Source organism: Dromiciops gliroides, chromosome 2 (genome assembly GCF_019393635.1).
Source record: "Dromiciops gliroides isolate mDroGli1 chromosome 2, mDroGli1.pri, whole genome shotgun sequence".
Lineage (NCBI taxonomy): Eukaryota > Metazoa > Chordata > Mammalia > Microbiotheria > Microbiotheriidae > Dromiciops > Dromiciops gliroides.
This window is the reverse complement of record NC_057862.1, coordinates 121,602,988-121,734,510: the sequence shown is the minus strand read 5'-3', so window position 1 is coordinate 121,734,510 and position 131,523 is coordinate 121,602,988. Positions and strand designations below refer to the sequence as shown.

Here is a 131,523-nt window from a genome sequence, read left to right as displayed (position 1 = left end):
TTTCCTTAGTTTCTAGCTTACATCTTGCCATTGTGTAACTTCAGGGACACACTGGTTATACCATAAATCTTTTTTTTTTTTGGTTTGTTTTTTTGTTTGTTTTGTTTTGTGGGGCAATGAGGGTTAAGTGACTTGCTCAGGATCCCACAGCTGGTAAGTGTCAAGTGTCTGAGGCTGGATTTGAACTCAGGTCCTTCAGAATCCAGGGCCGGTGCTTTATCCACTGCACCACCTAGCTTCCCATATACCATAAATCTTAGCCCCGCCCCCAGCATGAACTAATGGTCAGAGTATACTATACATCATGCCTTCTCTGATTGGGTTAGATGTTGCATATAGATTGTAAGTCCTGACGACCAGCCAGTGGGAGTCAGACAGGGGTGGGAGGGGGTATTGTGTTAGGAACATATATAATACTCGTTTCTGAACTTGTGTGCACGCTTACTATACACGGGTGTGCACCCTTTCTTGCAAGAAAGAAATAAACTCCCTTTCCTTACTTTCACTTTCTGACTCCAGGTATTTATTTTGAGTAGGTGGTCTCTTGTCCCATATACTACATTTAGTGAACTGGAGCAGTTTGAGTCAACAGAGGGTACTGAAAATCAATCGATCAAGAAGTACTCATTAAAAACCTACTACATGCCAGGCACTATGTAAGGCACTGGGGATACAAATACAAAGAATAAAACAATCCCTACTTGCAAGAAGTTTGTATCCTAATAGGGAAACAAGTACAGATATAAGTATATGCAGAAAAAATATATAATAGATGATATAGATAGACAGAAAGATAGAAAGAAAGAGAATAAATACAAATAACTACAAGGTAAGGAAGAAGGGCACTAGCAATTGTGGGAATCAAGAAATGCTTTGTGTATAAGATGGTGCTTGAGGTGTCTTGAAGAAAAAAAAATTCTGTTAGGTAGAGTTGAGGAGGGAGTATATTGCAAGCTTGGGGGATAGTGAAGGAAGGCAAAGGCGTGGAGCAGGAGATGAGTTGTCTTGTGTAAGAACAAAGAGGGCCAGTTTGACTGGATCTCAGAATAGTGGAAGGGGAGTAATGGACAATGAGGCTGGAGATGAGTTAGGGCCAGATTATTAAGGGCTTTAAAAGCTAAACAGTGGGTTTATGCTTTATCCTAGTCAATAGGGAGCCTTTGGAATTTATTTAATTCAGGCATAGATTGTTTTATTGTGCTTCACAGATAATGCATTTTTTTATAGATTGAAGGTTTGTGGCCACCCTGCATCAAGCAAATCTATTGGCGCCATTTTTCCAACAGTGTGTGCTTACAACATGTCTCTGTCACATTTTGATAATTTTTGCAATATTTTAAACTTTTTCATTATTATTATATCTGTTGTGCTGATCTTTGATCGGTGAGCTTTGGTATTAATATTGTAATTGTTTTGGGGAGCCACAGACCGTGCCTGGATAAGACAGCAACTTAATCAATGAAATGTGTGTGCCTTCTGACTGTTCCACTGGCAAAACATTCTTATCTCTTTCCCTCTCTTTGGTTCTCCCTATTGCCTGAGACACAACAACATTGAAATTGGGCCAATTAACAACCCAATTAATAATACAAAGGCCTCTAAGTGTTCAAATGAAAGGAAAAGTCAACCAATGAGGCAAACTTCATTCTTGTCTTAGCTTAAGACACTGCCATAGCCACCCTGACCTTCAGCAGCCAGCACCCTGATCAGTCATCAGCCATCAGCTTCAGGGCAGGACCCACCACCAGTAAAAAGATTTTGACTTGCTGAAAGTTCAGATGATGGCTGGCATTTTTTCTAGCAATAAAGTATTTCTAAAGTAAGGTATATACATTTGTTTTTTTAGACCTAATACTATTGCATACTTAATTGACTACAGTGTAGTGTAAACACAACTTTCATCTGCACTGGGAAACCAAAAAATTGGTGTTGCTTGCTTTATTGCGATATTTGCTTTATTGCTGTGGTCTGGAACCTAACCCACAATATCTCTGAAGTATACCTGTAGAGTAGTAACATGATCAGATCTGGCCAAAAGAAAAAATGGGAAAGACAGAAGAGGCTTGAAGCCAGGTGAGGAGACCAATTGGGAGACTGTTGCAATAATCTAGGTAAGAGGTGATAAGGGCTTCATCTAAAGTGGTGTTTGTAGGGAGAAGAGGTCAGATTGGAAAGAAATTGTGCACATAGAAACAACATGGTAACATTGGATATGTTGGGTAAGTGAAAGTGAAGGGTAGAGGACAATGCTATGGTAATATACCCAAGAGACTAGAAGAATGGTGGTACCTTGTGCAGAAATGGAAAAGAAGCAATCAGAGAGGTAGGAGGAGAACCTAGAGTTATCCATGCTGCCTACATATATATTTCCCCACTAAATGACTCTTACTCCTTGGGGGAACAAGAGGGAATATCTGCTAAGGACTTTCTAATCACTTAACACTGCTCTATCATGGGATCAGAGCCAAATTATCCTCAGATTAATGGCCAGAATGATCAAAAACCCATAGAATGTTAGAGCTGGAAGGGATCCTAGCTAAACTCTAGCCCACCCTCTTGCATTATAAAAGAGAAAATGGAGTACCCAGGTCAGAAAATTGATTTGCCCCAGGTCACACAGTGAATTAGTATCAGAGCCAGGACAAAGCTCTTGTCTGAGGCCCCACGGTATCCAATTCCACATGAATCCTAGGCAGTAGAGAGAGTAAGACTTTTTATCGTGGTTTGGTACAGCAACAAACATTCCTTTGGGAGCTGACCTCCCTCTTCAAGGAAGGAGCCTCCTGACCCAGTAATAATGTCATATAGGTTGCTGCAGGCACTAAGACCAGTTTGGCTTCATTTTTGTTTTCTATGATGTACAGCCTCACAGAGATTTCTTTCAACATGATGCTTTATCAAGGCATATCAGGGATGATCATAGGAACCCCCTGATCTGCTCGCTCTGGGGCATCTCCCCTGGAGCTGGCCATGCATACTCTGTTTCTGTGAAGATGGACATGTGGTTAGTCTCAGCATGGACTGTAGTTGTCATGTATGTTTTTGTTTATGTATCTCTTTTCTTCCCCATTAGTATGTAGGCTCCTTGAAGATAAGGACTATTTGACTGTGTCTATGTCTGTGTGTCTCTGTTTATGTATGTTTCCTTTCTTTTTTATCCCCAGTGCTTAGCACAGTATCTAACACATAGTAAGTACTTAAATGCTTGTTGATGGGGCAGCTAGGTGACGAAGTGGATAAAGTACCAGCCCTGGATTCAGGAGGACCTGAGTCCAAATCTGGTCTCAGACACTTGACACTTGCTAGCTGTGTGAACTTGGGCAAGTCACTTAACCCTCTTTGCCTCCCCCCCCACCAATAAATAAATAAATGCTTGTTGATTGATTGACTGTGCTTGGGGAATGGTGTAATAATCCCTTATTAGTCCACTGGGGAATTTTGTCAAAGATAATTAGCAACTAAGCCATAGAGAGCTGCCCATTTAATAGGCTAAGAAGAGAAGAAAGGCCCAACCAAACTTTTTCTTCCTTGGACTTCCAGAAAGTGGGGGCTTCCCCTCTGCCTTTCCAGAAGCCATAATGGCCACAAGTATAAGGCAAAGTGTATGTGTCTAGACAATCCTGAGACTATACCTCAAGTCCCTTGTAGCACCTTCTTCTTAATGTATTTTACCCTTAGCACAGGTCATCAATTAGTGATCCCAAGAGATGGCTATTTCTGTTCTTGGTGACTGACTAACCCCACGATTTTGAGAGGCCCGGAGTTCCTAAGTTAGCACTGGTTCTCATTGTAATCCCTACAAAAGGAACACTTCCTAGATGAGATGACAATCACCTACAGGAGGACTTGACAGCTGAAAGAGCTCAGGAAGCCCAAAGCAAACCCTGCTTGGCCAGAAGAAGTAGATTTTATGAGCCATTTGGACAAAACAAATCCTGGGTGAGACCTGAGATATCTATTATGATATGAGATTATAGATAGGAGCTATCTATTCAGCAGTTCTACAAAATTATCTTTACCTATTGAGAGAGCACAATAGGTATGATGGGGTATTGTTTTAGGTTTTATTTATTTGTTAATGTACACTTAGGAGTAATTTGCATTTTAAGCAGTTCTTTTGTAGTAGAAAGAATAAATAGCTATCCTATGCCTGATATTTGCTTCATACACTGAATAATTTTTTTTCTAGAAGGGACACTATTAATCCCTTTCCAGGGAGACCCTAAACATGAGTCACACCTAAATTTTGCCATTTTTACCTTTCTTTATATTCCCAATGTTCAGCACAGTGCCTGGCACATCGTAGGTATTTCATAAGCACTTGTTAACTTGACAACTTTTAGAACTCAGGCTCTCCACAAGGGGTAGTAGATAGGAGACTGGATTGGGAGTCAAAAACACTGAGCAGCCATATGAACCTAGGCAAGCCATTTAACACAACATTTGTTGCTGAATTATTCCAGTGTTACTTCACTTAGGGTTATGCTAAGCATTTCCTTATCTGTAAAATATAAGGGATAATGGGGCAGCTAGATGGCAAAGTGGTTTAAGCACCGGCCCTGAATTCGGTAGTACCTGAGTTCAAATCCAGCCTCAGACACTTGACACGTACTAGCTGTGTGACCCTGGGCAAGTCACTTAACCCCCATTGCCTGCAAAAAACCCCACAAAATTATAATTAAAAAAAAAATATATATATATATATAAGGGATAAGAGTTGGAATTGATGGGCTCTGAGGTTCTTTCCAATTCCATGATGCTATGTGTCCACAGGTAAGACGTGAGTATTAATAATATGTAATTTAACAACCAGACCCTTTCAAAAAGGAAGATCAGCTGACTTTCCAAAGGTGGCACAATGCACAGAGCAATGGACTTGAGTCAGGAAGATCAGAGTTCAAACTTGACTTCAGACTCTTACTGGCTGTGTGTTCCTGGGCAAGTTACTTAATCTGGAGGTCTCTGTTTCCTCCTCTGGGAAATGAGAATAATAATAACCCCTACTTCCCAAGGTTGGTTCTTGTGAGGATAAATGATATAATATTTATATTCTGCAAACCTTAAACAAGCTTTAGAAAATGCTGGCTATTGTTACTTTTAATAGCGCAGAAAGACATTGCAGATGATTGTACTGGAATAGTTAAAATATTATTGATTCAAATTGGGGAGGGACCATCTTCCCTTGATTCAGGGGTAGGGAAGAAGGTGGAATATGGAAAGGCTTCTTGGAAGAAGCAAAACCTGAGCTGAGCCTTGAAGGTCAAACTAAGTGTCAGATGAAGTTATTTTGTTAAATTTCTGAAGCTACTCTAAGGGCATAGGAGTGGTTTCGCTCGATAGGCTGAAAGCAGAGCTGTGTCAAAATGTATTTATTAGCTACATGTGTTGTTGATATCTTTTGTTTTTATATCCTCTACATTTCCTAATCTGTCCCTTTTTCCTCTCCTCTCAGAAAGCCATCAAACTGTGTCTGATTTAATCTTTAAATCTCTGCCAATTCTAGAGCAGCATGCTGCACTCAGCAGGTGCTTTAATAAATGTTGGTTAAATTGAATTTTTGGTTGAAAGGATCAAATATTCATTGCTGAGTTATTCCAGTGTTACATCACTTAGGGTTCTCTCAAGGATCCTCACAAACCCCACCTCAGTCTCAGTCATCATTTAACACCACTTAAACTAATGAGTAGCTTCAGCCTCACTCTGCTTTCCCAGAACACCTTCTTCTGGGAACCCGGCTGATGAGAAAGTCCATCTTCAATACTCTCTGAATTTCTCTGGACATACAACTTCTCCTTCATCCTTCTAAATAAATAATGCTATAAATCATAGTACTAAATAAGTGCTAGCTATTATTACTAAATGTAAAGTGCTCTGCAAACCTTACAATGCTGTATGAATGCTAGCTATTTATTACTACTAGCTACTATTGTTACTACCGGGGCAGCCAACTGTTGCAGTGGATAGAGCAACAGGCCTGGAATCAGGAAGATCTGAATTCAAAACTGGCTGCAGACAATTACTAGCTGTGTGACCTTGGGCAAGTCACTCAGTCCTTTTTGACTCAGTTTCCTCATCTGTAAAATGATCTGGAGAAGGAAATGGCAAACCACACCAGTATCTTTGCAAAAAAAAACCCCAACAACCAAATGGGGTTATGAAGAATTGGACATAATTACAAAATTATTACTGATATATGTAAGGTGTTCTGAAAACCTCAAAGAGCTTATTATTATTATTCAATAATAAAGTGTTGATGTTATTGTTTAACTCTTAGGATTGACTCTTTTTTCTTTTTTGGTGAGGCAATTGGGGTTAAGTGACTTGCCAGGGGTCACACAGCTAGTAAGTGTCAAGTATCTGAGGCTGGATTTGAACTCAGGTCCTCCTGAATCCAGGGCCAGTGCTTTATCCACTGAGCCACCTAGCTGCCCCCTGGGATTGACTCTTTTTTTGGGGGGGGGGGAATGGAGGTTAAGTGACTTGCCCAGGGTCACACAGCTAGTAAGTGTCAAGTGTGAGGCTGGATTTGAACTCAGGTACTCCTGAATCCAGGGCCAGTGTTTTTATCCACTGCACCACCTAGCTGCCCCTGGGATTGACTCTTTTTTTTATTTTTTAGTGAGGCAATTGGGGTTAAGTGACTTGCCCAGGGTCACACAGCTAGTAAGTGTTAAGTGTCTGAGGCTGGATTTGAACTCAGGTACTCCTGAATCCAGGGCCAGTGCTCTATCCACTGTGCCACTTAGCTGCCCCTGGGATTGACTCTTTTTTTTTTTTTTTTGCTGGGCAATGGGGGTTAAGTGACTTGCCCAGGGTCACACAGCTAGTAAGTGTCTAAGGCCGGATTTGAACTCAGGTACTCCTGAATCCAGGGCCGGTGCTTTATCCACTGCGCCACCTAGCCACCCCCGGGATTGACTCTTAATAGTCATGTTTACTAAGTTTAAAACAACAGTATCTAGCTGTGTGACCCTGGGCAAGTCACTTAACCCTCATTACCCGGCCCAAAAAAAAAACCCAAAACAACCAAAAACAACAACAACAACAACTACAACAGTATATTGAAGAAGTTTGGGTTTTTCTTTTCAATAAATTTTATTAATAAATTTTAAGTTCTACCCACCATTATGAACATTCATATATATATATTTATATATATATAAACAATCTAAAAAGGAGGTAAGTACTAACAAAAACAAAAAATAACTAAAGAATTCCACCAATAGTGTATTCCTTTTTGTAGGAGAATTCAATCTTTTTTCATTTAGGAGTTGTTTGCTTTTTCAGACTGAACCTCTAATTTCATTCTTATAGGGAATTCCAATTAAGAAAGCCCTTTAAAAATGCATATTGATACTTTGCAATTTATAGTTCTATAGAGTTTCCGGAGGTACTGACAGGTTGAATAGAGCCACATAGCAAGTATTTGTCATAGATAGGGCTTGAACCCATATTGTCCTGTCTCCATCAGCAAATATTTACCAGCTATATCACATTGCCTCTCATATTTAAGATTATAATTGTTCATTTTTCTCCCTCTACCATCCTTTATTTCATTGTTTTATTTGTGTAAATATAATCCATTCAATTTCACTAGAACCAATCAAATCCTAGTCTTCACACACACACACACATGCATGCATGTGTGTACCTCCCTCCCAATATGCAATGCAGTATCTAATATTCTAATATTATTGGTATAGGATTTTCATTGCTCCTTCCCCCCTGCTCTAGATAGAGAATTTTGAAAATGCTGCTTATATCTTTACTAACCTCCCCCAATTTACTTTGATATACAACCTCCATTGGTCTTAACTACAAGTCCAAATTTGTTTATTTTGCTTTTGCAAATCATTTTGCCACTGTTTACTTGATCTTCTTCTTGTAAAATGAGAGGTCAAGGAAACAGCCTCTGCTCCAAAAAAACAAATTACATAGTCAAATTAATCCTCCACTGTTTTAAAGATGCTTTATCTTGGTAAAGATAAACAATAAAGATAAAAAATGATAAAACTTTAAAGATAAACCTTCTTAGTTTCTTAGATGGTATGAATATCAAAGATATTATATCATAAATTTAGAGACTGAAGGGATGTTAGAGGACATCTATATCTACTCCTTTTTTTACAGATGAGGTACCTTGAGGCCCTGAGATAAGAAGTGATGGCCCTAGTCATCATAGACCCTCTAGCTGCAAATCCAGTGTACTTACCATCATACCACACTGTCCCAGGCCCTCCTCAGCTTCAGTTTCTTCTATAGAAATACCAATAATTAATCTGTTGAATTAAAAAAAATCTTTTCTCCTAGAAATAGAAGCTCAGTTTGGTTAAATCCATAATTTGGGAATACAGTACAATTTGCTTTATTTTCCCATAAATCATATTCTGTTTTTTTTCTTTCATTTATATTCCTGAGTGAGAAATCTTTTATAATTTGGAGTGATGGTTTTTATCATATGATGTCTCTTCAACTATTTATGAATTGTCTCCAGCATGCAGAACATTGTGCTAGGTACTAGGGGGAATTATAAGGCTTAGATAAGACAGAGTATCTCCCCTAATGGAACTTACAGTTTAATAGGAAGGCATGATATGTACAAGTAACAGAATACAAAGACATGATAAATGCATTACAAAAGTACATAGAGAGTGTTATGTGAGATCCAAAGGGAGAAAGATCTTTTCCAGCCAGGGCAGAAGAAACCTATAAAGGCTTCTGGAAGAGAGGACACGGGTAGGAATACAGCAGACATCAGGAAGAAAGAGGGTGTTATAGATATAAGACTAAATATGACTAAGGTGATGGAAGTATGAAAGTGTGGGGGTCAGGGAGTAGTCAATTTGGCCAGAACATAACACATCAAAGAGAATAATAGGAGATAAGGCTAGAAAAGCAAGGTGGTTTCACATTATAGAATGGCTTGATTGCTAAGCTAAGGAGTCTGAATCATAGTTGCTAGACAGACTATTGAGGGATTTAGATGGTTTATAATAGGAAGAGAGTAGGGCTGGGAAGGCTTGTTAAGAGTTTATCACAATAATCTAGTTGGATAATAATACAGTAATCTAAGGGTGATGTCAGTGAGGGAGACTTCACAGGACTTGGTAACTGATGGACTATTTGGGGTGAGAGAGAGAAGAGTAAAATAATTATTGCTTTGGTTAGCACCTCCTCTTTCTTTCTTTCTTTCTTTCTTTCTTTCTTTCTTTCTTTCTTTCTTTCTTTCTTTCTTTCTTTGTTTTTGGTGGGGCAATGAGGGTTAAGTGACTTGCCCAGGGTCACACAGCTAGTAAGTGTCAAGTGTCTGTGGCCAGATTTGAACTCAGGTCCTCCTGAATCCAGGTCCAGTGCTTTATCCACTTCGCCACCTAGTTGCCCCAGGACCTCCTCTTTCAGCAGCATAGCCATGGAGACATAGTGGCGTAGAGTGTGTGTGTGTGTGTGTGTGTGTGTGTGTTTACACGTGAGCAGACACCAGGTGTACATATTACCCAGAGTTCTCTAGGTTTCCAAGGCTGTTGGCTTTGACGGGAACTTCCTTCTTCAGAGAAGCCATTCTACAGGCTTCTCTTGGCAAGCCATCAGAGAATAGGTCATTGGGTGTATCCCCCTACAAACAAAAGCAGAGAAAGCAAACAGAGCTGAGACCTCATTACAGATGATGCATGGGAGGAGCGATTGCTAAGACCATAGTGAATAAGCTCACTTTTACTTCTAAACCCTCTGCAGTCTAGCTCCCAACCTCATCATTCAACTGAAACTGCCCTCTCCAAAGTTACCAGTGATATCTTAATAGACAAATCTAATAATGGCCTTGTCTCAGTTCACATCTTTTTTGACCCCTCTGTGTCATTTGCCAGTGTTGACCACCTTCTTTTCCTTCCGTCTCAAGGTTTTTGAGACACTCCTTTCTCTTTGTGTTTCTGTCTATCTCTGTCTCTCCGTCTCTGTCTCTCTTTCTCCTTTCTCTCTCGGTTTTCTTCATACCTGTCTGACAATGCTTTCTCAAGTGTCCTTTACTAACACTAACAGTAGGTATCCCTGGAGTATTTTCCCTAGATCCTCTTTTCTCTCTACACTATTGCACTTGGCAATCTCATCACCTCCCAAGATCTATATGTCCAGCCCTAATCTCTCTTCTGAGGTCATTTCCAACTACCTACTCAACATCTTTATCCAGATTTACTGCAAGCATCTCAAACTCAACATGTCCAAAACAGAATTCATTCTCTTTTCCCAAAATCCAGTCCTTCCTCCAAACTTCCCTGTTACTGTCAACAGCATCCCTATTCTCCCATTTACCCAACTTCTCGAATTCTTCTTCTTCTTCTTCTTCTTCTTCTTCTTCTTCTTCTTTTTGCGGGGCAATGAGGGTTAAGTGACTTGCCCAGGGTCACACAGCTAGTAAGTAGTGTCTGAGGCCAGATTTGAACTCAGGTCCTCCTGAATCCAGGGTCATTGCTTCGTCCACTGCACCACCTAGCTACCCCCATTCTCAACTTCTTACTCTCACTCACTCTATACTATTCAATCAGTTGCCAAACCTCGTCATTCCTATTTCTACAATATTTCTTGTATATGTCTGCTTCTTTCCACTCATTCTGTCACTACTCTGATTCAGGCTTATATAATCTTTTGCCTGGACTATTGCAGCAGCCTCCTACCTGGTCTTATTCCACCCATTTCTATCCATTCCAATTCATCGTCCATACAGCTGCCAAAGTGATCTTCCAATACTTTGATCTTTATTGAATTTTATTTTTCCCCCAATTACATGTAAAAACAGTTTTAACATCCATTTAAAAAACTGTTCCAAAGTCTCTTCCTTCCTCCCTGCCTACCCCCCACCCTCAAGAACACAAGCAATTCAATATAAGTTATACATATATGGTCATGCAAAACATTTCCACCTTAGTCAGGTTGTGAAAGAAAACAGACAAAAAGAAAAAGAAACCAAAAAAAGTATGCTTAAATTTGTATTCAGACACCATCAGTTCTTTCTTTGGAGATGGAATGCATTTTTCCTAAGTCCTTCAGAGTTGTCTTGGATCACTGCATTGCCAAGAATAGCCAAGTCATTCACAGCTGATCATCTTGTAAAATTGCTGTAAACAGTACATCACACCAAAGTGATCTTCCTAAAGCATTATTCTGACCATCTCACTCTCTTTCTGTCTGTCTGTCTCTGTCTTTCTCTCTCTCTCTCTCTCTCTCTCACACACACACACACACACACACACACATATGCACGCATAACCTATTCATTTAAGTCCAGTGGCTCCTTATTACCTCTAAGATCAAATATAAAACTCTTCTATTTGGTATTTAAACCTCCTCACAACCTGGAGCCCTCTTCTTTTTCCAGTCTTCTTCCATATTAATTCCCTCCACACATTCATTGGTCAAAACATTCAGTCTCCCACCTCCATGCATTTGCACTAGCTGTACCCCCCCCATCCCCCATGACGGGAATCCTTCTAACCTCCGCCTCTCAAGATCTCTGTCTTCCTTCAAAGCCTAGCTCAAGCCCAATGTGGTGATACATGCCTGTAATCCCTCCTACAGGAAGGCTGAGGTTGGCAGATTTCTTGAGCTCAGGAGTTCTGAGCTATAGCAAGCTAAGCTGATTAGGTGTCAGCATTAATTAAGTTCAGCATTAAGATGGTGAACCCCTGGGGGTGGGGGGAGTACCAAGTTACCTAAGGAGGGGGGTTAAACTGGCCTAGGTCAGAAACTGAGCAGTCCAAAGCCTCTGTAGTGATTAGAGTGGGCCTGGGCTCATGAGCAGACCATGAACTTCCAGCATGGGAAAGATAGGGAGACCTAGTTTAAAAAAAAAAAAAAGACTCAATTGTCACCTCCTGCTAGACACTTTTCGTAGTCTCCCCCACCTGCCTGAGCCTTCCCTTTTTATTTATTTATTTATTTATTTATTTATTTATTTATTTTTATTTTTTTTAGTGAGGCAATTGGGGTTAAGTGACTTGCCCAGGGTCACACAGCTAGTAAGTGTTAAGTGTCTGAGGCCGGATTTGAACTCAGGTACTCCTGACTCCAGGGCCGGTGCTCTGTCCACTGTGCCACCTAGCTGCCCCCTGAGCCTTCCCTTTTAAGGTGATTTTTCATTTACTCTGCATGTCTCTGGTAGGTACCTATTTATATGCATGTTGTCTCCCTCATAAGAATGGTTTTTTTTTTGTGGTTTTTTGTGGGGGTTTTTGCGGGGCAATGAGGGTTAAGTGACTTTCCCAGGATCACACAGCTAGTAAGTGTCAAGTGTCTGAGGCCAGATTTGAACTCAGGTTCTCCTGAATCCAAGGCCAGTGCTCTATCCACTGAGCCACCTAGCTGCCCCCCTCCCTCATAAGAATGTAAACTACTTGCAGGCAGAAACTGTTTTTCCTTTTCTTTGCATTACGAGCTCTTAGCCCAGTGTCTAGCACATCTAGCACATAATAAGTATTTAGTAAATGCTTGTTGAGTGACTGATTGACATGAAATGCTTGTTGATTGATTAGATTCTAAAGGTGGCACAGAACTTGTCAAAGGAGCAGAGAGCGGATGAAGCCAAACAAATAAAATCAGGGTTATTGTTTTCCTGGCAAAGATCCTGGAGTGGTTTGCCATTTCTTTCTCCAGCCCATTTTATAGATGAGAAAACTGAGACAAGCAGAGTTAAATGACTTGCCCAGGGTCACACAGCTACTAAGTGTCTAAGGCCAGATTTGAGTCTTCCTGATTCCAGGCTCATCACACATTGTGTCACCTGGCTATCCCAAGAGGTAGGGTTTGATAAGACTATAAAAGTCCAGAACACACACACACACACACACACACAGTAGACTATTCAAGTTACCAAGGGACCTAGACCAAAATAGCTATTCCATAAAGAGGTCTCACCTGGCTCTCTTTCTCTTATTTCTTTCCAAAACCCACAGTTCAGCTACCGCAGGTAGTTGGAAATGACCTCAGGAGAGAGATTAGGGCTGAATATATAGATCTTGGAATCATTATAAAGATGATAAATGAATCCTTGGGAGGTGATGAGGTCGCCAAATGAAATAGTATAGAGAGAAAAGAGGATCCCTGAAAAAACCTTGGGGGATACTTACTGTGAGAGAGAGTGGAACCAAGCAATTCGAATATAAAGTGGTGATTCTAGATGACTGGGAAGTAAATTAGAGTGGCAGCTATCAGGAGGAAAAAGATAAAATTAACTGGCCACATAGTTCTAAGTGGAATGTGGAATGCTGGTGTTTTGTAGCATACTTTGCCGGGATTACTTCCTGCCTTATCATGCTGGTGAGTAGGAGATCAAGTTTGGTGGTATTTCCTATTTTACAAGCATGTTATCAGTTATATATGTCCTGTCAGTGATGGGGATCATCCTCAACCTCCAGGAGTTTACTTGGTTGATGCAAGGATCTACATGGGCTTTCACTTCCAGGAATTTTCCAATCTATGAGGAGGCTACATTCAGCACCTCTGAGTTTCAGCCATCTCCTATGGAGAAGCCTTTTGTGATCCTTGTAGTTGTTCACGCCATGCTTCCTCTTCAAATTATTACCCATCACCCTGTTTATATACTATAACACCTAGGGCAGCCAAGTGGCACACTGGATAGTGCACCTGCCCTGGAATCAAATCTGGTCTCAAACTCTTACTAGTTGTGTGACCCAGGACAGTCACATAACCCAGATTGCCTCAAAAAAACAAAAACAAAAACAAAAAAACTGTAAACACGACCCTCTCTTCTCCTCCATGTAAGCTCCTTGAAAGACTGTTTTTTTTGTTTTATCTTTGTTTTCTCAGCACCTAGAACAATGCCATACATATAGCAAGAGTTTAATAAATGCTTGTTAGATTGGAAACAGCAGAAATGGAAAGAATTTATAGATTTAACCTCCCATAAGTACTTTATTCACTGGTGACTGAGTTCAGAAGTTCTGGGGAATTTTCTTGTATTATTTCTTGCATAATAGCGTTCAGGTTTTTCGGAATGTTCTTCTGGGAGACTTATAATCCTTAATTGCCTCTACCCATCGTATCTTCACAGTCAATACAGAGATCATATATTCTTTTGCCCTTATTGCTTTTTGCTTCTCTTCTTCCAGATTATCCTTTATTTCTGTATATTTGCATTCCCAAACTGTTATTTTCTCTTTTGTTTCTTTGGTGAAGCTTGCTAGCATGGATTCAAATTTTTCTTTTCTGCCTATTATTTCTTTTTCTTTTTCTTTCTTTCTTCCTTCCTTCCTTCCTTCCTTCCTTCCTTCCTTTCTTTCTTTCTTTCTTTCTTTCTTTCTTTCTTTCTTTCTTTCTTTCTTTCTTTCTTTCTTTCTTTCTTTCTTTCTTTCTTTCTTTCTTTCTTTCTTTCTTCCTTCCTTCCTTCCTTTCTTTCTTTTTTTTTTTTTTTAGGTGAGGCAGTTGGGGTTAAGTGACTTGCCCAGGGTCACAAAGCTAGTAAGTTTTAAGTGTCTGAGGCCGGATATGAGCTCAGGTCCTCCTGAGTCCAGGGCCGGTGCTCTATCCACTGCGCCACCTAACTGCGCCCCTGCCAATTATTTCTGCTATGCATGCCATAAATTCTGCTTTCACAATTTTTATTTCTCTTTTAAACTATTCAGAAACACCCTGCTGTGGTTCCATGTTCTCTTGGGAATTCTCTGGGTTCTCTGCCTCATCAAATGTTGATTCATTTTCCTTTGTCTTATTGTTTTAGTCACAAATTTCTGGACTTTTTTTCTAACCTGATCTGAAAGCCATAATCCCTTCTATTGTTAATATTTTCCCTGTTGGTTTAATTAATTGAGTTTTCTTTCTCCCAAGATATTTGGTAATTTTAGCCTTTTTTTTCCTTCTTATAGTCCCATATCATTCACTCTTTGACTCCTTTTTCCTTTGAGTTTTCCATGTTTCCCTTGAGGTTCCCCTAGGGGCCAGACCTTGAAGCCATCTCAGACTCCTCCCATGCTGTGCAATTCACAGTTCACTATCCTCAGTGTCTACCCCCAAGTGATTTGGGGGTGAGTACAGAGCTGGCTTCACCTAGATGCTGGGCTCTTTCCCTCAGGGTGCGTGCTACATGACCTCTCACATATATGTCCTGCCCCATTTCCCTCTGTTCCTCAGATTCTCAGCTCTATGTCACAACAGAGGTAAGCCATGTGGCTGTCCCACCTAGAGTGGGGAGCAGAAGGGGGAGCTTGGGAAGAGAAGACAGAGTGTAATTGTGTTTAAAGCCAATGGTTTGCCTGCCTATGGAGGGCAGTGGGGAAGAAAGTACTGGGTAAAGGGTTAGAAATTTGCCTTCTCTGATATTAGTTCATTGAATTGTTATCCCCTTTGGTGTCATAGACCATAGAGACATCTTAAATTGCTTTTTCTCTAGTATGCTATTGAGGCAACTAGATGGCACAGTGGCTAGAGTACTGGCCCTGGAATCAGAAGGACCTGAGTTCAAATCTTAGTGCATTATTACTATTTTGGAGAGGTTTGAGAGGTTATGAGAACCAGAGAAAATGTCTAGTCTTCCTTACTGGTCATGTGCCTTCAATGGAAATTGAGTCCCAACCTTTTCTAGTCTTAGACAACTTTAAAATGATTACAGTTGCTGGAATTATTTTTTCCTTGATCATGCTGATGGGTAGGGAGTCAAGTCTGATGATATTTGATATTTTACAAGTGTAGTATCAGCCCTAACTGTCAAAAGCAGTCATAGTGAGCCTAGCAGTTCTATGTGTCTAAAACTAAAGCTTCAGGATATTAATCAGCTTAGTAAACAAACAAACAAAATCAACCAAAGTATCTGAACCATTGTGAGTTATCTAATACTTGGGTTTTGGCTTAAACATTCTAGTTTTCCTGCTGAGGATGCTTATTAGATTTTAGAAATATGCCAAATCACAGTTAGGGTGTCTGATGAACTGTTGGGAACATATGTAACTCACCAATCTGTAGGCACAGTGGAAACTGGAGACTGTTTAAAAACATTTCCTTCTTTTTCAATTTGATGTGACTGCAGTGCTTCTCCTCCAAAGAGGATGAGGAGTAATTGTGTTTAGCTCATATTTAGGAGAACTGGAGATATAAATTTGCTTTTAAAAAGTACTTTGATAACAACATTTCAATACAATTGGTTTCCTTTATAATCGGATGAATTTTATTTTATTCATTAAAAGATCTTATTATAGCTGTGTGACCCTGGGCAAGTCACTTAACCCCAATTGCCTCACCAAAAAAAATTTTTTTTAAAAAGATCTTATTATAAGGATTCCATTGGCTTCAACAGATTGCCAAAAGATTCCATGACATAAAAAATAGTTAGGAGCCTCTGCCCATAAGGTAGCCTTCAAAACTGGTGCCATCTAGGAACTCTCCAGTCTCTGGCTAGAAGGCTAGATTCTAGAATCAAAATTTATCTTCCTCCACACAGGTATATGTGGGGCATTATCCATGAACAGGACTCTTAAGTCAAGTAGGCCCATAGAAGTTGGTCTCTGCCATGTGCTTCTACAGATCTATCAGTGTTTCGGTTGCTACCATCTCAGTCTGAGAGGAAGCAAAAATATCCACTTCTATTATGTTCTTTTACCACCAGTCATCATCCACCGCTCTTGGCAGAAGAAAGTTGTTCATGGGCACAGGTTTTCCAAACTCACCCACAGAAAAAGGCCCACTCTGCTGCATGCTGATTTATTTTCTGAATATCTAAAAGAGAGCTTATGGGTCTGTTAGCTCACTCTTATAAGACATAGAGCATGGTGGTACCTTTGACAAAAATCTGTCTCCCTGAGTCTCAGTCAGCAAATCATTAGGAAATCTCAATATCCTATTAGCAAGCCAAGTGGACATAGGCAACATATTCCATGGGGTCATGCTCTTCAAATTCCAAGTTCATGGCCTGAAATCTCAGCAGATTGGCTGGGAAACTCATAGGTTAAATAAAGACTTTCTTTATCGACCCTCCTTACATTTGATACTCGGAATGGATTTTTTAATAGAAACTACTCATTGCCTTCACTGGACTACATCCTTTTTTTTTTTTTTTTGGTGGGGCAATTAAGTGACTTGCCCGGGGTCACACAGCTAGTAAGTGTCAAGTGTCTGAGGCTGGATTTGAACTCAGGTACTCCTGAATCCACAACGGGTGCTTTATCCACTGCTCCACCTAGCTGTCCAGACTACATCCTAATTAACCATTGTTTAAATGATTCATTAGCTTTCTGTTTAAATTTCTGCTACTTCTCAAGTTCCTTGTGGTAAAAGCCCACTCACTCACTGACTACCATGGGAGCAATATTCCAGGGGTAATAATGGAATAGGCCCAAAGATCCCTTTTAACCAGCCCTTGATCTCTATGTTGTTTCACTTCTGTTTCTTTTCTCTTCTCTTATAGTCCTAATCTCAGCCAAGGTCAACACATTCTCCAAAGAAGCCTCTGGGTCAGAGAGATGCTTTACATTTATAACATTATCAATCCCTACTCCCTTTGGCACTGCCTTTTTCACCTATGCTGTTACTACATCCATAAGCCATCCTTCTACTTTCACGCATGGTCATTAAAAACCAAAAGCAGCCTAGCCTTACCAGATAGTAAACTGTATTATAAAATGGTAATCATCAAAACAATCTGGTATTGACTAAGACATAGAGTGGTGGATGAGTGGCAATAGATTAGGTACACAATACATAGTAGTAAGTAACTTCAGTAATTTAATGTTTGATAAATCCAAAGATCCAAGATTTTGGGACAAGAACTCACCATTTGACAAAAAAAAAAACTGCTGGGAAAACTGGAAAACAGTATGACAGAAACTAGGTTTAGACCAACATCTCACACCATATACCAAGGTAAGGTCAAAATGGGTATATAAATTAGAAATAAAGGGTGATACCATAAGCAAATTAGGGGAACATGAATGTAATAGTTATCCATTCATAGATATCAATGCAATAGTTATCCATTCATATGAATAAGGGAAGAATTTGGGAGCAAAAAAGGGATAGGGAGTATTACAAGATATAAAATGGGTAATTTTACTTATATTAAATTGAAAAGGTTTTACACAAACAAAACCAGTGTAACCAAGATTAGAAGGAAAGAAGAAAGCTGGGAAAAGTTTTTTACATCAAGTATCTCTGATAAAGGCCTCATTTCTCAAATACATAGAGTCAAATTTATAGGATGCAAGTCATTTTCCAATTAATAAATGGTCAAAAATATGAACAGGCAGTTTTTAGAAGAAGAAATCAAGCTATCTATAGTCATATGAAAAAACGCACTAAATCACTATTGATTAAAGAAATGCAAATTAAAATAACTCTGTGGTATTACCTCACACCCATTAGATTGGCTAATATGACAGAAAAGGAAAATGATAAATGCTAGAGGGAATGTGGGAAAACTGAGACACTAACTGGAGTTGTGAACTGATTCATACATTCTTTTTTTTTTTGGCGGGGCAATGAGGGTTGAGTGACTTGCCCAGGGTTACACAGCTAATGTCAAGTGTCTGAGGCCAGATTTGAACTCAAGTCCTCCTGAATCCAGGGCCAGTGCTTTATCCACTGTGCCACCTAGCTGCTCCCTCATCTATACATTGGGGGTTTTTTTTGTTGTTTTTTTTTTTTTTGTGGGGCAATAGGGGTTAAGTGGATAAAGCACCAGCCCTGGATTCAGGAGTACCTGAGTTCAAATTTGGCCTCAGACACTTGACACTTACTAGCTGTGTGACCCTGGGCAAGTCACTTAACCCCAATTGCCCCACAAAAAAAAAAAGAATGTTTAAAATTATTTTTATATATAATCAAGGGGAAACAAATATTTTTTAAAAGCATATTTGCATCTGTTTCTAATGGTGAATACTCAAAAATAATTTATTTTCATTTTCTTTATGTTGTCAATCCAGCTTTTCTAAAACCATTCATAAGAGTCATGGGATAGTCAATCTTATAATATTTCTACCTTCCCTGTCAAGCTTCCTAATCGTCCATTAGGCTAACCCTGTAGAGTCAGTGGCATCACACTCCTTATCCATTGAAAAGGTGTATGTCTAAAATCACTCAAGACTGGCCATCTAATTACCCAAGACTCCTTTTTTTTTTCATATAGCCCTTCCCCCATTTCAGTAATGAAATGACCCACAAAGTGATTGTAATCAACTCCTGACAAGTAACGCCAAATATTCTGGGACAGACCTAGTTCAGGCCAGACTCACTCAAAACTTACATAAAAGGGAAAGGAAAGGTGTACCTCCCAAATCTCAGACAATTTACATTTTGGGTTTCTCCTAACAGAGAAGTATGTAGGTCTGGCCATCTCCATTGCTCAGATTTATAGATACAAAAATCTTCAGAAGGATCATAGAATTATAGATTTAGAGTAGAGATCATTTCCTCAAAGACTCACAGAATCTCTCAAGGTTGAAAGTGACCTCAGAGGTCATCTAATTCAAGAACCCCCTCTGTAACAGACCTGATAAGTGGTCATTTAGCCTTTGTCCATGGTGATTTGCCTGTCAACCAGTTCCACTGTAATTTTTCTAAGTGGAGTCCCAGGGCTGATTTGAAGGAGACTTGGGTGTTTGATTCAGGGACATGATAGGAGTTAAATGGAATTTAAGACTACAATTCAGATAACAGCTTAGGGACCCAGAGCAGAGAAAAGGAGTCCAAAAGGACTGACTTTAAAATGCTGAAGGACTTATTTAACTAGAAGGCTGGGTGTGCCTGGCTGGGGTTTACATCATAAAAGAGCTGAAGAGAGTACTAGGCTTTTATAAAGAGCTTATAGTTCTCTCCTCTTACTGAGAAGCAGCCACATAGCAGCTGCAGTCCAACAGATGGCAGCAGAGAGTAGCCAAAGATTAGCACGTGAGTAGATGAACCAAAGATGCAGAGCAGATACTCAGCAGAGAATTAAATTTTTGCCCTAAAGGGAGAATGGGGCAGCAGAGGACCCCACCTCAGTGAAGAAAGTAGCTTATTTGATGACATTGCCAGAGATCATCCACAGTGCTGGAGATGTGAGTTTGCAACAGCCTCACTTGTTTTCTAAATATGTCCTCATTCATATGTTCTCTGGCTATTCACGTTCTTTACATTTGTGTTTCTATGCATATTACCTGATCTTGTGTGTTCTTTGTGTGGATTCCCTGTGGGTAGGGTATGGTGGGTGGGGTATGTAGTGAGTCAGCTAAGTGGTGCAGTAGATAAGAGGGCTGGGCCTAGAGTCAGGAAGACCTAAATTCAAATCTGGACTCAGACACTAGCTGTGACTGTGGGCAAGTCATTTCACCCTGTGTGCCTCCATTTCCTAATCTGTAAAATGAGCTGGAGAAAGAAATGGTAAACCACTTAGTGTCTTTGCTAAGAAAACCCCAAATGGGGTTCACAAAGAAACACATGTAATAAAAAAATGGGGGGGGAATCATTCATTTTTGTTACTTATTTTATTATGCTACATAATTAAGTGTTTTGGTTTAAATTCATGTCATAGTTGGCCTAGTAAAAGTAAATTCATTGGTGTGGCCTCTTGAGCTATATAGTTTTGTTTGATCTTTGAGGTGCCTTTTCCTGGTGCAGCTTCTAGAGATAATGGAGCCCCTAGCTGCTACTCTCACAGGGCAGCACACTCTACTTTGGGAAAGCTTAATTGTTAGGAAGTTTTTACTTACCTCAAGCTTAAATTTGACTCTTTGCAATTGACACCCATAACTCCTAGTTGTGCACTTTGGGGCAAAACAGAATAAAATGATAAATTCTTCCCTATGAAAAATTTTCAAATATTTGAAGACAACTATTACATCGCTCTTAAGTCTCCTATCCTCCTGACTGTACATACCCAATACCTAGTCCAACCCATTTATTTTATTTTATTTTTTTTTAGTGAGGCAATTGGGGTTAAGTGACTTGCCCAGGGTCACACAGCTAGTAAGTGTTAAGTGTCTGAGACCAGATTTGAACCCAGGTACTCCTGACTCCAGGGCCGGTGCTCTATCCACTGCGCCACCTAGCTGCCCCCAACCCATTTATTTTACAGTTGAAGAAACTGAATTCCAAAGACATGAAGTGATCTAGCTAAAGTCACACAAATAATAAATAACTGAGCTGGAATTAGAACTCAGGTCTTCTAACTCCAAATCCACCTTTCCTCCATTAAGGTACTCCTACATCTAGTTCTGGAGTTAGAATAATGCCGAGTTCTAGAACTAGAATGTTCTACTTCCCAGTTCTCCCTCTGCTCCAATCATCCAACAAACATCTCTTACGAACTTACTATGTGTCAGACGCAATGATAAATACTGGAGCCAGAAAAACACACACTGTCTCTGCCCTCATGGAATTTACATTTTAATGGAGGAGACAACATGTAAACAACTAGGTACATACAAGAGCTATTCAACCTAAATGGGATGCAATCCAAAAGAGATGGCAGTCCTGCAGAAGGGCCTCTGCAGAAAGGGAGATTTGAGCCGAGTCTTGAAGCCAGAGAAGCCAGAAGGCAGACAGGAGAAGGGAGAGCCTTCATTCCAGGAATGGGAGTTAGCCAGTGAGAAGGCATGATGAAGTAAAGAGATGGGGTGTCTCTCCTGCAAGGAAGAGCAAAAAGGCCAGAGTTGCTGGATTGTAGAGTATGTGAAAGGGAGTCAAGTGTAAGAAGAATGGAAAGGTAGGAAGCGGGTGGGGGGAGATTGTCAAGGCTTTAAAAGCCAAACAGAGATTTTTCTATTTGATGCTAAAGGCAATAGAAAGCCATTGGAGTTTATTGAGTTGTGTGCGTGTGTATATGAGAGAGAGAGAGAGAGAGAGAGAGAGAGAGAGAGAGAGAGAGAGAGAGAGAGTCATGGTGAGCTCTATGCTTTAGGAAGATCATTTCGGTAGCTGAACAGAGGATGGATTGGCGTGGGGAGAGTGTTGAAGCAGGGAGACCAACCAGACAGCTACTGTAATAATCCAGGTTTGAGGTGATGAGATCCTCCATACAACTAATTCCAGAAATGATTGGCCTATGTAAAAGTAATAATAATTACTCTCATTTGTGTCAGTCCAGTCAACGAGCATATATTAAGCGTGTGTGCTATATGCAAGGCACTTGGGATTTTAAAAATTTAAAAGAAAAAAAAACCAACACAATGCATTTCCTTTTGGTCTGTGAACTAAGAGAGGCAGTAAGATTCAGGAGAAAGCATGCTGCACTTGGAAACCAGTCTTCACATCTGCAAGAAGAAAACAAGACCTGTGTTAGATAGCAGGGTTACTGTGAGGCTCAGAGGGAAGTGTGTATGTAAGGTGCTTTGAAAACCAACTTTAACATCATTTATAAATATTTCACTATCACGGTCACTTGGGGGACATGTCATATACACAGATAAGCATGATACAAAATAGAACATAATGGGGCAAAGAATTCATCAAGGAAAAAAATGGGGCTTGTGGGAAAGTTTGAAAGAGAATACTTTTAGCTAGGGGAATCAAGTAAGGTTTCTTGGATGCGGCGGCAGCACAGGAGCTGGGCCTTGGAGAAAAATGAAGATTCCATATATAATGAGAAAGTGTATTCCAGGAGATGGAGATTATGCAAAATGTGTGAGGGTAGGAGATGACTGGTTAAGACTGGAGGGGAAACTAGATTGTGTAGGGCCTTAAATGCAAGTCTAAGGAATTTCAACTTTATCTTGTAGACAATAGGTGACCATTGAAAGCTTTTGAGCAGGGGAATAATATGGTCACACCTGTGTATTCGGAAGGTTATTTTGGCAGGTGGGGAATGGGATGGGGGTGGAGAACAGATAGAAGGAAGACTAGAAGCATAGAGAGACCTAGTTTAGGCAAGAGGTAATGAGAGTCTCTACCACCACAGTGATAGTATGAGTGGAGAGGGGGGAATAGATAAAAGAAATGTACTGCTTAGAATTTATGTTTTATTATCAATGGTTTTTATTCTTTAAGAAATAATGATGGGGCAGATATGTGGTGCAGTAGATAGAGCACTGGCTCGGGAATCAGGAGAACCTGCGTTCAAATCCAGCCTCAGACACTTATCAGCTGTATGACCCCCAAGGCAAGAAATTTAACCCCATTGCCTCAAAAAATGATAGTGCATATTACTATTCCAGATTTACATTTTTGCTGTTTTATTTTATATTAACACTAAACTATTCAGTCATATAGTTTGTTGCTAACATAGTATGATCATAGCTTATAACTTTTGAAAGTAAGGATGGGAGACAAAACTGATGGGTTTAATTATATAAAGATAAAATAATTTTGCACAACAAATAATATCTTCAAGGAAAAAAACAGATTTGAGAAAAAATATTTGGAGTAAATAAATAAAATAAAGGTCTGACATCCAGAATGTATATGGAACTGATATAATATATCAATAAAGAATAATAATCTTCTCCCCCCCAAAGGAGCAATGGTCAAAGGACATTGATAGACAGTGGAAATACAAGTCATTAGTAACTCCATGAAACGATGCTCCAATTTCTTTCTTGCTTTCTTTCTTTTTTTTTTGTGAGGCAATTGGGGTTAAGTGACTTGCCCAGGGTCACACAGCTAGTAAGTGTTAAGTGTCTGAGGCCAGATTTGAACTCAGGTACTCCTGACTCCAGGGCCGTTGATCTATCCACTGCGCCACCTAGCTGTGCCCCGCCCCCCCCCCTGATTTCTTTAAGAATTTTTTTTTTATTATGAAATCAACAATCATCAACAAATGCAAACATTTTAATATACAGAGAAAAAGAAAGAGGACTTTATAAGAAACAACGTATTTGTTGTTGTTGAGTCCTTTCAGTTGCATCCAACTTTTTGTGACCCCCATTTGGGGTTTTCTTGAGAAAGATTCTGGGGTGTTTTGTTATTTCCTTTTCCATTCCATTTTACAGATGAGGAAACTGAGACAAACAGGGGTAAGTGACTTCCTCAGCATCACATAGCAAGTACATGTCTGAGGCCAGATTTGAATTCAGAAGATGAGTCTTCCTGACTCCAGGCTGAGCAGTCAGTCTATCCAGTGTACCACCTAGCGGTGTGTGTGTGTGTGTGTGTGTGTGTGTGTGTGTGTGTGAGAGAGAGAGAGAGAGAGAGAGGGAGATCTGAGTCATACATGTGTGTGTTATATAAGTGCATGTTTTATGTATGCACATATATGAACACACGTATAAGGAATATATATTAGGAAATGTTTTATACATATATCAGGAAAAACAAAGAAAATTAAGGAATATAGGGAGGATAGGGAGTAGTCATGTGATTTCATTGGTATAGGGAAGTTCCAGATAAAGAAATTCTTTACACCAATACAGATTGGTACCATAGCTTATACTTTTAATGTTATGTAGAGGTTAAGTGATTTGCTCAGGGTCACAAAAACTAGTATGTGTGTTAGAGGTGGGACCTGAATCTAGGTCTTTCTGACTCCAAAGCTAACTTTCTTTTCCTTACATCATGCTGCCTTTAAGATATAAATAGATACATACACATACACACATATATGTGTATAATATTTAACATGATTGTACTGTATAACCTATATCAGATTGCTGCTGCCTTAGGGAGGGGGGTGGGAAGGGAGGGAGAAAAAAATTAGAATTCAAAATTTTACAAAAATATATGTTGAAAACTATCTTTACATGTAATTGGGAAACATGCTTTAAGGGAAAAAAACCAATCACTTTTAGTTGGAGTCAATAAATTAAGTGGCACATAAATAGAAATATATTATATTTAATAAAGCAGTCATTTTAGTACCTTTATGTACCCTTTTCTCCTTTTTTGTTTTCTTCTTTGCATTCTTAAAAGATTTTGATACTCTTTTTTTTCTTTTTGCAAATCTATCACTAACCTATTCTCTACTCCTAACCCTCCCTTGTAATAAATATGCAGACTCCAGTAAAACAAATCAACACCTTGGCTATGTCTGAGAATGCATATATCATTCTGCATCTCTAGTATTCCTTCTTTGCCAAGAGGTAGGAGGTATGTTTCATCTAAAGTCTTTTGATGTCATTATTGTTAACTGCTTTGATCAGAGTTCTAAGCTCTTTCAAAGTTGTTTTTCTTCACATCATTATTGTGGTCATCTTATAATTTGTTCTCCTAAAGAACTCATTTCATTCTGCATTGATTCATATAAGTATTTCCATATTTCTTTATTGTCATACTGTAATTCTTTATTGTCTCCTTGTCATATTTGTAATAATGTTCTACTGTATTTATATAACATTATTTGTTCAACTATTCCTTAATCAATGGGCAACTATTTGTTTCTTGGGCTTTGCAACAACAAAAAGTACTACTATACCACCATAAATGTTTTTGTATACAGGGTTCTTTTTTTCTATCCTCGACCTCTTTGGGGTATATGCCTAGTGGTTGCATCAGTGTATAAAAGGGTATATATAGTTTAGTAACTTTTAGGTATGGGGCCAAATTGTTTTCCAAAATGGTAGAACCAATTCATAACTCCATCAGCCCTACCTTAGTATGCTGTCTTCCCACAGATAATTGCTATTTTTGCCTTTTTTTTCATTCTTACCAATATGTTAGGTATGAGCTTGAACTTTAGTTATTCTCATATGCATTTTTTTTAACCGAAGGCATAGGTCCATAGGTATGAAAGTGCCTCCTTACTGGTTAAGATCAATGCCCAGAACCTGAATGAGAAACAGGGTGGAGTTGGTGAGAGTAGTAGAGAGGAGATCTCCATGTATCTTCTGTTCTCTTGAGGCTCTTGGGCCTCTTTGGGTTCTGCAGTTTCTTCAAACACTTCAGGTTTCCCAGCTTTGAGAGAGAAAATGAAAGATGTCAACTCCACTTCAGGTTGCTGATGGTTGCCTGGGAAGTGCTGACATGAGAGAAGTAGCAATCTCCATCATGTCCCTATCTCCAGTTTGCTATACTACAGACTTCAGGGAATTTTTCCTTGGGTAAGATTTGGTACTCTCTCTTTTCTACTGATGGGAGACCTCCTTCACTCTGGATTGTCGTGTGTGTGTGTGTGTGTGTGTGTGTGTGTGTGTGTGTGTGTGTGTGTGTGTGTGTGTATTCTCCTATGTATACTTTCTCTGATTTCTGTTTTGCTATTGACTTGGATAAATGTGCCTCTTTGCTACCTGCTATGTGGGTTCACTGGGGAATTGGTATTTGGTGGTAAGGAAGTCAAGCCTTGAATATGGAGCTAGGGGCTCTCCTTCCACATTAAAAAAACAGTAATTATAAGTTTAGCTTGAATCTGACAACTATATCCCCTAGACTAATAATATTTAAAGAGGCAGATAGATATAATTCTAGTTCAGTACTCCCTCTCTCTCAGGAAAGCAGTGACCAAGCTTCTGGCCCCAACCTGTTCTTCACTTTTTGGCAGGAAATCAAGTCTCCTTTGGTAAAGGATGGGGGAAAAGATGTTAGAGATGTCTCTTCTGCCTCTCTTAAAGCCACCCAAAGACACTTCCATGCTACATGTGGGGGATAGCCTTGCTACATCTTATAATTAGAGATTTGAAAGATTTTTCATGCATTGTTGATAGTTTGCATTTCTTCATTTGAGAAATATCTATTCATATACTTTGACGATTTTTTTCTATTGGGGAATGGCTCTTGTTTTTTATATGTTTGTATCAATTCTTTATTTACTTTGGATATTAAATCTTTATCAGAGAAATCTGATGTGAAGATTTTTTTAGCTTGCTTGTACAAAAGCTTTTCTGTTTTACAAAGATATATAAATATACCAATCATTACCCTTGTGCTAGGCACTGTGCTAAGCATTGGGGATACAAAAACAAGAAAACAAGATACTCCCTACTTTCAAGGACCTTACTTTTTAATGGAGAAAAACAACACATAAAGGAGATCTTGAAAGCCCAGTCAGGCACTAATCCATTTTATCTTTTGATCGCTGATTTATCTTTTGATCATTGGTTTATCTATTTTTTTAAAAAATCACTTCTATCCCTTTAGCTATTGTTGTGAAAGGCACCTCCTTCCCTTCTCTAATTTTTTAAATGAAATAATCTTTTATATTTAGGTGATATCTCCATTTGGAGCTTCTTATAGAATATGATATGTATATGATAAAACCTAATTTATACCAAACTACTTTTCAGTTTTCCCAATTTTTTTTCCATTTTTTTGGGGGGAGGCAGGGAAATGGGGGGTTAAGTGACTTGCCCAGGGTCACACAGCTAGTGAGTGTCAAGTATCTGAGGTCGGATGTGAACTCAGGTACTCCTGAATCCAGGGCTGGTGTTTTATCCACTGCGCCACCTAGCTGCCCCCCCAAGTTTTTTGTTTTATTTTGTTTTGTTTTATCAGACAGAAAGTTCTTACCTCACTGGGTGTTCTTGAGTTTAATCAAGATATATCAGTTGCCTAATTAACAGAGAAATGCAATTCAATACAATCTGAACAGCACCTTACGCACATTAGAATGGAAAAAATAAAGGAAAAAATATAAAATTCAATATTGGGAATGCTGTGGGGAAACAAGCACTCTAATTCATTGTTGGTGGAATTACAGTTTAGTTAAGACATTTTTTGAGAACAGTATGATAAAAGTATCACCCTCACGAGTTCCAGGGCACAATGTATCTTGAGTTCTAACTATCTTGATGAACAGAGACCCAAACGGAATTTTTTTGGTCACCAACTAATGACTGGTTCTACTAAAGTGTGAGTTGAACATCACATGGTGACTATGTTGTTATACTCATTTGCCTGTATAGTGGCCCAGAATTCTTGGGTCAGGATTGATTCTATGTCTTGGGGGATCTCTGGTGTTTAGAAGCTGGGTGGCAGCTGCTTGGTGGATGTTTTCTTGTTTTCTGTGTTTCATACTGTGTGTTGACATATAATTTGAAATAACATTTTTTCAAGTTTTATAAAAATTCAGAAAAATGCCCTGTTCTTGGGATATATTTGCTATATATGTCCAACCTTAGGTGTTACCCATTTCTACCTTGACAACAGTCTGACTCTGAGTGACCCACTATCCCCATGGGAATATACTTCTTTATAGTCCTGAGTAAACATGCCATTCAGATGCATTCTATGAATGGAGCAACATAGAGGATAAGAAATCCCAAGCACCTCTGAATATACCAAACACAAATAAGATGTATAAGAACTCAAACCTGGTTTGGTATAATGTCTTTGGTGCATAAATGGTTATATATAAAATTGATATCCTAGCCACTGGCTATTTTTGTCCATGGGTCTTGTACCTCCCTCTGGAGGAAAGAACCAAGACTGACTTTTCTTGCCAAATTCACTAGTATTTTTTCAGTCCTCTTTCTTGTTGACACTTGGCTATCTTCTTGAAATTCTCTTCCCTACAGAGGCTGCTAGGTGGTACATTGGATAGGGAGCTGAGCCTGGAGTCAAGAAGACCTGACTTGAAATCTGGCCTCAAATATTTATTAGTTGTAAGACAATGGGCAAGGCACTTAACCTCTATTTGCCTCAGTTTCCTCAACTATGAAATGGGGATACTAATAGTATCTCTATTTGTAAAGTGCTTAGCACATGGTAGGTGGTTAATAAATGCTTATTTCTTCCCTTCCTACTGGCTGCCATAATATGGTATTTTCCTTTCATACTTCTCTGTTCCTTATCCATCTACTTTGCTGGTTTACCTTCTTCCACCTTAGCCTTAATTGTGGGTGTCACTAAAAGTTTTACTAGCCCACAACTTTTTTATTTCTACCATTACTCCCTTCAAGGAGCTCATTTACTAGGAAGGAAGGAAAAAGGGATGGAGGGAAGAAGAGAAAGAGATAGGAAGAAAGGAAAAAAACAAGCATTTGTTAAGGCTTTCAATGTGTTACTGCACTAACTGCTGGGGTTACAAATACATGCAAAAAGATACTTCCCGTCCTCATTTACATTTACATTTCTAATGGGGAAAGATAATACACAAAAGGGAGAAGGGGTAAGGCCTTGCTGGGGGATATTCTACGTTAAGTAGGAGGTTGAGATGATTGGATGTTCCTGGGCCAGGAGGTACTGAAGGAAGTTCCAAGATCAGACAGCAGCAGAGGTTATTGTTTTGAAGTCTGGAAGTCAGGAACAGCAACTATGATCCATGCAAAGATCGTCTGTGATTCTAGAGAACCAATGATGAAACATGTTGTCTACCTCTTGACAGAAGTGATGAATTTAGGCAGCAGAATATGACATATTTTTGGATACAACTCAGTGAGGGAATTTGTTTTACTTTATTATGCATATTTGTTCCAAGGAATTTTGTTTTCCTTTTCTCTATCAGTGGGGGAGTGAAAACATTTCTGTTGGTTTAAAAAAAAAACACTTTTTTTTTTTTAGTGAGGCACTTGGGGTTAAGTGACTTGCCCAGGGTCACACAGCTAGTGTTAAGTGTCTGAGGCTGGATTTGAACTCAGGTATTCCTGATTCCAGAGCCGGTGCTCTATCTGCTGCACCACCTAGCTGCCCCTAAAAAAAAAAAACACTTTAAAAAACAGAGGTTAAGGGAACTATAGGTGTGGAATATTGCATGCGCTTTCATTATGCCACTTATTTTGTTAGTTTTGCTTAATTGTTGGATGTAATCTGAAAATATTTGTAATATAAAAACTAAAAACACCTCAATAAAACTTTTAAAAGAAAAAAAAAACCCCAAAGAGCTATCATAGCTTCAACTATCCCCTCAATTTTGATAACTGTATGCTCACTTTGGATTCAGTGGACCCAGATTTGAACCACAGCTCTGTGTGTGCCCTTGGGCAAGATACTTCTTCAAATCTCAATTGCCTCATCTGTACAAAGAGGTAGCAGCATTAGATGACCTGTAAGGTCATTTCCAACCCTATATCTCTGATCCTATATCCCACCACCTCCCCAAACTCAGTATGACCAACACCAAACATCCTCTTCCTCCCTCAAACTGGCTAATGTTACCTCTTTCTTTTATGGCTGTCAACATCATCACCATTAATTAGGGCCTACTATGTTTAATTGAAGTCTTTTTTTTATTTGTTTCTCTCTTTCATCTTCTATCTAATCTGTCATCAAGTCTTTTCATACTTCCCTTTGAAATGTTTCTCAGGCCCTCCCATTACTACTTCTCTTACTGCCCCATTCCTAGTCCTAATACATAGCAACAGATATTCAGTCTCCTTACTGTCTATCTCTCTCCATAGAGTGTATTTGATACACTACATCACAATTTTTATTCTGTTACTTTTCTGCTCAAGCACCTACCATGGTTATAGCTACTTGTTGCTAACAGCATCATGCTTCCTTGGGGAAAGCACTGAATTTGAAATCAGGGTAAGGATCAAATTCTGGCTCTGGCTCTGCCTCTTCATATCCACAAGACTATAGGCAAGTCACAACTTTTCTGGGGCTGTTATGTTATCTGCAAAAAGAGAGGGTTGGGGGACAGCTAGGTGGTGCAGTGGATAGAGCACCAGCCCTGGAGTCAGGAGGACCTGAGTTCAAATCCGGCCTCAGACATTTGACACTTACTAGCTGCGTGACCTTGGGCAAGTCACTTAACCCCAATTGCCTCACTTAAAAAAAAAAAAGAGAGGATTGGGCAAATGACCTTTTTGATCTTTCCATTCCTAAATCTATAGTTGATAGGTAATATATAATTTCTTTATATGTAATCCATATTATAGATATGTATAATATAGTAATGTAGTAATGATGTACAATATAAAATTAAAAATACAATTGCAAAACTAAACTGGTTGGCCTGACTTTCAAGACCCTCTACTCTTTTATTCCAATTTACTTATTTAATAAATCTCACTGTTCCCTGGTCAATCTGGCCTTTCATCATCCCCTACATATGTCTTCCTCATTTTCTCCTCTATTCTTTTGCTCCTGTTTTATACCCTACCTCACCTCCTTTTGATCCATTCCAATCTAATCCATCTTTCTAGGCCCAGTTCAAGTCTCTCCTCCTTCATTTAGACTCCCTTGGCTATTCTGACCATTAACAATCTCTTCTTGTTCTGAATTCTGATGCCATTGAAAGTTTACACTTTATTATCTAGCATTTGGTTATATAGAGGCTTTTATTGTTATCAAATTGTTTTGTTTGTATCAAAATGTTTAAGTCTGGTTTCTCTAAATAGATTGTGGTCTCAGTTCAGGATCTCATGCTTCTACATTTCTTATGTTATATTTATTTTGCATTCTCTATGGTGTCAAACAGCAGTGGAGAAACAGTGTGGTGTACTAGAAAGAGAATTAGATTTGAAAGTAGGAGACAGGAGTTCAAACATTTACTAGATGGCTCCAACATTTACTAGATGTGTGATCACAGCATGTCACTTCATCACTCTCAGCCTCAGTTTCCTCATCTGTAAAATGGAGATAATAATGAGTAATAGGAGAGACTATCCCTCTCCCTGAGCTTTGAGAGAAAGGAATTTTTTAAAAACCTATAAATGCAAATTACTATTAGACACTAAATCCCCAAATATATTATTTAGGAAATTGAAAATTTTGAAGAAATATATATTAAAAGGGGCTGTTATTGTTTGAAGGGGAAGGGGAAGCAGAAGGGAGAGTAAGAATGAACAAAGTCTAGTCCCTTTGCGTTTACCCGGAGTCCTTAGAGAAAAGGGATGAGAATGAATCCTCTAAGTTAAAAAGGAATAGTTCTGGATACTTAAAAGAGGGCTAGTCCCCTGTCTTAGCAGGCCAGAAGGGAAATGTCCCCCTTTTTTTTAGCTCTCAAAGAGAGCTCCAGAAAAGAGATGGGAAAACTTCCTGACCAATAAAATATTTGAGATGTCAAAATAAACTGGATGTTGATATTGATTCTTTTTAAATGTTCACTTTTTGGCTTGTAGCAAATAATCATTTCTTTTCTAGAATATGAAGGAAAAAAGTCTGTAAATGTTACAAGACTAAATATAATCAAAGGCTCTGTGGCCTTTTAATACTCTAATCTGACTTTAATATTTCTTGTGTTGAAACCCGAAAGAACCAATGTTATATGCTGTTTCCTGTATATATATATATTTAAAACTCCCCTTTTCTCTTATTCTTACAGTTTCAAGTTTTGCAGTTTTTACTCCCATGCTCTTGTAGTCTTGGGGAAATCACTTAACTCTTCTGAGTCTGTTTTGTCATCTCTGTCAGTGAAGAAGCAAATGCTTATTTAAACATTTACTTTGTGCCAGTCACTGTGCTAAACACTAGGGATGCAGAGAAAGACAAAAACACATGCCCTGCCCTCAAGAAGCTCACATTCTAATGGGGGAGATAACATGCAAACAGTCCTGTCCGTATAAAATATATAAGGACAGATAGAAGGTAATCTCAGAGGTAAGGCACTAGCAACTGGAGGGGGACCAGGAGAGGTTCCTGCAGAAAGTTGGATTAGAGCTGAGTCTAGAAGAAAGCAAAGGAAGCCAGGAGGTGAAATCAAGGTGGGAAAGGATTCCAGGCATGGGGAATAGCCAGTGAAAAAGCAGAATCCTGGGATGAAGGACGAAAGGAACAACAGCAATCTGGCCAATGTTGCTGAACTTCAGAGTGTGTGTGTGTGGGGGGGGGTAGTAAAGTGTAAGAAGACTGGAAAGATAAGGAGAGGGAGGGCAGGTTATGAAGGGCCTTAAAAGCCAAAAAGAGGATTTTATATCCTGGAAGTAATAGGAAATCAGTGGAGTGGAATTTGCTGAGTAGAAGGGTAACATGGTCCGTTCTGCACTTTGACAAGGTCACTTTAGCAGCTGAATAGTTGATGGACTGGAATGGGTAGAGACTTGAGGCCAGGAAACCAGCCTGAAGGCTGGAGTCCTAGTCTAGTCATAAGGTGATGAGGGCTTACGTCAGAGTGGCAGCTGTGTGAGGAGAGAAAAGGTGACGCATAGATGTTATAAAGGTAGAAATGGTGAGACTTTGGCAATAGACTATACATGGAAGGATGAGTGTGAGTGAAGAGTCAAGGATGGCACCCAAGGTTGAAAGCCTGTGTAACTGGGACTATGGTCAACAGCAATGCCATCAACAGTAATGGGGAAATTTGAATGAAGATTGGAGAGAAAGATAATGAGTTTTGTTTTAGACATGATGAGTTTGAGATTTCTACGGGACAGGCAGCTCAAGATGTAGAAGTAATTGGTGATTTGAGACTAGTGAGGACTATTTAGGACCAGATAATTAGATCTGGCAATAATCTGCATAGAGATGACCATTGAACCCACTGGAGCCAAATGAGATCACCATTAGAAATAATTTAGGGATACCAGGGGAAAAATGGGAGGGAGGAGGTATAGGGATGGGTTGTATTAGGTGTCCTCATTATAGCTAAATGGAAAGCATTGATTGACTAGTACCAAACACTGTGCTAACTGCTAAGGATATAAATACAGAAGCATACACGGGTACAGCCCTTAAGGAGGTTACATTCTAAGCAGAGATCATCTACACTGGGGAGTGGTGGCCAAGGAGGGGCATTTTGGTCTTGAAAGTTACTGGACCCTCCCCCCCCCCCCCGCCCAAATAAAAATAAAATGGAAGTTACTGGGATGGTGAGTAGAGCCACAGGAGAATAGACTGACCCACTGCTTCCAAAATTGTTCCAGTACTGGAAGGGACAAGATTGGAAAAGGAACAGAAAGTGAGCCAAGGAGTTTGGAGTCAAGAAGCCTAACTAGGTTGTTAGGCTCTTCAGAAGATGTATGATGACTCAGAGAGTCAAGTGAAGCATGGCTGGGGTCTTCCTGAAATAGTAGGTCAGGAGAGGGCAGTCACTAATCAAGACTCTCCAGAGAAATGAAGAAGGTGATGTGGAAACATCATCTACACTACCTAATTCACAGAGTTGTAAGGAAAGAGCTTTGAAAACTTTAAAGGGCTATCAAAAGCGAGTTATTATTAAAATTTTGTGACTCTATAGTCTGGGCCAGTTGAATTGACTTAGCTTGGCCAGTTAGACCATGATGCAGATGAAGCCAAGATCACAAAAACAGACTGTATTCCTAACCACCCATCAACCACCTTGCAGGTATGTGTCCTTGGTTGGACCAGAGGTCCACTCAGAGCTCCTTTCCAGCTCTATAAGCTTATGAAAGTGAGACCAGACAAGAGATCTTAGTGAATATATAATCAGTACTGGAAAAACTAATGTAGGTTGTGTTCTACACTACTCTACTATAGGTAATATAGATTCTCAGGGCCTTTATCCAGCTCCTACTGACATCCCTCAGATGGCCAGGAATCTCTCCCCCTCAAGGTTCTAGGGATACCCCAAAGGGTTGAGATTCTTCTCTAATGCTTGGGTTTAAGTCTTCGTTCCAGCACATTTTCCCCAAGACCAATCTTCAGTTATAGTTATCATTGATAGAACCAATGATTTAAGAACTTCAGTATCATTTAACCAATTAACATTTATGATAATGAATATCCTACTTACAAAGGGATATTCACTTAGAAGATATAATAAGAATGGAAGTACAAACACATTCCTCCTTCCCTAAGAGAGGGACATACTCTTCCCTATACCACCTTAGTCCCTAGGAAGAGTGAGTTCAAACTTAAGCTGTTGCTACAAAGATTTGCCTCACCAAGTTCACTTCTGAATACAGCATAGACAATGGACAAATCATTCCCTCTTGGCTGCCTGATCCACTGGTATACTGAGTCAAGCAGGTAGGTCCTCTTATGTTTGGCTGCCATCAAACTATGGGATAGACCTCAATCCCTAAACCTCTTTTAGAAGCACAAGGTCAAAGTCTAGTCTTCTCCATCTCCAATAATCCTTCACTTAAGGAAGAAAAAAAAGATAACAGGGACAGAAGCAACAGCAGTGATGGCTTCACACTGACCCTAGTGGGGAGAGTAAGTTACTTGCATTCTTCCTCCCTGGAGGTTTATAGCATTTTTTACCTCTTTTACTTGAAGACAAGGGAGGAAAAGAAACTGAGGTTGAGTGATTGAGGCCCTTATATACACACCTAGTTCTAGCTCAGAAGCAATCCCAAAAAATCCCTCTTTGAGAAACAGTAAATGGACACTCTGAAGTCCCTATAGGGGCCTGCAGCAGGCCAAGCATGTTGCACATGTTCACAAGGGATTTTATTGCCCATCCTCCATCTATACAACTTTTCCCCACCATCATACTGCTGTGAACTTTGAATCTCTAAAGAGACCACCCTATGTGGCCTTACACTAATGTCAGCCTCAAAACTGGATTTCTAGTGACTTCTATACTTATCATTGTTATCTCTGATCAACCTGTTCTCCTATGAGCCACAAATTCTGCCCACACTCTCTGCAACCTCTGTCCCAGGTGGCTTCCTGAATGTTACAGATAGAACATTTAGGTTCTGTGAAGACACATTCTTGGTATCATAAAACTGACTGAAAGACATGGAGAATACAGAAGTAGAGAATGCGTTCTGAGTTGTCCCCCAGGTGGTACTCAACTTGAATCAACAGACCAATGGCCTTGCCAGTTTTTCTCTAACACAGGATAGCCTTCCTAAGAGGTTACAGTATCCTTTGGACATCATAAGACATTTGGCTGGCGAATGCCTACCATTCTGGAAGCAGTATGCTCTCCCTCCAAACCCAATGGATTCCACTGTCCTCATAGTTTGTTGGCCACAAAAAATGGTCAATTTGGTAGAATAAAACACTGCCTTGGAGGCTCTCCTCCAACCAACGAGATGTCTCCCATGCATGTCACATTTATATAAGATTCTTTGAAAGATAGAACAACAGAGAGAACCTTGTTCAAAGATTTAACAACAGAGAGAAGCTTGTTCAAAGACTGGACCCTTTGATTATTAGTATTAAACAAAGCATAAAACAGGGAGCTGTATGCTCATGAAAGGTGTGTTTACCACTGTCGTAGAGGAGATCCAGTGCAGAGTCCAAGTCAAAGCAGAATTCTGTATAGATAAGGGGGAGGGGAAGAGAAGAGAAGGCAATGAGCATTTACTATGTACCAGGCATTGTGCTAACAACTTTACAAATATCTCATTTGATTCTTACAACAACCCTGGGGGGAGGTAGGTATTATTATCGTCTCCATCTTACAGTTGAGGAAACTGAGGCAGAAAGCAGTTAAGTGACTTGCCCAGGGTCACACAGCTAGTAAGTCAGGTCTTCCTGACGCCAGGTCCAGTGCTCTCTCCATTTCGACACCCAGCTGTCTCAGATGTTAAAGCCTTCCAGATATTCTTATTAGCATGTGACATTGTGCTGACTGCATCAAGGCCTAGAAAATTGTGGAGACTTCTACATGAGATTCATAATCACTCAAAAGCATTTGGCCTAACTATCCACTTAATAATCAAATAGATGAAGCATGTTTGTTGCCCAAGCCATGATATGAATTAGACAGGCGACCTTTAGAGCTTATTCCTGTTTTACTGTATTTGTCTAGTACATGAGTACGTGCACATATGTACACACTGAAAAGGTTTTTTTACAAAAATGATCTCAAGTTTCTCCTTGAAACTAAAACCCATTTTTAAAAATACTTGGTGTAGGTAACATTTAAGAAGATTGGAAATAGGGAAGCAGGTTATAAAGGGCTTTGACAGCCAAACAGAGGATTTTCTATTTACTTCTGGAGGTGGAAGGGTTATTTGGGAAGCAATCATTTTGCTGAAGAAAGTAGCACCAGATACCTTGTCCTCATCTGAAGGAAGAGAAACAGAGGAGGAGCAAACAGTAGGAACAGAGAGGAGTGAGGAAATACAACAGTTCGAGGCTCAAGAACAGAGCTAGTGGCTGAGTGGATAGAGCAGTAGGCCTGGAGTCAAGAAGACCTGAATTCAAATCTAGTCTCAGACATTTACTGGCCAAGTGACCCTCAGAAAATCACTTAGCTTCTGCTGCCTCAGAAGGTTAAGGATAGCACCTACCTCTCAGGGTTGTTCCGTGGATCAAATGAGATAATATTTGTAAAAAAAAGCACTTAACACAGTGGCTGGCATATAGTAGGCACTATATAAATGCTTATTCCTTTCCCTTGAGAAGTAGGGGAAAGCCTAGGAAGAATAAAAGAAAAAGAAGGAAAAAAGAAGGGATAAGGGCAGGGAAAGAAGTAGATAAGAGCCAATATATAGCAAGGACATAGTCTTTCCTGTCTCTGTACCTTTGCCTGAGCTCATCCATCACCTGAGTATTTAGGACTGGTGGGGTTTCAATTTGAAACAAGGGAAATCATCCCAGACTTTACTTATTCAAATGTGGGAGAGGCTGCTTCCTCCGGTAGTGTAGTCACTAGTAGTCTGGAAGATCCAAGGCTGGGAATGTTACAGGTTACAGAAGAGATTCCTGCTTGACTTTCTGGACTAAGTAAATGCTAAGGTTTCTTCCAACCCTGAGATTCTGGGACTATCCAGGCTTCCCATCTCTACTTCCCTCTTTCTGAATCCTATCTCTCCTCCCAGGCCCAGCTTAAATTCCACCTCCATTAAATCCCCATACATTTTCCCCAACCACTCTAGTGCACAGTGATGTCTTCCCAAGCTGATCTCCATATTTACTATCTGCATCCTAGATCAAAACATAGAATATTCGAGCTGGAAGCCACCTTAGATGTGATAGATATATGCTGGCTACGGATCCATGAAGGAGCCCCAAACCCCAGTAATTTTTTGTAGTTACACAAAACTTTTTTTTTTTTTACTATCAAAGGTCCTTCTAAAAACCTGTGAACTTAATCAAACTTAACTCTTCTTTCTCTATGTTCTATTCCTCTCCCCTCTCCCCTTCTAGGTCTCCAACTCTCAGTCTCTGAAGAGTAAAAGCTGAAATTCAAGCCCCAGGGGAGGTCTCCTGACACCCTAGGTCATTACCCCCCCCATTGCCACCTAGAGTGCAGAATTTGGAGTCAGCAATGATCTGCCCTCAGAGACTAACACCATTGTGACCAAAAGCAAGTTACTTAACTTTTGGGCCTCATCTAAGCAAAATGTGGATAATTCTTATCCTTAAAAAGATCTTCACTGGACTGAAATGAGAACTGAATGAGGTAATAAAAATAGCTGGCATTTACATAGAGCTTTGAGGTTTGCAAAGCATTTACAAAATTAATATGATCTCATTTCACAACCTTGGGAGATCTGCACTATTTTCCTTATTTTACAGAGGAAACTGAGTCAGGCAGCACTTAACTGAGTTGTCCAGGGACACCCTGCTAAGTAAGCCTGATTTGAAGCCAGGCCTCCCTAACTCCAGACCCCCAGCTTTATCCACGGAGTACCCAGCAGCCAAGAATATATGTAACATACTTTGCAAACCATAAAGTCTTATGTAAATGTGAGTCATTAAAATTTCTTGTATTGTTCACTATTCCATACCTAAGTTTCTTGAGGAAGGGACCATGTCTTTCTATTTCTGTGGAAACATAGCTTCTAACAATGTTAGGTCCTCAAAAAATAAAAAAAATAAAAACTTGTTGAATTAAAAACTGAATTGAGTAATGAGGTAAACCCAGCATCAGACAATTTTTCTACATCTCTTCTTCTGACATCCCTATAAAAGTGCTGAGGATCTGGCCGATAGGTATTGGTCTGATGCAAGGTTTCACAAGTAAAAATTTTAAATCAACCACTCCTCAGGGGAGAATGAGGGGGTCTGTCTCTTATGGACAGATTATCCTTTGAGAAAGCTCTTTCTACCTTACTTCTGTAGTGTGTTTTCTCCTTCCAGCACTAGTTAGTTTGTCTGCCTTGGCCCAGTGGATAATCTATCATTATCTGGTAGAAATCTGTTGTTAAGGAGCAACTTTTGAGTCTTGAATTCTTTCCAGGGATTGGAGGTATGTGTTCTAGAAGAACTGTTCTTGTGGAACTGTAAGAAGAAAGGGCTGTGAAATGCTCATTAACCCAGTGGCACCATCCAGAAAGCTGCCTCACACAGCAAACTCCAGGAATATTAGCCCCCTTGTTTTAGAAAATGACTGGGGAGGTTAGTGGTGAGAAGCCAGAGTCCTTTCAGGTCCATTCTACTACCCCCTCCCAAGAAGCTCAAGTATCAGAAGCAGCAATGCCTCTTATAACTGCTGGGAGTCAGCAAGGAGTTTTAACCTTCACTGTACTTATCTGTTCTTGAAAGACACATCATCACTTCCCTGTCTTGGGAGACCTCACCCACAAACAGGGTTAATAGTAGCACTCCCTCCACCAGACACTTGCCAGTACTAACTCATTAGTGGCTGGCCAGTGCTTTGAAAAGAGTCTTAAAGGGGGCATTTTTTTTAAACTGTTAAATGTTCTAAATACACGTTTGTCCCATAGGCATATGCCCAGTTTGAAAAAACAAAAACAAACCCTCCAGCTTTATTCTCTTGGAAGAGAGGTTTCTAAGACTTCCTCATCTATCTCCACCCCTCTCCTGAGCCCAGCCCTATTTTCCTCCTCCTTCCCATTTACAAAACCCCATTAACTTTTCTTTCTATAGGATGCACAAAGCTTAACATCTCTCCAGGACTCTTTCTCCCCCCCCCCCCCCCCCAAGGCTGGCAAAGCTTTCTTTTTTCCCTCTGCCTCCATTGTATTTATGGTGGCCAGAAGGCCCTATGTCCCCCCCAAACTCAAGTCACCCCATTTCTACCTAAGTCTCCTTACATAAAAATAGGTCTCCCTCTCCCCCACACTCCTCAGCTTCAGTTAAGTTTTGTTCCCTTTTTCTGCTCTGATGTTTAAAAAAAGAAGAAGAAAAGAAAGAGGAAAAAAAAGGCGTGACTTGATTTTCAAACGAAACTCCCACAGCAAACAAAACCCTTTTAAAGAAAAGAGAAAGGAGGAAGAAGGAAGAAAAGAGGGAAGAAAAAAAAGGGGGGGGAACCCCCTCCAGGCTTTCAATTAGAGTAGGAGAGTTGAACAGAAAGAAAGAAAAAGAAAGAAAAATCCTCTCTGTGGTGGAAAGAGAAAAGAAAACTTAGGCTGACCAGGGAGGGGGGAGTATTAAGGGAGGGGGGAAAGGAAGTGAGAAAACAAAAGAGAGATAAAAGAGCTGCTTTTCTCTGTCTCTCTTCCTCTCAGAGCTGGGTTAGGAGGAGCTGTTTTGCATCCCTTCACGTCAGCCCTGCCTCATTCCCTTCTTCCTGAGAAAGAGAGAGAAAGAGAGGGAGGAGAGAGAGAAGAAAGAGAGGGAGACGGAGGGAGAGAGAGAGAGAGAGAGAGAGAGAGAGAGAGAGAGAGAGAGAGAGAGAGAGGGAGAGAGAGGGAGAGAGAGGGAGGGAGGGAGGGAGGGAAGGGGAGAGGGAGGGAGAGAGAGAAAGAGAAAGAGAGAGGGAGGGAGGGAGGGAGCGGGGCGGGCGTGCTCGGAGGAGAGCCGGCGGTACCAGCACCCACATCAGGCGGTGGACAGCCAGAAGCGAGCCCTCTTCCTGCCGCCCCCCCTCCCCCGGGTCCGGCGGAGGGACCCCCCGCCCAGGTCCCCGGAGGAGCCGCTCCAGAAGCCCAAGGGTGAGTCTCCAGCCAGAGCCCGTGGCTCCCCCTCGCCTCCCTCCTCCCGAGCGGAGACAGACCGCGAGAGCCCGGGGAGGGGGACGGCGGGGAGAGGAGGGGGGAGGGGGACGGCGGGGAAAGGAGGGGGGAGGGGGAAGCCCGGAGCCCCGTCCGTGCGGCCCGCCCCCCCGGGGGCTCCCCGGGGACCGGCCCCGCCACAGGCCCGGCTGCGGGGCGGCCAACATGTCGTCTTTGCCTTTCACTTCCACATTCCCTCATGCCGGAGAGAGAGAGAGAGGGAGGGGGAAAGAGAGACAGAGGGAGAGAGAGAGGGGAGAGACAGTGGAAGAGAGAGAGGGAGAAGGAGGGAGGGAAGAGGGGAGGGAGGAGGGAGAGGGGGAGAAGGAAGGAGGTAGAGGGGGAGAGGGAGAGAGACAGACAGAGAGAGAGAGTGAGAGAGAGAGAGAGAGATGGCGTCTGGGGGGAGGAGAGAGGAGAGGGGGAAGGGAAGGAAGGAGGGGGAGAAGAAAGAGGAGAGAGGGAGGGTGGAGAGAGAGAGAGAGAAGAAGAAGAAAGAAGAGAGGAGGAGGAGGGGGAGGCGAGGAGCCGAGGCCGGGCGGCTGCGGCAGCTGTCGGCTTCCCCCGCACGTGGGTGTCCCCGGCAGCCCCGCACGCTCCCCTCCGATCATCAGTCTGGGACTGGAAGTTTCTCCCCCCAGCACTGATGGTTGGTCACAAACTTTCTGCGTGTGTGTGTGTGTGTGTGTATGAATGTATGTATGTGTCTGTGCGCGTGTGTGTGTCTGTGTCTGTGTCTGTGTGTCCTCGCCGCCGGCAGCCCCGGGAGCTGGACCTCCGCCAGGGCTGGCTGGAGCCGGGGCGAGGGGGCAGCGGGGAGGGGCGCCCCGGCGTGCCCGCCCCGAGGGCCCCTGGCACGGGCTGGGGGAGCCCGCGCGTTTGCGGGCTTGGCCGCTGCCGAGAGGTATAGGGTCAGTTACCTGTTGAAAGGGCTCGCCCGGCGGCAGCCCCGGGGCCGGGAGAGTCCAGCTGCCGTCCTCGGTTCAGCCGGGCCCCAGGGCTGCCCTCCCCCTGGCCCCCTCTCTCCCTCTTTTCTCCCCCTTCCCTCTCTCTACCCTCTCCCCCCCCCACTTCTTTCTATCCATTCTCTGCCCTCCTTTCTCTCGCATTTTCTTCCTCCCCCTTGCCCTCTCTTCTTTCTTCCCCACCCCCTTTCTTCTTTCTCATCTTCTTCCCCTCCCCCTCTTTCTTCCCTTTCTCATCTTCTTCCCCTCCCCCTCTTTCTTCCCTTTCTCATCTTCCTTCTTCCCTTCCCCCACTTCCTTCTCCTTCCTCTTCCTTCTCTCCCACCCCCTTTAACTTCTCGATCCTCATTCTCCCCTCTAGTTCCTCTTTCTCCCCTCTCTTGCCTTCTTCCTCTTCTTCCTTTCATTCCTCCTCCTCCCTCTTTCACTCTTCCTCCTCCTTTTTTGCAGTCCCTCTTTCTTTCTTTGTCACCCTCCTCCCTCCCCTTTCTCTCCTTATCTCCCTTTCTCCCCCTCCTTATTTCTCTCTCCTGCTGGCATCTCATTCCTCCTCTTGTACCTCCTCTCCTCTTTCTCCCCAGTCCCCTGTTCTCCCCTCCCTTCCCTCTCCTTTTCCTTCAGCTCTTTTCTTCCGCCCTGCACCTCCCCCATATTTTCCTCTGCCTCCCATTCCCCCCCCCCATTTCTCTTTGCTTTCTCTTTGAGACAATTGGGGTATGTGTAAAAAGGGATCGCAGAAGGAAGTCCGGGTGCCTGCAGGATGGGTGGGGAAAGTGGCAGGTCCTTTAAACTCCTGACTTGTTAACAAGTTTGTGTGGGCTTTTTTTTCTTTCCAATATGCCTTTTAAGATGACTTTTATGGTTGTTGCAACTGCATCCCTGTAGTCAGAGAGTAGTTTGGAAAGATTTAAGAGGCAGAGGGGAGAGAGACTTCCACGGATTGAAACTAACCCAGAAAAGTAATTAATTTAAATACATCTGTTAAGTACTGAAATTGCTTAGTGTGCCAGTTTTAAAGAGATGGGGGACATGTGAAGTTGGGGGGGTGTCATTTAAAATGTTGCCTGAATGGTTCTTGGTCAAACAGAAATAGCTTTTGAGTAATGAGAAAATTAATGAAAACATATCACTGAGATAGGACTGAAGAAGCTGCTCAGATCTTATCCTTGGGACTGTGGGAACTGGCACTGTTGTGTGGGCTGGATGGCTCCAGTTTAGGGCAACAACATAAACAATCCCTGGCCAAGCTGTGGGGAGCCTGTACTGTCCAACTTACTGGAAGTCCTAGAATTCCCACACAGGTACAGTGAAACAGGACTTTGTGCCCTTGGGAGTCATACATCTGGCCTTGAAGTTGATCGCTCTTTCTTGTGCTGGTTTTGTACAGGTGTAGTTTTTAAAAAGTCAAAGGTCATTTCTTCAAAGGAGAAAGACTGTTGGACTCATCCCCACAGTGACTTTGCCATATTTTTCTGAAGCTGAGGACTTCAGGGTCAGATGGAAGGGAAAAAATATTCTTAAGAATGAACAGGAATAATTTATACAGCAAATTCTTATGATCAAAGCAGCTTGAATTGTTTCAGTTCCCATCCGACCTCTGCATTTCTTTCTCACTGAAAATAAATGTCATTACTTTTAAGGATTCTCCTCATAGCTTATGACCTGGCCCTTTGACTCAGTGCCCTACTCCAGTCACCTGTAATTCTTGATCAGACCAACTAATTAGTAACTGAGTTATAAAAACCTTCTCAAACTAAAGTAGACTGTACAATGTGTAATTCCAAGATAAGGTAAAGAAATGGGAGAGAGAACAGTGGGAGCTGTGACAGTTCTCTTTAAGGAAAAGAAGGATCAAGTGGACATTTGGGAATTGGTTATCTTTTGACCCATATTCCAAACCAATGGTTCTGTTGTGTGGGAGCTCAATTTAAAATTAATATATAGGGCCAGGAGTCTCTGAAATATTTTCCTTCCTTCCTTCTCCTGTGCAGATTCTTTGGTGTCTCCTTTCATTTTGGTGTTATTTGCTTATTATCGTCCTGGCATTACATGATCATTGCATGCTTGTGTTATTTCCATTCTGGATGCATTTTCTACTGGGGACTTATTTTAAGCATATTGTCTAGAGACATTGAGGTAACCAAGATCTGAAATGGTTTTAAAATGTGGAGGAAGGGAAAGAGGGTAATAGGACCACCAGAGATTTTGAAGAACTTCTATTTTAGGTTTGCTTTGGGGCTCAGAGATATTTCTAGTACTCTTTTGCCTGGGAAGCTTAAGTTTAAAATCGTATTTAAGAGGCTCCATTTTAGTGTTTGTAAAAGGAAGGTGGTGGTGAGGAAGCAGGGGGGCTGCTAAGTGATGCACTTTGGCCTATCACACCTGGAGTCCCAGGCCTTATGCACCTTTGCTATTTATCCCCATGGTAAGTCTGGCACCACTGTGTTCATGCCCACATGTGGCCAATGACTCAACCAATGGAAATAGTTTTTGAGGGCATCTTATCAACCAATATCCTGTGTTGCTAGCTTAATCAGCTACTCATTGGCCCCAGTGCTGTTACCAAGATGTCCCAAAATGCCAGATTGACCATTTTAAAATCAAATGTTTTTAACCAAGTATAATTCATAATAATAAGTCAAATTTATGTAGTGCTTTAAGATTTACAAAGCATTTTCTAAACCTTGTCTCCCTTGATCCTGTGATACATAGGTGCTTTTGTGACTTCTGTTTTATAGATAGCTTATGTCACTGATAAGTTTAGCTGTGGACTCCAGGAAGAAAGGAGTGTTAGGAATGATAAGGCCAGAGACCTTCCCCCAACCCCTCTTCTTAGGATGTTGAACTTTGTTCATAGAATCTTCCAATTATAGAAGTGTTCTTGGGCCTTCTCCCAGAAGAAGCCCCGGAATGACAGAAGACAACTAATAGGATTCAATAGGGGCCAGGAAGAAAAGCTTACATTAAGATTCAAAGAGGTACTAATTAGTAGTTCTGTATCCTTAAGTTCTAGTTCTAGATAGGAATGCTTACCTTGTCTTCACCCTGAGGTAGAGTCCAGTAGTGCAGAGTAACCCAGTGGACACGTCTGTAAAATGGTAGCATGAGTATGAATTAGATTAAGAGTGGGCTAGGAAATTATTGAATATGGGAGCAATTTTCTCTTCATCTCTGTCTGCACCCTGCAAGTTATTTGGAATTTGAAATTTGGGGATTTAGGAAGGCATCTCCAGGGAAGATGCTCATGTGCATTATTAGTAAGGACAGTTCTTTCACCTAGGAGTTCCTTGGAATAATGAAGTCACAGATCCAGTGCCTATCTCTGTGACACTGACCCTAGAAAGTATGGACATAGTCAAAGTGGAAAATGATATTGTATTATGGAGAGTGTTGCTGCTTCCTCTGCCAAGGCTCCTGTGGTAATGTAGGATGGATATATACAGATGAAGAATTGGAGTTACCTCTTCTCTTAGATTGTAAGTGCTGTGAGGGAAAGCTATACCTTTATCATCTCTGCTTCCCTTATGGTGCCTTGCATGGGATCGATACCTGTAAATATCTATTGAAGAAATAAAGAATGTGAAGAAATGCTTTAAGTATGCTGAAAATGATAGGACATGGGGCAGCTAGGTGGCTCAGTGATTAAAGCACCGGCCCTGGATTCAGGAGGACCCGAGTTCAAATCTGGCCTCAGACACTTGACACTTGCTAGCTGTGTGACCCTGGGCAAGTCACTTAACCCTCTTTGCCCTGCAAAGTCTAAGTGAATTCTGTTTTATTGAAAGGGGTGGCACAAAATGAAAGCCTCTTCTCAAATCAGCTTAGTTTCATATTAATAAAACATAAAAACATAAAATACTTATGAATTTTTCTGAATGGGGACAGCTTGTTGAAATATATTTGAAATTAGTGGGAATTAAAAAATATCATTGTAGGAAACAATTATTGTTATTGTTGTTCCCCCTCCACACCCCACACCCCTCAAAAGAGTCTTTATAGGGTGTTCATTATCTAAACTCTGTCCATCATCCTTCAGGTTCCTTCTTTTGAAATCCACTTCACAAAGATAGTTCTGAATTCTTAGCACTTAGTTTTATATACCACTCATCAGACAATTTATTCAGGTATTCTCTTCTGACAATCCTTGTGTTTTTGCCTTATATCATTGATGAACATTTATTTGTCTTGGGTCTTAATTTTCTTGTGTTTTATGTGTTGCCTTCCAAATGCTATGTGTTATGCTTCAACATACATATATACTTCTTCATACATCAAGAATAGTGCCCTGCACATAGTAGGAGCTAAATATATATTTTTGGATTATTCATCTTGATTTTGAGTTTCCGGTGTCTTGGAAGTCTACATCATTACAGAAGTTGGCAAGAACCAATTAGAATTCGAATGGATGTATATAATTATTCATTGCCCAAAGAAGCACTATACCAAGATATATCACTTAGCAAAGTGATATATCACTTCACTCATAGTAGGTGCTTAATGTTTATTGGTTTGTAATGGGATAGATTTATCTGAGAGCAAAAGAAAATGCCAAAGGTCTTTTTCATGTTGGGGGAAAATGATACTTTTATCTCTTTAAGTACACAACTAATGGAAGATGAAATAATTTGTCATTTCCTCAGTCTAGCAAAAAATCTACCAACCCATGTGATTTAGAAGGTAAGCTCTAGGGAGTTGCTTGAGGCACATAGAGATTAAGTGACACACAGCTACTATCATAGACAGGATTGAACTCAGCTCTTTTCTATACCAAGATCAATACTCTATTTGCTATGTTGGGCTGCTTCCACAAAGGAAAAAAGTTACAAAGCTAATCAGTGATGGACAACGCTCAACCAAGTTCTTGTCCAGGCATTTAATAGTGTAGTAGGGAAGTGTTAGTATGTTGACCTATGGTGTTGGCTATCCCTACCTAACAAACAAGTCACAATCCCAAAGGAAGTGTATAAATTTACTTTTTATGAGTCAGAATATATTTTCTCATAAAAATAATGTTATAGAATGTGTTTACATTCTTGAGTAACACACACACACCTATATAACTCATTTCAATACTTCATGGAGTCATGATTTAATCAAAGAATGAAGACCATAACCCATCTCGACGTAGTTGTCTTCCTGAATTGCCTCAGTAGACAGTCTTGTTATGAGATATGGTGGCAGAAGTTATCACCTGGTCATAATAATAATGATAGCTAGCATTTATTTCGTGGCTACTTAATGCCAGGTACTTTGCTAAGTGCTCTACAGATATTGTCTCATTTGATTTTTACAACAACCCTGGGAGGTAGGTGTTATTATCATCATCATTTTACATTTGAGGAAACTGAGATTAAATAGAGGTTAAGTGAAATGCCCAGGGTTATACAGCTATTAAGTATGTGAGACTGGATTTGAACACAGATCTTTCTGAATCCAGGCCCATTGCTTTCTCTACTATACCACCAAGCTGGTAGCTAAACTTCTAATATTTCCCTCTGAACTTAGCTCAGCTTCTTTTCAGACATACAGTTCGTTGTTGAGTATGAACTCAAAGTCTTTCTAATTTGGGAGGACCTACTTACTAGAGATTGTATTTCTCTCAAAAAAAAAAAAGTCCAAGGTTGTTTCCGCGACACTGTGAGGCATTACTGAGAGTAGGATCATACTAGAGTCAATCAGTCAACTTTGTCAGTCAATTTGCATTTATTAAACACCTGCTATTTGCCAGGCACCATGCTAAGTATGCCAAAAAAACCAGTCCTTGCTCTCAGGAAGCTCCTGGTCTAATGGAAAGAGACAACATGCAAACAATATATCTGGGATGAATTGGAGATATTAGCGGGAAATCATTGAGATTAAAGAGTTCTGGGCAAGTGAAACTTTTTTGGTGGGGCAATGGGGGTTAAGTGACTTGCCCAGGGTCACACAGCTAGTAAGTGTCAAGTGTCTGAGGCTGGATTTGAACTCAGGTCTTCCTGAATCCAGGGCCAGTGTTTTATCCACTACAACATCTAGCTGCCCCTGGCAAGTGAAACTTGAAAAAAAAGAGGATGTGGTGATGAGGAGGGAGAGCAAGTATTTCAGCATGAAGCACCACTATTGAAAGTACTACTGCTGAAAACACACAGGAGTTGGGGTATCTATGCAAAAGACCTCCAAGAGGCCAGTGCCACTGGTTTCATAGGGAATAGAGGGGATTAAGGTGCAAGAAGACTGGAAAGGTCTGAAAGGGCCAAGTTATAAAGGGTTTGGAAAACCAACAGAGAATTTTATATTTGATTCTCCAATGTAATAGGGAGCCACTGAAGTTTGTTGAACAGGTGGGATGATGGGGTCAGAACTGTAAGTGGAAAGATAGAGAAAACAATACTATTGAACTATTAGCACTTAACAAGAGATGAAATTTGCCTTAAATAGATTAGATTTTATTTTTTACTTTATTCATTTTTTAAAATGTTGAGTTCCAAATTCTCTTCCTACCTCCAGCCCCTCCCCCACTAAAAATGGATTTTATATTGAATACTGGTGTTTAAGAAAAAGTAGCTTTAGTTAGAGGAAGTAGATGGAGACTAATTCTTAAGAGATGCTAAAGGGCTTTAGATGTCAGTGACACTGATTCTAGATTTTACCTAATTAACTTCAGCATTGATGGCTTCCTTTTCCTTGGTACAGGTATATTTCCAGCACTCATCACCCACCAGCCTTACACTTATCAAGCACGTTAAGTTCTTTTTTTGTCTCCTAAATGGAGTAAGGAGGAGGAGAATATTCTCTCACACAACTGGCCAGCAGTTGGAAGAAAAAGGGGGAAGGGGTATAGGAAAGAAGAGGATTCTAGAGGTATGTATATAAGAAAGAGGTTACCTGGAGTGTCATTTTTGTTGTTCAGTAGTATCCGACTCTTTTGTGACTTCATTTTGGGATTTTCTTGGCAAAGATAGATACTGGAGTGATTTGCCATTTCCTTTTCCAGCTCATTTTTCAGATGAGGAAACTGAGGCAAACAAGGTTAAGGGACTTGCCCAGGGTCACGTAGCTAGTAAGTGTCTGAGGCCAGATTTGAACTCAGGAAGAGAGGTCTTCCTGATTCTAAGGCCCAGTGCTCTGACCATTGTGCCACCTATCTGCCCTGTAAGTTATTTATAAGGTGTCATAAATATAACTTGTTGATATAAGGTAGAAGAAAAGGATGAAGCTACTCTACGTAGACAAAATAAAAAGAAAGTAAGGAAAGTGGCATGTCAGATAGTTCCCCCTCACCAAGTACTTGGAGATGTTGTTAGCCCCAGTACATTTTGGAGAAGGTAGAATGAAATGGTGAGGGCAGATGAGGCACTGTACAACCAGGTTTGCATATATGTATAGAATAATTGCAAGTTATAAGTGCCTTTGTTCAACTATTTGTAATGACCATCTGGGTTGAGAAGAAAGATGGCATATCTTATCCCCCTAATAGATTATAAATTCCAAGTGGGCAGGGATCTTGTCTGATTTAAACTTTGTGTCTCCTCACACCCTATTCTTTGTATAAAACCATCGTTTAGTACATTTTTGTTACATTGAATGTGTTCCTTCTTCACTTTGGGGGATGATAAAGGAGTATAGGAATATGAAGAGGATGTGGAGAAATGTTGTGGTTCAGTAGACAGTGCATTAATTTGAGATCAGTGAGTAGGGGTAGAGAAAACAAAAATATCTTAACCCGGCATAGAGGATGTTGTCTGTTCAAACGGGTCATTTTTGCAAACCCTGGATTTGTTGTTTTTTTCCTCCTTTACTGTGTATTTTGTCTTTCCAAAAGAAAATTGGCCTCATTTGGTATTCTAGATAGTATTGCTGCCTGAGTCTACACGCTGCAAAAACAGTAAATACAAAGTTTAAAAAAATTTCGTCATCATCTAGCTGTTTCCCCATGTTTTTACATGCTCTGTTGTGCTCATGTGTCAAAACACATGCGGTAGGTAATGTCAGGCACTGGTCCCAGACCCCTGCCATACTCAGACACAATGAGGAGGATTAAGGATAGGATTTCAATCTTAACTTTGAAGTTTTCAGCTTTTATCAGTCTATGTCAGAACCTTAACATTATTTAGAAGGAGCTAATGTTATTGTCTGTGAACTGGTCTCAGCTTCATACCTGAAACTGTCAGGCTTCATGAGAGAGCTTCATGGTGCCCGTGGGCTGATTCCTGACTTTTTTATGGAAGTGTTTTCATGACTGAAATTTCTTTGTACTTTGGAGGTCTACAGTTTTCTCCTGAGCCTGGAAAGAACTTGCCTCCCCCTCCTCCCAGTATGAATCCTTCTATAGGGGCTCTTCTGAGAGGAACCTCATTTTAATTAAGAGTGTGAAAGTTTGTCCCTTGAATTCTCCCCCCTTTAAAAAAGTCTGACAGAAATATCTGTACTCTTCTTTTTTGTTAATTTTATTTTATTTTTCAGTTAACACAGATTCTCTCCCCTTTATCTACTTCTCCCATTGGAAAAAAGAAAAACAAAATCCTTGCAACAAATACACAGTCAAGCAAAACAGATTCCCACATTGGCCATATCCAAAAAATATATGGTTCATTCTGCACCCCGAGTCCATCACCTCTGTCCAGAGGGAGTTTTCAGTATATGACATCTATTTTCCCTCTTTATTATTTAGAGAAATTATCTGTACAGACAAGGAAACTGGAGGTGCTGGCCATACACAATACCTGGCTGTAATTTATAGGATCTAAAACTCTGGATCCTGTAAAATACAGCCAGATATAATATTATGGCTTCTTCCCTGGGGAAGAATTTAATGTCTTAAAGAGATATAAAATCATCCAGAACCACCTGCTCTCTCATGCAGTGTCATATTTATTTCTTAAGTTGGAGTCATCATTTCTTAAGTGAAGAGGAGAGAGGAAGTGTTTTAGCCCTGGGTTCCACTTACTCTAGAAATGAATGTTCTGACTGGTGAGGAAATCTCAAGATCTGTGGAGGTATACTATTTACGTCCACGCTATACTCAAAGGAGAGCTTGGCCTCTTTGTTAAAAAATATTTCCTCTCCACCCTCTTCCTTTTTTTTTTTTTAAGTAGATTTATGGAAGTGATTTGAAAAAACTCTGTAAAGCCCACTACACCAGTAGGGTTTGTTACCTTGGAGACATTCAGTATATGTTTCTTGAATTAATTGGTTAATTCATTAATTTTGAAATGTGTTGGGTCTTAAAAACTGTTTGCCTTTGAAGAAAACTGGGAAAATGTCTATCTCTTTCTTCCCTTCCTTCTTTTTTCCTGTTGGATTAAGTAATTAAGGTACTGCCCAATGGTATTTTTCCTTCAGTGGTGGACAGAGCATCTCTCTACCCAAAGTTTGGTTTTTTTTTCAATTGTATGATTTAAGTACTCTTAATGCCCTCCCCTAGTGTTCCATTCCATTATCTTATTGTGTTCTATCTCATTATCCTGAAAAACTTCTGTTTGATAACAGCCAAGTTCTTTTGCTTTGCTTAAGAGTTTGTCAGCATTTCTCTTAGAAACCCCTATTTTCAAGCCTTTATACCTTGGTCATAAAAAAAAAAAAAATCTTTCCAGACAGCCACTTAGATTACCAAGATCTTAGCCCATGAGCTCAACTCCCCCCACCCCCACCCCTTCTTAATTCACTTCTTTCTTTTCTTTCTTTTTTTTCCCCTCTAAAGCACCACTGTTGTTCCAGTCTAACATGACTATAAAGTTGCATTTTTTGTTCCTAAGCACCCCAACACTTCTCTTGGCTCCCCACCTCCACAAATGACAGTTTGCTTTAGCCACTGGTTGACAAGCATGCACTGGAAAGATGTGTGTTACTTAGGTTTTTTGTGTTGTTGTTTCTTCAGTGGAAATTTCCTGAGGATTTGGCTCTCTGCGGGTGGGCTGCTAGGCTGCCTCCCTCCTTCCATGCCTATTCCTCCTCCACTCTCTTAGGTCATTGGTCCTCACCCTCCTTACTCCGGCCATAGCCTTACTCGTTGAATACCCAGCTGCTGCACTAGGACCTCTTCCACCCCCCCCCACCCCCGCTTTTAAAGCCTCTTTTCATAGTCCTTTGATTCCTTTTGGCTGAAAACTAACTCCTAGTCCATGGGTGTTTTTAGGGTGTATCTTTTTGATTGTGTCTTCTGTAAGAATAACTCTCTAGGGGCAGGGCAAAGAGTCCCCAGCACAGGCTTGTGGGCTAAGCCCGACTCCCCAGGACTTTATTATCTACAGAACAATCTCCAAATGCTACACCAAGGATTCCTCCAGGTTTGGTTTGGTTTTGTTTTAGTGGGTTGGCAATGTGGGATAATAGCCAGTTTTTCCATAATTCCCATTGCTCTAATTATGTCTCAGATCAGAGGGGCTGAATCCAAATGCTTTTCCTCCCTTACCTGTTAAAACTTCAGGACAGTGTTGCTCTTGTAGTAACTATCTTTTCTCCGCCCTCACCTGTGGAGGCCCTCAGCTACAGCCAGAGAGAGAGAATGATTCAGAACACCACAGGAAACTTGAAGGTCCAAATGTTCTCTGGAGTGAACAGCAAACCCTTGGCCTTCCCAGGAGACCATTAGAAATACTTTGCCTTTCCCCATTAGGAGCTGGCCTGTGATCCTGGATCACTTTGTGCTTGGGGAGTGAGCGGGATTTAAACAATTCCTGCTGTTGAGCCTTAAAAGTTTTCTAGGCTATGATTCTCCTCCCCCTTCCCCTAACCGATCTTGGGGAGACCCTTTGCTCAGAATGGGTCATTGTGCCATACACCCCTTGCATCCTGTATTTCTAGGCAAGCTAAGTCAGAGGAGGGGAGGAAGGAGTGATAGAATTACCAAAGGAATAGCACTTGCTTGTTCTAAATTTATCTTTCCTGTTCTTCGTCCTCTCCCTCTTCCTTTCTCTCCCTCCCTTCCGTCCACCCTTCCTCTTTTTTATCTCCCCTCATGAGAAAGAGGCCTTTCTTACTTGGCTGTTAGCAAGGGTTTTGGAGAAACTCTTCCCCTTTTCTGTGCTCCATTATGACTTAGTTTACTCTCCCAGTTGAGAAGATGGGTATTACCTTCTTTTCATAAACTAAGCTCTGTTCTTTCTCTTTTGGTGGTGGGGAATGGGGAGAACAGAAATCTACCTTCCCTGTTTGTCTTTCCACCTTCACCCCCACCTTGAATTTCTATTCAGGTTGGTTTTCTCCTATCTCCTCACTCTATCTCTCATACCTGGGAGCTAGGGAGTTTGGTGCTTCTTTCCTTCCCTCGGAGGTGGTGAGGTGACTCTTCTTTGGGGGAGCATTTCCATGTGAATACTCTCCCCTCCAAAGACTCAGTGTGCCAGCTGCTATATGGATAGTGGGTTGTTGTTTTTTTTAAACCCTTGAGATTAGGAACGTTTCATTTTATATGAACCTAACTGACTAACAGCACTGGAAAAAAAGGAGCAGGTTGGAGGAGGGAGGTTGGATGTTTTCCCTTGGGGTGGTCTTTGTTTAAAATTTAATATGCTCTTCCTTTCTCTCAAAGAGCTAAAGATGGATTCTAGTTCCTTTGTCATTTAGACACTTTATCTGTCTGGTGGTTGAGCTCTGTTATCTTCTCGTCTCGCCCTGTCTTCTCCCAAATGCATCGTTCTACCATGAACCCTCCCCCAAACATTTTCCCCCAATATTTGTAACATCTAGTTCCTGCACACCTGTATCTTAAGTTATGCAGCTTGTTGGTTCATACCTTACCCAACTGACCTCCTACTATAACTTGCACGGTCTAGTTGTGTCTCATGGTGATCAGAGCCACAACCAGCTCCGAGGTCAGAGCTTGGATGTCTTAAAGTTGGAGGAAGAATCAAGATTGGGAGGGTTGTGGTGTCTGGGGAATGTTTTCAGCTTCCAAGCAGGCCGAGAGACTAAAACTGTTCACTCTAGTGGAACTCACTATTTCTATATTGAATGAAGTCTTGGACTTGTGGAAATTTCTCATCAAAGAGGAACTTTCACAGCCATGTCTTGGGTTTATGACACAAGGCTCTGGCTCAAGCGGATTAATATTACCCATTCTCTCCTTCTCCTTTGTGGGCAGGAGCAAATTGAAAAACTAGTTTATGTCCAGACTATCTGGCCCTGACAAGTCATGTCTCGCCTTCGAGACGTGGGCAAAGCCTCTGTTGGCTCACCGTCCAGCAGACCTCCAAAGGCTATCCAAAGGCTATGTGTTGACCCTCCATCTCCAATCATGAACTTCTTTGTCTCAGTAGCATCCTTTTGTCACACTGTCAAGCTGTATTTGCTGTTAAATGTGTGTGATCATACATTGTAGAGCATGGAACCCAAACTCCTCATTTTACAGATGAGGAGACTTCTAAGAGACACTTGTAGACACGAGGGCTGAAGGAAACTTAGAGTAGCAGATGTCAAATTCTTGCTTGATTTCCTTCTCATTTTACCTCACTCTTCTGATTGGAACCAGCTGTTTGCAGAGAAAATTTACGACAGTGCATTTTCTATGCTTCATTGTATTTCTTCATAATCTGTGAGTTGCAGCACCAAAAAAATTATTTCCATGGTGTCACTTGTTTTGGATATGTATTTGATTTCCCCTTGCTCCCTGGACATTGTGAATAGAGAGACCTATCTTGAGATGCTGCACGATACCAAGAAGCTCTGGTAGCTAGACTCTCCTTCCTAGCAAGTAAAAATGCCAAGCATAAAACCAGAAAGGGAAAACAGCAAAAGTAGACAGATTTCTTTGAATTAGAAATGAAAATGAGAATCAAAGACATCTTCTCTTTGCCAGTAAGCATGGACCAAATCATTTATTGGCTAACCTTTTACAAATGTTGTTGTTGTTGTTTTTAAAACAGAGGCTGATAGAGTAGTATAGATAGTGTGCTGGGCCTGGAATCAGAAAGACCTGAGTTCAAGTTTGGCTTCAGATATATACTATCTATGTGACCTCAGTTTGCCTTCAGTTTTATCAACTATAAAATGGGGAAAACAACATCTACCTCTCAGGAATATTGGGAGGATCAAGTAAGATACTATTCATAAAATGTTTAGCTTGATTCCTGGTACATAGTAGGTGCTATATAAATAAATGCTTGTTCCCATCCCCCTACTGAACCACCCTTCAAATGAGAAATCTGATGACTGAATCCTCTTGGATTCTTTATCATTTCAGAGATGCAGTTGGGTGCTTATACATTGATTGCTTAGAGAAGAAGGAAGGAAGGCCCAACTTACAGGAGACAGCTGATTTGAAAGTAAAAATAATTGAATTTTGCTACAGAATTCATCAAGAGCAGCTGGCAGCATTCTCACCAGATGTGCCTGTCCTGTGTTCTGTCCAAAGCAGGAAAGGCAAGTTTATATAGAAAGTGATCATGCTTTGCCCTTTCTCAGTATCAATGGAGAGTCACCAAGTTGTCCTTGAAATAGTTTTGAATTTGGAGTTGGGAGTGGGGTTCAGATTTAGACTCTGCTACTTAGAAGCCTTAGGTACATCAATGTGGGCAATCACGTCCTCTTCCTAGTTTTCAGTTCCTTCTGTAAACTGAGGTAATTGGGTGGGCCTACTTCCAAAGCTCTCCGCCACCTCTGCTACATGTACCCACTTCACTACTAGGTGGTATGTCAGAGCTGCGTGATGCTGAGATGGTATGGGATGCGTGATACATTTGAAAAATAATTTTCCCACCAGCCAGACACGTTCATTCCCCTCATGTGATGAGCATCTGACTTTTGGAGCTGTTTATTTCCTCTGACTCAGTGAGGTCAGGGCACTCTTGGGTGTGTGGTCTGGGACTCTTTAATGGTTCAGAAGAGATTTTTGATGGGCCATATTATTTCCCTTCTCCCTTCCGTATCCCTCTTATGCCTTTCCTCTGTGATATTCAGAAATGAGCACCATCAAAAGGATTTGGGTCACTGAGAATGGGTAGATAATATAAAATAAAGGAGAGGACTCAGGGTAACCTGTCCTTTTCAGAAACTTGCCCCTACTAGTGATCAAATTCCAATGTCAAAAATTATCTAGTTGTAAGTTGCACAGCCTGTGAATGTGTAAAGCATATGCAAATCATATGCAAATAAACTGGTGAGCTTCCCAAATACCATATTTCACATACCCACCTGAATATTATTCCTGAGAAAATTCTAGAAATTCTGACTTGAATCTTGGAAAACATTCCAAGGTAAAAATATGACAAATAAAATATTTATATATTTTGATCATGGTAGGTGATCTCTGACACGGGAACCACTGACTGGCATTTGAAATAGGTAGTGGCAGTCTACTACTCTCTACCACATTCTTTTCTCTTCCCTTTCATCCTTCTTTTCTTTCTCTCCCCTGCATATGGCTTTCTGGTAGCCACTCATTAACACCCCCCCACCCCCTTCTCACTTAAGGTGAAGGAACCGGGTAACCCCTTTGGAGATTTGGAGGATTGCTCAAATGGTCAGTTAACTGTCATAGATGCTGGTAGGCTAGCACTTTAAAACATGACTACTTACATTAGCAGGTATATCCCTCAGCAGTTCCACTCATACCACAGGGAACAAGCTGTTAGCATACTGTCAAAACCAAAATTTAATAAATACTTTCAGGGTTCTTGAGGTTGAAGATGTGGGCCCCATGGGCAATGGCAGACCACAGGTTAAAAATAAAATTCTTTGAGTGGGTCATAGAAGATTCATTAGGTTCATATGCTTTATATATATAATATATATTGTTATATATTTATAATATATTTATATATTATAATATGTGTATGTGTATATATTATATATATATATGTATATGTATATATATATGAAGAAACATACCAGTCTTGGGCAGTTACAGTAGTTGAATCAGAACCAAAGTGTTATTTTTTTAATTGACCATTTCTAATGTAACTAATGACTGCCCTTCAATGGAAAACAAAATTGCCTTCTTTCGAGAGTATGATTTCGTGAGAAAAGATGAGAGAAACTGTTTTAGGAGGTCTCTACAAAAACTTTTTCCAGGATATTTTTTTAGTAAAGGACCTTTCTTATTGCTGTACATGGTCCCCCAAGGAGGATATATTAAAATAAAATGATAGATTTGTGTGTTTGGGGGTTTATGTTTTTCATTTTTAAATAAAGGTGCTTTTTTGCATTATTTTCTTCAAGTTCTGAGAGTGTCATTGGTATGATTCTGGTTGGCTTCCCTCTCTCTGTTTTCATATCCTTCCCAGTGGGCTTCCCTGGCAAGTTCACCCTGGCAAGTGGAATGTTACAGGGCAACAGAAATGTTTTTAGAATAATTCAGCAGGGCATCCTTAAGCTGTCCTAAGTGAAAAGCACTTTGCAAACATTTCCATGAACCCCCATAAAAGTTCATTTCCATTGGGAAAGCTTATAGTATGAGTTTGAGTGGGAACTGATCTCTTGAAATCTGCAGAGTTTGGGTTTGCCAAACTACCCTATAATAGACTTAGACTGTATATGTTATGTGGCCTATTTGTATATAGGTTGGAGAACTACTTTGATCACCTTAGTTGTGATGTGAGCAAAGTAAAATAAACAAATTCCTGCCCAAAAGAGGACTTGTTCAGTGATTTTCTTTGTCTTAATCATCAAAGTAAAGTTCTCAAAGGCTAATTAACGAAGAATCACAAACTTATTAAAGTCAGAGTTGACTTGACATTTTTTAGAGCTGACTGAGCTAGAACTACTGAGTGTGTTTTGTCCCTGCTTGGCTACTAAACAGCTGGGTGACCTTAGGCAAGTCATTTGACCCTTGTAGAGTCCTGTCTGGTTTCCTCCTCTGTAAAATGACAGGGTTTCATATAATCTTCCAAGTCTCATTTAGCCCTAAAATGATATAAGTATTTATTCTAGCAGTCCTTGTTCAAATTGTGTAGATATTTGAATTGGTTGTGAATGACTCTGAATGAGTCTTCACACTTAAACCATCTGGCCATTCCCAGATAAAAGTATATAATGGCACAAAGGCAAATTTCTAGATATTAAAATAGATGAACATTTTAGCCTAAAAGAAAATCAAACTAGTTACATGGTATAATGCCAAAAAAAAGTTGATTGAAATTTCCACTTAGAAGCTAACTGCCGAATTTTAGGCTTATATAGAGAGTTCAGTTTAAGAATTTTATTTGATGGTGTTTTTGTTTTCTTGGTCTTGAGAACTGCTCCCATTCATTATGTGCAAGGGAAATAGAAAAAAATTCATATGCTTACATTATCTGTTTTAGACTGCCTGGTTAGGAGAAACTTACCTCGGGGGCAGAACTGACTGGAAAAAAGAGACATTTAAGCTGTTTCTATAGTTTGACCTTTTCTTGGATCTCTGATCAAAAGTGAATATACCCTCCATTGGTGCCTATCGTAACCTAACCATCCACAACTTCTCATCCTTTGTTTCTTGTCTCTATCCTATAAATTACCCGCACAGGATTCCCCCAACCTGTTAGAGAACTTCCTCTTCTTGTTGTTCTTTAATAAATGGCTATTTTTAATATCAGTTCTTTTAATGTGGACACCAACAGAGAGTAATTCTTCCCTCTGTTATTCTTTATCCATGCTACTGGGAAGGCCCACCTCCCTTTCTCATCATATGTGTCCTTGGCATCTTTTACAGAATTTGTCAGACCAAGCCTTGGTCTTGACCTCTTTCCACCCCCCACCCCCCCCAATAAGATTGTGATTTGGGGGGGATAGGGAACTCTTACTGAGGAAATTACCTCTAACAATGCTCATTAGCAACTGCTCTGAAATTTATAGTTTTTAGATTTCCACTGGGTGGTGGGTATTGAGAGGTTAGATTGAATGTCTTAAAGATGCCCAGGGTCACATGGTCTATTTCAGAGGTAGAATTTGAACTCGGGGCTATCCTGACTCTGAGGTTAGCTCCTTATCTACTCTTTCACATTGCTACCTCTTGGGAATCCACAATAATAAGGTGAGCTTATTTGAGGTTGGTCATTAAAAGGAGGTAATTGCTGTGGAGTTCATCATATGATCAAATTGAGACACTTAGCTTTCAGATCACACTGGAGTTGTTTTTTTCAGAATTTAGCCTGAAAATAGTTAATCTGATTAATAGTAAGAGCTCAAATGTACTTTTTTTTTTTTTTTTGTGGGGCAATGGGGGTTAAGTGATTTGTCCAGGGTCACACAGCTAGCAAGTGTCAAGTGTCTGAGGTCAAACTTGAACGCAGGTCCTCCAGAATCCAAGGCTGGTGCTTTATCCACTGCCCTACCTAGCTGCCCCATTGAATTTACTTTCAATCTGAAAAATTCAAACAGTATTAATAAGTACTTAATGAGTGAAAAATATACATTAACTCCAGCATTTGTAAATTCTTCATTTTAAACATAGCAAGCGTATGTTGAACCAAATGTGAATTGAATGGATATATACGGAAGATACAAATAAGATTTTCCCCCCTATTTTTGTCTCTTTTCTAGGGGGTCAGGTAAAAAATTAAATGCAAAATTACATTTTGGATGTTAGGAAATTACAAAATTAAGACTCTCCTAGCTATGATAATTGATATTTTAATTAACTAGCAATAGAAAATTCTTCATTAATGGTACCTTAATTTATACACTACCACTTGTAGACTACAGTTCTCATAACAATCTTGTAGTTTCTGGATCTGAAGTTTGTTGAAAGTTGGCAAAAGTTGTAAAGATTCATGTGGTTTAAAAAAAATACAACATGAAATGGACAGCAGAAGTAGTTGTGGGAAAGGAAGAAAGAAACTAACCCATCAATCAATGAGTGAAAACCCTAGTCAGGGAAAATTAGAGCTGAAAGGAGATTCCAGAGGTCATTTAGTTCATTCCCCTGCAACTAAGCAAACCTCAATTTTAATTACAGTGACCATATTTCTCAGCCAAAAATAGGGACACATGGTCTGATAAAAGGATATTCTTTTTACAAAGCCTTATTAAGAGCACTTAAAAAAAAAAGTACTGTCCTGAATTTCCCATCACATATGGTTGCTTTAGCTTTAAGCCATTTTATATACAGGGAAAAAATGATAGTACTGTAGTTAAATAGGAATAAATCTAGTTTGGTTTTTTTCTAATCATCTCTTCCCCAGTGCCCGTTAGTTAACATTGATCATATTTTCCTAACCAAAAATTAAGACCCAGGGGCAATTATCTTTGCTTCGTTGCCCCATTTGCATGAGCTTTTATTTTAGGTCATCCAGCTTGCTCTTTGCAAGCTTTACAACTAAAAAAACTTCATGACCAATTGTCTTCACAGCTGTGCAGCAAACAGTACATACATACATACTTTGCATATCAGAAGTGGATGAGAAGGAAGAGAGGAAAGGAACACAGAGAGGTAAATACCGTTGGCTTAACATGTGCATGTATTCATGAGTAATCTTTGTTTCTTTAGCCAGTGACTCTTATTTTTTATTATTTTTTTTAATTAAAAAAATTTTTTTTACATATAAGGTATTATATTTTTTCCGTTACATGTAAAGATAGTTCTCAACTTTTGTTTATACAAGCTTTACAATTTCAGATTTTTCTCCCTCCCTCCCCTCCCTCCCCCCTCCCCTAGACAGGCAATCTGATATAGGTTATATCTATATATCTATATACATATACATATATATACATATCTCTATACACACACACATATATATATCCATAATAACATTAATCCTATTTCTGCATTAATCCTGTTATAAGAGAAAAAATCAGGGCAGTAATGCAAAACCTCAAAATAGAAAAAAAAAAACCAACAGCACCCAAAACAAAAGAAATAGTATGGTTCAATCAGCATCTATACTCCACAGTTCTTTTTTTTTTCTTGGATTTGGAGATCCTCTTCTATCATGAGTTCCCTGGAACTCTTCTGTACCATTGCATTGGTGAGAAGAATATAGTCAGTCCATCACAGTAGGTCAACACTCAATGTTGATGATACTGTGTACAATGTTCTTCTGGTTCTGCTCATCTCGATCATCATCAGCTCACGTAAGACCCTCCAGGTTTCTCTGAACTCCTCCTGCTCATCATTTCTTACAGCACAATAGTATTCCATTGTATTCATATACCACAACTTGTCCAGCCATTCCCCAATTGATGGGCACCCCCTCAACTTCCAATTCCTTGCTACCACGTAAAGAGCAGCTATAAATATTTTTGTACATGTGGGTCCCTTTCCCCTTTCCATGATTTCTTTGGGAAAAAGACCTAAAAGTGGAATTGCTGGGTCAAAGGGTATGCACAGCTTTATCGCCCTTTGGGCATAATTCCAAATTGCTCTCCAGAATGGTTGGATCAGTTCACAGCTCCACCAACAATGAATTAGTGTTCCAATTTTCCCACAGCTTCTCCAACATTTATTATCTTCTTTTTTTGTCATTTTAGCCAATCTGATAGGTGTCAGGTGGTACCTCAGAGTTGTTTTAATTTGCATCTCTCTAATCATTAGAGATTTAGAGCATTTTTTCATATGGGAATAGATAGCTTTGGTTTCTTCATCAGAAAACTGCCTGTTCATATCCTTTGATCATTTCTCAATTGGGGAATGACTTGGATTCTTATAAATTTGATTTAGTTCCCTTTATATTTTAGAAATGAGGCCTTTATCAGAAGTACTGGCCTCAAAAATTGTTTCCCAGCTTTCTGCCTCCCTTCTAATTTTGGATGCATTGCTTCTGTTTGTACAAAACCTTTTTAATTTAATGTAATCAAAATCATCCATTTTGCATTTTATAATATTCTCTATCTCTTGTTTGGTCATAAACTGTTTTCCTTTCCAAAGATCTGAAAGGTAGACTATTCCTTTCTCTCCTAATTTTCCTATGGTATCACCTCTTATGTCTAAATCGTGTATCCATTTTGACCTTATTTTAGTATAAGGTGTAAGATGTTGGTCTATGCCTAATTTCTGCCATACTATCTTCCAGTTTTCCCAGCAGTTTTTGTCAAATACTGAGTTCCTATCCCAGAAGCTGAAGTCTTTGGGTTTATCAAACACTACATTACTAGTGTCATTTACTACTGCATTTCCTGAGCCTAGCCTATTCCATTGATCTACCACTCTATTTTTTAGCCCGTACCAGATAGTTTTGATGACTGCCGCTTTATAGTAAAGCTCCAGGTTTGGTACCGCTAACCCACCTTCCTGTGAATTTTTTTTCATTATTTCCCTGGATATTCTTGATTTTTTGTTTTTCCAGATGAATTTTGTTATTATTTTTTCTAGCTGTATAAAATAATTTTTAGGTAGTCTGATTGGTATGGCACTGAAGCCAGTGACTCTTAATGGAGTTAGTGCAACATGTTTGGAGTCAGAGAAACTGGCACAAACCTGAACGCTTCTATCTGTGTGATCTTGAGTGAATCCTGTTGCCTGGCTGTGCTTTTTTAGCTTCTTCTTGTAAAATAAATGGAGAAGTTGGACTAGACCTGTTGTGTCCCTTCTGATTCAAAATATAGGATCCTGTGGTCTTTGGAGTTTCTTTGTGATTACACATGTTTTTATTGTAATTCTTAGTGAAATGATTAATTTAGTTATTATTTGCTAAAAATATTGGAATTTCTAGGACATTTCAGTAGTTTATAGGAACAGCAGGCTATGATTTTAATATTAGCACAGTAATACCTAGTTTTTCTTCTAAATGCAATTCACATTAAGTGAAGATTGTGGTTTAGGTAGGTGGGTAGTATTGTGATGGTAAGTTTACCTAGAGCATTTGCCTCCACAGTATCCTAAGCCTTGAATCGTCTGTGTACAATTGCATAGCCATTGTGTCCCTGCATTGTATACTGCCCATGGAGGATATATTGGAAAGAGGATTTTCAAGAAATAGCCATAAAGTTCTATACATTTTAAACAAGAATTACTATTGTTAACCTAGTCATCTAGTTCATTTTTCTGTACTTTGGCAAAAGAGAATCTAAACTAATTAGGTCTGAGTCTAAAGACATTGGAGAATTAGTAAAATAATGAAACAAAGGAAAGCAGAAAAGTCTAATGATAAGATTAAAAAAATAAAGTAATAAAACAGAAAATGAGAAAAAAGCCCTAGTGATAAAATGAGAACTAGGTTTTTGGAAAAAATAAGCAAAATATTGAAGAAATGACTACATATGAAAGAAATTAAGAAAATTAAATGGGATTTAGAAGACAACTGAATTCTGATCAATCAAGGAACTTAAGCATAATGGACGAATACTCACAAAAATATAAAACACCTAAACTAATATAGAAGGACATAATTAACTTAAAATAAGCTAATTTTAGGGGGAAAATTAGGTAAGACATTAAAAAAAAAAGGAACCTGATCCCTTCAGCTTTATAGGAGAATTTTTAAACTTTCCAAGATCAAATAATCACTATACTACATAGCCTGTTGATATATGTAGAAAAGTAGAATATGCTACCTAATTCTATTTATGAAACAAATATGGTGTTCAAGTTTTTTTGTTGTTGTTGTTGTTGCTTTTGCAGGGCAATGAGGGTTAAGTGACTTGCCCAGGGTCACACAGCTAGTAAGTGTCAAGTGTCTGAAGCCGGATTTGAACTCAGGTACTCCTGAATCCAGGGCTGGTGCTTTTACCACTGCGCCATCTAGCTGCCCCCCGGTGTTCAAGTTTTTAAAACCTGGTCAAGACAGCACCAAAAAAGAAAGTTATAGATGGCTCTTACTGATAGGTGCAAAAATATTTAATAAAATGTTAACAAATAGAATATATGATAAATTTAAAAATTATTCATGACCAAGTTACATTTGTATATGGCTTTAATATTTGAAAAGTAACATAAAATAGCATACCATGAGAAAAATATTAAAATTATGTGATGATTTAAGCATATGCAAAAAAGGTTATTAATAAAATATAGTGCCATTAATGATGTTTTTGAAAAACCATTAAAGATAGCAATAGAGAGCATTTGTTGGACATCAAGAGCTGATAGTATTGCCCTGTGCAACTTGTCTTGGTAAGAATAGAACTCCTAACCCTTTCAAGTTTATCAAGTCAAAAAAAAAAAAAAGCCTAGGAGACCTGGCAAGATATAACTTCTTCTACCCTAGAAGGGGGGAAAATACTTTTTCTTGTGAACAAACACTTTCAGGAGTGGTTGTAGTCTACTACTCAGGAATGTCTAATGTACTGTTTACAAAAAATCAAGCCCGATTTTTAAAAAGCTGACATTATATACAATGGAGAAATATTGGAAGCCTTCCCAACAAAAATAAGTACAAAATAAAAGGGTGTCTAGTCCCACCATTTATTTGATATTGGAACATCAAAGGCAATAAACTTTGATAATAGGTTAATACAATTCTTTTTCCAAAATCTAGGAGACTCAAAATAGTAAGACAAATGAAGTTGGCAAGGTATCATATTTAAGATAAAGTCAGCAAAATCATTCTCATTCTGTACTTCCAGTATGTAGGGATAAGAGTTTATTTTTGAAAAGATTTATTGCAACAATAAAGTATTAAATATTTGGGTACTAATTTACTAGGAAACACGAGTTTTATTAAGAGTTACAAAGTTGTCATGACAAAAAAGAAAAACTGAACAGTGACAGCCCTTTGAGACAAATAAAACAAATGATGTCAATACTAAACAAATTAAAGATTTAATGTAATGTAATAGCAATTGGTTATTACAAAGTTAAATAATAGTAGTGACTAGATTGAGGGCTTGCCTTGAAGTTCAAGTTCTGCTTCTCACTGGCTGTGTGATTGGAGGGCCAATCAGTTAACCTCTAAGGGCCCAGGGCAGTCAGTTCTCTAAAATAGAAGTTCTACAACAGTTGCAGATCTACTTTAATTGCAGGAACTTCATTACAAAGTTATATATTCAGGATGGCTGCCCCCCCCCAAAAAAGGATTATTATAGAACTATATAAAACGAGAATATTTATGTGGGGGGGCGGAAAGTGGGCAAAAATATAAAAAAATACTTGGGGGGGGAAGCTTTGCATTCTACAAAATAGCAGTTATCAAAACTATCTGATATTGGTCAAAAAACCTTTTCTGATAGATCGATATGGGAAAATAGAACCAGGTCCATACAAAAGGTCTGTATCCCAAAACCTACTGGTAATTCAACAACCTAGAAAAAAAAGAAAGATTATTTAATGTTGATGAAAGAAATGGATTGAATTCATACCTCATATATCACAGAAAAACCTCCAAATAGATCATCTCGTTAACCACAAAGAAAAAAACATTAAAATGTGAGAATAAAAAAGAAATAATATATTTTTCACATATGAAGAAGGAAATACATTCTTATTTATCAAACACATACAAGAAATTAAGAGACAAAGTAGATGAATTTTGGTTAAACAGAAGGAGATTCTCTAGAACAAAGAACAGTAGAACCTATGTAAAAAGAAAAATGATTAGAGGAAAACCCTTCATGATAAATTTATCAGTCAAAAAAACTTATGCAGAATTTGCAAGAAGCTGATTCAAATTCAAAATGGCAATAGCTGGTCTCTAATGGTCAAGGGATTTGAATAGACAATTTGCAAAAGAATAAATACAGATTGTAAATAATCATATGAAATAACGTTCAGCTTCACTAACAAATGTAAATTAGAAAAATTTTGAGGTACCCATCACACTGGCAAAAATAAAGGCGTTGACAGCTCATTTTAAGCAGAGTATCATTGAGCAAAACAGGTAGATTTATTCATTGCTAATAGCATTACAAATTAGAATAGTGTTTTTAGGGAGTGATATAGCAGTTTATAACAAGAGTTTAAGAAATGACTATAACTTGATCTTTATGGCTTTGGGGATATGATACCAATAATCCCTCTACTAGAAATCTACTTTAAGGTTACCATTGTGTATGTGTTTGTGTGTGTGTACATATATATTCATGTAAAGTTATAATGGAATTATTTGGTAGTAAAAATATAAAAAATAAAATCTAAAAATGACATAAATGCCAAATGGCTAGAGAATGGTTAACAGTGACCAGTGGTGAGTCTGTGATTAATATAATGGAATATTAAAAATGATAATACATGATGAATATAAAGAAATCATGTAAAATTGTGCTGTTCTGAGAACAACAAAGAATACTTGGTTCTTGGGTGCTTAGTAATTCCCTAAGGTTTTTCCTCAGGAAAGCTCTTGTCTTTAGGATAATTTTTTCCAGGCAGTTCAGAGCCTATGCCTTTGCCCTTTAGAGTATGACACAGGTGTCAGCTGTTTTGAGTTTAACACCCAGTGTATTTATTTCATGTGCTCTGGGGTTGACTACTTTAGTTGAGCACCTGTTCTTTTTCTTTCTAGATTGCTCTAACATTGCCCCCCTGAGATAGACTGAGGTATCTATATACATCTCTCTCATGCGTATGTACGTATGTATGCATGCATGTATATGTATATAAACTAAAATGAAAACATATAGTGGTAAAAGTGGGCAAGAATATAAAGAAAAAGGAATAATATATTATGTAATTATATATATGTGTGTGTATGTATGTATCTTGCTAGTTTGGATATAAAAGTCTCCAGGAATTAAGCTCAATTTGAAAATCAGTCAACAACCTTTGAGCATGGTCAATGAGAAGTATGTCTGGCAGGTGCTATTCTTGTGCAAACAAAGGTATCACCAACTGGAAGTTTCCAGATTCAGCAGAACTAAAACAACTATTAATTACAGGCCACTGGGGCAACGGAAAGAATAAGTTTCAATGGGTTTCATATCTCCGACATTCCACAATTTTGGTTGCTGGTTATAGTGGCGTTCTTGATATAGCTAGAAATATGAGGTCTCCAAGGAAAACTCTCTAAAAGAACACCCCCCCATATACACAAACACACACGCATTCACACACCCTTTTTTCTGTTTCTCAAATCTCAGTTTTATTTATAATTTTAAAACGTGTTTATTGAAGTCCTTTTTAAAATCACCATAATTCAGTTTCCTTAGTCCCCAAACCATGCAAGCACAGGTGCAACTATATCTGTGCCCTTTAGTGACACCAAGCCCATGGTTAAGCACCTGCACTGGGCCACTGGAGGAAGAAGCTGTGGGTTGGACTTTGGGGCAGGCACCCACACCTTTCAGGTGTAGGCAAGAAGTCTGTTGCTCCGGGGATTGGCAGAAACTACTGTAGCAATTCAAGTGGAGACCTGCCCCTGAAACAGGGGCGGGCTGGTGGTGAGGAGTGTGGGAGTCATTAGACTGTCTCCGTCTTGTGATCTAAACAGTCTGGCTTTCTCACTGTGTGGCCTCCAGTCTCCCCGCCCCCCCCCCCCAGGGGATGAGCTGTGCCCAGTGCATAGCTTTGGAGCAGAGCTGCTTCCCTCTCCACCTAGTATACCTCCCCCGCTTCCCTGTGTTCCCCCTTTTATCCTGTTTGTCCTAAGTAGTATCACTTTGTTGCTTTTCACCTTACCAAGGCCTTTGTAACCAAGTTCACTGGTTTCCCATTTAAAAACAAACAAATGAACTATAAAGTTCCATTAATTCCTTCATTTACAGGTGGGAGAAAGCGTGGGACAGGGCAACCTCCCCTTAAAAAAAATCATTTGATTACCCGTACCAAAGTAAAGAGATGAAGGTGTATGGAAAATATAAGGGCTATTATGACTGGGGGTGGGGGCGGGGGAGAAACAGGCTGTGTTCGTTGTTGTTGTTTTCCTTACCCGTGAATCTGGATAATTAAGCCTAGCTTTACTATCAGGAGTCAAGGTGAAGGTCATCTGACTAGTGAGAAGAGTATCTCAGCTGGCTGGGATCATTTTACAGGGGTGGGTTAGTAGAGAGAAAAGGGGGTAATAAGACAATTTCAAAATCTATCTCTTGCCTTGTGCTTATTAGTTCCATTGACTAATCAAGCAACAGGCATTAATTAAGCACTTCGTGTGTCAGGTACTGTGCTGCGTGTTGGACATAGAAAGACAAAAACGAAACCCATAATATATCACTTTACTATTTGCAAGAGATATTACTGGATGGAGCGTAGTCATGGAGTCAGGAAGGCCTAGGATCACTCTGGCTTTTGATACCCTAGGTAAGTCACATCACTTCTTAGTGGCCCCAGTTAACTCTCTGAGAATCCAAGTCGAAGAATTCTTCCAGTACCTCTTTAGCAGAATGTGAGACTAGGGATTGTCTCGACATTCTTTGTATCTGTATTCGCAGTGCCTGCCACATAGTGGGGATTCGGTGATTGGCAGGGAGTTCCCTACACTAATTCTAATCATAGATCTGAATCCCCCCCCCCCCCAGAAAAAAAAAAGAAGAAGAAGAAAAAAAGGCATTTTCCTCACAAAAATCCAGTGAGATAGGGAGTGCAAGTGATCAGCATTTTGCAGGTGGGGAGACGAGTCAGTGAGGTTAGGTACCTTACCCAGGATCACATAGGCAGAAGAGGGACTTGAGCCCAGGTGTTATCATTCTAATCCCTGGTCTCTTGGCACCATTTCTCACATTGCCTTTGTTTATGTGTGACTTTTACTATGTGTGTGAGAGCGAATAGCTTAATAAACCTATATGTAAGTGGTGACCCTACATGACATCAGACTTTTTGTTCATCACTAATCACTCTGAAAACTAGCTGTTTGTTTCCCAAACAGCTCAAAAATACAAAGGGATGTTAGCTTTTTTAGAATGAGTGTATTTGAATAGAAAATTTGCTGAATCCCAGGGGTAAATTGCTTCATCCACCTACTCACCACTTCTACCAGGTAGTTGACTCTGCATGGCTCTTCTCTAACATGAACAGCTTACTTTCGGCAGCTGGAATGGGTGACTTAGAGTCCATAGATAGAATGAGGCTCAGGTACAGTGAGTGACTAGCTCAAATTCACACAGCTGGTTAATAACAGACTTATAGCTAGTACCCATCTCTCTACTCTTTGGTCTCCTGTAGAAAGCTTCCATAGCTTAATACCTGGCTGCTGAATGAATATTATGACTGTAGATGCCATCAGCAAAGTCAGTGCCAAGTTGACTGTCTTCCTCTTCCAGAATTTTTGTGGGAAGTGACTTTTGGAAAGGCTAGGCCTGTTGTCCTTCGTGTTGTCCAAATGAAAAAAGATTTGATGGCACAGCCTCTTTAAAATGGTCTCCAAACACGGGTCTCTTTGGTAAAGCAGGATATCTACATCTGAACTGGTCAAAGCATCTTTCAAAAGTATATATTTGCGGGGCAGCTAGATGGCGCAGTGGATAGAGCACCGGCCCTGGAGTCAGGAGTACCTGAGTTCAAATCTGGCCTCAGACACTTAACACTTGCTAGCTGTGTGACCCTGGGCAAGTCACTTAATCCCAATTGCCTCACTAAAAAAAGCAAAAAAACAAAAGTATATATTTGCCTCCACTGTCCTGCTAACATGTTTTTCCCATGGGGCTGGAGCAGCTTCGAGCTAAAGAGAAAGAAATGTTTCTTTCTCCCTTCGCCCATCCTATTTTCCTCCCCTTTGCCTTTTCCTTTCTTCTAGATGAAGAAAGCTCTGGAACTCCCTCTCTTTTATCTCTGGGCAACAACAACAAAAAAATGTGCTTCATGGGTTTGCTATTTAACATTCTCCACCCACAGGGTTTGGTGCTGCCTCTGTTCTCTGTCAGACTTAAAACCTTCTGTAGGATGACAACCAGTGTAATTGGTTCATGGGTTGCTGGTTCTCTTCCTACAAGCTTCTTCTGCCCTGCCCCCTCCTCTCCAACATCAACATCTTTTCCCACCCTCACAGATTTCTTTAGAGGCCTTTAGATGCTTCTCCTGCCTACAGGCAGCATGGAGTCCACTCTCCATGGTTTCTGTTTGGGTTGTTGATTACTCCCTCCCCAGGACATCGAACATTTAAAAAATGCTTCAAGGTGGCAAAGCACTTTAGACACATTATATTGTTTGATCCTCACGACCATCTTTTGAGGTAGATGTTGTTACTGTCTTTAATTTGCAGATGAGGAAACTGAGAGAGTCACATAGCACGTACATGTCCTGGGTGGGTTTAAACTCAGTTTTTCTTGACTATAAGGTCAGTTATTTCTATTACACCAAGATGCCTCGCATATGGCTAAACAGGTTGAAAGAAAAGTAAGCCTTTTCCATTACTGTGACCTGTGAACCACCCCCTTTCCCTCTGGGAAGAGGAGCCCCAGGCGCCATGATGAGTATCAGCTCCTCTTGGAAGGGGAAAAACCCCCGAAAGATGGATCTTTCCTAGAGCTGGCCTATTTATGCAACAGGTGATGGGAATGCAGACTGATCAGGAGGCAGAGAACTGGACCAGCAATTAAGGTTCCTTTCATTCCTGTGATTCTATACTTGGCAATCAGTTAACTGGTCAACTAATACTTGAATGCATTATGTGTAAAGTCCTGTGCTGGGCTCTCTTGGGGTTAAAAATCTAACTGAAGGAAACAAGGCATAAACACATGAAAAGTTAAATAGCAACACAAGGGTTAAATTACAAGGTAACAATACAAGAAGTCCCAGGGGGACAGTCTGCATCATAAGGCAGTGCATGATTAATTGCCAAATGAGTGGTATGGACAAGGGATGCCATGCGTTCAGAAGCTGGAGAGATCACTATGACCTGTAGTGCTCTGGAGAATCAATCCTTTATGGAAGAGGAGGGGCTGGAGATGGCTCTTGTAGGATGCACAGGGTTTGAATTTGTAAAAGGAGAAGCAGATGTTAGAAGGAAGGGTATGAACAAAAGTGTGGAGGTAAGAAAGTACATGATAGGGAATTAAGGACACTAGTTTGGTTTAATTTGAAATAAAGAAATAGTTCTGTAAGCTGGTGGTATCAGAGTCAATAGAAATGGGGGACCACTAATCTGTCCATGAGGATTCCCTCAGGCTGCATATTGACTTAGTTTGAAAATGTAGTGTTATCTGTGTCTTGTTGTATTTTTCTTTATTTTAAAAAATATTTCCCAATTATGTTTTAACCAGATTTGGGCTGCACTTGGGACTGTTGTGAGCTGCCACTGGAGATTTTTGAGTGGGAGGATGGCATGATAGGAATCAATGGTTGGGAATATTAACCTGAGGACAATATACAAGTTAAATTGGAGCCAAACTGGGAGCAATCTAAGCCAGACTTAGACCTCCAGCACCCCCGTTCTTCTCAAAGACTAAATAATAATTTTCGAGTCTCTAGGTATTGAAATGGAAGGTTCTAAAATGAATAGGGACTAAGGGAAGCATGGAATTTTAGAAATCGGATGTACCTTAAAGGTTACCTAGCCCTAACCCCTTTTTATGTGTGTACATATATATGTATGTATTTGTAGTATGGTGTGTGTGTGTGTGTGTGTGTGTGTGTGTGTGATGAAGGAACTGAGGCATTAGAAAGGTATGGCTCGACAGGGGAAGAACCAGGAATAGAATTCTTGACTCTCAGTCTTCTAACTCTGTAAGTTAGACAGGATAGTATTTTGTTATCTTCATTTTACAGATGAGCCACAGAAAATTTAAGGGACTTGCCCGAAGTCACATTGCAAGGTAGTGGCAGAGGTGGGACTCAAATAAAACTTCCAGTCAGGTACATTCTCCTCTACACCATCACTGATGGTATTGCAGCAACTATAGCATAAAAGGATTGGGCACACTTCCTGCCTCCACCATTAGCTTGGCTAACAAATGAGACAGCTGAGATTCCCATCTTTTCAGATGTGAACCCAGGCAAGTCCCAGAAAACAACCAGAGAACAGAAAATAATAATAGTCGCTGACATTTACATAGTACTAATTAAAAATTTACAAAAGCATCTGACATACTTTTTAGGGATTGTGGTACAAGGGAAAGAGTGTGAGATTTGGAGTCAGAACCTAGGTTGAAATCTTGACTCTGCCCTTTGACAAGTCACTTAATCTTGTTTGGCCTCAGTTTCCTAATTTGCAAAATGAGGGGAGTTGGACTCCATGACTTTGAAGAACTCTTTCATCTTATGGCCCTTACAAGTGAGGTAAGTCCTACATGTATTCTTGGTCCTACTTTACAGATGAGGAAACTGAGGCTCCTAAAGATCAAGTGACCTTGGGATCACATGCTTGGTAAAATCCAGAGGTGGAATTCAGACCCAGGTCTCCCCTGACTGCAATAGCAGAACTCTCTCTCTTTTTTTTTTTTACTGCGCCTTTCTTTGGACAAATATGTATCTTTTAAGGCATATTTAAGGCAATGATTGAGGTTAGATCCTGGAATAAATCAATCAACAAATAATTATTAAACATTTATTATGTGCCAGTCACTGTGCTCAGCACTGAGGATCCAAGTCAAAAAGCCCCTACCCAAAAGCTTGTTGTTGTTGTTGTCATTTTCAGTCATGTCCAACTCTTCATGACCCCAATTGGGGTTTTCTTGGCAAAGATAGTGGAGTGGTTTGCCATGTCCTTCTCCAGCTCATTTTACAGATGAAGAACTGAGGCAAACAGGGTTAAGTATGTGACTTGCCCAGTGGATTTGAACTCATGAAGAGTCTCCCTAACTTCAGGTCCAACACTCTATCCACTGTGCCACCTAGTTGCCCAAAAGATGTTTACATTTTAATGGGGGTGACAACATGCATAAAAGAATATACACAAGATACACAGAGTAGATAAAAGGTTATGTTATAGGAGAAACTGCTAACTGGTGGGGGATAGGGGATGGAGAAAGGAGGCTTCCTGAAGCAGCTAGCATTTGGGCCAAATGTTGAAAGAAGATGGATTTTTTTTTTAAGTGAGGCAATTGGGGTTAAGTGACTTGCCCAGCGTCACACAGCTAGTAAATGTTAAGTGTCTGAGGCCGGATTTGAACTCAGGTACTCCTGACTCCAGGGCCAGTGCTCTATCCACTGCGCCACCTAGCTGCCCCAAGAAGATGGATTTTAAGAAATGAGAGAGAGAGAGAGGGAGAGAGGGAAGGAGAGAGAAAGAGAGAGAGTGCAAGCGAGCAAGCTCACTTGCACCAAGGCACTGAGGTAGGAAATGGAGCCCTGTGTATAAAGAACAGCAAATAGGCAGGTATGTCTGGACCACAGAGTAGGTGGAAACAGGTAATAGTAAAGAAGCTGGAAAGATATGAAGAGGCCAGATTGTGAAGAGCTTTAAATGCCAAGCAGAAGCATTTATAGTGAGTTCACAGGAATTGATGGAGTGGGAGTTGGCAGGGTGACAGACTCAGATTCACACTTCAGGAGAATCATTTTGAATGGAATAGGAAGAGACTTGAGGCAAGGAGACCAATTAGAAGACCACTGGGTAGTACAGGAGAGAGAGAGAAATGATAAAAAATTTACACTGGGGTGGTGGCTGGGTGAGTGGAGAGAATGAAACTTGGACAAGAGGTGTCGTGGAGAGGGAGAAGTAACAAATCTTGGTATTGGGTGGGGGTGAGGTAAATAGGGAAGTCAAATCTGAAGGACCAGAACAGTTGATGAAAAGTAGAAAAGAGAAGGCAGAATCATAATTCAGAATAAGGGCAAATAAAGAAATACAGTTATCCCTTCCACATCAAGGGGGTTAGGAGTACAGCGTGCCCTCATTCTGGAAAATCCACATAAAATCCTTTAGGAAATCATGTAAGGACTTAGCCTTTTTTCTTATGATATCAGAGTCTAAAGGAATGCCTTTTTTTTTTTCATAACAATCCTTAATTTCTGAGTTTCTCAACTTTTCCTATGTCATCCGTGGCTTCCACAAAACTCCTCCCAAATTCCCATTTCTTATGCTGACCTGTGATATATGGAAACTGTGATGGGGAAAGTTGTGATGTGGAAGGGATAATGGTATAGAATGGGAGAGACCTTAGGGAACACCTAGGCTAATCCTTTCATTTTTACAGAGGAGGAAACTGAGGCTCAAGTTATAACAACCAGGGATATTATGAGGTGTCAGAATAGTAGCAACAACAATAAATGATTTTTAAAGCAAATCGATGTAGTACTTTAAGGTTTACCAAGTGCTTTACATGCATAGCTTAGTGAATTCTCTCTCTTTTTTGAGGGGGGGGGAGCTGGATTTTGGGGGTGGGTGGGGCCATGAGGGTTAAGTGACTTGCCCAGGGTCACAGAGCTAGTAAGTGTCAAGTGTCTGAGGCCAAATTTGAACTCAGGTCCTCCTGAATCCAGGGCTGGTGCTTTATCCACTGTGCCACCTAGCTGCCCCCGTGCTTACTGAATTCTCAAAACAGCCCTGGGGGGGGGCAGTGTATTTATGATGCAAGCAAAACTTTGGCAGGCAGCTTTTGAATCCCTGCGGGCTCTCAGGCTTTGTGGTTCCCTACTCCATCAACCTCATTAAGCCAGGGCCTACATCTCATAGCCAAGCCCTGCTAGTCAGACCTTAGCTACAGGGAAGCCACTTGGGTCAAGGACAGGGAACAAATGGGGAGGGAGGGTTACAGAAAGTTTTGGTGATGGAGTTCACATCTGACACCTTGGTTTCATTCTCTGTCCTTTTCTTCTCTACCCCATCATCTAAGCCCTAGTCATACACACACTTCTCCTATTCTTGCAGCACAAAAGGACTTGGGTCAGGTATTCATTAGGGGATTGGGTCAGAGTATTCTGACCTTAGGAAGGGTTGGGTTTTGTTGGGGGCGGTTTTGATGCGGGGATTTTGTGGTTTTTTTTCTTTGGTGGAGGGGCTGGGGGTGAAGGGAGGGTATGGGTGGCCTGTTAACCAATAGGGAATGATTGATTCATGGATTCTTTTATCTTGCTAAAATGATCCTAGGAGAGAAACTTTCAAGGATCCTTGCATTGTGTATCTCTATGGTGCTGCTCATTCTGCTCTGCACCTGGCAAGTTTGCCTGCAAATATAAGTAATGGTGATGACATGATGAGTAGCAGCTACCTGCATTCTTCCTGGAAGGAAAATGCATTGTGCAACTAAGGAAATTTCGTGAAGCTAACATGTAAAATAATATCTCATCTGTCTGGCATCAGGGGGGAAATGAGGTATCTGCATGAAGTGGATTTTCCAAATAACTAATCTTAAGTGCCAAAACTTTTTTTTTTTAATTTTGTCTTCTTAATTTGGAAAAAGTTTATTTTAGTAATCTTTCTAAAATATTATATATACTTCCTTATTCCTGTAAATAAATTGTTCTCCATATAATTTAACCCAGAGGTTCTTAACCTTCTTTCTATGGACCCCTTTGTCAGTCTGGGGAAGTCTGTGGACTCTTTCTCAGAATAATATTTTTAATGCATAAAATATATAATACTACAAGGGAAAATCAACTACTATATAGTGATATAGTTATCAACTTTTAAAAGTTCAATTCTAGGTCAAGAACCTATGTGAAGAAACTTGGTTTAACCTTTTTTAATGACTCAAGGTCATTCTGAACATTGGTTATTTGTCCTGGGTAATGATAATCGTGGTGCTTTCCAGGACCTGTTGAGGCATGGAGCCCCTGCTGTAAGTAGCCCCAGACTGCTGTGCTTTTTGAATTCTTGAGTCAGCCTATCAGGCTATCAACTATCACCTCTTTTTTGGGGGGGTGAGGCAGTTGGGGTTAAGTGACTTGCCCAGGGTCACACAGCTAGCTAGTAAGTGTCAAGTGTCCGAGGCTGGATTTGAACTCAGGTCCTCCTGAATCCAGGGCCGGTACTCTATCCACTGCGCCACCTAGCTGCCCCAACTATCACCTCTTAACGCTGCCACTTTATAGGCTCTGCTCTCCTCTTCTGCCTCTGGCCTTCCTAGTTTGCAAGCTCCTAATCTGCTGGGGACTGAGAGCAGATAGCCAAATTTACTAGAACTGTGGGCACAACAAAATGAGTAGGTCTGGAGTTCGTTGACTCCAAAGCTGTTTTTCCCCTTATTTCCTGTTTCTCAGCTCAGGTTCCTGGTTAAAGGGCCTCTGGATAATAGAGGGCCATATCCTAATAGGTAAAAATGCCAAATGCTAATAAAAATTGGAGCAGATAGTAGAAATTGAGGAGGAGGAGGGGGGGGGAATAGAATATTTTAGTTTTGTTAAAGGTAGGGGAAAAGGTGGCTATAGTACAGAGCAACTGACAACTGTACTCTTTAACTGTGTGACCTAATAGCTGGGTCATATACATCATCAATCATTGTTTTGTTGGCTTTGATGATTAGGGATTTCCTGATGTGCGGGAAGATGGCTCCTATTGATGGAAGGCCATATTGAATGGTAGGTAGGGCTTGCTCTAAGGGGTTTCTTATATAATCTTTTTTTTTGGTGGGGCAATGAGGGTTAAGTGACTTGCCCAGGGTCACACAGCTAGTAAGTGTCAAGTGTCTGAGGCCAGATTTGAACTCAGGTCCTCCTGAATCCAGGGCCAGTGCTTTCTCTACTGTGCCACTTAGCTGCCCCCAGTGTCTCATATATTCTTAAGTGATATGGGTGGCAGTGAAATGACTTTAGATAGTGTCTGCCAATCTCCTGGGGAGGTGGCTCACCTGTGCATTAGATGTTGTCAGAGAAACATGCCAATATCTAGTTTTCCCCTTAGTACTTTTCTACTATCCCATCTTTTTTCCAATTGTATTCCTGAAATTCTGTTCCTTCTTGAGGAGCTTTCTACTGTCAAATATTTGTAATGTTGCTACTTCCTAATGTTTCTCTGCTGAATTTTTCCAAGGAGCATTCCCAGCTTTGGTTTCATGTTTGGTGTCTTTAAAGCACTAATTTCCATCCTTAGTTTTGTGACATGGTATCTCCATTTATCTCAAAGGGTATAGTGAAATTCTGCAAATATTTTCAACACAAAATTAATTTTTACTTATTTTAATTAAAAACAAATATTTTTTGGGGGGGTAACTGTGAATAATTAAATAATGGTGGGATACCAAATGCCAGAAGCCTTGGAACATAAGATAATGATAATGGTTATAATTTCCTTCTGGCTGGTTGTTTGACCAAGTTCTAGCCAAATTTGGACTCCTCTCCATACCTCCCTTCTTTTTCCTTTCATTTCTTTACCTACATTCTTGGTTAGATTAGTGGACCTTCTGGGTGTGTTTCAATTTATCAACATCTTTTCCCAGGTAAGCATAACAAAGACTGAATTCTCTATTTTCCTTCTTCAAGAACTCCATCTATTCATTTTCTCAGTTCCTTTTTGGCATACTGAACAGACCAGTCCAGTCAAATTAGTCAAAAGGGCAAGGAGACATTTTGTCTAAAGGGACCACATTTCAGATATGATAGTGAAAGAGAAAGAGTGAGCCCTTGGCAAAGTGGTAAGAGCACTGGATTGGAAGTGAAAGAACTAGATTCAAACTTAGATTCCAAAAGTTATTAATTGTGGGACCTTGGACAAATTATTTTGCCTTTCTGGTTCTCATTGTCCTCTTTTTAAAAATGAGGTGGTTATGCTGGATGACATCTTAGATCCTTGCTGGTAGGATCCCTAGTACTGCAGTTAACTTGGTATATGACTGGTTGTCTTTAAAGTTATGAAGAGGGAAGAAAGAGGGTTGGTGTGCCAAATACAAGTGAAACCAGACAAGGGATGGTCACAGCTAGAGAGGGATAGACCAGTCAGCTGTAAAATTCCTCTACAAAGTAGAAATATAAGGCCTGTGGCTTAGGAAACTTGACTTCTTGCTGAGTAATGCAAGATAGGAGGAAGAAAAGCTTGAGGATATTTTTTCTAGGCTACAGTCAGAAAGGCCAAGTAGTCCACATCTCTGACTGTTTAGCTAGATGACTATTGACCGGCTACTTTACTTTACCTTACTTTTTTTTTTTCTGGTCATCAATGAAAGGGAATCTAAGACATTTTGAAGTGCTTTTCTAAGGCTACATTTCTTCTAAGGCCCATTTTCAATTCAGAACAACAGACACTGACTTAAGAACCTATGATGTTCCAGACACTGTGCTGGGCACTAGGGGTACAAAGATTAAAAAATGAAGCATTACTAGAACAACCAGTTGGTGTGTTCTGTCTGTTTGCTGTCAGATACTTCTACTGTCAATCAGAAGGAAGGAAGCCAATTCTGGAGTTAGCATCTGATAGGGGGAACTTCCCAACCACGATCAGGCAAGTGTAAAGAAAGGCCCAGCCTGAGCACCGAGTCCTGATCCCAGCTGTCATTCTGGTAGTTCCCCTCCCAGACCCCTGCCCCTTCTTGTACTTTTGTAACCATCAGACCCATTTCATTTCCCTACTTCAGAAGAGCACTTAATAATGCTATGTCTTTGACTAGTAAAGGCAAGAAATAGAGTTTGGACATCAGAACAGTAAAAACTCATAATGTGAAGCTACAAAATACCCTTCCAATGATTTGGATATGACCAGTGGCTTCTTCCCCAGCACACCAAATTGGTGCTGGGATCATTAAAGATCTGAAAACCCATCTGGAATAGCGGTAGAGGGAGTGAGTGTATCAGCTCTGAAACTAGGCAGAATGACTTACCTAGATAATGGCTGAGATAGGAAGAAAAGTCTACCCAGTTTTCATTTGGAAGCTGCCATTAAATTTAAAGCAGGGATCCCAGTGTGAACTTACCATATATATGCAGTGTTCTTGTGCTGAGGCATTTTAAAGAAGCAGCTTGGGTGTTTTGTTTCTCTAGCCTGACTGATTTTATTTTCTGCAGTTTTAGGAATTAACTCCCTTTTCTTGCCCTCTTCTCTCTTACGCTCCCTTTCTCTCTTTTTCTCTCCCTCTCATTTTCTCTCTCTCAAAAAAGAGGAGAATGAAAAAAGAAGAAAGGATTTGCATTGTAGTTGTGATTGGCACATTCTGTGAATGAGAGGTCATTTCGTGGGGCTGTCTCTTTTCAAGCATTTTTTTTCATGCACACTGTATTCAAGCGGGAAACATTCTTTCTTTTCAAAGCTTCTCTGTCCGTCTCTTTTTCTCCAATCCACCCTCCCCTCCCTTTTATTTTTTCTTCCCTTTTCTTTACTTTTGCTGTTCTGGCTTTCACCACCCCCTTGGGGCTCACTCTCCTTCTCTCTCTTGCTCATTCTTTTCTTTCCTCCTTACCCTATTCAGTTGCTTTTTTTCCCCCTTTTTTCTTTTCCCTTTTTGAATAGCTCCTCTATTTTCAGAGAACAGGGAGTGTAGAGTAGAGAAGTCATTTCATTTCAGGGAAGAAGAATTTGAAAATTCTTATTTTTCTCTTTGTTTCATTTATCTGCAGAAATCATTATGCAGCAAAGATTTTTTTTCCCCTCTTTTGAGAAGAGAAGTTGTTTAGAAAGGAAGTCAGCCAAACAACAGGTGCCTGGTGTCTAGTTGGCTTCATGTTTCAGATAAGATGCACAAAATCAGTCATCCCAGAAATGTTTACTAATAGACAAGGCTCCCCAAACAGGACTCAGTTGGTGTTGGGAGTTCATTTCTCCTCCATCTCTAAATGAAAGTTGCTTGACTTTATGATTGAGTTCAAATATGAAGATATTTGTTTGAAACAAATACCCAATCCTCCTTTCATTCTCTGTACAATACCTTATTTCAGTCTCCTTTAAGCAATACAGGTTTAGTAAAAGCAGTGAGAAAATGAAGGGACTGGAAGCAAAAGAGAATATTTGACTGACATGGGTAATGAGGATGTCCTCTTGCAAATTCCACACATTGGAGAGCTCTCTGTAATGGTGTTTCTTGGCTGGGCCTACAACCCTGGGAAAATTGGCAATTATCTGATTTAATTCAAGCTGTATAGACAGCCAGAATGGATATTGCAAGCCAAATAAAATTCCCCTTTGAGGTCTGAATTGTCTAAATTGGTTGTCTTTATTTGTTAAAATAACCAGCTGATTGCTTATGCCATGAAGATACACAACTGGTGTGACTTGGATGTTTGGTATAGGAGAAAGGGAGTTAGACTTGTAACTAGAAGACCTGAGTGTTATAAATAAGGTAAATCTCTCTGAGCCTTAGCTTCGTCATCTGCAAAATGGGGTTCCTAATACCTCATTACTTACACCATTAGGCTGTTGTGAGGGCCTTTAAAGCTTCAAGCGCCATATAAATGTGAGTTATAATTTTGGGGAAAGAAAGGACCCAGAAACACAGGGTTTTCCTCACAGGGGAAGTTTCAGGCAGGTTCTAGAATATGTCAACTCAGGGCTGTACCTTTCTGAAAAGTGTAGTTTTCTCCCAGAGCAGGCGGTCCTAACCTGGGATCTGTGAACTTTAGTTGTTAATGCTGTTCCCTTGTAATCCCATGTGTTTTAATTTATGTGTTTAAAAACAATTTTCGAAGAAGGCATCTATCTGGAGGCTTCATCAGACTGCTGAAGGGAAGGGGTCCATCACTCACAAACATTTTAAGAACCCCAGCCATGAAGGGAGGAGAACAGCAAAGTGACTTGGAGCCTGTAGGCAAAAGACTATTATTTTATTAGGTTTCCTTATTTTTCTTTAAGTATCTGGTCAGTCTGGTATTTCTGGGGCCCCCCCACCACAGACCATGAAAATAGATTTTCCCTCTTTCTTTCTTTCTTTCTTCCTTCCTTCCTTCCTTCCTTCCTTTCTTTCTTTCTTTCTTTCTTTCTTTCTTTCTTTCTTTCTTTCTTTCTTTCTTTCTTTCTTTCTTTCTTTCTTTCTTTCTTTCTTTCTTTCTTTTGGTGAGGCAGTTGGGGTTAAGTGACTTGCCCAGGGTCACACAGCTAGTAAGTTTCAAATTTCCTTTTTTCTTAATGTCCCTTGTACAGAGCCCCCCCCCCCCATCTCCCTTCTCTGTGTCTTGGCACTTGGCTGTGGCCTATGTCTGGCATGCACTCCATACTCACCTCTGCCTCTTGGAATCCCTAGTTTCTTTTAGTTCACCGCCACCTTCTGTATGAAGGCTTCTCTGACTTCTCTAACTGCCTGTGTCTTTTTTCTCCTCCCCCCTCTTATCTTACCTCAATTTTGTTCATATGGTAGAGCTCCTTGAAGCCAGAAGTTGTTTTGTCTTTTGTCTTTGTGTACTCAGCACCTACCACAACACCTGGCATGCAGAAGGTGCTTAAGAAATATTTACTGATTAACCAATTGATTATGCTAAACCTGTACCACTAACTGAGAGCTCACGAGGACAGATTCTGAGGAATAGAGTACATTCTGGCGCTCATAGTATTGCTTACACAATGAAATATTTGAGGCTCCCCTTGCACATGAGTGGCTGTGATGGAGAAGAAAGAGAATTGGGAGTCAGAAGATCCCGATTCCAGTCTAACTCTGTTGCCTTCGAGCTCGAAGGTCACTTTGATTTTAAGAGCTTTGATTTTCTAATTTATGAAATGGGGATCATAATACTTATACTACCCTCCTTGCAGAATTGTTCTGTTCTTTAAAATTAAGTTTATTTATTTTGTTACATTTTAAGCTCCAAACTGCCTCCCTCTCTCCCTCCCCACCCTGCAGAGAAGGCCACCATTTGACACATATTTATAAGTTTATGTCAAACCATATCAGTTCTTTCTCTGGAGATGGATAGCATCTTCCTTCATGGGTCCTTTGTAGTTGATTTGAGTATTCATAATACTCAGAATAACTTGGTTGTTCACAATTAAGCTTTGAACAATATTGCTGTTTCTATATGCAAAGTTCTCTTGTTTCTACTCATTTCACTCTTCATTATTTCATACAATTCTTTCCATTTTTTTCTAACATCAACTTGCTATCATTTCTTACAGCACAGTAGGATTCCATTACAATCGTATACCAGAACTTGTTTAGCCATTCCCCAGGTGATGGGCATCCTTTCAATTTCCAGTTCTTTGCCCCCACATAAGACTGTTTTGAAGATAAAATTAAATAATATATGTAAATTACCCTTTAAATCTTACAGTGCCATATGAATGTAAACTAGTGATATTTTTCAGCTATTTCCTTTGAAAGCAAGGACTGATTTTGTTTTTTGCTTATTATCCTTTTTCCTCCGGTGAATGAAGACCAGGACCCTACACAGAGAAGAAGGTGATCCTTTCTTGTCTCTGGGTCTTGGGGATACTACTCTCTCCTAATTCTCCTTCTACGTGTCATCCATTGCTCCATATCTATCTCTTTTGCTGGATCCTCTTCCAAGATAACACCCTCTAACCATAAGTGCCCCTTGGGGTTCTGTCTGGAGCCCTGTTCTCTTCTGCCTCTGAACTATTTCATTTGTGATCTCATCAGTTCCCGTGGATTTAATTACCTCCTCTGTGCTGATGACTCTCAAATCTACCTCTCTTACCCCAAACACTCCACAGATCTCTGATCTCATATCTCCAACTGCCTTTCAGACATCTTGAATTAAATATCCAGTAGATGTCTCAGTAGGTCCAAAAGAAAACTCATTATCTTTCCCTTTAAGTCCTCCCCTGATTCTACCTTCCCTACTACTGGAACAGGGCAATACTATCCTCTCAGTCCCTCAGGCTCGAAATCTAGGAGTAGTCCTGGATTCCTCACTATCTCCTCCCCACCCCCACCCCCCACTATCCAATCTGTTGCCAAGGCCTGCTGATTTTACCCGTGTAACATTTCTCAAATACACCCCCTTCTCTACACTGCCATCACTTTAATTCAGGCTCTTATTACCTTTTGTGCCTGGATGATTGCAAAAGCCTGCCTGCCTCAAGTCTCTCCCCACACCAATCCATCTTCTATTTAGTCACCAAAGTGATTTTCCTTAAGCACAGGCCCGATCATATCAACCCCACTCCCCCTTACCCCATAAACTCCACTGCCTCCTTTTGCTTTCAGAATCAAATACAAAATGTTTGGTCTGGCATTAAAAGCCCTTCATAGCCTAGCCCCCTCCCAGCCTCCCCTAGGCCCTTCCAGTCTTCTTACAACTTACTCCCCAACCCATATTCTTGAATCCAGTGATACTGGCCTCCTGGCTGAACAAGACACTCCCTCTCCATCTCCAAGTATTTTATCTGGCTGTTTGCCATGCCTAGAATGCTCTCCCTCCTCCACACCTACCCCTGACCTCTCTGGTTTCCTTTAAGTCCCAACTAAAGTCCCATTTTCTAAGAAGTCTTCCACAGCTCCTCTTAATTATTTCTTATGTATCTTGTACCTGGTTTGCTTTATATATATATATATATTTTTTTTCCCATAGTATCTCCCTTATTAGATTGTGAGCTCCTTGATGTCAAGAGACTGTCTTTTGCTTCTTTTCTGTGTCCCTAGCACTTATCACAGTTTCTGGCATTTAGTAGGCACTTGAATGTTTATTGATTAATTGGTTAGTATTAGAGTTAGCAGAAAAGACTGACCAACAACATGTCATACATCATAGCGGTATCTAGTTTCCACTTCAATTATGCCAGTCAAACAAACATCAAAGCATAGAACTTTAGAATTTAAAATTTAGAGATCACTGGAACACAGACATGGAGACATTAAGGGACCTCAGTCAATAAACATTTACTAAACACCTACTAAGTAATCAGATGTCTCATAAAGGCCTTGGTTAATTTAGTACAGCCTATCTCGTTTTAAAATTGAGTAAACTAGGACCTAGAGAGGTCGAATAATCTAAATGAGTTGTTCAAGGTCACACAGGTAATAAATAGGACCTCTGACTCTAAATCCAGGGTTAGGTTGAGGACTCTCTCGTCCACATCAGGTCATCCAGTCCAACTTTCTACTCAGTTCAAAAATCTCTTTCCAGCATCCCTGTTATATGTCTAACCTCAAGTAATTATCTCTTGTAACAGGAACCTCACTATCTCATAAGGCAGCATTGTTAGCCAACAGTAGTTTCTAGTTGTTTTTGAGTCAAGTTCCATCCCCATCTGATTTCTATTCATTGGTTCCAATAATGCTTTCTGCAATCAATAACAAGCATTTTTAACCCGATGTTGCTTTCTGAAGCAACACAATGAACCTATCACTTCTTTTACATGAGAGCTCTTCAGATTTTGAAGATTGCTTCACCCATAGCCTTCCCTTCTCCAGATTGATAAACACCCCCCAATTCCTTGAAAGTTTCCTTATATAACTTGGTTTCTAACCCCTCATCATTTTTGTTTTCATTCTTCTCCAAATATACTTTGGTTTATCAGTATCTCTTGGAATGTGTCACCAGTAACAATAATAATGGCAGATAATGACATTGTGTGGAATAGTGGATCAAAAGCAGGCCTTGGGAGTCAGAAAACCCTGGGTTCTGGTCCTGCCTGTCCCTTACTCATAATGGAGGTGTGACCTTGGGCCAGCCACCTAACAACACTACCAGAGGCAACTCAAAGGTTCTAAGTCTTAGAGGTTCTGGTTTGCCTTGGTACAAATTCCTCACTGGGAGCTCCTTACCCCATTGGAATCCCAGATCTGATTTTACAAAATCGCTTATATAGATAGAGCTTTGTAAAGTTCTTTACCTATGTTATCTTACTTGTTTTTCCCTTAAAATGCAAATGCTTCTGAAAGGGCCTGATGGAATGGACCTACTCCCAAACTTAGAGCTCTCCTTGCTATTCCCCAAGGGTACTAATCATTATATTTCTCTCACTCAAAGACTTATCCTTTGGTTCTAGCCTTCCCCTATTTTTTCTTCCTCAGCAGCTTTTCTGACTGTCCTTTATAACTGTTCATATGAACAACTATTCTTCCTCACCATGTAAGAAAAAAATGAGAAATAACCTGGTTTTAGCAGACAAAAAAGACGAGGTTTGGAAATACTTGCTCAAGATCACCTGTTTGAGCTTCAGTATCTCATTTTACCTTTGAGAGCCTCAGTTTCTTTATCTGTAAAGTGAGTAAGTTTGAATAAATGACCTTTAAAGGCCCTTCCAACTCCAAAATCTTTGTTTCAGTGAGCACAGACTATGAACGATTAAGGGCAATCACAAGTACAATCTCATATTGCTCATTTATTTGGCACAGTTTTTTTGTTTTGTTTTTGTTTATTTTTGTGGGGCAAACTAGGGTTAAGTGACTTGCCCAGGGTCACACAGCTAGTAAGTGTCAAGTGTCTGAGGCCATATTTGAACTCAGGTCCTCCTGAATCCAGGACCAGTGCTTTACCCAATACTCCACCTAGCTGCCCCCTATTTGGCACACTTTTAAAGCTGCAGATAGTCATCCCCCTTAGGTGTTCCTTGCTGTCACTCTTCTTTTCTAAAGAGCATGGCCAGTAGATAATTCTGTCTCTTTGTGTTGCATTGTTTGACTAGAAACAGAAAAATGGCTTGGAGCAAAAAAAAAAAAAATCAAACATTGGAGATGGTTCAGAATTGGGAGTTTGCATTTTCATCTTGATCCAAGGTTGTAGAGAAGGTGGCAATTGCAGTAGCTAACTCAGGAGTCAAGGGCAGAGAAGGAGTTCTCTAACGAAGCCAGGAAAGGCTTAATGCCCTGCATGAAATGGGAGGGGATGAGTAAAATGTAAGTCTTGGTACAGTTCAGTAGGTGTCCCCCACGCCTGAAACGTTCTCTCTCTCTCCTCCACTCCAACTATTGACCTCCCTAGCTTCAAGTCCCAACCAAAATCCCACGTTCTACAAGAAGCCTTCCCCAATCCCTTATAATGCCAGTGCCTTCCCTCTGTTGATTATTTCCTATTTATCCTGTATGTAGTTTGCTTTGTATATATTTGTTTACATGTTGTCTCCTCTATAAGCTCCTTGAGGGCAGGGACTGTCTTTTGCCTCTTTTTGTATCCCCAGTACAGTGCCTGGCACATAGTAGGCACTTGATAAATGTTGATTGAGTAAGATGACAGATGGGTTAAGAGGGTGTAGTCAGAAGTGAGAAGACCAAATTAGAGTTTTCAAAAATGGAGCAGAGACTGGTAAATGATGGACTGAGGTCATGGCAGTGCTAGTATGTAGCTGATATTAGATGGAGATTTGGGAGAGTGAAGTAAAAAAGACAGAGATATCTAGAGTCATCAAGATGAGTTTTTTGTATATGGATATTGAGTCATTAAGAATGATGTCCAGAGACATGGCAGAGAAGGAAAATTGTGGTCCATGTACTAAAATTATCTTTTGGAAGGTGGGAATAGATTTTGAAGGTGGTCTGCATCTATTCATTTAACAAATATCTATTGAGTGCCCACAATGTACAAGGTGAAAATGTTAATAAAGATGAATGTCATGGACTTTTAATGATAAATGGGATTTAATGAGATGGGTAGAAGGTTGACCCCTACCCCTCTATTCTGGAGCAGGTCTGATTGAATGAGTTAATATATTTAAAGTGCTTTGCAAATCTTAAAGTACTATATAAATATGCTGATTATTATTAATTATTCAGTCTGGTCTGGTGCTTTAGACCCTGGTTTGGAATGAAACAAGATACTTGTAGACCATTTAAGATTTTTCAAAAATGTTTTTTCTTAACAATAGCATGGGAAGGACATTCAGCAAAGATACAGCATTGATTCAGTTGGATGCAGCTCTCTTAATCTCTATACTGAGATGCACCTGTCTCAAAAAGCAGCATGGAATACATTAAGGCTGAAGAGCTACTACTCTTCTTTTAAAGGCTTGGGCACCTGGGAAGCTACTTTCAACAGTTCGAGTCTGATTCCATTGGACTTATCAAGTCTCAAGAATGATTTAGTTGCCTTTTTGGAGAAAATCTAACCTAGCTTATGATGCAGAATTGTATATGTTGCAAAATCAGTCTACCCTCCCTGGAGTTACCAAACCATCCTTTGTGAGTCTGAATGAATAAGGCAAGCCCTTCTTGGGGAAAAAAAAAAAACCAGTAAGAGATGAAAAAATTGTCAGGTTTGCATTATGGAGGGGATAGAAAAAAAGAAGTGGTAAATGGGTCAAGAGCAAAAAGGAATTTCCTCGCAGTGAAATATGGTTTTGATAAGTCACAGAAGAAAAGTGTGGTGAATGGGTTTTGTTCCAGGAGAAAAGGGGTGAAGTTGGATTGGTGCATAATGATTCAAGTGGAAGTTGTGATGACAACTTTGGAGAGGGTGTGGAGAACAGGGTTAAAAGAGAAACGCTAACTTGGGGGTATAGATGATAGTTCTTTTCTTGCACAGACAACAGAAGAACGCATGTAAAGAAATCACCAACCTTCATAAACTGTCTGGTAGAAGGTGACATTATTGGTGGTAATGGTTTTCTCATGGTGGCTCGCTATGTGTGGAAGCTTTTTTATGGGGGACACTTTCTGTCTTTGCTGGAAACTATTTGCCCCTCAGTTCTCCTGCAGTATCTCTCCTTGAGGTCTTTGTCCTTTATCCTCTTTGTCCAAGAGTATACTCAGATGAGAGTGAGCTAGGATCATGGGGAAAGAATAGCAGATTTCAGTGTTATGGTCTGTGTATGGTCTTGTGCCTTTAGATGTTGTTTTAGAAAACCTAAATTTAAGAGAAAGTAATAAAGAAAATGAGGCCCCATTCGCCTACCCCAACTCTACTCCCCCCACCCTGCAAAAAAAACCCCCAAAAAACCCAAACCCTGGAAAGGGCCCTTGAAACCAATAAGTCCAAAAAGCTTACGCTTTTTGTGGACAGCTGAAAACTCAAACAATACCCTGGCAGGATTTCGCTAGCTCAGCTTGTCAGGTTTTTCTAGTTTTCAAAAGGATATCTCCTTGTACCTCATTAATGTAATAGAACAACACCCTAAGATCAAATTGTCCCCAGAGTTTAAAGAGCCATCAGGCCCTGATTATTTCTTTTTTTCTTTTTTTTTTTTTTTAATTTTAGTTTTAGCAGGGCAATGGGGGTTAAGTGACTTGCCCAGGGTCACACAGCTAGTAAGTGTCTGAGGCCAGATTTGAACTCAGGTACTCCTGAATCCAGGGCCGGCGCTTTATCCACTGGGCCACTTAGCTGCCCCCCTGATTATTTCTTGAGTCATATATACCTTCCACAAGGCACTCAGAAGCACAGAATCAAGATGTCAAAGTTGGAAGAGGCTTGTCCGGCCTGTTTCTTGAATGTCCTCTGCAGTTTCCCAGCCAAGAACTGACAGATGGAAAGTTTTGTGAAAGAGCTCCGAAGTAGTTCCCTCCCACTGCTTCTTTGTCTCTGCCCTACCTGACTTGGCATATCTCAAAAATGACAGTGTGACTTTCTTGGGTTTGGGAATTTCGGAGTAGTGGTCCCATACAGAAACAACCGCATGCTCAAAATTAGTCTGGAAGTTCAAGAAATATTATGAATGCTATTAGTTGTCATTGTTGGAGACTCAACTGAACTGGTCTGTGGCCTGTTGGGATTGGAGGGGTTGGGGTGGTGGCTACAGTCTCATCAGAAAAGATTTGGATCTGAAAAGAAACTTAGATTGGAAGCTTGAAATCCAAAGCTAAGCAAGACCCATTAGAAACAAAAGCAGAGCTGAGAAATTAGTGATCAACCCAAGAAACCAAGAAGAGTCAGCATGAATCAGTGGCAAGAGGCCAAGTAGACGAAGTATTCATGGGCAGGAGATATACAGTTGAACTATTCAACTATAGTGTCCAGACTGTGAAGTCCAGAGGAGGATCAGGGAGAAGTGGAGGGACTTAGCGGTCATGATAAGGATAAAGAATTCTGGATTTGGAACGAGAGGGCCTGAATTCTAATCTCAGCTCTGTTACTGTACTACCTGTGTGACCTTGGCATGTCATGTAACCTTTTCTTGGCCTTAATTTCTTCATTTATAAAACAAAGAAGTTGAAATAGATGACTTAAGAGATCCTTTCTGACTTTAAATCTGTATTCCTTTGAAGAAAGAAGGTTAGGATGAGAATCTGAGAAGCTCAGATAGAGTAACATGCACCAAGTTGTACATTGGTGCCCAAACCATCGTTCTGGTCTGCATGGTACATCATAGGATTTGTATGTGTGTGCACATATTAGTATGTATCATCTGTATTCTGTTCAACATTGCACCTAAGGTGGAGAGGTAAGCTCCCCATTAGGTTAACAGGTAGCTGTCTGCAGTGCCACAGACTCTTTCTGTAGCTGGCTCCATGTCCAGTACTCCTTCCCAAAGCCCTTCTCCTTGGAGAAGCCTGTTAAGGAAGCAGCTTTCTGTACTCTGCTGCTCTGTAACCCTGAATCTGAGAAGCACTGTTCTTGGGATTACAGGACATCAGCGTCCTCACCTCCCGAATTCATTGCCTGGCCAGCTAGAGGAGGTGGCCAGGGAGTGAACAGGAAGCATTTCTGCTGGTTTTTTTTTCAGAAGAAGGATGTGACTTCTCTATCTAAAAGTAGCCCATATCTTTTCTTCCTTTCTCCCCTTCTATATCCAAGCCCTTTCACCAAAGCAAAATGCTTCTACCCATACCCCCACAAACAGCGTTTTTGTGACATCATTCCCTTTGTAAGGTTCTCTTTGATGTCTGTCATTATAACTTGATGTTGCCCATGTAAGATGTTGGTGGTGAATAAGTAAGATGGATCCAAGGCTGAACCCTATTCCTTGCTGCACCATATCAACCTCCCAAAGCACCAGTTCCTCCTTAGAGCTCATCTGAAGTTCCTTGCCCTTTGCCCAGGACTTTCAACTAATTTCCAAACTTTGGTGATCAGTGAAACCCAGCTCACAGCAAGCCCTTCATAGGTGGGGATTTACTCTCAGGCATTCCACTTCTTGCTTGGATCACTTTGGGTGCCAGGTTCTCCCTCTAAGAGTCTCTTCCTCAGGGGGATAACCTCTTATCCTCTTTCTCTTCCCTTCCCCAGGGATAGCTCCAGTTATGATACACTCCTAGGAATTATAGTGATCTCTACAGGCCTCCAGGGGAAGGAGCCTAGGCCCAAGTATGTTCTAGAAAATGAATGTCAATATACTTTTCGGGGGGGGGGGGAGAGGTGACTCTCCCCAGGCCCCAGGATACATTTCTTTTGGACTTTGTAGTGATGTTTTTTGCACATCATCCAACAAACTTAATATGAGGGGGTTTTGGTTTAAGTTCTCTCTAAGGAATCCAGAGAATAAACAACAACAACAAATTCATTTTTATCTTCATTTGCTCCCTGGGTATATTGGTAAGAGGCAACAAAGCATACTGGATGGAGAGTCGGCCTTAAAGGCAGGATGATCTGTATTTAAGACCTATCTTTGCCATATACTAGCTATATGACCCTGGGCATGCCACTTGACCCTCTCAATGCTCTAGGCAACTTTCTAAGACTAAGTTGCAGACTAGGTAAGGAAATTTCCTTTCCCAAGAGTCACCTACACCAATGAAATAATATGCACCATCCCTGTCCCCTTAGGATTAAGACATTCAGGCTATATTTACATGAATGGTTTGACATGAATGGGATGTGGAGTAGCAGTGCTCAACAAGTTACAGGTATTTAGATGATATTGAAGACACCAACAGTCCTAGAAAATAGGTTATCTCCTTCTAGTTAGGAGACTTCATCTCTTGATTGGTTGGGGAGGGAGGCTCTTTGTTTTTAAGCTATAAAAATGGATTTTGAAATTTGAGAAGAGACACCATTCTAGTTTCCAGAAACTAGTGCCAACAGGAACCCTGGGTGTGGGCTGGTTAATCATGTGAGGCTCAAGAAGCAGGTGTGACTGGAAAGCCAGGAAGGCCCAGTACCAAAGGAAGTACTTGGGCTTTTAACCAGGGTTTGGCGTGAGGCCTATGTGGTAAAGGGTGTGGAATGCTGTGACTAGGGCAGTACTGGCACAGCAGTATCACAGAGCATCACACAGAAGAGGGGCACAGATCAAAAAGGTTTGGATCAAGTACCCCAGTAGCTGCACCATTCCTCAGGCCCAGGTATGGGACAAAACCTAGGCCTGTAGTCTCCTCTGCAGGCTTTAGTTTTTTTTAAGTGAGGCGATTGGGGTTAAGTGACTTGCCCAGGGTCACACAGCTAGTAAGTGTTAGGCCGGATTTGAACTCAGGTACTCCTGACTCCAGGGCCAGTGCTCTATCCACTGTGCTACTTAGCCGCCCCCAGGCTTTAGTTCTTGATGTTTGTACTTTAGTGCCTGAATTTGGTTTGTTTTCTTCTTTTAGTTTTCATTTTTTTTTATAGTGAGGCAGTTGGGGTTAAGTGACTTACCCAGGGTCACACAGCTAGTAAGTATTAAGTGTCTGAGGCCGGATTTGAACCCAGGTACTCCTGAATCCAGGGCCGGTGTTCTATCTACTGCGCCACCTAGCTGCCCCTGTTTTCTTCTTAAATGTGTAAAAAGTAAGCCATATCTTTCTGATAGCCAATGTATATAGTAAACAGCAGTATTTCTTCAGTGAGCTGCCTATCAGTTATCTTTGGGAGCAGTAAGTAATTCCTTAATTGAGCCTTTGATCCCAAAGAACCATAGAATGGTGGAGTTGGAAAAAACCTCAGAGACTGTCTCATCTAATCGTTATCCAAATCATGAATCCTGTCTATACTACCAGCGGATAAAAAGCAATATAGAATTGGATAGGAACTAGTGTAGTAAATTCCCATTGAGGCACTCTACCAATGCAAGGTCAGCATTTTCTCTGTATCTAAGAGCCCTACCACATAAATTTGATCATGTACCAGTTAATATTGATAGTGGGGTAAAAACAAAATATATTTTTAAAGATATACAGAAGTGATCTATAGTTGCTTTATGTATTTCCCTACCACTTACCTACTTTTTAAGCCTGCAATCTGGCTTCCTTCATCAGTATGTCGAAATTCTACTTGTAAAGGTCACCAATGATCTTGTAATTGTCAAGTCTAATGGCCTTTTCTCAGCCCTTATTGCTTATATTCTCCATTAATTCTTTGAATCACTGAATACTGCTGACCACACCCCATCACTTTTTTTTTTAAACATCCTACTTAGACATAGAGTGGATGGAACTCTAGACTTAAAGTCATAAAGACTTGGGTTCAAATCCTAGCTAAGATACCCACTAGCTGTGTGTCCCTGGGCAAGTCACCTAACCTCTATCGGCTTTGGATTCCTCATCTGTAAAATGAGAGGGATAGATTCAAAGACCAATAAGTGCTCATTCAGCTTTAAATATATGTTCCTGTAATCTATGATCATACCATCTTGGCCTCATGATGTTATACTTTACTAATTGTTGCTCCTTCATTCTCTTCACTGGTTCCTTTTCTTTGTTTGGAGCACTGACTGGCTGTCAATAAAGGTTAAGTCGGGGGGCGGCTAGGTGGCACAGTGGATAAAGCACTGGCCCTGGAGTCAGGAGGACCTGAGTTCAAATCCGGCCTCAGACACTTGACACTTACCAGCTGTGTGACCCTGGACAAGTCACTTAACCCCCATTGCCCTGCCCCCCAAAATAAATAAATAAATAAAGGTTAAGTCTCTAGCTTTCTGCTTTTCTCTGTTCTTTTCTTCAGAGAATTCATTCAATCTTAATTGAACTGTCACCTCTGAGCAAAGGACTCCCAAATTTCCATGGCCAGACCGACCTGTTTCTCTAACTCCATTTCAGTTTTCTCTAGGACCTTGGACATCTCTAACTGTATAGTCAATTCAGTCTTAACTTTGTTGAAATCAAAATCATCACCTTTGCATCAGAAACAGGTCTGCCTCCTGCCTTATTGTTGTGAAGTGTTAATGACCTGTCTAAATTTGGTTCTGGTCTTTGATTTTTTTTTTCCTTCTGCAGTGGGTAGAGAAAGGGAGAGATGAACAGTGGAGGTGCAGCAGAAGGAATATGTATTCATGTTACCACCATTGCTTCAAGTCATTCAGCAAGCTATGGTGGAAATACATTGGATTTGAGCCACAGGACCCTAGAATCCTACCTCTGACCCTGTGGGACCTTAAACAAGTTACTTAACTTCCAGGTTCCTCAGCTATAAAATGAAGGGATGGGACTAGATCACCTCTGAGGTCCTTTCTAGCTCCAGATCTATAATCCTCTGGCTTTAAGAGGCTAAGTTCTTCTTCCTCTCCATCTCCTGTATCCAGTTACTAACTGCCATCTTCTATCTAGTCTTCCTTCTGCTGTACCTTTACTATCCATTTCTCCCTTTCTCTATTCACTGTTGGGGGGGGGGGAAATGGGGGAAGACCAGAACCAAATTCTGGCTGGTCCTTATCACTTCCCTGACAATAGCCTGCTTAACTGCCTCAGGCACTCCTCCCTCTAATCTGTCCCACACACTTCTGTCACACTGACCCGCCTAAAAATTCACTGATGGTTGTTTAATGCCAGTGGGACAAAAAGTTTAAGCTCTTGATCTTGACCTTCAGGGGTCTCTGACTAAGACTACCTGTCCAGCCTGATATTCATGCCCCATCCCCATGACCTCCCCATCTCCTTAGTCTATTCTAATCACTTTGCCCCAGATATGAATGGCAGAATTCTACACTCACACCTTCCCCATGCAGTTTGTTCCCTAAAGAATGCTTCTTACCTATTTTCACCCTAAGCTCTAACCGTGTTTTACAGACACTAAGACCCCACTAAAATTCTCTCTTTTCTACAAAGACTTGTCATGCTATTCCGGCACCCAGGAATCTCTCTTCTTAGACTTCCTGTAGTATTACACAGATTCCAAGATTTGGAAGGGACCACAGAAGTGACATGGTCCCAGACCATCCCTGACTAACAATCGCTTCTACAGGCAAGGGGTCATCTATCTGCCTTTGGCTTGAAGGTGTCCAGGGAGAAGGAATTCACTTCTAGCAGAGGCAGACCATCCTATGGTTTGATAGCTTTCATTAGTAGGGAAGTTTTTTCTTGACCTCAAGCCTAAATCGGCCTTGCTGTCATTGCCACATGTTGTTCCTAATTCTGTCCTCCTCGGCCATGAAGACTATACATTACTTCATCTCACATACTCTGCATTCTCTCCAATCTGGCATATTTTATGTTCCCAGTAGATCTGACCTTATATCACCCATCTCCATGCCTTTGTGCAGGCTCTATTGAGGCACCCCTCCCTCCCCACACATACCCCCATGCCTGGAATGCTCATCTTCTTGTACTGTCTATGTCTTGGAACCTATAGCTTCTTTCAAAGCTCAGCTGAAATGTCACCTTCTGTGAGAGGCATTTCTTCATTTGTTAGACTATTGGGTTTTTCCATAGTTGCTACTCCTTCCCTCCACTCCAAATCCTTTACATTTATTCTATATAAGTCTTGTATTTGAATAATAGTTTGAAGCATGTTTTCCCCCAGTGAAATATGAGTTCCCTAAGGACAGGGATCAAATGAAGGGCTTTGGGGATTTTTTTTTTTTAAAGGATGAAGAAGAACCGAACATGTTTCTAGGCATCGTGGAAGCATTGGATAAGGAGAGATTAAAAGTGAAAGAAAGGGGGAATGATGGGAGTGGGGTGGAGGAGAAGGGCGGGGTATAAACTCTTGGAAGAGATAGGATAGGATCAAGGGTACATAGAGAGAGGTTGGCCTTGGTGAAAAAGGCCACCCTTTCCTCAGAGACTGGAGCAAAGAAGTGGAGAATGGGAAATCATACAGAGGAATTTGAGGTGTGGAGGCAAGAAGAGAGATCTCAGAGAGGGTGGTATCAGTTTTCTTACTAAAGGAGGAGGTAAGGTCCTCTATGGAGATGAAAGGGATCGGGATGGTATAGAGAGGGAGCTTGAGGAAAGAAGGGAAGTTTTGGAACTGCTGCTGGGGAGAGCACAATAGTCAATCAGGGAAAGAGAAAAGGCTATTTCTGTGCAGCAGTGAGAGCCCAGGTGGTCTAGTGCAGAGCCCTAGGCTTGGAAACCTTGAGATTAAACCCTGCTTTAGACACTAATTCTTTTATCTTGGGTGATCATGCAATCTCTCGAAGCCTTTCTTTCCTCATCTGTAAAATTATGGGGTTGGATTCTGGCTTCTAAAGGCCCTTCCAGCTCTAAGTCTATGAGCCTTTGATTTTAGATACCATAAATTTGTAGTGGACCCACTTGACACAGTTGCATAATTTCCTCCAGTAAATATGTAAATGGGAGCATATGTATTCCTTTCAGTAATATGTAAATAGGAGCAGGGAAGATGAATAGTAGGGAGAACCCAGAGCTGGGGTTTAGCAAGAGGGAAGCTGCAACAGGACAAGTAGATAAGGGATCCAAGGGCCAAGGAGAGCATCTAGTTGTCTTGGTGAACCATAGGGTCAAAATTAGGAAGGAAGGAATGTGAAGGATGGTGGAGGGTCTAAAGGACGAGGAATGTCAAAAGGGGAGAGATGGAAGACAGGAAAGTTGAGATCAGTGAGAGAAATTTTAAAGTTATGGATCATGGAAGTAACAGTTATGAACGATGTTGAGATCTAGAGTGCCGGTCTCTCACTGGGTCATATAAAGTTCATGGGAACTGAGGAAGCTGAATTGGAAGGCCAGGATGTTCTAGGGGACACAAGTGTAGATAGCACCCCTGAGAGAGAACAGTCAGCACTGTAGACCTGCTCACCTACTCTCTCTAACACATTTATTTTAATTCCATCATGCTTTTCATTGTAAACTTTTCATGTGGGCATAGTCTCTCCAAATAGATTGTAAACTCGAGGGCAGAGAATGATGTCTGATGCTGCTTTGTATTCTAATGATCACTGATGCAATAGAGTGAGAGAAGGAAGAAGCAACTCATTGCCCTATAACCATAAGTAGGTGTTTTTGTGTGTGTGTGTGTGTGTGTGTGTGTGTGAGAGAGAGAGAGAGAGAGAGAGCACGCACACAATACTAAACACAACTTTCTTACCCCTTGCTCATGCTCATTACCCCACTAGGAAATCTATTAGGAGCAAATTTTTTTTTAAAGACCTTCTTTACTACTCTCCTGGCAAAATCATTACTTTGAGTGAGTGATTTGAAAAGAAATATTCCTTATTTTATTAGCATCATATATCACAAGATATGTTGGGACAGGTGGGCTAAAGGGCGAGTAATGTCCAATGTTTAGATAGAATTTTTTTTTAACCCTGAGAAGTTATGGCCTTAGGCTCAAAACCTTGGAATCATCTTTGATACATGATTCTCTTTCATCCTCCAAATATAATCAATCACCAAGTTCTGTCAGTCTTTCTTCTTGAAATTCCTTTCCATTCTTATCCCCACCATCCTAATCTATTCATGCCTTTACCACCTCATACATGTATTACTGCAACAAACCTCTTAATCACACTCCCTGACTCCAGTCTCTTTTTTTCATCCCTCCTGCATACCTCTACTGGGCCAGTGCTCCTAAGACCCACAAATATCCATCCTATTTGCATATTTCCACTTGTACTTCAAACCCTGCCTCATCACCTCTTTCTGGTTTTCATCTTTTCCTCCATAATATCTTCTAACCCTTAACAAAGCTTCTCCATTCCTCTGCCCACCACTGTCATCTATGCTGTCTTCCCCTCATCCCTGGATTACTACAACTGCCTCCTTGACCACTCCACTCTCCTTTCTTCATCTCTTTTGTATATCTCTGCCCAATTAATGCTTCTGAAACCTGGCTTTCATCATATCATTCCTCCACTCAAAAACCTTCCCTGGTTCCCTACTGCATCAAGACTAAATTCTTCTACCTGGCTTTTAAAGCTCTCTGCCAGAGATTCTTAACCTGGGGCATGTGAACTTGTTTTTAAAGTATTTTGCTAACTGTATTTCAGTAGTTTCCTTTGTAATTCTATGTTTTTACTTTATGCATTTAAAAATGATTCGGAGAAGGGGTCCATAAGCTTCTCCAGACTCAGAGGGGTCCATGGCACAAAAAATTAAAGAACCTCTGGCCACTCCTAACCATTTTCCCTTCCTCCCCACTGTGCTCATGTTCTTCCCCAATACCTGAGATTCCCTCAGCTTAGCCACATCCTCATTCTTTAAGACCTTCCCTATGGCTCTGCCATTTGTATTTTTCTCCCTTTTCTGAATTCATAGCTTTTACCATATAAATTGACCGCAAATTAAACATAGTTTTATATTATGATTGCTTTGTTTTTATTATTTATTTGTTTGTTTGTTTGTTTTTTCTTTTCCAAGCTAAAGCATAAGCCCCTTCAGGGCAGGAATCATACATAAGACTTCTTTTACATATTTTCCTCAGTAGAATGTCAACTACTTGAGGACAGGAACTAGTTCATTTTTATCTTTTTGTTCTTAGCAGCATCTGGCATTGTGCCTTGCACCAGGTGCTTCTGGGTACATAGTAATCACTTAATAAATATTTCTTGATTGATGGAAAGGTACTGATGAACATATGCCTCATCGGCATATGTCCACCTGTACTTCAATCCTTCTTCATCACCTCCTTCTGTTTTTCATCCCTTCCTTCCCCAAAGTGTCCCAGAACTGCTTAGCAAGCAGTTTCTTCAGGATTCACATCCTTTAAGGGAGAAGTCCTCTCTTTGTTGGCTCAGCAGTCCCTCATGTTAGAACTTGCTGAGCTCAGGAAGTTTAGTTTTGCTCGCTGTACATAAAAGGGAAGTCCTAACAGCACAGATCAACTCAAGTCTTGGTGCCCCTTGATCTCGAGTGGCCTCATGTAGAACCATCGACTCCAGTAGGCTGATTATTTTTACCACCCCATTCTTGAATAGACTTTACAGGTGTCATGGAGCATTGTCCTTTGATTGCAGCCAAAGAGAGTGGTTGGGAAGGAGGAAGATGGAAGCAGGGAATTTGTTAACTGGTAATTTCACTTTTTGGATTATGGAAAAATGGGTTTTCTGTATGAAGCAGATCCCAAGCAAGCACAACCCATACAACTAGTCATAGACTTGTAGGCCAAGCTCCAGCATACATACCATGAAGAATGCCAGCAAAGGGAGCTGAGAGATTTTAATGCTAGAAGGATCAAGCACGTCAATTGTGTCAACTGATGCAAGAATTTTAAAGTAATTTTACCAGTATGATGTCTTCTCCTCATACAAATGCACTTTAAATACTAATAATTACAAACAAGTAGAATTTTACTTTGAAAAAAAACATTTTCATCCTACTTAGTACAAAGGCATGACATCAATTGGCACAGCTTGGTCCTTGAAGGTATTCTTAAATTCAGGTCCTTCTTTAACCTCCCACTCCTTTGATAGAATGCGACAATATCCATCCTGGGACCACCCACAGATTTTCACTATTTGGTTATATAGCTAAAGGACAAGATCTTCTGTGCTTATGAGCAAAAGGAAAGAAATGAAGAATAGTGTTAGGTGTAAAAGGCGTAAACCTTTCTGTCCTTGTTTTCTCTTTATGTCCACTCATATTTGCCAGTTGTCTATTCCTTGGATCCAATTACAAACCAAGACGTCTCTTACTCCCTGTGATCCATATGGTGTGGTCAAAAGAGGGATTAAACTCTTCAGATAAACACTGTTCAGAAACCAGGAAAAGATCTTGTAGGTGTATGTACTAGCATCATCGGTGACACCAATAACCTGGCAAAGAGCTTCCCTGCACTGGTTGATGCCTTTCAGTGGTAATGAATGTGTTTTGGTGACATTCCCCTTATCCTCTGAAGCCAGCACCCAGGGTTAAATCAGACCTAAATGGTCTCCCTTTTCCAAGCAGCTCTTTTCTTTCAGTTACTTTGAAACTTTGGTGCCTCCAATATAATCTCTTTTGTTTATTTTCAATGGCAACCCATTGTGTTTAAGGAGCTTTGTTTGTCCTACAATTTCTGATCACTCTAGATTAAAAACAGAAATCTAGAAACCAGTAAGGAGGTAGAGCAAGGCCAGCACTTTTGAGGTTGGAGTTACAGCCTCTCTCAGTAAGTGAGAGAAAAGTGCTGAGAACCTTGAAATCTGGTATAATTCCTTCACCCCTGAAACTTAGGGAAACACAAAGAAAGAGCAATGTGTTTGTTTCCTTTTTCTTAAAGGAAGTTTGGAATCATGGGAAGAAACAATAGAGGTTTTAAGGATTGGAGTCTCCCCAACTTCCTCTTTTGTAGTTTTGTTGTGATTATTGTTTGTTTTTTGTTTGTTTAACATTCTTCATTTGGAATCTGTGAGTTTGTTTTTTTAAAAATATTTTGTTTACTATTTCAAGATAATTGGTTTTAATCAATGTATTTTGTCCTGTGTATTTAAAAATATTCTGAGAAGGGACTGATAGCCTTTTCCACATTGCCAAAGGGGTCCATGACACAGAAAAGGTTAAGTATCCCTCAACCAAGGCAAAATGGGGATATTGAGTACAACAAAAAGAACATGAAACTCTTGTGTACAGCATAAGATTTCAGGCTTTACTGGACAAACTAGTGAATTCCTAGCATGAGAAATATTGAATGAGCCATCTAGCTTTTCTACAGAATTTTGACTCCCTCATGATATGGGTGGCCTGGGGTTTTCAGAGAAGGCTTCACTCTTAGGTCACTGAATGAGATAAAGCCCCCTGGGACTACCTCCAAAGGAGGATTCAAACCATTAAGCCCTTTCCTTCTGGAAATTTTGCACCAGTCCCTTTTCAGTTTCCTTTTCTTAGGTGGGGAGTAAAGAAACTTTCATTCTGACAGGCAGGAGGTCCAGACTGGAAAATGGAAACAGTAGATTCATCCCCTTCCTTGTAACATCAGTAGGGAGCCTGAACCTTAGAGGTGACCTGCAGAAAGGACTGGCATTGAACTGGAGGAACTGTGGCTAATGAAATAGATTTTTTTTTTTAAAGCAAGAGACAAATAAATGTAGCCCCAAGATGGCAAGAGAACATTGGAGGAGATGAAAGGAAAGAAAGAAAAAGGGAGTGAGAGAGCCCAAAAGCAAAGGGGGAGAGAGAGGTTTGGAATATACATAGAGATGAGGAGATAGATGAAAGAGAAAAGAGAAAGATAAGAGAGAAAAAAGAGAGAAACACAGGACAGACCCACAGAGCAGAGAGGTGTTGCCAGGGAAACAAAGAATGAGAGAGAGGAGAAAGAGAGAGAGTGTGTGTGGGGGGGAACGAGGATGGAAAATGCTAAAGACTGGGGGTGGGGAGGAGAGGAGGAAAGAGGAGGCAGTGGAGTCTCCGAGAGTGGGATCAGAATTTGAGAACTGGGGGCTCCAGGAAAAGAATGTGGAGAAAAACTATGAATTCTAAATTAGAAGCTAAGGAAAAGGGGAAAGGGGAGAAGGTGAGTAAAACTCGCAGCAACCATCCAGGAAGACCATCCTCCCATTCCCTTCCATCTCTTCCCCTTCCCCCAAACCGAACAAAAATCTTAACAGATACCTTTGGGATTCTTCACTTGTAAGTTCAGGGAACAAAGATCAATTTATAACCACGGCAATGTTACCCTTCCCCCAAGGAACTCCTACCCGACCACCCCAAGAAAACATAAACTTATGGTCTTCAGTATTGGGCCCAGTTTAGCAATTTAAGAAATCGAGGTGAGTTTTACCTATAGATCTGTGAGTGAATAATTTACACTTCTAGTACTTTAAAGAGTGCAAAGTGCTTTGCATACATTATCTCCTTTGAACCTACCCTGTGAGATAGGCACAATCAGTAGACATTTTTATTAAATACCAACTATGTACCAGCACTGTCCTAGATGATAACAATAGAAGTGTGGAACCACTCTTTCTCTGAAGGAGCCTACAATCTGCAAACCTGTGCCGGTATCAGGATGTGCAATGTAAGAAAGGCATCCTTTGGGAGGTGCTACTTAAATTGAGCTCTGAAGGAGAGTAGGATTCTTAGTCCTTGTGGGGCAAAGAGAGGGCACCACTTTCCACAAACCAGAGGCATCCTGTGCAAAAAGCCTAGAGATGGGAGATGGGATATTGTGTGCGAAAAATAGCAAGAATGTCAGTTTGTTTGAACCATGGAGTGCAGGAAGGCGTTTTTAACCTGAGAAGGAGGGATGGATCCAGCTTATGAAGGATTTAAATGCCTAACAGCAGAGTTAACATTTCAATCTATAGGCAGTTGGGAGCAGGGGAGTAGCATGACTAGTCCTTTCCTTTACGATTGATACTTCAGAAGTATGTGAAAGATGGATTGGAATGGGGAGCGAGACCATAGTTAGGAGGCTATTGCAATAGTACAGACAAAAATGTTATCTCCTTCTTGACTTAAGTGTTATTCTAGGTTTTTTACACATGAGGAAACCAAGGCCCGGATAAGTTAAGTGACTTGCTCTTGATTACACAGCTAGTGAGCATGTCTACTCCAAATTCTTCATTTAACAGATGGGATAGCCAAGTTCCAGAGAAGTTAAGTGATTTGTCCAAGATCATGTAGCTGGTTGGTGGCAAAGTCAGAGCTAAAATATAGGCTTCTGAACTTCTAGTCCAAAGCTCTTTTCACTGCACACTATTCTTTCCTGTTTTTCTGTGGTTAGCCACTGTCAATATTTCAGAATTTGAGAGGATAAGGCAGTTCCTATGGGCAGCTAGGTGAAGCAGTGTGGGGCAGAGCCAAGATGGCAGAGAAAAGGCAGTGATTCTCGGAGCACTCCCCAAAATCCCTCCAAATAATTCTATAAAACAATTCCTGGAGCAGCAGAACCCACAAAAGGATGGGGTGGGATCATTTTCCAGCCAATGACAGCTTAGAGGGTCAGCAGGAAAGATCTGTTGTACTGAGGTGAGAGTGGAGTGCAACTGTGCCACACACATCCAGCCCTGGGCAGGCCATACCACAGAAGAGCCTTGGTGTTGGCTTTGGCAGCAGCTGCTTCTAGAACTTAGCCCATGGACAGTAGGGGGATCAAGCGGTTGGCTAGGGGGAGATTACAGTAGTCTCTGCTGGTGCTGAGGCAGGACTCTGTTGTTTTGCCCTTGCTGGGAACCAGGAAGCAGTCTTGAGTGGTGGGCCCAGGTTGGGGAGGGGCGCAGGGTCGCCGGAGCTAGCAACCATAGTGAAACAGAATTTTGTTTCTGGATTAAAGAGTAAATAGGAGGCCTGGAGTTACTTACAAAGCAGAGCACAGGCCATGGGAGTGGAGAACCTGCCTCTCCTTAAATCATACCACCTGGGACCCCCTGAAGCTTGGGATAGTACAGCCTAGAAGCAGTGCCCCACCTTAAGAAGGAGTTAGAAGTCAAGAAATAGGCTGGCAAAATGAGCAGACAGAAAAACATGCTAACTCTAGAAAGTTTCTTTGGTGACAAGGAAGATCAAAATCTACCCTCAGAAGAAGATAACAAAGTCAAAGCTCCTACATCCAAAGCTTCCAAGAAAAAGATGAATTGGTCTCAGGCCATAGAAGTGCTCAAAAAGGACTTTGAAGATAAAGTAAGAGAGGTAGAGGGAAAAATGGAAAGAGAAATGAGAAAGATGCAGGAAAGTCATGAAAAAAAGTCAACAACTTGAAAAGCCAACTGGAAAAGAAGATTCAAAAGCTCTCTGAAGAAAATAATTGCTTAAAAATTAGGATTGAGCAAATGGAAGCTAATGACTTTATGAGAAATCAAGACACAATAAAGCAAATCCAAATGAGTGAAAAAATAGAGGGCAGCGTGAAATATTTTCTTGGAAAATAGATCCAGGAGAGATAATCTGAAAATTATTGGACTCCCTGAAAGCCATGATCAAAAAGAAGAGCTTAGACATCAACTTCCAAGAAATTGTCAGGGAAAATTGCCTTGATATTCTAGAAGCAGAAGGTTAAAGAGGAATTGGAGTCAGGAAAACTCATCTTTATGAGTTCAAATCCAGCAGGTCATTTAACCCTGCTTGCCTCAGTTTCCTCCTCTGTAAAGTAAGCCGGAGAAGGAAATGGCAAACTACTCCAGTGTCTTTGCCAAGAAAACCCCAAATGGGGTCATGAAGAATCGATCATGACTTAAACAACTGAACAGCAACAAAAAAGCAGTTCCTGGAATAAAACCCTTCTTAACTCAAAATATGCCTCTCATTTTGGAATTGTGGGTGCACAAAGTATTGAGCAAAGAAACAACAAATGAAAAGAACTCTTTCTTACACTCCCCTATAACACCAACCAAACTGAAAGCAGAGATCTTAGTCTAGGAAGGGAGGTGGGACCCTACTCTACTTTCGGCCTGTCTTATTAAGAGAAGAGCATGAATTTTGATTTTTTAATATTGTTATTATTTTATAATGCTGATTATCTGGTGATACATTCATTTATTATTTTGATAATATTAATATTTTTATATTTAAAGATGTTTGAAGGCGATTAAGAAAGACTCATAGAGCAGTGGGAAAAGCACTCTTCTACTCCTGAGATTTGAGTTCCGACCCCAACTCTGCTGTTAACTCGATGTTGTGACTTTGAACAGACATTTCATTTCTGTGTCTTAGTTAACTCATGTGAAAGGAAGAGGATGGACTTGAGTGATCTCTTAGACACCTTTTTCTATCCCTCATATTTTGAGTTTAAGATGATGTTTCGGGGGGCAGCTAGGTGGCGCAGTGGATAAAGCACCAGCCCTGGATTCAGGAGGACCTGAGTTCAAATCCTGCCTCAGGCACTTGACACTTACTAGCTGTGTGACCCTGGGCAAGTCACTTAACCCCCATTGCCCCACCAAAAAAAAAAAAAAAAAAGATGATGTTTCTGGCAAAACCAGAACATGCTTGGGGCAGTACGTAGAAGCTGAAGTCAGCATGGGCATTTTGCTAGCTTATTCAAGCCTGCCACAAACTTTCTCCTCCTTCAGTCAAGAAAGAGATTGATTAGTCTAGTATCTGGTGTGTGTGTGTGTGTGTGTGTGTGTGTGTGTGTGTGTGTGTGTAAGCATGTGTTTAGGTATATTGGTATAGGATATAAACGTACTTATAACCTAGTAGTTTTGAGGTTTTCAGATAAAAGGTAATACGTCAACATAATTACAGTGGGTGTTGTGACAAATCAAATTATCCTCACTTTTTTTTGTTTTTTACAGGAGGACCTGAGAGGTAGGTAGTATGGGATAAGGTGGAAAGGATGTTGGGTGTGGAGGTTTTCTCAAATCCTAACTCAGCTTTGTGTGTGTGTGTGTGTGTGTGTTTGAGATCTTGGTTGAATCACTTATCCTCTGTGGGCCCCAGGTTCTAAATGTCTAAAGGGGAAGGTAGGGCTAGACTAGTTGATTTCTGAGGTTCCTTCCAGTTGAAAACCTATGAGCCTATGAATCTAGTGTTCTTTAATGTTAAGTTTGATGACTTGGACTTGGGACTTTGTAAGTTGGGTTTTCTAAACTTCAGTCTCCTTATCTTTCATTTTGAAAAGCCAGTATCCATAGAAAGCCAGCATCATCAATTAGGATCCAATGAGTGATTGATCAGTGTGTATGGTATGACATTGAATGAGGTACCCCACAAAACACAAGGTACCTTCCCTTTGAAAGTCTTTCTTCTAAAAAAAGGTTATAGCAACCAAAGTTGAGGTTCCTCTATGTATTTTCTCATGTGTCTCTGCTTTGTTAGACTCCACTGGGACTCCACCCCTTCTTTCCTTGGGTTAAAGGATAATTTTGAAGATATCAGGATACAAGATTGTTATTTAGACATTTTTTTTCTTTTAAACATCTTTATTGATACCTTTTGTTTTTATGGTACTTTCATTCCTGAATACATCCTGCCTTACTCCCCTACCCAGAGAACCATCCTGTAAAAGATTAAAAAAGAAAAGGGGGAAGAAAAAAAAAAGCCGTTCGGCAAAACTAACCAGCCCATCAACTGAGTCTGACAATCAGTGTTCCACAACCATAGTCCCTCCATCTCTGCAGAGTGTATTTTGTTATCTTTTCTTTAGGGCCAAACTTGGTCACTATCATTATTGAGGCTTCAGTATCATTTGTTTTGTCATTTCCATTTAATGTTATTATGTGTTTTGTTTTCCTGATTATGCTTAATTTCTCTTTGGATCTAGTCCTGTAAGCCCCCTGTGTGTCTCTGTATTCTTCATATTGATAATTTCTTACATTGCAGCAGCATTTCATTATATTCATTTTTTTTCTCATCCCCTTCAGTTTGCTTGGGAGGACGATGGAACCTCCCAGTTGTTTGGTTTGCAGTTATCATATTAATGATTTTCCTATGGTTAACTGTTTGGAGTTCTTTCAGGAACTGTTTATTCTTATCCTCTGACCCCCTGATCCATTGGGGGAATGGCTCTTAGCCTTATACATTTGTTTGTTCCTTATATATCTTAGATATCAGACACTTAACAGAAATATTACCGGAAGGATTTTCCCCCAACTGACAGATTCTCTTCTTATCCTATTCATATTGATTCTTATTAGTGCAAAAGCTTTTCAATTTCATGTGAGCAGTTATCTCTTTTATCTTTTGTGATCACCTCTGACCTTTATTGGTAAAGAACTCTTGGATCCTGAGAAATGCTTGGAAAAGTTATTTGCTTTTCTCTAGTGAATTGGATGTGCCATTTGGGTGCATTTGTGCCCATGATTTCATCAGTGGGAACCCCCCCCAAGTGTCTTTTGTGACTCCCCTGTGTGATCTGAGGGAAACCATTAGCTGTGTTTCATGATATGAAGGTTTGAAGTCCTAGTTTTCACATTGTTTGGCAGCACCACAAGGGATTACCCACCCACAGCTGGTGAATGGGAGATTACAGAAGGGCCTTGACTCATTAAAGCAGACCCATTGCTTTAAGAGCAGGAAAGGATCCTTCTCGGAAACACTTTGTACCAGAAGAGAACAAGGAAGAGGAAATGAAAGCCAGACCCAAGTTCCCCAGGAGAGGAAGAAACAATGCTGGAGAGATTCAGACTCCCAAGTAGAATAGGGGAGCAGGAAACCAGGGACCAAGGACCATCACCCGCCGGATTCCAGCACCATGGGAGGCCCACCTCAGACTTTAGTGTAAAGACACAGGAAAAGAGCTGATGGATGGCCTCATGGATAGCTGAGGCGGTGGCAGTGGCCCAAAGGAACCGGTATGAGCTTAACTAGCCTAGGATTTTCTAGGCATGATCTTATTAGTCCACCAAGCCTTGGGGGAGGGGATCAGGAAAGGCCCTTCAGAGAGAAAATCAGGAAACAGGGACAATTATCTTATTGTTGCTAAAGAGGAAGTAGGGGAGAGAGCTTCCTGAAGAGTAAGTGATTTATGCTGTAGCACTAAACCTGAGACTCATCTGTGAAGGAAGCGTGGAATAAAAGTTATCTTGAGTCAGCGAAGAAGTGGACCCCATATCGTATAGACTGAGAAAAGATGGTTCTCAAACCAAGGGTGGGCCCGGGATGTCCCTGGAGCAATGCCCCCCAGGGGGCAATTCGGAACATTTCATGTGGGGTCTTTAAGCCCGGGGTGTTTAGAAAGAAAGGAGGAGGTTAAGGAGCACAGAGTCCCTCCCCTCTCACTGAAAAACCCGGTGAGGCTCACTTCCCCTTTCAGTGATTCCATTTCTTTTTATGTAAGGAGGAGGATGTGAGTAATAGCTGTGAGTTAAAAAATCTGGGTTGGAGTGCTGGCACCTCCATTCACTAGCCATGCAGCCTTGTATCATTCCCTTTTTTTTTTTTTTTTGAGGTGGGGAGGATCTCAGTTTCTCCATCTGTAAAATGATGGGGTTGTGCCGATTGCTGAGGCCCCTTCCACCTTTAACATTCTGTGATCCCAGCACTTATGCCTGGCAAGGTACAGTGTTAAAATATAGCAGAGAGCCTTGCTGGAGAGCAGGATTCCTAGCGAAGCACAGCCCATTTCTTTCAGGTAGGAGAGAGAGGGGGAAAGGAGCCTCCTTTTTAAATTGCCTTCTGATCAGATTAGACTAGAACCAATCATTTGCATACAGGTGCTACATTAACTCCCCAGGACTGCTAATCACTTGGCTATGTGAGATGGCAACAGATGTTCCTGGGTGAAGGTAAAGTGAATTGGAGAGCCTCAGCCCCTCTCTGCAGGTTGGTTTGTTTGCGGGCTCAGGATGTGGGTGCGAACCACCAGCTCCTGAACTGTACCCATGCCTAGTCCTATGACTGCCCCGGCTCTGCATGGACTTGAGTTAGTTTGGTTTTTCACCCAATAATAGGATTGCAGTGGGGAGCTGGTCTGCTGCTTCTCTTTTCTTTCACTACAGGGGTGGGATAAAAAGGGGTGGGAAAGCTGGGAGCCAGAAATAGCATGAGGAAGAGGCGACCTGTGGTCCAAACAACGAACCATCCTTAAACTTTCTTTGGTGGGAGGGGAGAGTGGAGCCTGGCAGCCAGGCTGCCTCCTAAAACAGCCCCAGGATGGCACCACCAGCATCTAATGGGTTTGAAGGAGCAGTGGGAGGAGCACCAAAAAATCCCAGCCTTTCCCCTACCTGCTCCTAGCTTGCCCTTCTACAGGGTGGGAGAGAATCCTAGGCATCCTGCCACCGGCAAGGGGTTTTGGAAAGAGCCCTGGATGTAATGCCCAAGGGTGGCCTGGAAGAAGCGATGAGAAATTGCACCTCTCTCCTTTCATTGAAGAGATTGAGGGACAGTGGGTATGCAACGCTCCCTCTGTGTGCCCTGAGACACGGTAGATGGTTTTGCTGAATTGTGTGTGTGTGTGTGTGTGTGTGTGTGTGTGTTTGTTTCTTTGAAGTGTCCATTATAAGGGAAGCTACTAGGTGGGGAAGGGGAGTGGGGAGGAATGGCTGTATTCTAAAGTGAATGTGATTTAAAAGCAAAAGGCTTCCATAGAACCTTAAAATAACGTTTTTTAACAAGAAGTGCACTTGACTTTTGAGCCAGGAGACCCGAGTTTGAGTGTTGCCTCTGTCATCAGCTAGCTGTGTGACCCTGTGCCAGTCAACTTGGGCTTCAGTTTCATTACCACTCAAATGAGGGGAGTGGTGGGAAGGCCTGAGGACCTAGGTTTGAACTCCAGCTCTGCCCTTTCTTTCTTTCTTTCTTTCTTTCTTTCTTTCTTTCTTTCTTTCTTTCTTTCTTTCTGCGGGGCAATGGGGGTTAAGTGACTTGCCCAGGGTCACACAGCTAGTAAGTGTCAAGTGTCTGAGGCCAGATTTGAACTCAGGTACTCCTGAATCCAGGGCCTGTGCTTTATCTACTGTGCCACCTAGCTGCCCCAGCTCTGCCCTTTATTACCTGTTACCTGGAGTAAGTCATTTTGCTTGACCTCCTCACCTGTTAAACAAAGTGATTGCTGTTGGCCTCTAAAGACCCTCCCGGCTCTATATCCGTCTTTGTGCCTATGATTTGATGATAGCTGAGGTCCTTTCTAGTTCTAAGTTTTCTGCAATTTGGCCAGAACTAATGAAGCTTCCACCTAGGACCAAAGTACTCCCCCAAAGAGGCAGGGCTGTTATTGTCAGTCTCCAGAAACAGAATGTTCTTTGTGTGTCTGCTGGGAAAAAGGAGAAGTTAAAACAGAGAGAGAATCCTGAAAGGAAGAGAAATGCATACTTCCCCTTCTCACCCTGGAAAGCTACATGGTGGGCTTCCTGGATCACAGCAGCTCAGCTCTTGCATGTCTCCTTTGTAAAGGAACCAGCCCTCCCCAGTGAAAAGGCAGAAGTGAAAATGCGGCAAAGAGCCGTGCGTTTTTCACAACAGACTCGGGTTTCACTTCCTTTTTCTCACCGGGGATGAGAACTGTTTCCCTTCTAATCTAATATAGGAACACTGGAAGAATTTCTATTCTGGCATGTATTTTCTGAAGTCCATAAATTTTACATTTACCTGGGTCTTGATTTTTCCTTTCCTTACTTACAGGCAGGGCCTAGAGAAGTACAAAGATAAATAAGACACAGCCCCTTTCCTCAAAGAGCTTACAGTCAAGCTCCTAGAGAAGGCCCTCGACAGTCTCACCCTTTGCAGGGGAATAGGGACCCCACATTTATGAATTGGGGGGGGGCAGGGCAATGAAGGTTAAGTGAGTTGCCCAGGATCACATTGCTAGTAAGTGTCAAGTGTCTGAGGCTGGATTTGAACTCAGGTCCTCCTGAATCCAGGGCCGGTGCTTTATCCACTGCCCCACCTAGCTGCCCCGAAAGGAACTGTGGATGCAAGTGTAAGACCTTTCATTCCCATGACCCAGGGGAATCTGCTAGGTCATATTCCATAGAATATTAGACTGAGAACTGAAGGACAGTCTTTGAGACCAACCCTCTCATTTTACAGATACTGAAGGAAACTGAGGCACAAAGTGTTTAAGTGATGGGTTACACAGCTGTTTTCTCAGGCAAGATTTGAACCCAGATCTTCCTGACTCCAGGGCTGGTATTCTATTCACTGCATCATGCTGGCTGTTTTCCTAGCCTCAGATCTCTGTAATATAAGCTATGATCTAACTACTCCTCCCATTCTCTGCTGGTAAACATTATTTTTTGGAATCCATTTGTGTGTGTGTGTGTGTATGCAATATATGTGTGCGTGCACGCGCGCACACACACACACACACACATATATATATGAGAGAGAGAGAGAGAGAGAGAGAAACACCTTATGTTTATCCTTTATTTGTCATCTGATTAGATTTGGACTCTCTAGCCCTGTCAGATTTTTCACCCTCTTCCTTTTTCTTACATCAAGAACAAGAAGAATGAAATAATAATGGTGGCTCACATTTAAGTACAGTCCTTTTTCACTTCCCAATAAGAACTTGTAGCCCTCCTCTTACTTTTTAACACCACACTCTGTATCCCTAAACACCTACAGGGCACCTCTGCTTGGATGTCTCACTAGCACCTTGGACTCAAAATGCCCCAAATTGAACTTATTGTCTTTCCCCTGAAACTTATTCCTCCTTCAGACTTCACTCTCCATTCCCTCCATCTTCCAGAAGAGTTTGGTGTCCTAGAAATTGGAAGGGGAGAGAGACTATGCAGGAGGAAAGAGTAGTGAGTCGTATCATGGGGGAGAGAAGCAAAGGAGGCTGGAAACTGCGAGGCCCTTGGATTTGGTGATGAGGTCATTGGGAGGTCTTGCCTTTAAGGGAAGAGTTTTAGTAAAATGATGATAAAAGCTAGATTTGCCAGAGGTCAAGGAAGAGAAGAGTCGATTTTTCCCCCATTTTAACATATGAAATTACAGAATGTTAGAATTGGAAGGGGCCTTAGAGATCTTTTGTACTGTTGTGAGGCTAATGATTGATTTAGAGATGATTGATTCATTCCGGCTTCCCTCATTTTCTAGATGGAAGCAACTGAGACCCAGAGAGGTGAGATTAAATGTACCCAAAATTACATCCAGTGGTTTGAGCTAAAACTTGAACAGAGGTCTCCTGACTCCCAGGCCAACCTGGCTCTGGGTGTATGCCTCAGAACTGTTTGTAGCACCAGATTCAGGCAGCTGCTTGCTCTCTCAGCCCCTCTACCAGGGATGTGACACAGATTCTATGTTTATTCAACAGCCTGAATGATGATCCACAAATCTTCCTCATACAACAGTGGGTGGGATGTTGTTCTAGGGTAGTAAATGTTCTTTAAGTGCCGGCTCCCTCCCCCCTCCAGAATAAGATGCACGTTGCCTCAGACATGCTGCCTCCTGAACTGGTTGAGTAGCTGTCTGACAATCAACCTTATGGTCCCTCCCCATTGGCACCTCCTGCCATAGAGCCTTGATGCCTGAAATATTGTTGCCTCTGGCATGTTGTGTGAGGAGTCCCAAGACCCTAAACTGCCTTGGGTTAAAAATAGCCTTCCCCTGTGATCCTAAAGGTGCTTCATTAGGGTATGGGGGGAAATGAATGAAGGGGACCTCCATTTGGAGGTCAGAAGAAAGAGATGGTGTGGCATGGTCATTTAATAAACATTCATTCATCTATCTATATCTATCTCTCTATCTCTCTATCTGCAGGGCAATGAGGGTTAAGTGACTTGCCCAGGGTCACACAGCTACTAAGTATCAAGTGCCTGAGGCCGGATTTGAACTCAGGTCCTTCTGAATCCAGGGCCAGCACTTTTTATCCATTGTGCCACCTAGTTGCCCTTAAACATTTATTAAGCACCTACTATGTGCCAGACACTGTGCTAAACACTGGGGATACAAAAAGAGGCTAACATATCATATGCACTGTTGGAGGGAATACCCACATGGATGAGATCATAGAGCCATTGACATATAGTTGTATGGTTGATGATTGATTTAGAGAGGACTGTGAGTCCAAAGTAGACCTAAATGCTGCCTACATTTTCATCCCTGTGACATCTCAGTTTCTCCTAAGCTGCTGGGTTTTACTAAGAGAATAGAGGCCATCCCAGATGTAGCAAATGAGGCCAGTGCTGTGAGACAACCCTGACTGGTAAAGGCTGTTGAGGACCAGAGAGAAAGGGTGAGGCTCCTTGAATAGATATATAGTAAGGCCAACAGGGCATCAGTGTAATTAGTATAAAATAAGGATGGTCCTGGAGGCACTAGGAAGAACATGGGGAAACTGCCAAGCAAAATTGTAGTTGAAAGACATGAGTTCACCTTCCATGTGGTCTCTGCCCTTTGCTTTAGTGTGCCTGCCCCAGCCCTATTCTCCCATACCTTCGCTCCTTCACCTTTCCTCAAACTAGTCCTTCTGATACAAAGTCTGACTGACCCTCCTGGTATTAGTCATTTCTTTGATGGCTGATACCTGGAGCCAAGTAAAAACCTTAGTTTGATGGAGAGTCACCTGCTCTCATCTCACAGCTTCTAGGATTTGGGGACTGAGACAGGTAGATGGGTGACACCTTCAAAGGGTTCACATGATAAGTTCCTCTGGGTCCTGTTTCAGAGGGCCACTGACCACTGAAACTGAGCATCATTGTGGGGGGCAGTGGGGGAGGTGGGAATTTTGCCAAGGTCTAGTTACTGCATCTCCCAGTCTTCTATTCGGCAAAACCCCAAACCTTTAAAAAAAAAAAAAGTGGTAGCATTGTAGAGAATGAAATCTAATCAGAGGAACAATTTCTTTCAAAGCTCCCACTCCACTATGCCTCCCTGTCCCTTCCACCACCTCTCCCATTTCTCTCCCCATCCCCCTTCTCCATTTTATTCTTTTCCTCTACTTCCCCTCCCCCCTCTCTTCCTTTGTTTCTCTGCCTCCACAGTCTCAGTCTCTCTCTCTCTCTCTCTCTCTCTCTCTCTCTCTCTCTCTCTCTCTCTCTCTCTCTCCCTCTCCCTCCCTCCCGTTCTGTCTCCCCCTTTCCCCCTCCTCTCTCCTCATTCCTTCTCAGTTTTTGTATGGCTTTCTCCTCCCTGCACTGCTCTCCTCCCCCCCCCCTTTCAGCATAAGTCTCTAAACTGTAATCAGGCAGCTACTGAATTTCACTGTCTTAAGATTTACTTTCTATCAAAAATGGAGAAATGAGGATGTAGAAAACCAGCTTCATTCAGAGGTTCATTTTGGGTAAGAGCACTAGCTGAATGATCACAGTTGATTCATGCCTCCAATTTAACTATTGCTCTAGTCCTGGTTTGAGATTCTCTAGGTCACCAGCATTCTGAATTCCATTTTCTCTTCAACATAATAGAGGAAAAGGAGATTTCTGATCCTCTTGGTGTTGAATTCGGAGCATTAAGTAGAAGTGGTTAGATTTAAGCTTCTTCTTTCTGGAAAGCACTATAGATTGGTTGGGCAGGGGAAATGAATCCCCAGAGCAAAAGCCAGAAGGCAAAAGTTCCATATACAGATGCCTTGGGTGGGGGAAGAGGGAAGACTTAAAGTTCGAGGATACAGGTGGTTGGGCATCACAGCTGGATTCTCCCTCTCAGCATGGAGGGAGAGATGGAGAGATGGAGGAAGGGAGAGAAGATGGGAAAAAAAGAGAAAAAACCATAAATAGATCAAGGCACAGATAGAGAAGAGACACAGCCCACAGAGCCCTGGCTACCCTACTTTCCTTCTTGCTCCTTCACTGTGTCCTGTATTCATTAACATCTGGGGGCCTTGGATGTGCCAGGCAGAGAGATGAATGGAGTTCACAACATAAGTTAGATCCTAGACAAAGGTAAATTAAAAATTCCCATTTTCATTCTCTCCAATTCATTCATTCATTCATTCAAAAAACAGTCAAGTGCCTACTGTGTCAAGGTGATGTGTTACTTGTTTCCAGTCTTGGCCGGCAGCTACTGTGAGGGTGGTGGATTCTCGGAGGAACTGTGTGTGTTGGCCTTGTCTCTCTTCCAGCTGACCCTTTACTTTTTTTCCACCTTCCATTTGTGCCCCTGTTGTCTACTTTGTCATGGACAAAAAACAAACAACAACCCAGATAGACAAGTAGGTCCTAGGCTCCCCAAACCAAGCTTTTACACCCTACACAGCTATTGCAACAACTTCTCATGTGTTGCTGCTTCGCCTGCCCCTTTATCTTTGCCGAGTGCTGATGTCTCACTGCATAAAACTCATTCTCTAAGTCATTACTAGCAGAGGGTTATGCATCCTTCATGGGATGCAGAAGTGTGCCCTGATCTATTTATGGCCTTTCTTTTCTCCTCCCCATTTCTCCCTCTAGGTTGACTGGATGATGGACAGAATGATGTTTCCTTGAAAGGATGACAACTGATAATAAAAGGACCCCATATATCAGTACTAGGTGGAAGTAGGCAAGCCTAGTCCCAAGAGGAAAAATGGATCCTTTGTAACTTCTTCTATGCTTTCTAGTTCTTGGTCCCAACATGAAAACGACTTCTTCTGTAGGGACCATGGCAGTGCTACATCTACCTGCTGTCCCTCTCCCCCAGTACACACGTCCCAGAGTTCCCTGAGACTTGCTTACTTTTGCTTTTGAAAGTATATTTGCCTCCCCAGTCCTATCACATCCTCTCTCTGACTTTCAGGTTTTCCCCTCTAAGCATCTACTCCTTAGAGGTCCCTATGGGAGGAAATGCTTCAGGAAGTTGCTGAGAGAGGGCAGGAAGCTGCAGAGTAATTGTCCACCTCCTCCACTTAGCTGACCCTGAATTTGTCTGCGGAAGTCTAAAAAATTCCATGTGTTATTTGCTTAAACCTAAAGCCGGGGTGTAAACTCTCTAAATTTGAGGGTTCATGACAGTCATTTCTGCCTTAGAAGACACATCTGCTCTCTGGTGAGGTAGCTGTTCTATCTCCATAAAGCTGGCCTCTCTCAAAGAGGTTATGAAAGACTACTTGGCTTTCCTTTTTTTCCCCTCCCTCCACCAGACTTGTGATTTCATTCATATTGCGAATTCCCAGTAGGGAATGTTCTCTCTACCAGTGCAGATCAGTACCTGCTCTGTGGCATTAGAGAACTGCTTGAGAAACTGAATGGGAGGTTAAGTGACTTGGGACTGGATCCTGGATCATTCTGCCTCTTAAGCTATCTACCCTGTCCCTGCTGTCTTCTTTTATTATGGTTATTTGCATACATATAAATGTATAGATGCTCCCCTACTAGATTGTAGGTTAGGGGTTGTGCCTTATATGTCTTTGGATCCCTTCATAGGACCCAACCCACTGCTTTGCTTGGGGTTGGCATCCAAGTAGACTCTTTCAGCTCTCACTTGCTCTGATTCTGTATGTTGATGCACCAAGTTAGTTGGTAGAGAGTTCTTAGTTCATTCATTAAGAACAGTGACTCTGGGGCAGCTAGGTGGCACAGTGGATAGAGCACTGGCCCTGGAGTCAGGAGTACCTGAGTTCAAATCCGGCCTCAGACACTTAACACTTACTAGCTGTGTAACCCTGGGCAAGTCACTTAACCCCAATTGCCTCACCAAAAAAAAAAAAAGAACAGTGACTCCAGGAACTCTAACAACTAACTTTTTGGTTGGTCAGAGTTACTCTATAAGAACAGTAAAGGGTGGCTAGGTGGTGCAGTGGATAGAGTGCCAGGCCTGGAGTCAGGAAGACTTCTCTTCCTGAGTTCAAATCTAGCTTCAGATACCTCCTAGCTGTGTGACCCTGGGCAAGTCACTTAACCCTGTTTGCCTCAATTTCCTCATCTGTAAAATGAGCTGGAGAAGGAAATGGCAAACACTCTAGAATCTTTGCCAAGACAACTCTAAAATGGGTCACAAAGAGTCAGACATGACTGAAAAATGACTAAACAATACAAACATTGCCTGAGTTCCATCTGAATCCTTCCCCTTGATTTCTGGTGTCTCTTGGCCCTTGTAAGGGATATAGATTACACTCCAAAAAACCTTCGTTTCTAAGATCTGACCAGACTGAAGAGAAAGAACAATTATATGATGAAGGAAAGAAAGTACAATAATGATGATAATAATAATAGTGATCTCTGTTAGGTGGTTTTAGGGTTTGCAAAATGCTTTATAGACATTCCCTCATTCGATCCTCACCCACAAACACATGAATAGCTGCTTTAAAGTCTATATGAATCATTTCATTTAATCCTTATAACAAACCTGAGTGGTAGATACTTATTATTATCCTATTTTACACATGAGAAAACTGAGGCTCAGAGAGATAAAGTGACTTGCTATGGGGTATGGCTGATAAGTGTCTGAGTGGGGATTTGAAGCCAGGTCTACCTACTCAGCCCCCTGCCTCTACAAGGACCGCATGGGAATGAGTGACTATGCCTGCATCTTGTTGATTCCTGATCAGATTTAGATACAACTCTTCCCTGGATGAACCCCGAATCCTGGAGTGTTACAGACTTAGTTCCATCTGGATCGCTGTCTCTCATGGAGGACCCGTTGGAAACTCTATTGTTTAATCTTCAGCATTGGTTTCAAGGAAGCTAAATTTCTTTCTTGCTTATTTTTAGCTAAAATGCAGGAAGTGGAAGCTATGCAGTGTCGGAGTGGGGGAGGGAAGTAGTGGAATCCGTGTGTGTTTCCTAAATAAGCGCCACTCTTGTTAAGAAATAAGCTGTTCCCCATGCCAGCATGGCGCTGACCCAGAGCTGAAACTCCGAGTTCCCAGACTCAGTGGCAGAAAGGGAGACGTTGCTGATTCCTGGTTGTCAGAATCAACAAATCTGCCAGTGGGGAGGGACCCATAAGCGAACAAGAATCCTCTCTGGGACGTACCCAGCAAGTGGCCACCCAGCCTGGCCCCAGCCATGACTTGGAAGTCTGAGCTTTGAGTCTCTGGGAGAAAAAGGACCTTTTAGAAGAGACAACAGGATGTTGTAGGGGGTGGGGTGAGGGGACCCAAAGCTTTTAATCAGAAGTCAGGAACCCTAGGTTCTAGTCTGTGTTCTAGGACTAAGAAGCTTTATAGGCCTTATGGACCTTTCACTGGGGTTTAATTGTTCTCCTTTATGAAATGAGACTCACCTGACCATGGCTTGTTCTTTAAGGCCCCTTCCAGGTCTGGGATTCAGCACTTTAGTTCTAATTGGGAGAGGGAATTGGGGTTAAGTCACAACAGCTAATAAGCATCAGAGGTTGGATTTGAACTCAGTTCTTCTTGACATCAGGACTGGTGCTTTCTCGAGTGCACCACCTAGCTGCCCCCAGAAATCAGACTTTTTAAAAAGCCCCATCACTAACTGGTTTGCCAAAAATCCAGGCTCTCTACCCTTGCTACCGTTTTTACTATCTCTACCAGAGGACTTTGGGTCATCTTCCTGGTGCCTTGGCCTCAGAAATGTGCTTTTTTTCCTCCTTATCTCAGTAGTGAGGCATCATCAACAATGTGTACTGCCATGTCAGTTGTCTTGAATGCTACGGGCATGGGGATTTATCAGGGCCTGTAAGCAAGTAGACAGAACACTTAGAGTTTAAGGACAAATTGTATCCAGTTTAGGGAGGGAACACCAAGTCCCCCTCTGCCCTTCTGGCTGCAAATCATAGCTTTGAAACTGCAAGGGCACTTACAGGTCATCTGGTCCAGCCCCTGCATTTTACAGAGGTTTGGAGAGACCACGACCTGCTCAGTGTCTCACAGGTAGTAAATGGCTGAGCTGAGATTCAAACCCAGATCCTTGAATTCTCAGACCAGCAGCCCTTCCACTCTTGTTTTTTCTTAACTTCTTGGTTTTTGGGGTTTTTTTTGCAGGGCAGTGGGGGTTAAGTGACTTGCCCAGGGTCACACAGCTAGTAAGTGTCAAGTGTCTGAGGCCGGATTTGAACTCAGGTACTCCTGAATCCAGGGCTGGTGCTTTATCCACTGTGCCACCTAGCCGCCCCTTTTCTTAACTTCTTAATTCTACCCTGTTTCTGTCGACAGCCCATGGGGAGCTTCCATTGGTATTACATTGGCCTTCTGAGAAAACAGGTTACTCTCCTTGCTTCCTCAGGCCTTCTTCTCAGCACAGACTAAACTGGACCCCATGCTCCTCTTTGACTCCCCATAGAATCATGGGGTTTGGAGCTCCCTGTCAGATGGAGAAACTGAGGCCCCTCAAATTGAAGCAGCAGCTCTAATAGGACTAACTCTGCTCCCTCCCCCGCTTCTGCCTCTGTCTTCTCTCAGATACTTGAGTCCCATGTGTGTATCTTCTATTTAGTGGTTCAGGGCCACAGGGCAGTCAGCCCTTCTTCATATATAACTTTCTACAAGTAGTTGTGATAACCTGTGTTAACCTCTCTGTGCCCTTTGGTTCTCCATCTGTAAAATGGTGCCAATGATCATATTTATACCAACTCTTTCACAGAGTTGTCATGAGGCTCAGAAGGGATTGTTCATATCACAGAGGCACCGAGGTGGTACAGTGGATCAAGGGCTGGACCTGACGTCAGGAAGACCCAAGTTCAAATCTCGTCTCAGACACTTTCTAACTGTGATCCCCTGGGCAAGCTACTAACCTCTATCTGCCTTAGTTTCCTCAACTATAAAATGGGCTAATAATAACACCTACCTCCCAGGTTGTTAGGAGAATTAAATGAGAGAATATTTGTTAAAAGCACATAGCGTAGTTCCTGGCATACAGTAGGTGCTTAATAAGCAATTGTTTCCTTCCTTCCACATCAAATGCCATATAAATATAGTCTCTTATTATTACTTCCCCCCCACACTTTTGCTTTTACATTGCCCACGGAAAATACAATAGAGACTTTTTAAAAAAAGAATATTCAAGAGTACACATGTAGCATTTCTGGGTGTGGGATTGGAGAGGAGGGAAGGGCCATTATCCGTAAGGAGTGCCATTTAAAGCTGCTTTTTACTCTTATTAATTGAACAACAGCATAAGCTGGGCACCTCCACCCCCTCCTTCACTCACCACCCCATCCCTTTAAGGCAGGTGGAGTAGGGTGCGGGGGTAGGTGTTTGTCATCATTAGGCTTTTTACATAGATCATAAAACCTTGTTGAAAGGTGGTGGATAGAGAGCTGAGCTAGAAGACTGGGAGACCTGGGTTCCAATCCTACTTCTGATGAACCAGCTATGTGACCCCATGTGGGTAAGTCACAACCATTCAGTATGCCAGGCAGCTCTCTCAGACTAAGTTTACTGATCTCCCTAGGGCTAAAGGGAGCATCTTCACTGGACTTAAGAAATCATAGCCTCTCTGGGTTTTAAGACCTCCCTTGTTTTATAGATATGGAAATTGAGGTTGTATAAGTGCCCAGGGTCACACAGAGGAATAAGATAATTAGCTAGAAAGAGGGCTTGGATTTGGTTCATCGAGGTTCCTGGCGATAGTCACAGAGAAGATCTCAGCCAGATGCTGTCAGTACTCAGCCTACATTAACCCTGCCCTCCTTTGAGCCTGAGTACAGGCACTACCTCCCTGTGCTGGTAATGCTGGTGGAGCGCGTGTGACGTGTAGCCCGGTCTGGATGCACGTGTAGAGTGGGCTAATAGACCTCTCTCTTCCCCACAGCAATGAAAACCTAGCCGGATGCTGAGGGATGGAGCGCTTCATTGACTCAGGGACGCAGACAGAAGCCGTGGTGGTGCTTTCCTTGGCACAGGCAGCGGTGTTGGGGCTGGTCTCGGAGAATGAGCTCTTTGGTGCTACCATAAGCCCTGAGGCCTTCTACCCGATGCTGGGACATGAGCTGTCTGACACGGCCGCCGTGGAGCCGGAGCCCCCGGACAACGACTACCAGCTGGAGTGTGCCGGGGGAGCCCCGGGAGAGCCCGCGGAGGAGGAGGTGCTGGAGGTCGAGGCAGCCTTTGAGAAACACACGCGGAGGAAGAAGCGTCCCCCGGTGAGACTGGTGCCCAAAGTCAAGTTTGAGAAGATGGACGACGAGGAGGAGGAGGAAGACGTGTACGAGGTATCCGTGCCGGCCGATGACAGGCAGGAGGCTCCGGGAGAGCCCACGGAGGAAGCCGGCTGCGAGGGCATGGTACAGAGCAGCTCCGTCAAGATGATTGACCTCAGCACCTTCGGCCGAAAGTCCCGGCATTCCCGGCACCTGCAGCGGGCTGCCCGGCAAGAGCTGGACGGGGCAGCCTATAACCCCCATTTTCCAGATTCCACTCCCGAGGGCTACACTGAACCCAATATGGTGCTGACCCGGGCCGGGTCCGAAGCCATGCATCCAGAGTGTGGATTTGAGCCCCACATGACCTCCCTGAGCGATGCCGAGGCCCCCGCTCCCGAGTCGCCGGAGCCCGCGAAGAACGACCAGGGCTTCGTGTGGCAGGACGCCGGGGAGTTTGAGGCCGACCCCGCGGGCTCCACCGCCGACCACCACAAGAAAGCCCAGCTGGACCGGCTGGACATCAACGTCCAGATCGACGACTCCTACCTGGTGGAGGCGGGTGACCGGCAGAAGCGCTGGCAGTGCCGCATGTGCGAGAAGTCCTACACCTCCAAGTACAACCTGGTGACCCACATTCTGGGTCACAACGGCATCAAGCCCCACTCGTGCCCACACTGCAGCAAGCTCTTCAAGCAGCCGAGCCACCTGCAGACCCACCTGCTGACCCACCAGGGCACCCGGCCCCACAAGTGCGAGGTATGCCACAAGGCCTTCACACAGACCAGCCACCTCAAGCGCCACATGCTCCTGCACACCGACGTCAAGCCCTACAGCTGCCACTTCTGTGGCCGGGGCTTCGCCTACCCCAGCGAGCTGAAGGCCCACGAGGTGAAGCACGAGAGCGGGCGCTGCCACGTGTGCGTCGAGTGCGGGCTGGACTTCTCCACGCTGACCCAGCTCAAGAGACACCTGTCCACCCACCAGGGCCCCACCCTCTACCAGTGCCTGGAGTGTGACAAGTCCTTCCACTACCGCAGCCAGCTACAGAACCACACACTGAAACACCAGAACGTGAGGCCCTTCGTCTGCACCGAGTGCGGCATGGAGTTCAGCCAGATCCACCACCTCAAGCAGCACTCGCTCACCCACAAGGTACTGTGCACACCCCCCTCTGGCCTCCCCACCCTCAGCAGCATCCTACTTGCACTTTCACATTCCCGGGCCTCTAAAGCCTTAGTGGAAAGGGTGCTGACTGCACCTGGGTTTGTATCTTACTCGCTCTGTGACCCCGGGCAGGTGGCTTGATTCTCTGAGCTCCTTCTTTAAACTGAGGGAAGTAATACCTGGAGTACCTACCGCCCAGAGTGGTTGCATGGGTCACTTGAGATCTCGCAGGCCTAGTGCTGCTGTGCTAAACATCAGCTGTCATGATTCTTTTTTCCAGATGGGACAAAGAGGACCCTTTAGATCTCACCTATCCTGGTTGAAGCAATTGCTTTGTGCCCAGAGCAACAACTCCAAATCTAATAAATTCAAAGGAAAATATTATAAACCAATAATAATGATAAGGCAAAAGCTAAAGTCACAAATTTCCTTCAAACAGTAACATTTATGTAGTAATGCTGTGTCCGTATTCTATGTGTATGCATAGGTATAAACATACATGTGTATGTGTATACTGCATACATGTACATATAAACACACGTGTGTGCGTATACACACACAAAATCACTTTTATGTTATAAACTCCTGGAGGCAAGAACCATATGGTACCTATTCATCATTTACTTGACAAAGATTTATGGAGTCTCCTAGTGCATGAGGCATTGTTGGGGTGCTGTGGTCTTCTTAGAAGAGCTTCCACTGTAGCTGCAGAAAGAAGCCCTAAACACATGGAGCAGTTGTATATAGTAGGAGACAGAATATGATGAAGTGCCAAACAAGGGCCACAATTCAATTCAGCCAGCCTTTATTAGGCACCTGGTATGTACCAGGCACCAGAGATACAAAGACAAAAACAAAACTGTCCCTTCTGTCACAGAGATTGCATTCTCTTGGGGGGAGACAACACATATACAGAGAAAACAAATGCTGCTGAGTCTATACAAGGTGGCCCAGTAGTTTTGAGGGGAGGGATGGGAGCCCTAAAGTACCCTTATAACAAGGATCTAATACCCTATTAGCCTGAATATAGGCTGCACCCCTAAAATGGGATTTCCTGGAAAGGTATTGATAGAAAAATAACACCAATTATAGGCCACACTCTGCTTTCACACAACCAGCATTCGAGTAAAGTGTGACGTCCATCTTAACCAGTACCTTGTGCTCTCTTGTGGATCCAGCATATTTTGGTACTCAGCGAGTACTAAACAATTAGCCCCGGGATCTTCATCAACAAACATTTATTCAGCTTGTACTCTCTCTGGCAAATGGCATTAAGTCCTGTGGGTGATTTGCAGATGGCAAAGACATGGTCTCTGCCCTCGGGAAGTTTCCATTTGGGAAGACAGGACAGCTAAATTGACAGAGCAGAGAAGAGCAGTAGAGACAGGCACATGCATCTTTAGACACTTAACTCATAACTCAGGATCCGTTCCTCTGTACACAGGCAGAGGAGCACAAGCCAATTTGGGTGATGTTAAAAGGGACCCAGATGAGGACCTTAAGATCTGATGGTTCTTGGATAGAGCACTGGCCTTGGAGTCAGGAGGACCTGAGTTCAAGTCCAGCCTCAGACACTTAACAATTACTAGCTGTGTGACCTGAGGCAAGTCACTTAACCCCAATTGCCTCACCAAAAAACCCCCCAAAAAACAAACAAAAAAAGTCTGATGGTTCTGGGAAGGCTCCAGACACTTTGAGGGTAGCATCTTCTCAGCATTCATGGCATAGCATGTCCCACTGGACAAGATGAATCCCAGTAGGCATGTGTTTTAGTGCTGTCACTGTAGAAGTCCTAGCTTCAGACCTCTTTTACTTGAGCCCACTAGGCCTTCAGGTTCCCTCTCTGTAAGAAAAGGGGGCTAGGCAAGATGATTTCTAAATACCCACCCAGTTCTAACCTTCTCCATGGATGCATGACGCTGGGCTGAAGGAGGTGTGTTTAACCCTGGAAAAGGCCCCTGTCCCCCTGGCTACCTCCATGTTCATTTGTGCTCCTTGCAAGGAGAATTCACTCACGCCCCTGCTGTGGCTTTGATCCTTTCAGGGAGTAAAAGAGTTCAAGTGTGAGGTGTGTGGCCGAGAATTCACCCTACAAGCCAATATGAAGCGGCACATGCTCATCCACACCAGCGTCCGGCCATACCAGTGCCACATCTGCTTTAAGACCTTTGTGCAGAAGCAGACTCTCAAGACTCACATGATTGTGCATTCCCCTGTGAAGCCCTTCAAATGCAAGGTACTATTAGCATCACCCCTGAGCACCCCCAGAGGACAGGCACCCTCACCGCAGGATAAGACTTGTCAGATGTGTGGGACTGTCATTTTGGCAGAAAGCTAGCTTGGCACTAAGAGTAGGGCCTGGGCAGGCCGGCCTTCCCCGGCACTGGCTGTGGGGGTGGGATTGGATTTGAGAGCCATTGGTGGCTCTGGGGTAGGACTGTCAGGGGGGAATGTGCACGTCTATAATAGTGGGACCACTGTGGTAATTGGAAAAGAACAGACAATACATGTACATAGAGCAGGGGCTCTTAATTGGTGGTCCAGGAGTCCCTTGACAAGGCCCATGGAATGATTTGTAGGGGTTGGGGAGGTGGGAATCAGTGAGCTTGCATGGGGGAAAAAATTTACATCTTAATTGCAGTATAAGTGGTTTCTTTTGTATTCCTGTGTTTTACTTCATGCATTTGAAACTATTTTTCTGCCACGGGGTCCATAAGCTTCAGCCACAGAGATCCAGGGCATACACACAAATGCTAAGAAGCCCTGCTGTGGAGTGAAAGACCAGTTCTTCAGCTTGGCCTGGCTAGCAGGGAGGCAGTAAAGGGATGAGTGGTGAGATGTTTGGAGACTGGGTTTGTGATTTTTGCTTCTCAGTTCCTTTCTCTGGCAACAGCCACATGAGGATGAGAGTGGAGAGGCTCTGTGGTGTTATCGGGGAAAGGAAATAAATCTGACAGACAACCTGATTTTTTTCTGCCCATGTGGCCCTGGGCAGGTGGGTCCACCCTGCATCCTGTTTGGGAGAGAAGCAAGGGCCACTCCCAGAGTTTAAGGGTGTCATTTCCTTACAGGTCTGTGGGAAATCCTTCAACCGTATGTATAACCTGCTGGGTCACATGCATCTACACGCTGGCAGCAAGCCCTTCAAGTGTCCCTACTGCTCCAGCAAGTTCAACTTGAAGGGCAACCTCAGTAGGCACATGAAGGTCAAACATGGGGTCATGGACATTGGCCTGGATAGCCAAGGTAGGTGGAGAAGATGGGGCCAAGAGAACAGAGCCAGGATTGGCACTTGGCTGACTATAATCCTGGTGAGGGCCAGGAGAAGACAGTGGGGAGACTTTGAGCTGCCTCTTCGACGGCAACCCCTAGAAACCTCTGTGCAAGGATTCAGGAAAGAGCTAGTTTGGATTCAGGAAAGAGCTGTCCTGTATTGGTGGTAGAATATATGGTGGTAGAATAGGGTAGTCCAATGGAAATGAGCAGCTGTGGGGTGATGGAAAGAGCCCTGCATGTCAACCCTGGCTTGGCCTTTTACTAGCTACATGACCATGGATGAGTCACCTAACCTCCAAGTCTATTTCCTCATCTAAAAAAAAATGGAGATAAAAAGGATCACCTGGGATCATGCATGTAAACATCTTTGTAAATTATAAAGCACTATATACGTCAGCATTTATTTCAGGCTTAGCAACAAGGCCACATCCCTTTGTAGAGAAAGAAAAGGGACCACCCTGGAGGGGCACACCAAGTCTACATGATCCAGGGGAATGAAATCCAAATCTTTAATTAAGCTTTGGGTTTCAAGGTTCTAAAGAGAGGTATTAAGGAGAAGTTCATAACCAGCTAGGCAAGCTTGGATGGAGAGAAAAGAAGCATTGTTTGTATCCTTGTGCCTGTCTGTAAATCCACAAGTACTTATTATGGGCTTGCTGTATGCCTAGAATTGGGCTGGGCCCTATAGGGAATATGAAAAAAATGCCCCCAAGATGCTTTAAACTTAAATACAATACTAAGACTGAAAGACTTCAGATAATGGCAAATGGTTCGACAGTGTCTACTTTGGTACAAAGTCGTTTTGGGAGAGGTTCTAGTTTTCATAGGAGTTCAGGAAATGGGGGTAACACAGGGTCAAAGTAGTCAGGGAAGGCTTCCTGAAAGAGATGGTATTTAGTGGGCCTTGAAGGACAAGTGCAATGCAGATGAGAGGGCATCCCAGGTCAGAGGAAGAACATGAACAGAAGCACAGTGGTAGGAATGAGTGTGATGTGCTTATAGAGAGACGGGTCTGGAGCAGGGACCATCTTTGACAACACATGGCAGCTCATTCGTGCCTGTCATCTCTGAATCTCTGTCATCAAAATTGCCCAACAATTTTGATTCCTTGGCAGTTGTGGTGTTCCCATGCTTTATAACCACACAGCACACATGGAGCAGTGAGAAGAGCACTGGATTTGAAATCACAGGACCTGGGTTTGAATCTTAACTCCCTGCTCATGTTACCTTAGGCAGGTCTCTCCACACCTCCCTGGGTTTTGTGGACCAGATGAAGGTGGAGAGGGAAGAATGCATTTGTGTTAGCACTTACTATGTGCCAGATACCGTGCTAAGTGCTTTTCAAATATTATTTCATTTGATCCTCACAACAACCCTGAGATATCCCCATTTTATAATTAAGGAAACTGAGGCAGAGGTTAAGTGACATGCCCAGGGTCACACAGCTAGTAATTATGTGAGGCTGGGTTTGAGCTCAGGTCTTCCAGACCTCAGGCCCAGGGCTCCATACATCGTGCCATCTAGTTTCCTTAGGTGATGTCTATGGTCTAGCTCCTTCCTCTATGATCCCTGGAAGAAGGTGTTCAGAATGATGGAGTTTGCATGTGTGGACAACGTGGAATTGTTGCGATGGCTGTGCCATTGGCCTGGTGCAGTCAGCCCATTTGTGAGGCTGGATGACTGGGGTGAAGCCAGATTGAAGCCAAGCAGAGCGGGTCAGGAACGGCTGAAGGCTTTGGAGCCCGAGGTCGGCAATGACACAAACAGGGTTTTCAGGCAATTCGTCCAGCAGAGGAGTGGAGTGCGGGATTGGGATGGGGAGGTGGTTAGGAGGCTGGTGCCACAATCCACCTGTGAAGTAATGAACCTGGATTCCATTGTGGTAGTCATGGAAATGGAAGAGGGACGGGAAAGGTAAACATTTCAAAGTTTGGTGGCTGACCGAACACAGATGAGGAGAATGGGAGGGAGGCTGGGTCAAAGATGACAGTGGCCACGCTTGGCAGCACTAATTGCAGAGCCGGCAGCCTTTAACATGGGGCGGTTGGGCGTGAGGCATCCGGTCCACGGTCAGAGCTGCAGCCTACTTTCAGGAGACACCTAGTGGCTAGAGCAGCACATGGGCTCTCAGGAGCTGGGTATGCCTCCCAGGAGAGCCTCCTTCTGGCCGCCTGACGTATGTGGGCTGTCCGGATGAGAGTTTGGCTGGCGGTAGTGCTTGAGAGAATTCCAGAAATCGTCTGCTCTGTCTTCTCTGCAAATAGGGTCACTGGGGCGATTTATTAGAACTTTTAAAAATAAATGTGTTTCAGGGGCAGCTAGGTGGTGCAGTGGATAGAGCACCGGCCCTGGAGTCAGGAGGACCTGAGTTCAAATCCGGCCTCAGACACTTAACACTTACTAGCTGTGTGACCCTGGGCAAGTCAACTCCAATTGCCTCACCAAAAAATTTTAAAAATAAATAAATAAATAAAATAAATGTGTTTTAATGCCTGCTTCCTGTCCTTGGGTGACATCCTCTCCACCTTGCTGCTAGTTCACTGTCTAGACCTGCCAGGGTGACTGCGTCTGATTGCTCTTTTCTAGATCCCATGATGGAGCTAACAGGGGCAGACCATGCGGAACTAGACGGTCCACAGGAGATGGAAGACTATGAAGAGAACTCGTATGACTATACCGGGGTGGAGAACGGCACTGATGATAATGCACTGACTGAGCAGGCCATGAAGGAAATGGCCTACTACAATGTATTATAGCTGTGAGTGAGGGTGCTGGCTCCCCAAGGCATGCTCCCATGGAGAGGGGAGAGGCACAATGGGGGAAGGGGGGAGGGAGAGAGAGAGAGAGAGAGAGAGAGAGAAGGAAAAATTATTTGGACTTGATGCTGTTCAAGAAAACAAGCTACTGTCCCACTGCTCTGAGCCCCTCCCACTCCCCTGCAGTTCATTGAACCATTAGGAAAAGTTAATTTAGACCAAATGGAGAAGAGATCTTGCCACTGGGCCCCAGCTGTGAACACGACTTGGATCCCCAGTCTATCTCAATGAAGGATGAAAAGTGGCAGTGGAAGGGGCCAAAGTCAGGGCCTCCCTGGCTCCAGCCCCCTTCCCCTGGATGAAGTAAAGTACAGGGATGAACAGGAGAAATGCCTCCAGGTCAGAGACAGCATGGGAGCCTGGGGGGTAGGTCACCCAGGAAGAGCGGGGAGAGCCCGCTGCCTCGGCATTCAGAGCCTCTCCCCTGTGACCTGCATTTCTGGCCGAGTGAGGCTGAGGCAGCTACGATGCAGGGCTGCTGGGGCAGGGCGCTGTCCTGTAAGGTCTTCACCCTGTCTGATCTCCCCTCAGACTATCTTGAAATCCCCAAACACTGGAGGAGGAGATCATCTGAGCCACACGTTGTATCTCTTCTTACTTACCCCCTGGTCATGGGCCGGTTTGTCCTTTTGTTCAGTACAACGCCACCCCACGCTTGGTTCCACTGCCCTACAAAAGGAGGGCCTCATGAGGGGAGCTGAGTCCTTTAACCTTTGGGCCCAGGGGCCTATTCTCATTTCCCCAAGTGCACTACATGAATAAAGAGTTGACCCAGCCTCTCTGGACAGCAGACTCGACTCCCCCAGACCAGGGGAGAGAGGTGGGAGCGATGTCAGAGCACCATGGCATTCCTTGTATTCTACCTCCTGGCTCCTCCCCAGACCTCGTTCTGGGGAGCACAGCCCATCCAGGCACATTCAACATGTAGATTTTTACCTGCAGGAAAATCAGACTGTAGGAAAATGGAATGTATTCCTGGCCTTCCGAAGTAACTCCCTCTCCCGTGGGATGCATCAACCCCTCCTAGCCAGCATGCCTCTTGTCAAGTCCCTTTACTCTGTGGCACTGCTTGCAACAAACACCAGGAGAAGTGGTTTTCACACTGGTGTCCATAAGGGGTCGTGGTTTTTTGTTTGTTTAAAAAAAAAAAAAAAGGTAGTTCCTGGCAAACATGTGCCCTATGATCTTGAGGCCCCCAAAGGCTCCTGGTAACTCAAACAAAGCAGATTTGCCTTATCAAGTTTGAAAATCACTGACCTAGAGGAAGAGAAGTGGGAATCCTGAGGGGATGAGGGAGCAGGGGCCATGGTTGGGGAAGCTCCTAAGTTGACATGGGAATGGGTGTCCTCAGGGGGGAGGCCAAGGAAGACTTGTTTTTGTTTTTTGTTTTGTTTTGTTTTGTTTTTGAGGGGGTGGGATGGGAAATTTTAAAGTATTTTCTTATTCACATGTCCTAGTTTTGAGGATAGGGGCAGGCCAAAGTGGCAGGGCTGCCAGGGGAGAGCGACATATTTAAAAAGGAAAATGAAGCCTGTACAAAATATTTGAGCAAATGTGGGTATTTTGAAAGTAATTTATTTTGTTTCTCTATGTGCTGATCTGTTGCATTTTATTTTTTCCCCCCATCCCAATGGAGATTCTTCCCCCCCCCCAAAACTTAATCATTCTCATGTACTGTGTGTGTGATTTGTGACACCCAAACTAGAAGCAGGCTGTATTGGATCTCAGGGCTCCAATGGTGACTGTTGGAGTGTGGTGGACCAAAGACCGAGATTTGCTGTCGCTACCTAAAGAAAAACCCAGGGGAGGGGGTTTGGCAAGAGGAGTGGAAGAGAGCTAGGGAGGAAACACAACACTGGGGGAAGAAGAAGAGACTGTGAGTTTCTTCCTCCCGGGCCTAGTCAGGCTACCTACCCCTCCAGCTCCTAGGCCTTTTTGCTTAGGATCTGAGGTTCATCACTCACTTTTCTCACCTTCCCAGGCTTTCCTCACTGACACACAAGCAGGTGGCAGTCCTGGCCCTACCTAGCTGCAATATTCATTCATTTAACACCCACTGAACACTTTCTGTGCATGAGGCGTAGCCCCAAATACTGCGCCCCCTGCTCATTCCCACTGTCTTAGTCCTGGTTTCTTCCACCTGGAAAGAAGACCCTCAAACTTGCCAAAGCAATGGAGCTAAGAAGCCTGAGGTAGTGAAGCCATGTTTGTAGGAACGCAAATGTTCTTAGCCTTCCCTGCTGAGCCTCTGAGGTTTCAAGGTCTTCCTGCCCTATACCATGGAGAAAGGGGGAATAAGAAAACCCAGACCTCTCACACATGGCAGGGAAGGAGGTTTGGGAAAGGGGCTGGTGAGTTGCTTTCACAGGGGCATCATGTCAGGCAGAAACAGAAGGCAAAAACTCATGGGGCAACCTAACCCGAAACATTCTTGTAGCACAAAAAAAAAAAAAGAGAAAATAGCATTTGGGGACAAGCGCTAACCAGAGTAAAATGGAAGCCCAAGCCCCACCCTCCACTCTAATAGGAACCTGTTCTTAACACGCAGAATAGATGGCGCTAGACAATTATATAAGGCTTACCTAAGCTTACACAGGTAGCAACGGGAATAACCACTAAAGGGCATTACCACCTCTGCAAGGAGACAGTCAGCCATTCATAACTTTTGTCTAATTCCTATCGTCATGCAGACCCATTAGCTCTTTCCCAGCCAGGTTTTCAGCTATGATTGCTGGGCACTGCCATACTTTGCCCTGATCAGAGCTGCCTCCTTCCCCCTGCCCTTGAACTCACTTCCACCATTGGTGAACTAAGTCTCATCGGTTCCTAAGCTGGACATTGTTTCCAATCCCATGGTTCACCAGGCTCCCTTGTCCAATTTCTAGCTATACCCTGAGGGGGGAGGAAAGCCCTCGGACCCCAGCCTCCAAAGTTTCCACTATTGCTTTCAGGTGGCAGATGCCAGTCCTTGTGGAAGACTTTATTCTGCTAAGCAGAATGGTATCCTTCCCCACAAACTACCTCTTCCCATTTTGTCTTTATCCCCTGGTACCAAAAAGAATCCTCTTTCTCCTCCCTCTTCTCGAAAATACGGTGGCCTTGGCTTTAGAACTGGGAAACTGCTGAGAGAAAAGGCCTGAGTCCCCTTCCCCCAGTGGGAAGAATTCGTTCTCAAAGGGGACTGGGTGGAGAGAGGCAGATCCTGCCCCGACCCTCACACAACCCTCCAGCACTCACGCTACTCCTTTCCTCCTCCCTCCTGTCACTGGCCCCCTTGGCTCTCCTGTTCCCTCCCTCCTCACTCCTTCCAGCCTTCCAACCAGCACTGGCCCCCTCTTCATTGTACTTGAAAGCCACAGTGCTAGTGCCTTTCTTTCCTGCCAATGAGACTGAGAAAGGTGATGGCACAATTCACAACTTGGGGCGCAGTATTGGAAAATCCCCCCTCCCTATCCCTTTTTCAAAAATACACATACACAACACACATTCACACACACAAACACACACACACACACACACACACACATACACACTCACAAAAGGAAAAAAGGCATGCAGCCTCTCAGTGACTTTGGAAAACTTCTGTATGAATCGCATTTTAACTTATTTTGATGTGTACACAAAACAACAGTTTAGAAATTCCACTTGTGCAAAGCCCTACTGTGTTTTTTATGTTTTCTGTTTTAAAGAGTTGTTTACTTAGCAATAATTATAAATAAATGAATATTCTTTAGAGAGGTGACTCAAGAGTGTTTCTTCAAGGGGATGACATTGGACCCACGGAATGTGACAGAAATCAAATTCAGTGATGGCGAGCTACCTGGCTTCACACCTTCCCTCAAGAATAAACACCAAGGGGCAGCTAGGTGGCGCAGTGGATTGAGCACCGGCCCTGGATTCAGGAGGACCTGAGTTCAAATCCAGCCTCAGACACTTGACACTTACTAGCTGTGTGACCCTGGGCAAGTCACTTAACTCCAATTGCCTCACCCCCCCCCCAAAGAATAAACACCAAGTTCACAGGGAAGCCTATTCTCCTGAAACCTCAAGTGCTTTTTCAACTTTTTAGGGTTAGACTTCTGTGTACGGGGTGTTTGGGGAGGACTAGCAACTTTGGTGTGAGGGCTTGCTGAGCCCTTTTCAGGACTGCTTATCCACCTTTGGTGTCCACCTGTAGCATGCACATCAAGCACACTCTGGTAAACTGTCTCAGCAGACAGGCAAAACCAGGTTGAGAGTAACTGACAGGCCTCAAACCTGTCAGTGAGTTTGGGGAGGGGGGTCTACCCCAAGCATGTGAGGCCTTTCCTTGGTGGAGTGGGCAAATAAAAACGATCAGTTCCAATGAACACGAAAGTGGCTGAAGCAGATGCTGTGGAGTGCTTAGAGCTTGGTCAGGCATTGAAGATGTCATGGTTGTTCTTTGTAATAGAAGTCTAACATTTGTTCGTGGAAGAGAATCAGTGACATCACAGGTGATGTCTTGACTTTCAAGTGAATTGTATTTAAGCGAGGCAGAGTTGCAGAGTTATGTCCAGTGGCAGGACAAAAGTCAACCTCTGCCTCAGTTTCCTCGATCGTAAAACGGGGATAGTAACAGCACATACTTTGCAATTGGATTTTGGGGATGATCAAATGAGGTAATACTTGTAAATTGCCTAGCACATTACCTGGCTTTATATAGCTAGTCTTTTTTTTTTTTTTTTTTTTTTTTTTTTAGGCAATGGGGGTTAAGTGACTTGCCCAGGGTCACACAGCTAGTAAGTGTCAAGTGTCTGAGGCCGGATTTGAACTCAGGTACTCCTGACTACAGGACCGGTGCTTTAACCACTGCGCCATCTAGCTGCCCCCTATATAGCTAGTCTTAAGAAAGGTGTATTCCCTTTTCTTCCCTTCTCCCTTAATCATAATTGAAATTGGATCACCAAGTTTCTTTCCCAAGGGAAGTCCGAGTCCCCTAGAGTTTTTTGGTAGAATATGTGAGCATTTTTATGGTCTGTGAAATAGGTTACTGATTCATATTTATGAGTTCAGATCTGGCCTCTGACATGTAATAGCTTTGTGATCCTGGACAAGTCACTTAAGTCTATGTGCCTCAGTTTCCTCATCTGTAAAATGAGCTGGAGAAGAAAATGGCAAACCACTCCAGTATCTTTGCGAAGAAAACCCCAAATGGAGATCACAAAGAGTTGGACACTACTAGAAAAAGGCTGAACAACAAAACATGAAGCAGCACTATCAATGTATACAGGTTAGATGCAGATATACCTAAAGGAAAGGAGATAATCTAGACCACATTTCAAGATTCATTAATTCATGCAACATATATAGTACACTTGGATTTATAGGCATTATTTTTTGCAATCTTAAAAGTATTTTATTTTTTTCTAGTTACATGTAAAGATAGTTTTCAACCTTTGTTTTTTGTTTGTTTATTTTTGTAGGGCAGAGGGTTAAGTGACTTGCCCAAGGTCACACAGCTAGTAAGTGTCAAGGGTCTAAGGCCATATTTGAACTCAAGTCCTCCTGAATCCAGGGCCAGAGCTTTATCTACTGCGCCACCTAGCTGCCCCTTTCAACATGTTTTTTATAAGATTAAGTTCCAAATTTTTTCACCCTTCTCTCTCCCACCCAAGACAGAAAGCAATCTGATATAGGTTATATATGTACAATCACATTACACATTTCTGCATTAGTCATCTTGTGAAAGAATCAGAAAAAAAGAGGAAACCTCAAAAAACAAAACAAAAAAGTAGAAACAGTATGGTTCAATCTGCATTCAGATTCCACAGTTCTTTTTTTCTGAATGTGGAAAACATTTTCCATCATGAGTCTTTTGGCACTGCCTTGGATCATTGTATTGCTGAGAAGAGCTAAGTCCATCACAGTTGATCATCACACAATGTTGCTGTTACTGTGTATGATGTTGTCCTGGTTCTGCTCACTTTACTCAGCATCATTCCACTTAAGTCTTTCCAGGTTTTTCTGAAATCTGCCTGCTCATTATTTCTTATAGCACAATAGTATTCCATTATAGTCACATACCATAACTCGTTCAGCTATTCCCCAATTGACGGGCATCCCTATTTCCAATTCTTTGCCCACCACAAAGAAAGCTGCTATAAATAATTTTTGTACATATTTGGCAACTTTCAATATAACTGGCTTTCTTTGTAACTGTATTTGATGCTTTTAAAAGCATTTCAGGAAGGGGTCCATGTCACAAAAATGGTTAAGAACCCCTAACTTAGAAGGTACAAGGGC

The 131,523-nt window shown here is 41.8% G+C and overlaps 1 protein-coding gene and 1 long non-coding RNA gene across 5 annotated transcripts; one reads left to right on the top strand and one right to left on the bottom strand.

Annotated features, from left to right (window-relative positions):
* Positions 1 to 21,912: 21,912 nt before the first annotated feature.
* LOC122742529 lies at positions 21,913 to 41,487 on the bottom strand. The gene is made up of 3 exons (XR_006354927.1): positions 41,405 to 41,487; positions 35,841 to 35,888; positions 21,913 to 22,223 (listed from the first exon to the last, which is right to left on the bottom strand). It is a non-coding gene; the product is annotated as an uncharacterized LOC122742529 (long non-coding RNA).
* ZNF710 (zinc finger protein 710) lies at positions 40,293 to 128,994 on the top strand. 4 transcript variants are annotated; one of them, XM_043986826.1, is made up of 5 exons: positions 40,293 to 40,424; positions 117,673 to 119,155; positions 121,212 to 121,403; positions 122,239 to 122,413; positions 125,030 to 128,994. In XM_043986826.1, the coding sequence occupies exons 2-5, from the start codon at positions 117,701 to 117,703 to the stop codon at positions 125,197 to 125,199; spliced, it is 1,992 nt and encodes a 663-aa protein (XP_043842761.1). In that variant the 5' UTR covers positions 40,293 to 40,424; positions 117,673 to 117,700; the 3' UTR covers positions 125,200 to 128,994. The 4 variants fall into 4 exon arrangements, with proteins under 4 accessions (XP_043842761.1, XP_043842763.1, XP_043842760.1 ...); XM_043986828.1 differs by lacking the exon at positions 40,293 to 40,424 and adding an exon at positions 41,014 to 41,133; XM_043986825.1 differs by lacking the exon at positions 40,293 to 40,424 and adding an exon at positions 93,604 to 93,729.
* The last annotated feature ends 2,529 nt before the right edge of the window (positions 128,995 to 131,523 follow it).

Excerpts from the sequence above, each read along its gene's own strand:
- ZNF710 (XM_043986826.1), top strand. The coding sequence starts at position 117,701 with ATGGAGCGCTTCATTGACTCAGGGACGCAGACAGAAGCCGTGGTGGTG. Across the intron at positions 121,404-122,238 it reads TGAAGCCCTTCAAATGCAAG|GTCTGTGGGAAATCCTTCAA; the intron begins GTACTATTAGCA and ends ATTTCCTTACAG. Across the intron at positions 122,414-125,029 it reads CATTGGCCTGGATAGCCAAG|ATCCCATGATGGAGCTAACA; the intron begins GTAGGTGGAGAA and ends GCTCTTTTCTAG.